At 40.1% G+C, this 144,179-nt stretch overlaps 1 protein-coding gene across 1 annotated transcript; it reads left to right on the top strand.

The window, feature by feature from the left end:
• Window positions 1–36,351: 36,351 nt before the first annotated feature.
• On the top strand, window positions 36,352–105,809 carry LOC140549002 (PDZ domain-containing RING finger protein 4-like). Its single transcript, XM_072672205.1, has 8 exons — window positions 36,352–36,865; window positions 78,377–78,630; window positions 83,512–83,614; window positions 92,364–92,462; window positions 95,730–95,792; window positions 98,973–99,074; window positions 99,955–100,083; window positions 102,287–105,809. Exons 1-8 carry the CDS (start codon window positions 36,797–36,799, stop codon window positions 103,778–103,780), a joined length of 2,313 nt encoding a protein of 770 aa, XP_072528306.1. The 5' UTR covers window positions 36,352–36,796; the 3' UTR covers window positions 103,781–105,809.
• The last annotated feature ends 38,370 nt before the right edge of the window (window positions 105,810–144,179 follow it).

Raw genomic sequence — 144,179 nt, 5'->3', positions numbered from 1 at the left:
GCTCCATTCCAAAGACAGCTTATTTTGTACAGTTTTGCCCATTGCCTCTTCAGATATCATGTAAAATATAGTGACATACCACTTACTTTTTTATTTCTATTAGTAAATATTATTATTTTTATGTGATGTGATGTACATACACATAAATATAATATGCTACCCCTGTTTCATAATCACACATTTCATTTACAAAAATAGTTTTAAAGAATGTCACAGTTTGGAGCTTGCAGGCGGAGGTGGATGTAAGCGCAGGTAATTTATATAACTAAATAAACTGGATCCAAAATGAAGAAAAAAACCTAACTAAAGTAGAAACAAATAGACAGGATAACACAAACCGAGCTAACAACCATGAACTGACATGAAGCACATGCACAGAAACAAATATAGGCCCAGGACTGGCAAAAGGCTGATGCGCAGTTCTGAAGGCAGACAGCGCCTGATGACCTGAAAGTCAGCCTTAGAGCGGACTGTCTCCATTTTGGATTCTGTTTTGCTCTGTTTTGGTTTCTGTGAAATAAATGACATGTGCTTACAGCCTCCTCCGTCTCCAAGTTCCAAACCGTGGCAAAGTGTCAAAAAATCATCCATTGAAAAGTTCTTTATGTTTTTTAACATAACATTTTTAACATCTGGACCATAGCTTACTTTTAGGAGTGTAAAGTGTCATGGCAAGCCAGTTGTGATGACATTGGGTTAATTAGGTGCTGAGAGTGCATACAGCAGTAGTGTTTGTATGTGTGGCTAGGAACACTGCTCAGAAAAGTGAGTCCATCATCAGACTGTACAGTGCATTTTCCCAGAGAGTGTATACAGTGATCAGCCATAACACTTGAACACTTGACATCAAGTGAAGTGAATGAATAACATTGATTGTCTGGTGCCAGTGGCACTGGGTGGGATATATTAGGCAGCAAGTGAACTGTCAGTTCTTTTACATTTACATTTACATTTATGGCATTTAGCAGACGCTCTTATCCAGAGCGACTTACAAAGTGCTTTGCTATTTACCCAAGAAAACCTTAGCTAGTTAGAATAGACTAAATTCAAAAGATACCTCTAAGCTTAGATATAGTTTTAGGTGATGTATTGGAAGAGGGGAAAATGGGCACTGTGACAAGGGCCAAACTGTGATAGCTAGCCGAGGTAGAGTGTTCCCAGTATGCTTTTAGTAGTCAGTACCTACCAAAAGGGTTCCAAGAACAACTGGTGAACTGGTGACAGTGTCATTAGTGCCCTAGGCCTATTGATACGCATGGAAGTAAAGGCTAGCTTGTTTGGTCTGATCCCACAGAAGATCTACTGTAGCACAAATTGCTAAAGATTTAATGCTGGCTGATTTGGCATCACGATAGGCAGGTGCTTTTAATGTTATGAATGATTGCTGTATATGTAAGCTTTTGGTAGTTGAGATTAGTATATTAGGCCTGCTACCCGGCCTGCTGTTGAATTGCAGATTAGGGAGGTTTTAAGAGATCATATTTTACAGGGCATTTGTGATGTGGTTATTATTAAGATTATTTTTCTGTGCTGTTTTAGTGAGACTATTAGTAAATGAGTGGAAATCGTACTTACTTTCTGTACAGTAGCCGTGGAATAAGCCGGATCTTGTAGGCTGTATGGAGCTGATTGGAAAATATACTTATTGAGGGTAAATAAGCATCTTATCCACTTAATCACTCACATCTGTTTTGCGTACTGACTTATCTATTGTACCATAATCATTGTACAAGTGACAAAGACGTGCCTTCACGTAGCCACATTCACATTTGCAAGAGGCAGTAAAAATAGATGGCTACTTTTGTCTACTTTGTATATAGTGTGTAAAAGGAGGAGGTTTAGGGGCTTATCTCTTCCTGCAGCAGTTCCGCCCCATATTGACTTAAACTTTGTGATCCATGATACAGCCCTGCTATACCCAGCCTAATTTAGAGAGATAAATTCTGTTTTTAGAGCTGTTAACAGGCTAATGGTCACAGCCAGTGCCCATAGATTCTCCAGGAAAAGGCATTAAAAAGCATTTCTATTCAAGCTATAAGAAGTCATACACAGTGCACGACACTGCGCTCTAATGGAAGCTGTCCATTGGCTATTGGCAGAACAATCCATCTTTATAAGAGACAGTGAGAAATTCCAATCTAGTTCCCGAAATCACATTATCAGAGGTAATATACGACAGCATCTAAATATAAACTGAGCATGCGGTGGGACGGATTTGTTGTACGAGCCATACTGAAGTGTGTCTGTGTGTGCATAGGAGTGGGTGGTAAGGCAAAAAAATAGAATGTCAAAATACTTAAAGACTGAAAGACCGAAAGAGCACAATATTTACAGTTTGCGAATGCTAAAGAACATGTAATACACCAGGATGACTGTAGGCACATGTTTAAAAGATTGTGAAAATGTATAAATGCATGCATGTTTTAATAAATAAACTTAGAAGGAACAGGAAGAAAAAACTATCCAGCAATTGTTTGGCATGAATGAATAAAATGAGGCAACAGTATATTAAAGAGCCACATGCTAGTATACAGTACTGAGGAGCCCTCTCAGAAGGCAAATAAAGAAGTTGAGAGTACAGTGTGGAGCTATTTTACAATGGAACATAAAAACAGACCATAATATCTGAAACATTATATAATTATCACTAAAACGCTTTACCAGTGGGAGTACCAGTCATGATTGCTAATGCTAATACACAGTCTATAGAAACCCAAATCATAGCTCATTCAGCTCACTGTTATATAATAATATTACGATGTTATATAATAAACAGTTATTTCACATGTGGAATGCTCAGGGAGGTGAGTCAGACTAGAAACCAGTTACTTTTTACTTAGAATTTAGAATTAATTAGTAGTTCATTTTATCTAAACTGCGTGGCTGTATTATTTATACCAACACAAAGATCAGGTCGGCATCGGAGAGCAAATTAACATGGCCATGGCATCCCTGCTGTCATGCTGTATAACTGTACACAACCAGTCAAAAAAAGTTATGTATTGGTTTGTTTAAGTATTTCTTAGGGTTGTAGAGTTCTGGTCATGGTCTTGACTCGGTATAAGTGTTATATTGACACAATCAGGAAGTTAGGGACCAAACCAAAACCAATTATTATTCTTTCCTGCATCAATGTTTGTTTGTTGTTTATTTGTTTCAAGTCATTTCTACTGGTCCATTCATCACTATGAAACTGTCATACAATTTAAAGAAAAACTGCCAGATTCAGAAAGTCAGACAAGGTTTTTACACGCCATCAAAAATGTGTTCTATTGTTGGTGTTTAGCCTAAAACACACTTACTGCTCAGATAGATCCTTTAACACATAGATTAAGGCTCCCTAATGGGTAGTGTTTGCCTGTCTGTCTGTGTGTGTATATGCTTGGATGGTGAGTCTAGTTCTGTCCTTGTGGTGTAATCTGACAATTCACTGGTGCTGTATATAAGTGTATTGTGCCCATATTTAGCCCGCTGGCTTAAAGGACAATATGGGCTTCATTTTTCCCATGTGTTTTTGTCTGCATTGATTTCTTTGAGGGCAGAGGACACACATGACATAGAGCATTTGTAATATGTCAAGCAAGATAGACAGTGGATTTTATTTGTAGATAAGGAAATGTCCCATTAAAAGGAGGTTCCATGTCCAAACGACAAAACAAAAGTGAGCTAGCCTATCCTTATTTAACCCTGCATCTGCGAAATGAAGCTCCTGTAAGCAGTCTCTCTGCTTTTGGCTGCTTTTTTCACTGATCGACGGCTCTTAAACTGCTCCCAGTGAAATAAAATCTAGAATGTAATATTCTCCGGCTGCTGAGCTGAAGCCATATTAAGCCACTCAATCCTGAGCGTATACAGGGAGTGAGAGTTAATGATCATTTCATTCTCTGCACTAGAGCATGATCAGCGTCCAGAGAGAGTGTGTGCTGGCCTGCAGGAACGTCTGCTAGTCTATTTACGGGATGGATCATACGCTGAGGGCTTGTGATGGCCCCTGTAAAGACTGATTTGAGGAGATAAGGATATGCTGTATGTTCTGCTTTCACTAGCTGCTATGTAATGTATACCACTTTTCACAGAAGCCTTCTCAATGGGGTTTGTGGTCTTCCTTTAAACATGACAAACCGTTTCGCTTCCTAGGCTGTTCCTTAGGGTTCTTTGAGGGCTGAAAGACCATGACAGCAATGGTAATATTTCAGGATCCGCTCAGGAGGCTGTGGTTGAAATTCTGTGATGTAGTGTCACAGTTCTCCACATCAGCACACAGAAGAAACCTTCCGTTTTTTGGCCAGTCATTCCATTATGATCGTTTGATTACATTTCTTACAGTAATTTACAACAGCTTGTGAAGGAGCGGTCATTAGGGTTCCCTCTCTTTTCTTCCTAATTCCAATCTGTGTACAAACCATAATACACATGTATTATTATTATTATTATTATTGTTATTATTTTAGCAATAGCATCAGCAAATGACCAGTGAACCAACAAAGTGTGCTGAACCAACATAGAACACTGAACAACAGCTGGATCAAGGTTCTGAACCATCACTAAACCAACATAGAACACTGAACAACAGCTGGGTCAAGATTCTGAACCATCACTGAACCAACATAGAACACTGAACAACAGCTGGATTAAGGTTCTGAACCACCACTGAACCATCATAGAACACTGAACAACAGCTAGATCAAGGTTCTGAACCACCACTGAACCATCATAGAACACTTAACAACAGCTGGATCAAGATTCTGAACCATCACTAAACCAACACAGAGCACTAAACAACAGCTGGATCAAGGTTCTGAACCACCACTGAACCATCATAGAACACTTAACAACAGCTGGATCAAGATTCTGAACCATCACTGAACCATCATATAACACTTAAAAACAGCTGGATCAAGATTCTGAACCATCACTAAACCAACACAACACTGAACAACAGATCAGGTTACGATAGTATCCTGAACCACTGCTAATCCAACATAGTACACTGAACAGAATCAGAAATACATTATTAATCCCAGGAGGGAAATGCAGGTATTACAGCAACTGTTTGTGTAAGAATAAACACTAATTTACAACAATAATTTTAAACAAAAAGATATACATATGTACATGTATATAAATTATATGAATACAGTATATGAATAGAATAAAGAACCACTGCTAAACCACCACTAAACTAACATAGTTTGCTGATCCACTGCTGAACCACAGCTGAACCAATGTAGTATGATTCTGTATGATGAAATATTTTACTGATAACCTTTTCCCCAAAACAACTCTCTTGAACCAAGTGGTTTAGGCTATGTCTTTAACATTTGCATCAATTACACTGTCAAAATTCATATGAACCACAGGCTTTTTCCTTATTATTTATTATTATTCATTTCGCATGAATGAGAGGAATTACTTAAAATCCATATGAAAACATAGTCTAGGTCTCAGGATTACACTTGAGCTGATGTTGCATCAATTTAATTATTGGCTCAATCATTTGCAAGAGTAAAAGCATACTGCTCAGTTTATTCTGCTTTTTTCACATGGTGACTTATAAACGTCTATATATAGTAATAAAACTTGTTTATTATAGTTTTGCTAAAACAGAAACATTGTTTAATCTCTGATCCTCTGATTTCCTTTGGTCTTCTGGTAAAAAGGGCTGGAAATAGCTGTCCTTCTGAAAATATTGGGTTATGTAAAACAAGTGATGGTCAGTGATAGTTTCTGCACTGTACAGTTGAGATTTTGGCAAAGGATGATCTTAGATCAGCATAAACAGACCGCTTACACACACACCCAGCACCATTACAGCAGCAGTGATTGGCAGAAGCAATGGAGCCTGGGATTAGCAGAGAGAAGAGGCCAGCTGTTGGGAGAGTTCTGCTCCATTTGTTAGACAGTGACTGAGAAATGACCAAGGCAACCCTTGTGTGACCCCACAAACACATTTACACCTACAGGGGTTCGCCTTGTTATGGATGCTCATGACTAGCCGAGCACGAGCGTTCTATTACTGCCCACCTTATCAGTTACCTTTTCTCCCTATCGCTCGAGCCACAGAGCTGAAGGGGTTTAACCAGGGAGAGACAGTGTAAAGGTGTCACAGTGTACCCTCAGAGCTCCCCTTAAAGAAGAGATGAGGAATCTGAATTCACATTGATCTCCAAATTGATCTCTAGTGACGCCACAGCCGTCCGTAGCTGGGAGTCCCAGAGAGCACATCGCCACTCACTTTCTCTGGGTGGGTAGGATTGCCCTCTCTCTCCTATATTACTTAGCACAGTCAGTGAGGGTTAGTTAGCTGTAACAGAATTGGCAGTTGGCCTCCTCCAAGCACATTTGGTTGCACAGTGCGTTAACACATGGTAGCTTTCATTCTCACTGCACTGGTACCTAGTGGAGAAAAATGACTGAATTGGGAAGAAAATCTAAAGATACAAATTATTCAAATCTGCCAGAACTGGATTAAGCAGATAAAAAGATGATGATGATCTTCTTGATGAATTTTAAATTTGTATTAAGATTATTGCACATTATTGTAAGTTGTTTCTGGAAACAAAAGCAAATAAAAACTGATGCAATTCTTTCAAATGGCTACAAGTTAAAAATAAAGTGTTATATTTCCAAAGGTATCGATAATTCAGCAACTTTAAGGTGCACCAATTGCTTTAAGGTGCTGAAACTGGTGTTCAGTTGTGCACACAGAGCTTTTATAATCTCCATAGAAAAGCAGTGTCGATAGAAAGGGATGTTCTGGAGCAGCGGCACATGAGCCTAAGGATCATCAGGTCCAGCCGGCTGGATGTGTATAAAGCCACCAGCACTGGACTGTGGAGCAGTGGAATTGTGAGTGCTGTTGTTAGTGGGCAGTACTCTTAATTACAGAAGAAATGATGCCTAGTGTTCAGTTAACGTTTCTCTTTTTAACACTGGATATTTGATTAATCAACAGTGTAGCTTAGTACTTTATTGCTAAAATAACCAACAGTGGCAGCCCTGGTTATCAGAGTATTGTTAAAATATGGTCCTTCTGGGACAATAACATGGGACTTCTTTCTGTGTGAGCTTAATGTTGTTGTAAAAGTCATGCTACTCTACATGCTGGGCAGTAATAGTGGAGCAGCACAGTAGAACATTGGCACATTGGCTGCAGTGTTAATGAACCAGCAGTCAGTTTTGTGTCAGTGGGGAAAAGTTAAGCTGTCAGTTCAGCAGTTCAGATGCTGGGAATTGGGGCTGCTGAGAGATCAGTACTGGACAGCGTCTTTTTGCATTTGCCCTCCTGTCCCACACACACACAGACACACACACACTGATACAGGACCAGCTTCATCTGATACATCAGCCTATGAGAAATTATGAATCTCTCTCTCCCTTTCTCTCTCTCTCTTTCTCACTCTCTTTCTCCCCTCTTTCTTTTTTTCTCTCCCTCCTTTATCTACTCTCTCTGCCCCATTTTTTTTCTTTGTCTACCTACCTTTGTCTATCTTTCCTTTTTGCTCTCTGCCTATCTTCCCTATCACTTTCCCCTCTACCTCCCCCCCTCTCTTTTTCTCTCTCCTATCTCTCTTTTAATTTTTTATACCCTATTTCATGTGACTTTCTCCATTTTACTCTTTCCTCTTCTCCTGTTTCCCTTTTCTTTCTTTTCCCTCACCGTTTCTGTTTGTGTCCCCCTCTCTCTCTCTCTCGCTCTCTCTCTCTCTCCCTCTCTCTGTCCCTGTCTGTTGGAAATCCTCTTAGCTTCAGTGTATTGATTTCATCTTCCTCTTGTTGTAAAACGGACCCTGAAATAGTTTCCCTCTCTCATTTTACAGGTTGCAGCGTTCTGCTCACAGCAAACTTTGATTTATGTTCCACTTCTCCAGGTTCTGCATTACAGTGCTCAGGTTGTGTGAGCTGATCGTGGAGATAATGGGTCTGACTGTGTGTATAATTCTAAACAGTGGTTCTCTTAATAAGTAGGATTAGTATTGGAGCATTGCACTGCTGTAGTGTCATACAGTCGTAGTGTGAATCCACAGGCTGCTTCCACACGTCTTCTGCATCATCATGAGAGAAAAACACAAATCTGTTCAATTCTGGAGAACAAAAGCTTAACCTTTTTAAGGTTACAGCTCCTTTACTGATATTTACATCACCTTTGCACATGTGACTCACAGTAAACCCTATTATATGTACATTCAGTGGGGGACTATTGACACTGTAAACTGACCTTAAGAATTTCTACTTCTTTCTGCTGGGATAATGAAGTGAGGGCTTGGTTAATGAGGTTTTGTCCTTGTGCCGGAGTGTGGGCCATATGGCTGAGAGGAGAGAGCTCTGAGTGATTAGTAAATTGGACCTAATTAGATAGATGGAAATCTCTGTGGCAATGATAAATTTGAAGGAGGCACAGGCTGGTGAGCCCTCATCTACTGCTGATAGGGGAGGGACACACATTTGTGTGCATGTATTGTACATGCATGTGTTTCAGTTTCTAGGTTGAATAGGAAGCCATTAAGGACAATTGAAATTAGCAGAAAAGAGTGGCAGATTCTCTCCTTACCCTCCTTCTTCAATCCTTTGTGCAAGCAGAGTGCTTTTATTTCTTATAGAAAGCAACAGTGATGGCCCTCCTCCATCCTCCATCTCCCAGATTCCAGATTCCATACATAAGTGATATTAATGACAGAGAATTTTTGAATAAGTTTGAATCCGTTTGTTTGTTAATACCATCTATCTTAAAGATAAATTTGACATGCAGCTAATAAGTTAATTATCCCAAAATGTGATTTATTAACCACAAAAAATGATTTATTGCACAGTCACTCACATAAATAATTGGGCACTGACACAATCTCTGCTGTTTTGGCTCATTCCTGCACATTCCAGTTAGCATGTAAATAATGACTATGAGGTTAAAGTGCAGAATGTTGATTGTTTAATTCAGCCATACTTTTATCTGTGTTAGTCGAACCATCGAGAAATCATAGCCCTGTTAATACAGAGTCCCCCATTTCAGGGGTAATAAATAATCATTCAAATAAATCATGTTTAGTGGTTATTAGCCAGTCATTTCAGAACTGTCTACAGTTTAAAACATAACAACACACATGTAAAGTTCTGCAAGGTCATGACATGTCAATTTGTGAATATTTCAATAGTTTAGGTATTAAAGTTCACTCATTCAGGTCCTTAAAATGTAAATATACAATTTTAGATTGTTAAAATTGTAAAATTTCGAACATCGGTCAGAAAAACAGCCTCTTATGATATACTCTTAAGAGTATAATCAGGGTAATCAAAATTACATCTAGACAATAACAAGCACCTTTTTTGTAGGTAAAATCATGTCTATAAATGTGACTGGATTCTTTACATCATGGGGTTGGTGAAGAGATGAAATTTGGACATTGCTGCATGCGAGCAAGCACTGTTGCAACTGGCAGCCTCTCGTTTTTTTCAGGCATGCTAGTTCAGTGACTTTGGCAGTACTAGTCCACCATTTGAGTTGTTGTTTGTACCATTGTTGTTTTCTAAAAGTGTTGAAGTTAAATAGTAGACTTGAAATTGTGTCTCTTCAATACACAGGAGTGTTAGATTGCTTGTAGCACGGATGAAGCAATGTTTGCACGGCAACTGCAACCTCACATTTCATGGGATCCAGTGACATACAGGGGAATCTGTAAGCTCTGGATCATTTCAGTTTCAAAACACCATTCATTCCCTCTCAGATAAATGTATCGCACAGAGAATGTGTAGGACAGCAACTACACAATGATGTACGATTTAGAGGTCTATGACGTTGCATTAGCATTAGGGACTGGCTTATATATCACTCAGAGGAGGTCACATGAAGCCAGCTTCCATTTAGCGTTGTGTGATGTGGGAGACTCACATAGCCAGCGTGTGGGATTGGGCCACAGTTTAGAAGAAAAAGGAACAAAGAAAACAATGTAACCAGTAACTCCACTGCATGCCATATCCTGCCGGGAAGATGAATCCCAACCAAACATCAATTACATTAATGCTTCTGAAATGATATTGAAATTTACTGGAGTGACATGTGGAATGTATTTCTGTAGTACTTGAAGTTGTTCTTTAATGTATAAATACCAAGTATGGCACTTTGATTAGAGTGAGAAATGAGGCAGTTTTACAATCCTATTTACAACCCTGTTATGCTTCAGAATAAAACATGCTCATTTTCCTTTTATGGTGGACTCATAAAAAAGAGATGAACTTTTTTTGGCAGATTTAGCTACAACACTCCCGACAAGCCACAAAAGCCTCTTAGCATAGAAATACATAACATACCATAACATAGCTTTTTATTTTTAGCACTGAGAACAAAATTTGATTATTTTTTGGAATTATTACCAAGTCTCCTGAAATAGTTTTGCTTTCCTGTCTGTGTCTTTTTGGCATAGTTCTAAAGCAGTGTGCAATTAGCTAGCTGAAAAGATATAAGATGTAACCAGTATAGCTTTTAGCCTAGCACCTGCTGGCTTTCCTGAGTTTGGCTTCCTCAAGTGTTGCCTTTACTTCTGATGTGTTCGGCTTCAGTTTGGTAGTCAGCTAAAGTAGTCCAGTAGCACGTATGCACACTTGCTTCCCCAGTCTTTTCTTTGCTATGTGCCGAGTTTGATCTCCCCTTCTACGGACTGTTAATCAGCACTGGCACAGAAAAAGCCTCAATAGCCTAAATAGCATTGAAACTATTGGGAGATGCGCTGCTCTACAGTGTAACAAGCTTTACAAACACCTTATTCTTAAGTGGTCATTGTGTTTGACTGTATCGCAGCTTTACTTGCTGGCTGGGTTTGGGCTGTTCTGGGTAAGCTGTGCTTTGGTTATGTCAATCAGGAGACAGCAATACTTGTGGTTTACAGTTTATCACTTCCCTGTACTGAACTCTCATGGTTCAACTTTGCCTGGGTAAACACTGTTCATCTTTCATGGACACCTTTAAACATATAATAACAGTGTAAAAGTGTAGTGATGACTGTTCAGTAAAGCAGTGTTATGCTCCATCTCTATGAAGCCACTAGCTAGAAAAGGTGGCCAGCCACTGTAGCAGTTTTCATCACACATGCATGTTAGATGGTGTCACATCATCAATAAAGATGAATAAGTCAGTCACACATGCCATGCTTCGCAGATAAGGCAGTGTGCGGATCATGGGTCGGTTTCTTTTCTCTCCACACCTTCCCTTATTCCATCACTGTGGAACGGGTTAATCTTCATCTTATCTGCCCATGACACTTTGTTCCAAATCTTTGCAGCTGTGCAGAAGCATAATGTGCCCTGATCTTTCAGTTCCTGAAGCTTTCCAGTGGTTTAGAATGAAAGCTGAGAGTCTGCTTTTAAACCAGTTGTCAGCAGTGCGCTAGAGTATAAACCTAAAATGACAAAAACTGTCTTACTGTCTCAATACTTCTGGACAACACTAGATACAACAACAGCACATGTAAAAAGCGGAAATATGAAAAAAAAAAAGAGAAAAAGAATGATGTGGAATTGTTCTCTATATCTGCCGAGACTTGTGGTCAGTCTGACCTTATCTAACTGCAATACATTCCTCATGGAGATACAGCTGATAGTGGGCAATAAATATGATGGAGTCTGCCGTGCAAATCCTGCTCCTGGTTCGAGCCATAGAGGTGACCTTAGTATCCCTCCTGTGTTCTATATCTGGCTGTTGACACATTTTATGAGTGATAAGATGCGTTTTCCTGGGACTCCCGCTGTTGCCTGCTCTCGCTCATGACATGGCTGACCTCTGGGAGACTGGCGCTGCAATTAGATGCCAAAATGACCATCACTAAATCTTATCGAGGGCAAAAGGTTGGCAGGGAAACCTGAAGGAGAATGCGGCCAGCCACAGACTAACCGCGGCCTTATGACATTACTGAATGTGCTGGAGGGGGAAGGGTGGACTTTTACAGTGTCATTCGTAAAGCTAGAAACAAGTTTGAACTAGATAAATATAGAAGAACTGATGTACGGATGAGATCAGTGACCTCTGTCTCAAATATTGTCTTTCTATTAGTGTGAGTCTGGATATTATAACATTTACATTTATGGCATTTAGCTGATGCTCTTATCCAGAGCGACTTGCAGGGTTACTCATATTACAGAGGTGGGCCAATGTAGTGTTAAGAGTCTTGCCCAAGTCTTGCTACTGGTGTAGCGCAGTGTAGTCACCTAGACCGGGAATCGAACCCCAGTCTCCCACATGGTGTGGCAGCTCCCTGGCAGGCCGTGGTGTTATCTGTTGTGCAATACTCATTACTGTATCTATTATTAGTGTTTAATATTATTAGTCTGTTATTATTACATACATGGATACTGAGTACATCCTGGGCTTCATACAGTGTATCAGTTATTGTGGCCAATATTCTTTTTTTGTCAATAAAAAAAACATTTAATTAAAACTATTTATATTGGAAATAAGTGTATTTTTGCCTGTAAATCATTACAATAGATGCAAGTATTGTATTGTAAATACCCTTCACGGAAAAGGGAAAAAACCTTCAATGGAAAGTCAACGTAAAATGATTTTATTCCAAATCAGTCTGGAACATTTCTATTGCTCCCTTCATCATGAAATGATGACACTATGTAAAGAACAACCGCCTGATTCATGTTGTGACAATAAAGGAAAAAGAAATGGAGGTGCAAGGTTTTAGGTGACAGCAGTAATGTATACTATATTACAATGTGACATTTCTTTCTTTTAATGTTGTGAGCTAGTTTGAGGAGCAAACTTTGGTTCTAGATTTTCTAGGATGCCCCCAGATAATGCATGGATTTGTAAAATTCAGTTACTAGCACACCTTGTTTAACATAATGTATTGATTAGTATGGACGCAATATATATGCTTCAAAACGTTGTCATATTGCAGTGCCTGAACATGACAGTGTGCATTGCAGAGAGATATTCAAATAAATGACAGAGATTAGGCTTTCTGTTTATTAAGATATGTTATGCCGTTGCATTGTTTGAACACCAATGTTTGCAAAAACCCAGCACCAGCTAAAAACCCACTCCAGAACATTCATGCCATGCGCCACAGTACGTCTACCATCCAGCTCTTATTAGTGGATTAAATACCATCATTGATATTCAAGGTACATAGACAGTAACTGCAGGTCATACTATCATACTAAGAAAATTCTGAGAATATTGAATCATGAACACAGTATGGAGAATAACATCTAATTATTGGCCTGAGTGTTAGTGCTGCACCAGTATTGATTAGCCAAAGCAATTGTTGGGTGATACTGGGCTTCTGCTCGGAGATGCCCGAAATGCTTAAAACACATATGTAATACTGCTTATTATATATTCCCAACTGTAAACCCAATCCCATCAGAGCTAAATTATATTGCATGCAAATGTATTGTATCTGATGAACATTAAACTTCATCTCTTAGCTGAACATAACATTAGCAGTAGGCCTGATTTATGAAGCCAATATTGCAATGTAAACAATGCACTATCTATTCATATCAGGCCAGCATCCATCTCATTGAAATTATAATATGGTTCACACAGTGCCGATGCAGTGGCACAGAACTGTATTAAAGTTTGTGTATAGTGGTAAAACGAGAGAGAATTAAAAATTCAGCCCTCATAAACTGCAGAGGAAACTAATTTTGGGGCTTCATTGTGTCTCTGCATGAAGATGACTGTGACCAGTGGTGCTGAATTTAAACCTTAAAGCGTGACTTTTGTTCAATTTAAAGGATGTGTTAATAATGAATTTACATGCAGACGTTTGTCTGCAGTTTCATTTTGACTGACCTTTTTAAATAGTGCCGTGATAATCATACAAATGGCAGGGAAACTTTTAATAAATGCTGAATGTTCGAGCATGTTTGGCTGCAATGTGGAGGAGTTACTTGCTTTTTTCTTTCTTTGGAGGTGCTTTCACATCTGCCAAGTTATCCTGATTGAGTGTGTTTCAAAGAACTGAAAGCTTCCAAATGATGCCAATCATGTAGGAAATCAGCTCTGAAAGCTAACCTCCCAACCATCTGGCTTGTGCCGCATGGAATCAATATAAAATTAGAACAGGCGTCTTTCACACTCCTCACAATCAGCGCTCTACTGATGGCAGTGCCGCTCTCTCTCTGTTGTTTTTTTGTCATTATGCACACATGATCATAGTAAGGCTCTGTGTATCGTGTCGGAAATAGTGGGAAGTCTGAAGATTTGCTGTCTGAGTGTTGATCTTATAGCTTGTGAGAGGAACTACAAAAGTAGTTTTTGATTGATTTTTTAAACAGCAGTATTACTGATAACAACTTGTTTGACACTACAAGAATTCTTTTAGTGGTGCTATAGGACAACCACTTTTTCTTCTCTAGGGAACCAGATTAGAAAAAGAGATTTGTGAACATAATGTTTTTTTATTTAATGTTTCACAATTTTCTTTCCATTTTAGTTTACCATTACCAGTCCCCTTCCCCTATCACACAGTGCTACCAGTGCTGAGAGGATAAAGCATGTGCGGGAAGCCAGTCAACCACATCTGCCAGTGTCATTAGAGAATGCTAACTTCTGTTTCATCAGCTAACAGACGCCCTCACTAGCTAGCACCGTGGTGAGCATTGATGGTGAAAGGGAGGGACATCCTGAGAGAGTGAGGCCAGTTGTGCTCTCTAGAAGAGCCAGGCACAAATAGCTGTGCCATCACAAGGGATTGAACCTGCCATATCCCAGTGTAAGAGCCAACACTTAGACAGTAGCACCACTCGGGAGCCCCAAGGAAAACCTTTCTAAAGGTTTAAAGGCATTTAATGTAAACAATTTAGAGGTTCTTCCTAGAACTTTCCATTAGGTGGAGGTTCTTTAAACTTCTTCATATTCCAACAATGGTTATGTAAATATACATCTGCTTTCAGATGTGTAACAATAATTTTATATATTCCAGGGCTATTACAGTATGGAGGCAAAGGCTGTAAGACAATATATACAATGGATAAAATCATTTAAATACCCTGCATCCATGACCAGGCATCTGTGCCTCTGAAATATATTAATATACTACAGTAATATGATAAAGTACTGATTATGTTGAAATGTAACATAGATTTGCACTGAAACAATATTTTCCCTAAACTTGCACGGTGTAGGCTTAACAGCCTGTTTCCATGACACGATTTTATAAGCCAATCAGAATGTGACACGGTGTCATATCTTGCTTATAAGAAAATATTCTACAACTAGCTGGCATTTAATTACACACATGACAAAGGGAGTGTTATAGGTTTATAGTTGGACAGTGAGCAATAAATTGTAAAGAATTTTATACACATTATTTAAATAGAACTGACAAAGGAGTTGGACACTCCCAGGAGAACAAGAGCGTGATGTCCAGTAGGATACACTACACCAGACTATAACCCAGTTTGTAAGTATGCTAGTTACCAAGCATACCTATTAGATGACAACCAAAATTTTCTACTGAGCAAAGTGTTTATTTAGACAGAAAGAAGAAGAAGCCTTTTTTATTTTAAAATTAAATAAATTAAATGAATTAATGTTGGACTTGTAGGAACAATGTCAAGCTCCGCCTCCTGGCTGCATACTAGAGTATTTAAAACCAGAGATGAACATTAGCGAGTGATGAAAATAATGAACAATAATTGCCTAAACATGGATAAACTTAGAAAAACAATAGTAATGCTGCATTATTTTGTTCGCTTATATTGGATGGTTGGTTAGCTAATGAGCTATATTTCTAATGGGCATTTCCTTTTTTCACTCCTGTATTAAAAATGTAGCACACAAATTATACTGCGAAATTACTGAGCGGATTTTCTGAACAGTAGCGGTTCCACTAGACTCATGCAGGGTTGCTTGCAGGAAGATCCGCTGCATCTCGGACTGTAACCCAGCTGTGGCTGACTGATAGTGTTGCCCCTGCACTTACAACAGTCGACTGATTTGTGAATATTGCCCTCCGTTGGTGTAATCTGCCTTGTTCTCTGGGCTGGAAACCATTCCCAGAAGGCTTTTCACCAAGAGCCCTAATTCATATCCACTGGATTAACTTTGTGTTACAAAATAGCCATCTTGACCAAGACCATAACAGCCAAATGGTGGGGAACACAGTGACCTGTATTGACCTCAATCCATTGTGTGTGAGCGAGAGTGTGTGTGTTCGTGGGCATGTATGTGTGGTGTCGTACTACTTGCCATGCTGTTTATTCCTAACCATGGGAAGAGTCAGAAAGTAGGTTTCCTGTGCCAGGAACTTGTTCCAGCCCAACTCACAAGGGATTTCAGAATCATGTATCACTTCAGTTTACAGCACTGTCCAAGCTTATCTATTAATAACATTTTGTACACGTCTAGCCATCTTCACATACACTATAAGCAAAATGGGTTCTATATATTACCGAAAAAGAAGTTCTTTGCCTTGTAATGATAGTTGACACTTTTTGCACCTTATAAAACCATCTATAAAAGGAACCTTTTTCCAGGAAAAGAACAGTTTAAGCATCCAAATAGTTATTTGATTTGTTATGGTTCTTTATGGCAACATAGTACAGTTGCATTTAATCCACCCCCATTCTGAATTATGTTTATTAGCAAAATCTACATATAAGTTTCATGTTTGCAATAAAGCAATCAAGCAAGACCTCTGACCAGCTGCAACTGCCTTCTTCAAATCCCACTAAAGATTATCTGTGGGGTTCAAGTCAGGAGACTGTGACAGCCACTTCAGAATCTTCCAGGACTTCTGAAACCAAGACTTGGTGGATTTTGTGCTGTGCCTGGGATCATTGTCCTGTTGGTAGGTTTAAAGGTGGCCAAGCTTCAACTTCCTCACAGAAGGCAAGAGGATTTCTCCTAGGATTTCCTGATACTTGAATGAATCCATCTTGCCCTGCACACACTGCAGGTTTCCAGTGCCAGAGGAAGCAAATCAGCCCCAGAGCATCACAGAGCCACCAGGGTGTTTTTTTCAGAGTAGGCTTCATTCTTCCTCCTCCATACATACCGCTAATTCAAAGGCTTAAAAAGTTCCAGTTTTGTTCCAGTTCCTCAGTGCCTGCTGCCAACAAATTTTGCTGTAGGTCTTCTACAGTCACTTGAGGGTTTTCTGACCACCATCCTCCTTAAGAATCTGGTGGCAGCCAGTGTTAGCTTCCTCTTTCTGCCACGTTCAGGGAGCATAGCCAGTGTTACTAACTTTGTACTTGTGAACTATGCATACAGCTGTCCCTCTTGAACGCTCAGTGGCTTTGCTCTCTGTCCGTATCCTTTTTCTTGTTTGTGCAAGGCAATGACCTCTTCACTAAACCTTATGGACAGCTCTCCTGACTTTCTAAGTCAAACATGCAGTCAAACATGATGTGATGTGTTTTATCTTAAGCACACCTGATGCTAGTAACGAACCTGGGTTGAATAATTCTGAGACTGCAGTAGTCAGTCAAATAGTGTGTTGAATTTGGAGAGAGACCCTGTCATATTATCTGTGTTGAGCTGTTTAAACTGGTCTTGTTTGGTTGGTTTATTGCAAAAAGCTGAAAGTTTGTCACTTTTGCTAATAAACGTAATTTGCAATGGGGCTACGTACATTTGATTGCAACTTTACTTCAGAGCACTTAAAGAACCATTTTTATAGCATGTAGTCATGAAAAATGCTGTACAACAATGCAACAAATAAAGAAAGATGTCTTTTTTTGTCTGTAAGTTAAAGGCTATTGCAAAAGACAATATGTACTTTAAAAAGTAGAAAAGATTTTCATACTTTAATGTGCAAATGTTATCTTCTAATCCTGATGCTTCTATGCCTAGAGCCTTCTTTTTGCTCCTCATGGAAACAAGCCTGCCTGAATAATGGTACCTTACGTTATTATTTGATAGCGCCATATGACGTTTCATGTAATTGTCTCTGTGTTTGATCTAGCATTGCTAAATACTGGAGAATCCAATTTCCTGTCCTGTTTTTCATAAGGACACACACACTGCCTACCCCATTATGTCATGCAGCCTTGAGCTCCATATAACTTCTCCCTGAGTTTGCAGGGAGGCCATTTTCTCAATTTCCGTCTAGCCAGCAGATTCTCCTGCAGTGCCATTAACCATGAGTCCATGGGTAGATGCCATGCAACTGTGGTTTTTTTCTTTCTTTCTTTTTTTATCTTTGCAGATGAGACCCTGTAGAACAGAGTGCTTTGTCATACACTTTATCAAACAGTGGGGTTGCAACAGCTACAGAGCCCAGCAAGCCCATTCGGAAATAGTTCTTGTGGACCCCTACACTCTGTCATCTGATGTTCGATAGTTTGGTGTTTCTAATAACTGGGAAATCAATGGCTTTCTCTGAGGAGAGTGTGGAAGCGGCTAGAGCATGTGGTGGAAGGGCGTCAGCAGTGGTTTTAATGTCTTTCTGTATTTGTATTGAGGGGTACAAATGAAGTACTGGGTTCTACTATTACTTCTTTCTTGTGGCTGAAGTCACCTGTACAGGCCTGGTTTTGCTGATAGGTTACTTATCTATACCTCAGTTTAATAATACACACATTTGAAGGTTCAGTATAATTCTCAGTTGCAAGGTCAAAATTAATTTTGATTTTTGATATTTTATTTGTTAAGATTGTCTCATTTCAATTTGCTACATATTTTTTGTAATCTACTGCAAATACTAGTCTGCCTCATAATTTTTTTCAGGTTTCTTAATTTTTAAGTATAACATTTTTAATACCTGTCATGGCAATCCTCAAACTAAATAATCCTTTAAAAACAGAACCTCTGTGTGTGTAGCATGAGCCACTCCTCCTTCCCTTCCATTTACTCTTGTAGAATGTCCCGAAATGCCCTGTATTAATCACTGACAGTTGTAAAAATAATATACTGTGCATGTCCATGTGTAATCGACATCAACCTTTTCAACAATGCAAAATTTAAATGAAGTGAAATATTTGGGGTTACAGTGATGGGTTTGGAATGACATTATGTGTAAAATGTGTCAAATATTGATTAACTGATACCTTCTCATGTTTAAGTATATGCATGAGATACTGAGGAAGAGTTGATGATCATGTTGATCATTATTACTGTAGTTTATGCTGACTAAATCTCTAAATGTGTTCTGTGACACCAAGACGTTAGCAGCCTATAAGTCCTGTATGTTATGAGATGGGGTCTCCATGGATCGCACCAGTGAGCTTAAGGTTCCCATGACCCTATCACCGGGTCACCGGTTGTCCTTTTTTGAACCACTTTTTTTGAGGTACTAACAACCGCATACCAGGACAGCCCACAAGATCTGCCTGATGTTTTGGAGATGTTTTGAGCCAGTTGTCTAGCCATAACAATTTGGCTCTTGTCCAAGTTGCTCAGATTCTTACTCTTGCCCATTTCTTCTGTTTTTAACACATTGCTGTATATCTGATATTAGATTATTTAAATAGAGCATAAATACAACAAAAGATTTAATAAAGCTGAAAAGAGTTTTCTCTTCATGGTGTTGCTTTTGGTTCATTTTGTTTGTGTTATCTGTGATTCATAGGGTTTTAATGGTGGATATGAGTCACGGTTTGATTCGTTTGATTCACATCACAGTTTGGGCATCACGATTCAGTATGACTTCAGTACAAAAAAATTACTTTTGAACAGACAGTCATGCAGCTATCTAGTGTCATATAGCCCCCCTGAAGTAGTTGGCACAGTTCTGCACACTTAACCTACAACTGGTCTTCTAGCTCCTGTGTATCATTAGCACTCGCCATAGTCAGACACCAGTCAGCTTAAGCTTGGCTTAGCATGGCATGTTCTAACTTGTTCTACATATTCGAACTCAAACATCTCCGGGTGCTCCTCACACTTGTTAAATTTAATTTATTTTCATTCATGTTTGCACACAGGCTACGGCAAATTTTCTGTATGACTGCATGAATCAAACCATTACGTTGGTTTCCCCTTGTGAAATTGAAGTGATCTTCATATCGCTATATAACAGGGTTTCCATCTTATCAGTAGCACTCGTGAAGTTAGGAAAACCCCCTTTATTAATAAGAATTTTGTCATTTTATATAGTGTTAACAGCTGCAAATGTGTTTTTGCTATTGGAGCAGGTGGAAAAAAAAGCTGGGAAACATCCAACTCTCAGTTCAGTTTCAGTATGAGTATGATGCACCCGCCGCAGTAATGGTTAAAGAAAATCACTTGTTTTGCTCCCTTATCAGGAAAGCCGAAAATAAGGTTCCTGCCTGCAGGGTCTGGTCATAATACCTGACTAATCTGCCCTGCTGCAAAAGCAAAACGCTGGCTGATCTGTTGGTGGTGTTATTAGAGACAGATCCGACTGCTCTGCTTTTTGATCAGGATTTTGCAGACTTGAAGATTTCCAGCTTATCCTGCGGCATGGCAAAGGATGCCTCCTACCTATTGGTTCAGAGTGCAGCAAACAAGAGTGCGGAGGGAATGAGTGGCGTTTGCGCTGCTCCGCGCTGCGAGGAGTATGATGAAGTATTCCATCACGGCTCAAATTACAGAGTACACACACAGGGCCCAGAGGAGAGCAGCCGCTCAGCGTAGCCAGGGATTAACGCAAATTGCCAGTGCCAGAATCAGTTTTCCGAAAACCACATTGCTGCAGAAATTAGGCAAAAATGTCCTGTCCTGTTATCAGGAATAATAACACAAAAGTAAGAGTGGACTCTTGCTCTTGTGCCGGCCGATTTCCCCTCGTCCGTAAGTGCATCGTTTGTGAAACAAATGTATGTGTCAAACTTTTATGGAATGGCCTCCATGAACATATAACTTTTATGAGTCAATCCTGCCTGGCTGGCTGCAAAACAGGCCTGCAAAATTGTTTCACCCTGGAGGTCATGAGAAATGCACCTGCTGTTGAAACCAATCTGAAGAGCTATCGAGCTGATGGTCATGCTTTTTTGCTTCTTGGAAATTCGAGATCCTGAAACTGAGACCAAGGAAATGTCCCTCTGGGTAAAAGCTGGTTGACGCACATATTTTAGTATATCACATTAGTTATTGCTACTTGGAGCTTTTTCTTTATGAAACTGAAGTTGGTAAAGTTGTCAGACTATTTCATTTTTACAGTGTTTTCAATTTGAGAAATGTTGGGCAATGTCAGCAACCCAATTTCTGCTTAACGTCCTAATTTGGAGCAGCTATTAATAAAAAGATTTGGTTGTCTGCCCATTGGGTTATAAGTTGCCATGTGTGTGAAATTCTCAATTGCATTCAGTTGTTATTGTAGAAAAACATACTAACACATTAAGTGGTGACCTGATTGCATGGTACTACATTGTAAAAAAAAATTATAAGTGTGTAAACAACCAAATGAACACATCTTTGGCTGAGAGTAGGTTACATGTTGTTGGGCCTGGGCATGATAACCATTACACTAAGTGTGTCTTGCTTCCAGCAGTTTGAGCTTCCAGCATCGAATTACTCTAAAGACAGCAATACAGAATCAACAGATTGCGACAGGCACATTGCTTTAAAAAGCACCGTACACTTCTCACCCTGTAAACACAAATGACATTGCCTAAAAGGCCTTGCATAGGACAGGGAAGGTTTATGAGTCTATTAGTGCATTGCTAGTATCAGCATAACTCTCAATAGACCGCCAAATATGCTGTACCCTTTCAAGCCCTCTCTGCAGATTGTCCTATAGATCTGTTATCTCTCTTTAGGGGAGACTCGACACTCTGTACTATTCTATCTGGACTTTATTGACACTATTGACTGTTACTCTAGCAGCAGAAGGTTTAGGGGCGCAAAATCAATGATGTGCCTATTCTACACCGGCTTTGAATCTCTTTTGTTGTCACTGGGATGTACAGTTTGCTCTCTTGTGTCTTTCTGAAGTCCACCTTAACACTTTAGCTGGTCTCAAGTCTCAAAACAAAAGGGCAATCACTGCATCACACTCCTAAGATATTTATTCCACCTGCTTCAGTGGGTCTTTATGAAGACAAGCAAATGCATACCTCCGAGGGTTGGTTTTCCAGACATCCCAGAATTGTTCATTAAATAAAAACTAAAAGTCTAGTCTAGTGTGTTCTCTTGCCGAAGACGTGAGAACATGACAGGACTCCCCCTTAAAGAATGCTGTGAGGTGTCTTCTTTTGTGTCATTGCAAGTTCCTGACATCCAGCATTTATAATTCAGCCAGTCTGGGTATTGCTGCTCAGATGTTGACAAAATAAGAGGAGACAACAACCCCTGCCTGATGAGCTGAGTTTCTATCATTGCTCTAAATAAAGTAATAAGACTTATTAATCATGCAACAGATAACTTTTTTAATTGACAATAAAGAGGTATCAGTGTAGGTCTCCGAGGAACGCCAAACACTCAGCCTGACATTTCGAAACCCCAAAACTATTACATGCCCATTTTATTTACACCTACAATTTACTGAGCTCCCTCAGAAAGAAACTGGACTACCTCATACTAGATATCACATTAGAAGGAGAACTCAAAAGCACTAAGCCAAGTGAGGAAAGCTAAAAGCTAACCATAGCTGACCAGCTACAGTCTCTTTAGCTAGCTAACCACCAGACTACCAAAAATAATTACAATGCTATTGTTACAGTTCTGACGAAAAAGCCAAGAAAACCAGGACTCATGGCTTTTTGCCATTTGTAAAACCTAATCTGGAAAAATCTTTTCCACCTCAACTAAAGTCACATATACTATATGTCCAATTTATTGTCGACACCCCTCGTAATGAATGTGTTCAGCTACACACACAGCTTGTCTAGTCACTGTAGAGAAGTATTGCTAATAGAGCAGATAAACGTGAACCTATTGGCACCATGTCTAATGCCAGGCGTGGGCTAGAGGGGTATGAAGCTCCAACATTCTGACCTCACAAACGCTCTTGAGGCTGAATAGAAATCAGTTTTACAGCCATGCTCCAAAATGTAGTGGAAAGTCTTCCTCTCTAACAGTAGAGACAGTTACTCCAACAGCAGCAGGATAAACTCTTTTTAATACCCTTGATTTTAGAAAAAAAAAAACAATGAATGAGCAAGTGTCCCAATAGTTTTGTCCAAAGAGTGTATTTACTACTCAGTTACCTTTAAGTGACTGACTGCCAGTTTTGTTGAGATTGGAGGATCACATCCTTAATGCTCCTCTTGATTCTCCACTGAATTTCCTATGTTTTTTTTTTTTGCTTGGGATTTGATGTCTGAGAGAGCTGTAGGCTTTTTGTGACCACTTGCACTCTCACTGTGGGTGAGAGTCCTCCTCATCAGTCACCAGGCATTTGAAGATGCATTAGCAAGACTGACATTATTAATGTAGGTATCATACTCACCCCATTAGCATTGCGCACTTTACATTGGCAGTACCAGCTTGTATTTCATTCATTAATAATGTGTGTTCTTATACCGAGACTCTATGAGGGCCAGAAAATTTCACTTAGGATTGCAATGCTGTGGAATGTTTTGTGGACAGTTAACTTTAGAGGAATCCCACTCTCCTCTAAAGTTTCCCAGAGAGGTCTGTAGTGCTTTAGATGATGCTATTTTGTTAAATAATGCATGGTGAGCAGCACTGGACGTCTAGGAGATGAATGATAAGAAGGACAGGCAAGCAAATGTCATCTCAGGAGAAGCACAGAAGTGCTGGAGTGAGCTGGAAGAGAACAAGGGCAAATTGCACTCTTTCAAGAAGCTTGTTCTGCGCTAGCCTGCGTTGCCAATCACTCGTGTAATGAAGGCAGCATGCTAAATTCCTAGTTCAAACACTCTCAAAAGTTCCTGCTCTTAATTTCCTGCTTCAAAGGTAGAACTTGTAGTGCACTTGTTATGGCTAACAGCCCTCAGGAGCTACTAGCATTAGGCTTGCTGTTTAAAAAGTGGCCTGGTCCAGCTGCAGCAATAGTACGTTGTATTTCAGTTTACATTGCTCTTACATAGGAGCATGTGGGGGCCTTGTTGCAGGGTATTTTTAGAGTATAAGATTTGTATGGTCCCTACATAAATCATTGAACAGCAGAATACTCTCAGTACAAGTAGTGTAATCAGGCATATTCATAGAATTACTATGAAAGGCATATACCATGTACACTGTAACTGAATGTGCTACATCTGTTACTTGGACAAGAGAATTTGACCACCGTAACAAAAAGAGTGTCACACTTTCATTTTCATCCAGAACAACTCCACAATGTCATCTTTGTGATGCAGGAATTTAGGTTTGTGTTTTTCAAAGGCTGCTAAGTAATGATCTCGACAAATGACTAGCATTCTCGTCTTTCTTTTTGTGCTCTGTAGTTTTGAGACAAAATGAAATATAATACATCAATGTATCAGTGGCTTAGTTCTCCCCCATATTAGGGCCTGGCCACTGTAAAGGTTCTGTAGGTGGTACTCATTTTAAGGGCTTAGACGTCTGATAACCACTAATTTTATGTTTATTTATTTTCAATTTTCTGGTGGCACAGGTGATTTTCGCCTTTTGTTTGAACCAAAAAAGGTCTTTGTATAACCTGTACTTGATTAAAAAAGGTTCTTTTTTTTGTTAGCCCTGGCAATGCTTCTGAAACTAGGAGGGCAAGAACTTAACACGTCTCCTCCTTCAACGTTACATGCAAAGCCAGCCACCGCTTCTTCTGGAACCGCCGAGCAGCCGGCACTCAGAGGAAAGCACCAGGTCTAGGCCTGTCACGATAACGAAATTTCCTGGACGATTAATCGTCTCCTAAATTATTGCGATAAATGATAATATTGTAACATGCAGAGTAAAATGCGATGTCTTTTATCTCCTTCAGAATGCCGTCTTTCACTTCATTATATAAAGCTGGAATGACAGTTTGAGAGATGTATGTTTTCTTTGGTAATTCGTACTGCCTGTCAAACGTTTTCAGCATGTTTTTGAATGCTGGTTTTTCCACCGTATTTAACGGCAGCATCTCTTTGGCTATATGGTGAGTTACACTGTTTGTAAACGTGCGCCATTTCACGCTATCATGTTTATATTTACACTGTCGAGCAAAGGCATCCGTGATGGTCACCTGCTTAGACGCCCCCCTCTCCAACCGGGTTCTTTGTTTCCAGCTCGGTAAATTGAACTGGATGGTTGTGCTTTAAATGGGCTCTTAGGTTAGTTGTATTACCACCTTTTGTTGCCACTGTTTTTAGACAAAGACGACATACCGCCTCGTTAAAGCTGATGGGCTCTCCGCGCTCATTTGTCTTAAAGCCATTTAGTTCTGCATTAAACTGAGATGCAGAACTAAACCTGATTTGGGAGAACTTGAGACTAAACTAAGTTGAGTTTACTGATCAGTTGCTTTATCATTTTAATTCGGCCTGACTGTAAATTATTACAGTGGCTTGGCTAGAAGACGCGAAGCGTGTTTGTGATTGTGACTGAACAGCATTTCTCTTTTCTCGCTTTCTCTCCTCGTTCTTAGTTTTTATTGCTTTTCCCTCAACTCTCAGAATTGTGTGCAATTTGTGACGCTTGGTGTAACCCAGTCAGAGGTTGATTCACTGATCACTGTTAGCTATTAGCCATTAGCACCCACAGCGGTAAACCAGTTGTACTGTCCCTGTGTGTGCGCGTGTGTTTTAAGAGACTGCTGCATCTCCTGCTGCTTCGATTCCGTGCTTGACTTGAAGTGGCGACCAGCAGGTGTCTAGTGTGTGTGTGTGTGTGTGTAAATGTCTGGGTCTGTCTGTCTGGTACAGCTCGAAGAATTTCTCACTCTCCAGAATGATTAAAAGTGATAGACATAAAAGAGTGTTACTACCTGCTGGCTCTGTGTCTATCCAAAACTAGAGACAGACAGCGTGCCACTCTTTTTCAAACCACAACGGAAGATTTTCTTCCCCCTCTTTCTTTGTTATTTGCCACACACCACACCGATTCCGCTGACATAGACACGGCACGGGCGAAGCATGTTGTCAGAAATACAGAACACATCCGACTCGCAGGGAGGAAACCCAGAACACACACTTTTCTCTGATGTTAGGTTTGTTTCATCCTAAACTGGGACCAGCAAGAAGATGCAGGAGCCTGGTGAGCCTGTGAAGTTTATAGGTCACGCCAAAGCGCAGGGGTATGCATGTGGATTTTTGCAGATGGTGTCACTTTTGCTCTTTGTTTTGGTAGCATACAGTGTTCCAGGATCTCAGGATGGGACTGTGTGTGCGTATTGAAGTTGATCGTTAATGTTGAGGCTGTGCGATAATCCTGTGTTGGAGGCCCACAGCTGAAGCAAACAGCCAGCCGCGAGCAGCGTGGATATAAACAACCTCACTGACACTTTTTGCCAAAAATGTTTACAGCCAGTCTTCTGTTCTTTTCAGTGCAAAGGCGTTTGGAGTTTAGCTGCACATGAGCATCATAAACGACGTGGCCTGATTTGATGGCATACACACACACAGACAGTTGACTTTGAGTCACTTCAGAAGGCCCACATGATGAGAAATCACTGGGTTAGTGATACAGTGTTTCTTCATAGTTGCACAGATGGTATGTATTATACTGTATGTGAGCTGGAGAAAGCTTGGGTTCTCATAGTGTTTTATTACCCATATGACATTTATTACTCATATGAGATGTAGATGTGCTCTAATAGCTTGATGATACAATAACATTTGCAAGGTTTAGTAGACTAGGGATGTGCATTGGTACTCGGGTTCTCGAGTTACCTTTTTGAGGTGTCACTACTTGAATACTGAAATCACTACCATGTGACTTTATGTTTTAAAGGAGCTCTATGTAGCACTAAAACACAACTTTACCCTAAAATAACAGCTCCAGGATCACTTTGGCGATCTGCTGGCTTTTGATAAAGAGAATTGCGTCTCTATCACTGCTACTGTGGACTTGGCACGCTGCTAACTGCACTATGTAACTTTGGTGAGTAGGCAGGACAACAGTTGTGAAAATGCTGCAAGTCATATTTGTGTAAAATCCTGTAATGCTACTCTACCCCCTCAGTTCACATGCTTCTTTCACTTTCAGATGGTGGGTTTGTATCTCCCAGCTTGTAATAATTCACATGTGCCATGAAGGGAAAGGGGCTCTAAGCATCCACCTGTAGGGGGAGCCCAGGAACACTAAATACCAGTTTCTCCATAACGCTGCTTTAACAGAACTGTAGCATATGACAGTTTTGCTTGTATTTAAAGTTGTATTTAAAGTATGATCAGTGTATCAATAGAAATGAAAGAAAAAAATAGAAATTAAAATCTTTCTACATTGGTTTCCATTGATGTTTTTTCCTTCTTCTGTAAAGCTGGCATTTTGCAGATACAGCGATGGTATGTTTCTGATAAATTAACATGTTGATACTTCATCCACTGAGGTGAAAAGATCTCATGTAGAAGACAACAAGACATCATTATGTGGTTCAGCAAATTTGAGCTCTGTTAGCTTATTAGCTCCTCTGAAGGGTGAAACCTCTGCTATTCATTCAACATCCGTCTGTGAAAATTAATCAGAAAGCACATCACTAATTTAAATAGGACTGAGTGATGAAGCTTGTTTAGCCTTCCTCTATTGTGAGGAGGTTGTGAACTGAAATCCTGATGATGCTGGGAGTCCAAAAGAGTGTTGTTGGTGTTTTTCCATTGAAGCAGTGCTTTACGTGAACCATTACATCAAAACATTACGTTTAAATATTTCACTTTTTACTGAGATGATCTTGCTTACAATATATGGTTGTAGTATGAGCTTGTGTTGTGTGATGGGGTAAGAACTCTAGGGCTGGAGTAAAGGGCCAGACCATTCTCTTTGGTGAACAGAGACAGGATTCAGATAGGATGGGGTGGTCATGAGGTGCAATGTGATGGATATTTATAGGGTATTAGAAATGAGATGTTCCTCCTCCCAAACTTCAGTTTTGTCACAATCTTATTTTCACAACATTTTGGCCTGGATCACTGGTCTAGCTTTAAATCAATTGGTTTGGTTTCTGCTCACAAGACATTGCTTGGTCTTTAAGCCCACATAGGTTCCACAGTTTTCATTAAAATGAGTCAATCAGAACAATTCACCGACATACAATTCTTTTATCTTTCTCTCACAATCATTCAATACCAAAGTTCATTGATCCCAACGTTACATTGAGTTGTGGTGTGAAAAATATAGATAGGTACTAGGGTCGGGTATAACGGTAATATCATATACTGCAGTATTTAGAAGTGTTCACTGGTATTTCTGATGTGTCTGATTTCTTTTCCTATCTAGTTGCCATCTCCTTTGAGAACTCACTGGTCACTCCTTCTACAGAAGCTCAAAGCCTTGGTGTAGTCATGGATAATCAGTTATCGTTCTCAAGTCATGTTGCAAACGTAACTAGATCATGCGGATTTCTCCTGTACAACATCCGGAGAATTCGACCCTTCCTCTCTAGTGAGGCCGCCCATGTGCTCGTTCAGTCTCTCGTCACTTCCAGACTTGACTACATGCTGCCTGCATCAGATTCAAAACCCTGATGCTGGCCTACAAAGCCAAGAACGGAACAGCCCCTCCGTACCTGATGGCAATGTTCAAAAGCCGATCCTCACCTCAAAATCCACGCAAGACTAGCGTCCAGGCTTTTTTCTGTCCTGGCAACGAAGTGGTGGAAAAACCTCCCCTGGGTGTCCGAACGTCCGAGTCGCTCGCTGTCTTCAAACGCAGACTGAAGACCTACCTTTTCCGAGAGTACTTGGGCGAATAATATATATATATATATATATATATATATATATACATATATATATATATATATATATATATATATATATATATATATATATATATATATATATACATATATATATATTTAGACTATTAAAACGAGCTGAGGTTTTTCTTGGCTAAATAGCAAAGCACTTTTGTAAGTCGCTCTGGATAAGAGAGTCTGCTAAATGCCTTAAATGTAAATGTAAATGCCTATTTCCCCATGTGCATTTAAAAGAGCCACAGAGTGGGGGCGCTGTGCGCTGGAGCTCATTGATAGATGATGTCACACTCTAAAAACATAGATTACCTAATGTGCCTGAAACAGTTGAATACACCCCTAAGACCATTCACTCGCCTCTTCTAAACATTTTTGTTTAGTGCAATTTGAGCCTCAGTTAGCTGGAACACGGACTGTGCTGCGGTGTTTAGCCACATAGTGCTAGCTGACTATAAGTCCAAACACAAGTCTAAATTCTCTCATACTCATTTCTGTTACTCCCAACACCAGTTTCTCAACTCCTCTCTCTCAGTCACGAGTTTTTATTCTCGACACTTGTGTCTGTAGCTCAGCAGTTACTCAGCGGCTGCACTGAGCTGTCTGATACTCGGTGGAACTATAGGTGAGCTAGCTCAACATAGGCTAGTCCCTTAATAATACTTTATGACTGTATGAAAGAATTGCATACCGCAATACTGTATGCATTCTCAGGAACAGTTTACAGGCAAAGATTGATGACACAGTGATTCTTTTGTGTTGTGTTTAAACCCCGAGCACCCCAAGCCCCGAGGCTCTTCCAATCTAATCTTAACATTCTTTATTGTTATATTATGACCATTTTTCATAATATTTCAGAATCTAATAAGAAATGCAAACAAAATCCATGTTTACAGTATCACAGTATATCAAATCATAACCCCTTTATCATGATAGGTGTCATATCGGCTGGTTCTTGCCAATACACAGTCCTAATATTGAGCATTATTACATTCCACCATTTCTCTCTCTTTTTGGCAAACTTTGTGCCGCAACAGTCAGTTGCCTGGTTGGTCAGTTGCTGCCAGCATTTATCCCTCTGGACAGAGAAGGCAGTCATATTGTTGGAAACATGGTCCACCTTTGATACATTGTGTTTGGATTTCACACAGAATGACTGTCTGCCCTGAGCTACAGAGTACTCTAGCTGTTAAAGCAGAAAATCAACTAATACAACCCTTGGTGTGAGGACGGATGGCTTCTCCATGCCTGCTCAGTGGGAGGCCCATGAAAGGAGAGCAGGGGACCTTCTTTTCCATTTAGGCAACTAGCGTGTGATGGATGGTTCCTGGATGAATGAGAAAAGCTGGAAGAAACCAAACATTAGTGTTGCAGAAACATCCGGATGTCGACAGAAAACGCGAGGACAGCTTGTTTCGCCATATGCATGCACAGCACTGTTCTCCATGAACGTAAGGCATGTGGTCTATTTCTTTGTTTTTTTTTGCATTTACACAACCTTCCCACACCCTGAATTTAGTCATTCAGTCTGAAGTGTTTTTAGTATTGAACTACTAGAGCAAAGAAGTTAGTGTAGACAACGGTTTAGCATAGTGCAAATTATTCCACGTGCCTACTCTTTGCATACTTGCCTCACGTCACGCCAGATAACCATTTCAAATCAAACATCTCGTCTGCGATCTATTCCTAAAAGCCTTAGCCTCGGCATGTAAACTCACACATCAGTTCTTCACTCTGGTACAGTGGTATGAAAAAGTTTGGGCACCCCTGATAATTTTGATGATTTTCCTTTATAAATCATTGGCTGTTGATATTTGAACACAGTGATATTTGAAAAGTAAAATGAAGTTCATAGGATTTACAGAAAGTGTGATGATTATTTAAACGAAATTAGGCAGGTGCATAAATTTGGGCACCCTTGTCATTTTATTGATTTGAATACCTTTAGCACTAATTATTGGAACACAAAATTTGTTTTATAAGCTCAATGACCCTTGACCTACATACACAGGTAAATCCAATTATGAGAAGGAGGTTAAAGTGGCCAGTTGCAAGTTTCTCCTCTTTGCATCTTCTCTGAAGAGTGGCAACATGTGAGCCTCAAAACAACTCACAAATGACCTGAAAACAAAGATTGTTCAACATCATGGTTTAGGGGAAGGATACAAAAAGCTATCTCAGAGATTTCAGCTGTCAGTTTCCACTGTGAGGAACATAGTGAGGAAATGGAAGACCACAGGCACAGTTCTAGTTAAGGCCCGAATCGGCAGGCCAAGAAAAATCTCAGATAGACAGAGGCGAAGGATGGTGAGAACAGTCATAGTCAACCCACAGACCAGCTCCAAAGACCTACAGCATCATCTTGCTGCAGATGGTGTCACTGTGCATGGTTCAACTATTCAGCACACTTTGCACAAGGAGAGGCTGAATGGGAGAGTAATGCAGAAGAAGCCTTTTCTGCGCACACGCCACAAGTAGAGTCGCTGGAGGTCTGCTAAAGCACATTTGGACAAGCCAGCTTCATTTTGGAATAAGGTGCTGTGGACCGATGAAACTAAAATTGAGTTATTTGGACATAACAAGGGGCGGTATGCATGGTGAAAAAGAACACAGCATTCCAAGACAAACACTTGCTACCCACAGTAAAATATGGTGGTGGTTCCATTGTGCTGTGGGGCTGTGTGGTAGGTACAGGTACTGGGAATCTTGTTAAAGTTGAGGGTTGCATGGATTCCAGTCAATATCAGCAGATTCTTGAGAACAATGTTGTTGACAAAGTTGAAGTTGCGCCAGGATACTTCAACAAGACAACGACCCTAAACACTGCTCTAAATCTACTAAGGCATTCATACAGAGGAGCAAGTACAACGTTCTGGAATGGCCATCTCAGTCCCCAGACCTGAATATTATTGAAAATCTGTGGTGTGATTTAAAGTGGGCTGTCCATGCTCAGAAACCATCAAACCTGACTGAACTAGAGATGTTTTGTAAAGAAGAATGATTCAAAATACCTTCAACCAGAACCCAGACTCTCATTGGAAGCTATAGGAAGTGTTTAGAGGCTGTTATTTCTGCAAAAGGAGGATCTACTAAATATTTATGTCATTTTTCTGTGTGCCCAAATTTATGCACCTGCGTAATTTTGTTTAAATAATTATTGCACATATTCTGTAAATCCTATAAACTTCATTTCACTTCTCAAATATCACTGTGTTTGTCTGCTATATGTTATATTTAACTGAAATTGCGGATCTAAACAACCAATGATTTATAAAGTAAAAATAAAATAAGAACCCTAAAATAGAACCCTGTGGGACTCCACGACATATGATAAACCAAACAGTTATCAAATAAATCCCAATAGTTTATGCATTAGGATTAATAACTTAATACCAAACCCAGGGTTCAAGGGATTGAATCTGCCACTAGAGGAGTCAGTTGAAGCTTTCGGTTTTCCATCATTGTATAAAATGACGCATGAAGCCTCTTTAGATGCTACTTTTATTGAGCAATCAAATTAGTAAGCAAAAAATGTTTATTTTTTTAATTATACTTTTATTCCTGTCTTGTTCAAAAGGGAAGTTTACACACACACACACAAGAAAGAGCGATGGCAATAAAGCAAGAGGGGGAGAGAAGCCATGACTGTTTTATTATTATTACTCATATGACTCATATATTTTTTTCCGACAGACGTATTTCCGCTTGCCTGACAGAACCTGATCACAGATTATGCATTCCATTTACATTTGTATTGAATGTGGACTAGATCAATTTCTGACCACTTTCGGATGTGGTTTGTATGATCTGATCATAATCCGATCACAATGCGTATTGGGGGTGTTTACACCTGGCTTTTCATGTGGACAAGTGAAATCTGAACAAACTAAAAACGCATGTTAATGGCAGGTGTAATCAAGCTCTCAGTAGCATGCCTCATCAAATTGACCTCATTAGGGGTAAAGGAAAAAGTTTGGATCAAGATGGGACAAACCATTGCTTTAAAAAAAACAAAACGATGATGCAATGGTCATAAAGGCGATATACATGTCATAGATTGGTAAACGTGGGATGTTGCGGCCGCTGTTGATCATGAGGTGACTGGTACAAGTAGCACAAACAGGCATGTTGATGCTGTCGCTGTTTTCATGCTGATGCTTCAAGCTCCCTGCCGTAGCTCCTGCTAAAGCCCGAAATTGAATCCTAGTTCATGGACTGCCGCATGCAGCCCTTGAACTGCAATATCATTCCCCTGCTCTCTGTACTCTCTCCTCTCACAACAAGCCCCTTTGATGTAAAATTGACACTTTAGTGGATAGCACTTCATGGATCTGGTATTGCCTGGCAACTGCAAAAAGGCTGTTCCCGGGTTCTGTGCTTCTTCGGGGCAAAGAATCTAGAGGGGCTTGCGTGTATCTGTGTGTGCGTATGTGTGTGTTCTCTATATGGTTATGTGCTTTTTGTACATGCTCGGCTCAGTTGCTTCCACGTGTTTGTACATATGTCGTTTGGGCTACGTACCTGGCATACTGTAGCAAGAACAAGTGTAAAGCTGTATCATGACTGGCTGATGCGCTAAAGATACACAACCATCCAAAAAGATTAGACTGGCCAAGAAAATAGTTAATTTTTTTTGGAATAAAAAAAAAAATCTTTTTAAACATGAAAGAGCTATAATATAAAATTGTAATTATGAAATCATTGAGTCATGGCAGTATTGGGCTTTCATTGATTTCTTTTAACTGTTCTTTCACAGAATGATCTCACCACAAACCGAAGCTCTCCGGAGTTTGTCTAAGACAAGGCCGTCACCACCTCTTCTCAAGGGTCTTGGCGCAGTTGTTTTGGTCTGTGTCTGAGTGCGATTACTGTATACTGTACTGTATCTGCCCAAACGAGTCCAATTTAACCAGACTAAACTGTGCAGGTGTGAAAATGACCTAAGTGTCATGCATGTTTAATACAAGAAATACATGCTCAAAAACATATATACAGCATACTTAATAATAAAATGCCCCTTAGCAACCTGCACCTTGACCAGATGCTTTTCGTAGCCAACAGTCCACATTTTCGAAAGGGTTGAAGTCAGGACTTATCCATTCCATAACCACCTTTTATTTGTGTCTGGGGTCACTGCCCAGTCTGAACACCCAATAGTGTTCAAGTTTCAACGGTCTAGCTGAGGGTTATGCTGAAGAATTCTTCCCCTTCATTATTGTATCCACTGGCAGCAAAACAGACTTAGAGCATGTTGCTACCACCAACATGCCTAACAGTTACAGTCAGTAACATGTACAGTAATCTTTGGATCAAATGCCTCACCTTTACTCCTCCAAACATCTTTGTCACATCTGACCATACATCTTTCTTTCAGAAGGTTTTTTTTCTTTGACTGTGTGATCAGCTGCAAACTTTAGTCAAGATTGAAGGAGTCGATTTTGGAGCGGGGGCTTCTTTCTTGGGATGGCAGCCTCTCAGTACATATCAGACATATAAAACTCACTTGACTGTAGACCAGCAGCTTAAAATTCATGGCAGGCCTGTGCCTTGGTGGTTCTTGGTTTGTTCCAGACCATCCAAATCAATTTCCTTTCAGCTGAGGGTGACAGTTTAAAGAAATCAATAAAAGCCCAGTATTCAGTATTGTCATGGCATTCATGTCCATGATGAGTGTGTGTAAACTTCCAACCACAACTTTAATATTTGAATAATCACTATTTTATCTTCTGTGAACTGCAGATACTGTGTGGATCTGCTCACCTGATTGAAGGACTGATTGGATAAAATAGCTATTGGATGGGAACCGTAAACACTGGCCTTCCTTGAGAAGAGCTTTGGAAGTGGTTAGGCTAACACATGAATACACACACTCACACACATATGGAATATTCATGTTTATCCTTGTTTATTTTAATATAATATAAAGGTAGTTTTCTATCTCTTTTTAAACAGAATTTTCTCAGGTGGCTTAGGACTTAGGACAGCACAATAACTTACATTCTGGCTCCTTTCACGCTATTGTGGGTGTTTTTGTAGGGTCTCTTCTGGCCTGGCCCCAGGCTGTGTGGCGAAATTAAAGCCCAGTAAATCGGATTATTTTCTCCCAGAGGGAAGAGCCTGATAGCCAACTGATGGGAGCTCATTTACCCTTAACTCTGGTTTGTGTGTAGAAATGTGTGTTCTTGTGTGTGTGTGTGTGGGTTTGTATGTGTGTGTGTGTGTGTGTGTGGCTCCCTGACTCCAAGGCCAATTTGTTAACAATTACAGCTTGTTACCATTCCTTCCCCACTCCTGGATTTGTACCCCACGGTGGCTCCATTGTGTTGTAATTATCTCAGTCAGAGAGACGCGTCTGCTATTATCAGTCCACTATGAACCTCCTCAGCTCTGATTGCTGACTTGTTTCTGGAGATGCTGTTCCGATGACACCTGCAGCCCGCGTGTGCCGTTCTGAATTACTCCGGCTCCTTCTTATCATTCGCACGCTGTAGCTGTAGGTTCACTAGAGAGGAGCGGTTTGAGATGTCAGAGATATATTAAAGTGATTACCGTCTCTTCTGCAGCTCTTGTGAAGACTCCATTGTTGGAAATACCACCACTGTTTGGCTGATTTCTGATAACAGTCCTTTTTTTAAAGCGCTCTCTTGGTTCGCTTTATGTTTGCCTCAGCAAGTTTTCCAAAAGCTGCTGCTGTAGTATAGAGAGATACCGCTGCATATAAAGCAAGAGCTTTTCATGCTTATAATCCGGAGTCTGTGGCTCAGGGCAGGTTGTGAGGGTTGATGCTATAGCAGGTTGACCTAGTTTGCGTCCACATTTTTTTTTTCCCTTTTCTTTTAAAGTGAGTGTATCCAATCAATTCCTGCTATATTCACCCCCCCACCCTCCCACCCCTTATCTAACCATCTCATCCATCAAACAAAATAAGAGAGCAGGCTCCTTTTTCTTCCCCCAGGAGGGCTTCTATTGGATGATGTGTCTTTCCAGCTGTGTGGGGTAAATAAAAACAACTGCACACTTAAAAATAAAGGTGCTTCAGAGGGTTCTTTGAGGGATGCCATAGAGGAAGATCCACTTTTGGTTCTATGAAGAACCATGTTTGTAATAGAGATGAGTGGATGAGTGTGAAGAACCTTTAAATTGGTGAAGAACCTTTACATAAAGTGATGTTTTGACCTTTAAATGTTTAGACCTTTCAATGGTTCTTTATGTAGACATCTCATGGAACCCTGCAATGGACTGGCACCATGTCTACTGGATATTCCTGCATTGTGGCCAATGATTCTGGGTTGGCTCTGGACTGACCAGGAAGAAGCGGGTAAGAAGATCGGTGTATCGATGGGTTCTTTACAGAACCAAAAGTAGTTCTTCTGTAGCATTGCAATAGAACCAAAGAACCATTTGAAGCACCTTTATTTTTAGCAGTGTGTGGCAAATAAGATGAAATTAGCTTGTAATTGAGTTCCATTCAAATGCTCTCGGATGCACTTCATCTTCAGCCTTGCCTTCTGAAACCTTCTAGTGGAGCTTTCTACTACTGCCAACACAAAGGAAGCCTCATTGTCTTTACAGGGGCTGATCCTTAATGAGCAAGTAGCCCTGCCTCCTTCTACTCTCCTGGCCACGCCCCCCTCTCATGCATATGCGGCTGCTCCCTCATCATTATTCATGGTCCAGGCAGAGCGCGAACGAAGGCTGGGAGAGCGAAAGGGGGGAGTGTCTGTGTATCTGACCGGCGTGTAAGTGAGAGAGAGCGTGTGTGTGTATGTGTGTGTGAGCGCGGGTGAAGGAGAAGAGGGGGAGAGAAGTCGGAGCCTGACATTGCTCCGGCTGCCGTTACTACTACTACCACTACTACAGCTGCTTCTGCTGCGATTGCATCGCACACTTGCTCTCGCACACACACACACACACACACACACACACACAGCAGCACATGAGCTTCTGACTGGAGCTGCTCATGTGCTTTACACACGCGCACGTACATGCGTGTATGTGTAGAAGGAGGATGCGGGAGAGTAGGGGAGAAGTGCTAAGGACAGACTGATGAGAGACTGGACGTTGACCCCCCCGAGCGCTTCTGGGGAGAGAGCGAGAGAGAGTGGTCCGGCGTATCCGTGACGACGAGGATGGGCTGCAATCTGTGCTCCCTGCAGAAGAGAGAGGAGCATTACAAACTGCTGTACGAGATATCGCAGGTAGGACTGGACGAGAGAGCTCCACAAAAGAGAGAGAGAGAGAGAGAGCGAGAGAGGTAGACTTTATGTTGGTCAGAGCGACAGAGGGACTTTGTGAGATTTAGAAGAATTGTGTCTTCAGTTTCACACACAGACAGCCTGTCAGGAAAAAGAACAAAATGCAAGGGGGAAAAAGCTGTGGTAGATGTGCCAGAGGAATGGTCCACACCGAGAAACAAACAAAACTAAAGGAGGAAATGGGAGAGATTGAGAGAGAGTCAGTGTGTGTGTGTGTGTGTGTGAATGTGTGTGTGTCTGTTCCTTTAGAGAGGAAGTGTGATAATTCTTTCTTGCCAAGGAGAAGGTCCCTGGTGGGATAGCAGAGATCGTATCCAAACACCTGTGCTAAACCAACATAGAATGGAAGAGACCCAGTTCTTCTGACAGTTTGAGGTTAGAGTGTACATATGGATTTGTGGAGTTCTAGTATGAGCCTCAAATAACATCTCTAATTTTTTTTCCAGCACTGTAATGTCTCTGGACAGCACAGAAAATAGCATCTGAAAAAAATAGCATCTCTATTTAATTACGTACAGCTTATACAGTGAGTTACAACAAGCATGGTTCCAGTTGTTTTAACCTGTGTCAAACATGGTAAAACATGTAAAAGGTAGAATTTCTTTTCAACAAAACCAGATTGTATAGGCATAAATAGCTTTATATAATGTGGTACACACAATGTGGTATAGATTGAACCTGGATTGAGACTGTCTCCTGTTGTTCATGTCAGTTGTATGTAAGTCAGACCTAATTCATATCTGTTTACTCCATGCTTATGCTATCAATGCCTACAACACCAACTTGGGTGACCATGTAACCTAACTGATAATCTCATACTGTCATACTCAGTCATACAGAGTTGTTAGTATTTCTGACACATACTTTACTGAAGAATTACAGGCATTGGCTGTTCTCATAGTTTTCAATGTTTTTGAGTCAGAAATGGTTTGGTTGCCACTACATGCTTTCCTTAACCAGTGGAAGCACTAATATGTTGGCTGCATGTTTGCCATCTAAAAGGATGAGTGTTACAGTATATCGTCTCTTGTGTTTCCAAAATTGCAAAAACAACCTTCTTAATGTCCAATGGAAGTCAATGTGGTCTATTGGTCTGTTCATCGTGACATTCTGACACAACAACTGCCAGATTTACATCATGGCAAAAAGTGAAAATTTAAAACAATTTAGAGTCCAGATTCCTTCAGGACAGCGATATGCTAGTAACATCATGCTTCTGTGTGAACTGAGCTAAAACTGTGGTTGAAGCTGCTTCACTGGTGCTGGTTGATCTTTGTTCTGCTCTCCAAACGTCATGACGATTTGACCAGCTGATTGAGTTGAGTGTTGTCTCTGTGAGAGACTATACATCACCTTTCTTCTCACAACATCCATACACTCTTTCAAATAAAGAAGCCAGAGCAATTGAAGCACTCATTTTTAAGATAAGGTCGTCTTAAGATCCTTGGCATCACTCCAAAAGGACCCTTTTTGGCACTCTTATGTATATTTTTAGTGTACTAAACCAAACAGACACATACACTCACACTCAGACACACATAGCCAAAACATATCTGCCACAAGTTCTTTCTCAATGGTAAGATCACAGACTCATTAGCGCTTTTATTAAACAATCCTCAGCCTTAATTAGATGTGAAAAGTCTCGCTTCGTGCTTCGTGTGAAACAGGCAGATCAGGTTGGTTAATTGCCTTCATTGTCCACTGGCTTTGAGTTGGTGTGAAGGGTTTTGAGGGGATGCTGAACATCGTCTGAGAGCTAGAAGTCACTGATCCCTACAAGGAGATTTCATGTTTTCTTGTAGCTCAAACGATTCTTTCTTAACCACGTGTCCTTTCAGCAGCATACCATATCACGAGTATTCTGAGAACTTTCATAGACCTGCTTTGGACAGAGTTGGAGCTTAAATGCATTGTATTGTAGTGCTGTATATATATATATATATATATATATATATATATATATATATATATATATATATACAGTTTGCATCAAAATATGTAAACCCCAAGCTCCCTGATGGCAGCAACTCTACACTCTTGAAAATGAGGTTCTTCAAAGGTTCATTAATACTTATAATAATATGCCTAGAACCATGGCAACTCAGAACAATCCGAATGCTTAAGTGGTTATAAAGCCTTTATAAAGAAAAGGTTCTTATAGCGTGTCAGAGAACTTTTCCAGTACTATGTGGAAGCGCTTTGCATGGGGTGAATGCTCCAAGAATGTCTTCTAAACCTTACATAGCTGGTTTTGATTGGACTGTTTTGTTATGTTTTAGCATCAATTACAGTCCTATACAGTAATGTAAATGTAAGCCATCAATTCCCAACTTTAATAATGTTGGATTAACTCATTTCAAAAGTACTGGATCATAGCACCATAGCTTAATGCTGGGGGGCTTTATGGTGCCAATAGGTTCATGTTTATCTGCTCCAGGGAGTCCTATTTCTTTGGCAGTGTGTCTCTACAGGGACTAGAGAAGCTGTGTGTGTGCATTTGAACATCTGTGTCAGCAATAGGTGCAGCTTAACAGTTTTTATTGAGGAGGTGTCCACAAACATTTGGACAGTGCTTTTAATGGATCTTGAGATTCCACAATTAAGCTTCTATTTAAACATTATATATAATATTATATTTTTTGTGGATTCTTAAAAAAATCGCTATATACTTTTCATGTGTTATTATTAATATTAGCTTATAAGGGTTTGTATTCTCCATAATCTAAGCTCAGACAACAAAGCCTGCTGCTGCTCCCACCTCTCTGCTTCCCCATGAGCTGAGTTTTCTGCTTGCCAGAGGCAGCATGTTGTGTACAGTCCTGTGTGCAGTGCCGGTGCAGGAGGTGTGTGTCAACCCAGTAATGTTAGATAAGACGGCTTCTGATCCTACACATACTCTCATCCCTCATCTTCTGCAGCAGAGTACTGCCACATCAGCATCTCAAACCCTATCTCTACGGGGGGGGGGGGGTTACAGAGAGCAGGAGAGAGAGGTTTAACCTAATGAATACGATGAACTGTATCCAGGTGATCTGTCTAGGTTGTAAGGTTGGACATTCTGTACAATATTTCTGTTTAAAAGAATTCTTAAAGATCTTATTGCCTCTACACAGTGTTTGGCAGGTACACTATGCTCTTCTTCGAGGGTTTTTTACTGAATGAACTAGTTCTATACAGAACCATGGAATCTCTTAGAGCCATTTGAACTTTGCCTGGTTCAGACAGCAAAGAAACTCTTTTCGATAATGGAGAAGTTTCAGATGGTTCTTTGTCAAACCCTTTAAAGATGGTTCTATGTAGCACCAGAAAGGGTTCGACTATTGTTATGAGTTAAATAATCCTTTTTCAGTACTGTATAGAATCATTTTGGCGTGTACCACTCAAACCGAGTCTACACTAAAGTTGACTGCATACACACGGATAATCCAAAGTAAAAGTTTGGGAATTTGCCACCATACCAAATTTGCCACTATACCAAAGTTACTCTTAAATGTCAAGGGTTCTTCAAGAGTTCAAGGCACTGGTTCTATGTAGAACTCAAAGAATCATTTCAATGCTTAAATGGTCCTTTGTCTGGTTGGAAAATTCTTCTCTGTAGTAGAAAACCTCTTGAAAGAACCTTTGAAAAATAGAGTTCCACTATTACACTCTTTTTCGGTACTATATAGAACCTGTTATCTGTCCTAACACTGAAAAAACAGCAGAATCGAAAATAGTGAATAATTGGTTACGGTTTGTGGAACAGATGCTCTATGCTGAAAGGTCTGATACTGAAGCAGAGATGCTGCTGAGCTTGGACCTTTGTTCTTTTTGCCTCTTCTCCAGCGCACCATAGAGTTCTGCTGTCAGTTCAGCAGTTTAGATGTTGGAGCTGGGCTGGTGAAAGATCAGCACTGGACAGCGCTTTTTGTCTCTTGGCCTCCCACCCTTGAACCTCCCTTCTCTACTACAAACACACACACACACTGGCACATGGCCATGTTCACCTGACCCATCAGCCAATGGGAAATTTATGAATGTTTCTCCTTCTTGATCTCTTTCTCAATCTCTCTTTCCTACCCTCTTTCTTTTACTAATATTACATATATATTACATACAGTGAAATTAGTTGGTGTGTCTGCAGTCTAAAATTAATCATATTTTAGACTATTATTTAGGGTTAGTTGAATTATTTAGGATAAAAAAGTGATTACATTGAAAGTACGTTAAAGTTAATCACTAGCCATTTTAACTGTTTTAAATGTCAAGAAAACTTTATATCTATGTTTACTATGGTGATACAGTCTTTATGACACAGGGACTGGATTCCTCCATACCCTGCCCCTCTCTCTTTTCTTTCAACTTGCCATGCATTGAAAGCTGCCAGCATACTGCATGTGTGAGTGTCACACAGCATCTGGGAGGAGTTAAACTCACTGGTGTGTGTCTTTTTTGGACTAATTAGCGAGACTGCAGATGCTGGGTTGAGGAGCTGATACACACTGCTGAGCATAGTGTGATAGGCTGCTGAGTTGTTTTGTATATTTTGTACATTCACTTACTGCTCCTGAGTGTGTGTGTGTGTGTGTGTGTGTGTGTGTGTGTGTGTTTTGTGAGGGCCGTTTTTTTTTGTTGTTGTTGTTGGCTGTCATGATTAGAGAGGAGTTCCATAGGTTCCACCCAAACATTCTCTTCTCTAATGTCAGGAAAACGTGTTGGAGAGTGCCCCCTCTAGGACAGCTGCTTATAGTGTCATATAAAGGTTCTTCAAGGTTTCCTTAGTAAAGACAATAGTTTTATATCGAACTATGATAAGTTCTGTATAGAAACATCTGGATGCTTAAATGTTTTTTTGCCATTCTTAAGGTTTCTTCTAATAGAATCTTTGAAATATAGCATCAAATAGGGTTCCACTATTGTCAGGAATCAAAGAGCCCTTTCAGTTCTATAGACCCTGTTTTACTGCAGTGGTTAGCTGGAATGACCGTGGTGTAGAATAGGAGAGTGTGTGTTTGTGATGAGAGTATGCAGTTCATGTTTTTACATTTGTGTTTGTGTGGCTGTGGGTGGAGTGTGTGGAGAGAGAGCGCATGGTCAGTGTGTGTATTCTTGTGTTGGTGTTTGGTGTGTGTGAGTGTGTTTGTGAGTTTATGTAGCATGTGGTTAAGGACAGGTGTGAACGTGTGTGCTTGACAAATGGGTTTCATCACTATGGGGGAATTTTCTGCCTGGGTCACCCCTACCGTGTGTGTGTGTGTGTGTGCACACGTGTGTGAAGAATGGCCTGAGGCCTCTGCACCCTGCCTGGTGGTGGTCACCCCTCTTGGCGCTGTGCTCCTATCTTCTACCTCTATGCTACAAATGTTCCCATCCATCTTCTTGTCCCATTACATTTTTCTGAGTGATGGTCCTCAGCCATTAAAATTGATAGGAGGAGAACAAAGAAGGTGAAAAAAAGAAGAATGCGTCACTTGATTGATCTCATGGCCACAGCCTGGAGATTACAGCCTAGTTTTTTATATATAAGGGAGCGAGAGCCAGAGAGAGTGAGCGAAGGAGAGACCGAGAGAGAAAAATAGATACATGTATTGAAAAAGAGAAGATGTGTTTTCCAGTCATACCTGCAGTTGTGATCTTCTCTCATCTTATCCCCTCCTTTTTTTCTGCTTCTGTTAAACGTAAACTCCATCAGCTGTCATATAAATGGACTGGGAATGGACATTCACAAAACCAGAGTGGTGAAGTTTACAGGAGATGCCAGTTTATTCCAAGACATTTTGGAGCATTTCTGTTGATCCATTAATCGATTACATTTTCGCTATGTATGATGTGCTGTCTGTGTGACAGTGTGAACAGCGAAACACACTTAACGTGTGTTTCGCTGTTCACACTGTCACACATCTGAATTTGGTGGTATTGACATCCCAAACATATCCGATACGCTGCAATGCAACTCAGTCTGAACAGCCCCATCAGAATTTATTCAACTTTCAGCTCAATCCAACTCGACATTCTTCATAAATGCGTGCCAAGGAGAAGGGGAATGGGTTATGTGAAAACGGCTCACGTTGAAGCATTGCTCTTTGGCGCACGTATGGCAGCTTAGGAGAATGAAGGATTCAGAAGAATGACGGGTATAGGTCACATGAAAAAAAAGATCTAAAGAAATCGGATTCTATGAGAAACGTGTGTGAGAAATCCTGCTGTGTGAACATAGCCTTTGCTACACAATGTAAAACAAACAACTATCAGATTTTTTGACACACGATATCTGTCAAAGATCTGGTTCTGAGCTTTGTTTTTACCCCCTTTGTCCTTAACATCTTAATAGAGGCCTTTTTTTAAACATATTTTGCACACATTTCAGCTCATGGTAATTCTTTTGACCTAGTGGTAAACAGAAACTGAGTTCCAGACAGTTTATGCCAGGCAAGCGGTTCAGGCCAGTCTTTGTTGAGATTGTTAATAGACTTTTAAACTAGGGCTAGGCAATATGGCACAAATGTAATATTGCAATATGTCTAGAATTTTATTACAAGACACAATATGTAATGACATGTATACTTTTTTTTGACACATAATAAGTTGAAATGGACAAACAAAAAAATAACTGGTGGTGATTTAGTTTAGCGTTTCACACACGTCCAGATCCAATGAACCAGAACTATACTAGTTATACTGTCTGAGTAATGAAACAGTAGTATGCAGTTGGTTAGCATTATATAAGAACTGGTGATGTTCATAATATACACTGAAAAGCCTGTTGTTATATAATAGGATGTCATTTTTGGCAATTGTAGATCATAGGTCACATTGCCCAGCCCTATTCTCAACTTCTTGTTACAGTATCACATTTAAAAACAGTGCTCATAGTTGTTGTTGTCCTAATAATTGCTTTCTTCTTGGTGAGACCATTAAGAGTTAAGGCAAAGAAAAAAAAAGACTGGAAAATGCTGCTCCCCGTACCTCATGCAGCTCAAGCACTGCAGTGGGTTATGTAATCAGAATTTCACTTTTCATATCGTCAGTGTGCCATTCAGCCTGCCTTTCCATTCAGCACTGATTGCAGTAGTTTCTATGACACATCAAACGTGCTCCAGCTTCAGAGCAGTGAATTCCAGCCCCAGTCTCAGCTCCCCTACTGCTTTTCATTGCTGTGCTTATACTGTTTTACCACACTTCAAAAACCAATGGTCAGCCCTTTCACGAGATGTATTGAGAGAAAAAGTCTCAAGAGTGGGTTTGGGAACTACTGTGCAATCATTTATGCCTGTGTGCATATGTGTGTGTGTGTGTGTGTGAGAGAGAGAGAGAGAGAGAGAGAGAGAGAGAGAGAGAGAATGTAGGATTGGTTGTAATTGCCTGATTCTAAAAGAACTTGTCTCTTTTATTGCTAGTAAGAGGATTAGCAGAGGTCCATTTCCGACAGTTGAGGGTTTTTCCAATAAGGACTGGCCTGCCCCATTGCCTCTATTGTACACAGTGTAATAGCAGGCCTTTGGGTGAGACTGAGAGCACATGGCATGGGCTGGCACAGGATAGTGTGCAATACTCAAAGGGTGATTCAAAAAGATGATTCAAAGGGTTCTTTGAGCGATGCCACAGAAGAACCCCTTTCGGTTCCATTGTAAAGAGCACAGAAACCTGATGTCAATGGTCTTGAGACATCTCTACTGCAAACAATGGCATCACGTAAAGAAGCCTATGTGTTGCTTTGTTATGTTGAATGTGTATTTAAACTTTTCTGTATGTGGGTTCACACTTTATTTCCCCACTTTCATAACCACATAACTTTGTTATCTAACAAAGAAGTATGAGTCTGATATCATTAGACAATGCTGGATTAGATATTACCTTAAAACCTGATTCTGTAAACAATCCTGGATAAAATAGCACACAAGTGGGAAAAAGTCTTATAACTTAAGGTGCTACCAAGATTTCTTTAAGGGATAATGCCATAAAAGAACCAATTTTGGCTTAATAAGAACCATTTTTGTAAAAGAGAACCTATTAAAGGTTGTGAATTAGGTAAATTAGGTTCTTCACACTCTCATCTCTTTTACAAAAATGGTTTTGCTATTGCAATGCTTAGAGAACCCTATTCCTTGTTTTATAGCAGTCATTAAATAATATGTCTTAAGACTCATTACTGAATAACCAGGGCACTCACTTCACAGTTTTAGTCAGCTGTCAGTCTGTAGTCATGTGTTGCCTATTATGTCCAGTTCATGCTGTGGAATATACACTGAATACATATCCAGCTCTAGCTTAGTTTTTATCTGGTAAGGATGATATTTCAAGCTCTGATTCTCTCAAGATTGTAAAGATATTTGTAGCCCGTGCCAAGGTGAAACTCGTTATTATGTGATGTCCCATCTGTATCTAATCATCTAGTGTCTGCGCTCTTGCTTACGAAGACTGCAGTCTGTGAAGAACTGACGTTAAGTGTGAGATGCTCTCCACTTTTAAGATCTGTTAGGACCGTATAAGTCGTGCAGTGTAAGCCTGGCTTCATACAGCCAGGTTTCGTCTCAGAAGGCTTTATCAGTGAAGTCCTCTATCTCCCTGGTGAGGATTTAAGTGAGGGCTGATGAACTGACCTTTAGCGTTAGCACCTATTCCTTATTTCCTTATGCCTGTAAGAGCAGGGCTAACCTTTACAACCATGTATCAGATTCACAGCCAGTCTTCCTGACCCTGCAGAGAAGAAGAGAACCTGGACAGAATATTTCTGTCATTGCTTTCCACTTTCATCCCACTGTATTTTACTGTCATTGGATCTCTCTATATTCCATACTCATAAATACAGTATTTATTATGCTGCGTTCCCTTACCTCGGATGTCAGATGTCGGAGCATTCCAGTTAAACATTCTGCTAACTGTACACTGTTTCAAAACATTTCCAAAGCACAGTTAGCTAAAGACAGTCCATTTCAGGTGTTTTAGCATTGTTAGCACTGTCCCAGGTTAGCATTGTTAGTGATATCAGTTGACAACAGCGTTTTATATGGTATTTTTTATTGCATCTGAACACTATGGAAACACATCAACAGGTAGAAACTGGACGGTACTGTGTACAACTGATTTAATGAGACACAAATAATTGATAGACCTGCTAATAAGCTGCTGCTTTTATTACTGCTGATGTGCGGCCTGGCTATCTTAGAATTTGGCTTGGTGAGGCTCTCCCAATTTTCTGAGGAAATCCTCATCGTTCTTGTTGAAATTTTCTACCTGAAACTGGGGAATTCCTGCATCCCAGATCAAACAGAACGCAGAATTAGAATATGTAAAATTGTATCATTTATAACATACAGTTCCGACCTCGCAAAGGTCACAACTCAGCACAGCTTTGACTGCAATTTTTGGAATGACCAAAACCAGACAATTCTAATAAAGAGAACCGTCCAGTTGCTCACAAAAACTCAATTGGGAAGAAACACCTTGGCCCATGACAAATTGAGCACAGGGTGAACCCCTCTTTAGTCTCTCGGTTTGGAACCAACAGAGGAAATTTGGAATCACTCACTCAGTGAAATTTCTTACTCTAGGACAGAAGCCAGTTTTGCCTTTGTCTTCAGCAGCGGTCTCCATCCCTCCCTCTGGAGATCTGTTCTCTTAAACATGAAGATGGTTCTTACCATAGAAATAAGCATTTTTTGAAAGATATGAGTTGAAATTGGTCAAGAACCTTTACATGTTTTAAAATCTTCTTCTTCTTTAATAGTTCTTTTTGAAACAAAAAATTGGACTTTTTTAAGAGGGTTCATTACTTCAGGTTTCACCACCAACCAAAATCTAACACAGTTCAGCTAATTAAGCACTTCTGATCGCAGTATGGTTCCTCATGGAACCAAAAACGGTGGCATAGGTGATGAAGACAGGCAGAGTGCCGAAGTGTCAACAGCTGAGTGGCATGTGTTAGTCAAGGTCTTGGTTATATGAATGTTGATATTGGCAGGTTTGTTAGCATTTGTTAAAAAGATCTAGACTATTGATCCTGGTTTCCCACACAGTTGTCAATCAGAGCTGTAGAGCTGGCTGTCAGACCTGACGGTCAAAGAGCGAGCCGGCCTCCGTGGCATTGCACACTGTGTTGCCGTATTGTTTGTCTCCTCTTCAGAGGGCAATAAATGAAACATTGCACCATATTTCCTCTGTTTCACTGGCACAGACACATTATTAAATTCAGTGGCGGGGAAGCTGTAGCGACCCCTCCACATAAATGACACTTTATGCATTTCAAAGCAGCAATCTCCCTCCTTTATGGCTGGGCGTAAATCGGACTGAAGGGATTGTTTGTAGCGTAATGAAATGCCTGGCTCTGTGTGTGTGTGTGTGTGTGTGTGTGTGTGTGTGTGTGTGTGTGTGTATGTTGGGGTGACAACATCCTCAACAGCTTGAGCCGCAGGCTTGGAACAGTGAATAAAACCGAACGCACCCAGCATAACCCTATGAAATCGCATACGGAACTGGCTGGCTGGCTGGCTGGCTGGCTGGCATTGGGCAGGAGCCACCATCCGTCTGATTATCCTCATTTAGCTTGTTAAGAGGACACGCGTCCTCTGCTTCAGTTAAAGCATTGTGCCAGAGAGGTGAGGGCAGCGACTGTTAGAGACCTTTTGAATGCTGTAATGATGGGTTATCTACAGAGCTGATGGCTTGGTGAACTGAGCCGGACTGCTGCTGGGTGATGTGACTGGGTGTATGCTTCTCACATGCAGCCTCACTGTCTGCCATCATTTAATTGGTCCTAACTTAGCAGTAGGAAGGTGCGAGCTGAGAGAGCTGATTTCCCTTTTTCATATAAAGTTCATAGAATTGTCTGTTTGTGTCCTTCATGTGTCTCCTGTGTAACTGTGTAGAAGTTACACTGACTGACCGCTGGGTAACAAGCCCTGCTTTTTGCAGATGTGCCTGCCACAGATATGATGCTGACCACAGGTCAACTACTGCAGCTGATATTAGCTACATGTTAACTACTGCAGCTGATATTAGCTACATGTTAGCTGCTCTAGCTGAGGTTAGCTACATGCTACCTGCTCTAGCTGATGTTAGCTACATGTTAGCTGCTCTAGCTGAGGTTAGCTACATGTTAACTGCTCTAGCTGATGTTAGCTACATGTTAACTGCTCTAGCTGAGGTTAGCTACATGTTAACTGCACTAGCTGAGGTTAGCTACATGTTAGCTGCTCTAGCTGAGGTTAGCTACATGTTAGCTGCTCCAGCTGAGGTTAGCTACATGTTAGCTGCTCTAGCTGATATTAGCTACATGTTAGCTGCTCTAGCTGGTGTTAGCTACATGTTAGCTGCTCTAGCTGAGGTTAGCTACATGCTACCTGCTCTAGCTGAGGTTAGCTACATGTTAGCTGCTCTAGCTGGTGTTAGCTACATGTTAGCTGCTCTAGCTGAGGTTAGCTACATGCTACCTGCTCTAGCTGAGGTTAGCTACATGTTAACTGCTCTAGCTGAGGTTAGCTACATGCTACCTGCTCTAGCTGAGGTTAGCTACATGTTAGCTGCTCTAGCTGGTGTTAGCTACATGTTAGCTGCTCTAGCTGGTGTTAGCTACATGTTAGCTGCTCTAGCTGAGGTTAGCTACATGTTAGCTGCTCTAGCTGGTGTTAGCTAATGTTAGCTGCTCTAGCTGATATTAGCTACATGTTAGCTGCTCTAGCTGAGGTTAGCTACATGTTAGCTGCTCTAGCTGGTGTTAGCTACATGTTAGCTGCTCTAGCTGAGGTTAGCTACATGTTAGCTGCTCTAGCTGGTGTTAGCTACATGTTAGCTGCTCTAGCTGAGGTTAGCTACATGTTAACTGCTCCAGGTGATGTTAGCTACATGTTAGCTGCTCTAGCTGGTGTTAGCTACATGTTAGCTGCTCTAGCTGAGGTTAGCTACATGTTAACTGCTCCAGGTGATGTTAGCTACATGTTAGCTGCTCTAGCTAGTGTTAGCTACATGTTAGCTGCTCTAGCTGGTGTTAGCTACATGTTAGCTGCTCTAGCTGGTGTTAGCTACATGTTAGCTGCTCTAGCTGAGGTTAGCTACATGTTAACTGCTCTAGCTGGTGTTAGCTAATGTTAGCTGCTCTAGCTGGTGTTAGCTAATGTTAGCTGCTCTAGCTGAGGTTAGCTACATGTTAACTGCTCTAGCTGAGGTTAGCTACATGTTAACTGCTCTAGCTGGTGTTAGCTAATGTTAGCTGCTCTAGCTGGTGTTAGCTAATGTTAGCTGCTCTAGCTGAGGTTAGCTACATGTTAACTGCTCTAGCTGATGTTAGCTACATGTTAACTGCTCCAGGTGATGTTAGCTCATGTTAACTGCTCTAGCTGATGTTAGCTACATGTTAACTGCTCTAGCTGATGTTAGCTACATGTTAACTGCTCTCGGTGATGTTAGCTACATGTTAACTGCTCTAGCTGATGTTAGCTACATGTTAACTGCTCCAGGTGATGTTAGCTACATGTTAGCTGCTCTAGCTGGTGTTAGCTAATGTTAGCTACATGAGAACAACTCTAGCGGATGTTAGCTATACGAGAACTACTCCATCTGATATTAGCTACATGTTACCTGCTCTAGCTGATGTTAGATACATGTTAGCTGCTCTAGCTGATGTTAGCTACATGTTAGCTGCTCTAGCTGGTGTTAGCTACATGTTAGCTGCTGTAGCTGGTGTTAGCTACATGTTAACTGCTCTAGCTGAGGTTAGCTACATGTTAACTACTCTAGCTGATGTTAGCTACATGTTAACTGCTCTAGCTGAGCTTAGCTACATGTTAGCTGCTCTAGCTGAGGTTAGCTACATGTTAACTGCTCTAGCTGATGTTAGCTACATGTTAGCTGCTCTAGCTGGTGTTAGCTAATGTTAGCTGCTCTAGCTGGTGTTAGCTAATGTTAGCTGCTCTAGCTGAGGTTAGCTACATGTTAACTGCTCTAGCTGATGTTAGATACATGTTAGCTGCTCTAGCTGATGTTAGCTAGATGTTAGCTGCTCTAGCTGGTGTTAGCTACATGTTAGCTGCTCTAGCTGGTGTTAGCTACATGTTAACTGCTCTAGCTGAGCTTAGCTACATGTTAACTACTCTAGCTGATGTTAGCTACATGTTAACTGCTCTAGCTGAGCTTAGCTACATGTTAACTACGCTAGCTGATGTTAGCTACATGTTACCTGCTCTAGCTGAGGTTAGCTACATGTTAACTACTCCAGCTGATGTTAGCTACATGTTAACTGCTCTAGCTGGTGTTAGCTACATGTTAACTGCTCTAGCTGATGTTAGCTACATGTTAGCTGCTCTAGCTGGTGTTAGTTACATGTTAACTGCTCTAGCTGAGCTTAGCTACATGTTAACTGCTCTAGCTGAGCTTAGCTACATGTTAACTACTCCAGCTGATTTTAGCTACATGTTAACTGCTCCAGGTGATATTAGCTACATGTTACCTGCTCTAGGTGATATTAGCTACATGTTAACTGCTCCAGGTGATGTTAGCTGCATGTTACCTGCTCCAGGTGATGTTAGCTCATGTTAACTGCTCCAGGTGATGTTAGCTACATGTTAGCTGCTCCAGGTGATGTTAGCTGCATGTTACCTGCTCCAGGTGGTGTTAGCTAAATGTTACCTGCTCCAGCTGATATTAGCTACATGTTAACTGCTCCAGGTGATATTAGCTACAGGTTACCTGCTCCAGGTGATATTAGCTACATGTTAACTGCTCCAGGTGATATTAGCTACAGGTTACCTGCTCCAGGTGATATTAGCTACATGTTACCTGCTCTAGCTGATGTTAGCTACATGTTAACTGCTCAATCTGATGTTAGCTACATGATAACTGCTCCTGCTGATATTGTCTAGATTCAAAAAAAGAGAGGAGCAAGGAGAAAAGACATTGTGTAGAAGGCAAGTCCTCATCAACAATCAATACAATTGTCTCTGTTAGCTCATTAGTCTGTCTGAAGAAAGGCTTCATTACTCATCCAATATTAAAAGGCAATTTTTTTGACTGATTTTCTTCATTCATTTTTGAAGATTAAGCTGTTTTTTTATTATTACTTTGTGCTAACTGTGGTGTTACTGAATGCTTCTGCCTCTTACTGCTAGTGCTATCACCCAAAAATGACACATTGCCTGTTGTTTTGTCTTCTGCCACAAATTAAATTTAATTGTAATGCATTCATTAATGAAACTGCTATATCCCTGAAAATACAACTTCAAATAATTATGTTTAATATATGTTTTATATCCATGAAATTAAGCAAGTTACAAAGTGTCTTTTGCACCTTTTGTAAATCTCACTGCTGGGCTTGTTTGAAGGTCTCTAGAAGGTGTTTTGAAGCACTCCAGGCAGATAGAACTTTACCAGACGTCCTTTTCAAGGGACTGTTTTCTATTAGTGATAAAATTGTTAGCTGTGTTGTTTTTGGTGTGAATTATTCCAAGCTTGCACATTTCCAAGCCAGATCCCACCTCACACGAAAAAACAAAACAAAAAACAGGCCAATTTTGTCACAGCTTAGACTTTTGACGTGTCAGTGACACCTTCCATTTCTCTACTGGTCTGACCCACAAAATAAGACCTGAGATCAGCACCGCGGCTGGGCGTCAATGAGGGTCAAGTTTAATGTGTTTTTGTTTGCTGAGGGGGGCTGGTGTGTGAGGTTTTATTGAAGTGAGCTGACCTCTTACAAGCACAGGCCTTATATTTATAGTCCCCACTCGAAGAGAAAAGTAGACACTGATGTTGCAATGGATAAAAAAACTACACATGCTGTTACAATTGAACTGTTTTGATATATTTTGATTTTTGTAAACATATTTTTGGGAAACTTATTTGTCTGGTCTTCTCTCTTATCCCCTCCATTTACTAATAACAGAGCTTTCTCTGTTCTTCTCCAGCTTATCTCCACCTCAATATCTGCTCTGACATTTAGAGAAATGTGGAGGTGTCAGAAAGGAGGTGTTCATTTGATGTGTTATCAATAAGGAGGATTGCACTGCTTCTCTGAAAGGCCTGGTGCTGATGGCTTGGTTGGTTGGGGGTGGTGAAGGGGTGTTCCGAGAAAATCTGGCTTTGTGGGGGACATGGAGAGTCCCGCTGAGAGACCCATTCTGCATGTCAATCTGCAGGTCAGTGGCCACTCTCTGCAGCCCACCTGATAAGGCTGGGGGTGGCAGAGAGGCTGATGGAAAGGCAGGAGAGCTGATGAGCGGCTGACGAACCACTGAGGTTTCTCATCTCGCCTGGGCGAGCGCAGACAGGTGATGATAAGCAGCAGGACAAAAGCACACCGACATCCATTTACATCCACAGCCTGAAAACCCCTGCATCACAAAAGAGTCTAGACATGAGGGTTATTATTAGCCAAATGTGCTCTTATGTGTGTGTGCATGTGTTGGGGAGTGGTCTGATATCACAAGGAGGTGTTGAAGTTGCCATTGCTTCACTCATGTGTTTTAAATATTGGATAGAAAATTGGAAAGTTTATAGAGTTTTTCTTGGGTTTTCCTGCGGCTCTTGCTACAGTGTAGCATATTTTGTATTGTGTGGCAGTGATCCTTCTAAATCAAGGGTTTTAACTGGGGGGTTGTACCACAATTACTACAGCCTCTACTCTTCCGGGAGGGCTTTACACTACATTAGTGTGAGGATTTAACTGCAGTCAGCCACAAGAGCATCAGTAAGGTCAGGTGCTGATGTTGAATGATTAGTTCTGGATCACAAACGCCACTTCAACTCATCCCAAAGATATTGAACGGAGATCCATCACTCCAGAAAATGCATTTCCGCTGCTCCACAGCCCAACGCTGAGGGGTTTTGTACCACTCTAGCCGACACTTGACATTTGGTATGGTGACCTTATGCTATTGTACATCTTCACCAGAGCTTTACACATTCTATTGGCAGTTAAAGTAGTTGAATTTGCTGATTAGAAATGCTGTCCAGATAATTTTGGACGTGCAGTTTAGTTTATGTATTAGCTAATGTAACAAAACCTTGTATATGAATAGTGCCCTTTAATTTGACAAGATTGTCATGGTTTTCCTCATTAGAAGATCTATGGGAAAGACATCAGTAACCAGGTTTGAACATTGTGGGACGTACATATTCGGAGATATGTGAGGAAAAACAGAAGAGCAGCTGTTCCTGTTGACTGTGGATGTCAGTGAAGGATGTCAGTGTTCAGACTGTGTGAGCAGCACAGAGAGGATATTCTACTCTTAAAAAATAAAGCAGCTGTAAAAGGTTCCATAAAAAAACTCTTTTTGGTTCCATAATGAACCATTTATGTTAGACGTAAGTGCGAAGAAGCTTTACATTAACTTCTGTAAACCTTTATAAAGTCCTTTTACAGATATAGTTCTTTATTAAACCAGGAATGGTTCTACCAAGGCATACACTTCCGAGGCCTTTGTAGCACTTTCATTTTTAATGAGTGTAGTTTTTTTGCAGTGCATAAACCCCTCATTACAAAGACTCCCACTGTGTAAGAAACACAGTCACTGCTCTACAGAGAATATTCACATATTCCCTACACATAGGTGACTAAACGGGCATGGAATGGTGAGACGAAGATGAATATAGTGTCATATGTTGCAGCCATGACTCACCAGAACTCACCCCATGTCAGACAGCATTATCCACCAGTATCATCAAAACACCAGTTAAGAGAATATCTTTTAGAAGAAACAAAGTGCCCACAAAAAAAAAACGTCCACTACTGGCTTCAATGGCTGTTAAAGATGGCTGAAGTTATATATAATTATAATATAAAGTTAAATAATGTGGCAGATGCTATATAATTCAGCAGTTCTATGCATCAAATTTGGCCTAGTGTGTAAAGTTTGCGAAGTGATAAAGTTTTACATTGTGCATTCTGTCTCATTCTGTCCTTTCCCAGAATCTCTTGACCCCCCTTAGAGCTGCAGGCCAGTCAGAAAGTGAAGGAGAAAGTCCATTACTGTCACTGTAGCAGCTGAGGGTTAACACTGACTGCATCATCACTCATGTCAGCTACTCTCCAACGAACACATCTGTCAATCACTCTTGGAGGGATGTGTGTGTGTGTGTGTGTGTGGGTGGGTGTGTGTAAGTGTGTGTGTGTGTGTGTAAGTGTGTGTATGTGTGTGTGTGTGTGTTTGTGTGTTTGTGTGGTGGGGAAAGTGCTTTCAGGATTATGATGGCACTCAGTGAAGGGGAACATTATGAGAAGTCGTCACTCAAACCTGCGATGATGCGATAGTGTGCAATGCCGGGAGCAGACTCAGGGCTGTCTCTAGTCACCCATAAAACTGAATAAATGGCTAGTGTATATGATAACAATTTAAAAGGCAATTATTATACATTATAGCGTCTTATAAAGATCAGTAAAGCATGTTTTTATGATGTTCCATTGACATAAATATCAGTAAAGATTGACATTATCAGTCTACAACTGCAATTCCACAATTCTTTCAAAATTACTGGGTTGATGTAAACAATAGTTTCATGTAAATTGAATTATAAAGAAACTTACAGTCAGATTTATATAATCATATATCATATAGAAACATAGGTTTTCTTTGAAATGAATAAATTATTTTGTTTTACCATGGAATTGCATGCATCCTTCCATCATGAATGTGGCCAAATGTTAGTCATTAATATTGTAAAACGTCTTGCTGCATCTTTGTAACTCTTTTTTATGGGCTTTTAGAAGCATTAAACTCCTCCAATGTCTGTATCCTATCACTCAGTAAGTTCCTCTCGCATTTCACTTCACAGCTCTGAGAATGCTTCACAATCAGTATAATCCCCCATAAAGCCAGTCGCCCCCCCTTTTCAATCTGCCACCGATGCAGCACCGCAAGACAGCCGACTCATTCGGAGGAAAGCATGCACTGCCACACCAGCTAACAGACACCTGTGCCAGCCAACAACGTAAGATTGATGAGAGAGCACTATCTGCCCACCTAGAGAGAGTACGGTCAACTGGGCTCTTTCAGACTCCGGCCCCTGATGGCAAAGCAACATGGCTCAATATTCAAACTCACGGCCATCGTTCCATTATGGCGGCACGTTAGACCGCCGAGCCACTCTGAGCCCAGTTAGTGCTTATGATTTTTTTATTATGTGACAAATAAACAAATCTATAGGATTCATAATTATGTAATAAGTAAAACATTTAGTTACATTTAGTTAACATTTAAAATTAAGATGTGTTTCCTTTTTTACTGTTAAGTTACCATGTTGGAGACTATTTTGTTTTGAATGATATGCAGCATGAGCTTTCATGATGTCAAAAATAATATTATAGATAAATATATAAATGTAGAGCAGAAACAGATTTTGATTTTGAACCAGGTATTTTCTAGTGCTGATGGTTCTGATATGGTTCAAATATTTAGAAGGTATTCAGACATACCTTAATCTTCGAATCTTGGAGAAAAGCTCATGTTTCATCCACCAAACACTAATCTGAGCTAAAGGCTGTGGCTGCTCTTAGATCTCAGTGGCAGGCTGAACTTCAGTCTCAGAGAAACTGCTTTTCCCTTAAAGCAGCTGTTACACATGCATAAAGTGCCGGGCTGGTCAGACACTAACCTTCATTGTCTGTTTTGGTCTCTATGCACAGTGAGGGAGAGATATCACCTGAGGGCAATGGAACTGCTGATTTGGAAACCGTGCTTTCCTTAAAGGCTGCTATGGGACAGCTAAAGGGGAAACCTGGCACTAATCAATGAGAGAGAGAGATGGAGATGGAGATGCTGCTTTACCCTATCTGTTCTCTCCCAGCGGAGTGAATGTTTATCGGTTCTGGCAAAGAGCCAGAAACGTGAAACTGAGGTATCCCACAGGTTCTGGATCACAGGTCATTAGCAAACATTGAAATTCTCCCAGTAGCTTCTGTGTATGGCTTTGGGGTCAGAAAAGCTCTCGTAGCACTGACCATCCCCCTGAGGATGATGCATAGCTGCCTATCTGCCTGTTTAGCTCACACAGCCTAGGAGAACCTCCTTCATTCCATGTCTGACATGGCTGGAGGGTGGAGTGAGGAAAATACGCCCCTGATTAAAATGAAGAGGAAAAAATTGGGCTTTCTTTTTTGGTCTTAATGCATCAGCATAGTTGGCAGACTTGCATGAAGTGAAATTAAAGGGTAAAGTCCACAGCATTTGGTGTCCACACTCTAGAACACTGCTCCACAACCCTGATCCTAGAGGTCCACTGCCCTGCATGGTTTTGTGTTTTCCTTCTTTGACACCACCAATTTAACTCAGTAGGGTATGAGAGTAGGGAACGCACTACACTGTACTGGACTGTGGGCCCTAAAAAATCACAAGTAGATCACAAGAGATTCTTGTTCTATTAGGGTTGGTATTGGGACGCAACTAATATGGTGATAAGTGTACTGATTTACGTCCCTGTGCTTTCTGTAGATATTTTAGTAAGTGTGTCCCAACATGCAGAATTACAGTACACAGCATCACACTAACTGCACCCTTGACTGCATAGAGCATCCAAGCTGTACTGAGCTAAGGATGTACTTCTCAATTTAACATGTTAGCATGTAGTTTCTGACATACTGAGGATGTTTAACATTGAGAGAATGCCAGCAGCTGCCTAGCCCACAAATGTCTGTTAATATGATCCCACAGTTGCAATCTTAACAACCACTCACCCATTTCTACTAAATTCAGAAAATTGTCCTATTTTATGTTTCATATTTTGTAACTGAGATGAGAGCTTGGCATGTAGTTTAGCGCTTTTTCTCCACACAGTTCGCTTCCCAGAGTATGTTGTTCTGGAGTGTTAAATTCGGCTCCTCCCCATCTGTCTCAGTATTGTATCTGTGAATGTGTGCATTGCATTCTTTAAACACAGATTTGCTCTCCAATGCAATATGGTTGATATTTTCATTCGGGTTCACTAATAGCCCTCACCGCTGGTGGCAAGCCAAGCTTCCGTCCTGTAGAACTGTTATCGGAGAAATCACACTACAACAGACGCTTTGCTCCCAACCAATTGGGCTCATCTAATTATGAAACACTAGATGAATTTGGAACAGATGCCCATCAACCCCCCACCTTACCCACCCATCTCCACACTCATCCCTCCCTCTGCTCTCCAATTGTAGAAGCCATTTGGTCTTCACTTTGGCTCCACGTGGAGCCACTGTTCTTGCCAAAGAGTGCTGTGGTCTGGAATCTCTTCTTCTTTTTCTTCTTCTTCATCTTAGCTTTTTCTACAAAGTAACTTAACGTACAAGTTCTGTTTACCTGAACATTGCTTTAGGCCTTTTGCCTGGTAATATAGCCTGGTGGAGTTCACATCATTTGGTTTTAATGACAAGGACCCCCCCCTCCCCCCTTCACAAACTCTTGGCAGAATTCCCCAACAATTAAGCACCTGCTAGTGGGGCCGAGAGAGCTAGGGCAAGGCCAGTGGGTCTCCGTAGTGCAGCCTAGCAGGGCTGCCTCTAATGCCTCCCTGTTTGCACACAGATGGAAGTGAAAAAAGAAGCCTGTTCATTGTTTTACTGATTCAGTCATTCATCCCATTTAACCAGCTGAGTAAGTTATGAGCACAATCTCACACCACACAAGATCATTTCTTTTACCCAGGGATTGTGGATGGAATTCTGTGAAAGACATCCTGGCACATGTTGATCAGTGTGTACAACACCATGAGCCACGCTAGCTGCCAAAGCAGCTGTTTAGCCTTGAAATCAAGATGCAAACAGAATAGAGCGGAGGGGTTTGTTTGATGGTTTTGCAGATAAGCCTGGATAAAGAGGAAAAATCATCATGCTTTTTGTTAAACTAAATGAAGCAACTGACTAATTAAGACACTGTGTTAATATGAGGTAGCATGCAGTAGCATTCAAAATCACTTGTCCTATTAACAGTTACTTAACGTTTTGCCCATATACAATAATAGTGAGAGTTAATATCACATACTAAACCAAATAAAAGTTTTATTCTGTATGTGTTTACTTTTGGGATTTCTTTATGATGATAAAAGAGTGCACTGCTTCCTTTTGGTGGAAGTACTGGACTAGTGTCAAGCATCCAATGACAGATTGTAGACCTGAATCCTAAGTTGAACAAACAAACGTTGTGACAGACAAACATTGTTATATCACAAATGAGGCTCTAACCTTCGTCTTTTTTAAACCTGACTCAAACCTGTCTGGACATTTATAAGGTAGTCTCAATCAGCTATTGAAGGATTGATGATATCTAAGTAATGCTGATTTGTTTATAATATTGACAGCACTTTTGAAATTGACCATTGTTCGAATGTTTGTGGACACCCCTTCTAAAGAACGCATTAAGCTACTTTAAGTTGGACCATAGAGAAAAGGGACAATTACACTTTATTTATTTGATATAAATAATCAGGAAAACAAAGCCAGAATTGTTGGGAACTTGGACAGGACCTGAGGGCATATGTCAAGCTGCTGTCCTTATCCTGACATTGCCAACAGTCTAGTCATCTCTAGACTTTTGAGATTTGTTTATGATAATAAATTATGTATTGTGATGATGTATTTGCAAAAATGTTGTATTCCACATCAGCCTTTGATAATTACTTTAGATAGTTTTGAAATGTGATCGATTCCAGATTTTAATTTATGTAATATAATTTAATTATAACATATTGCAATACAATCAAATTGAAATGAATTATTACAAACTAGACAACACCTGTTTTTTATGTTTTATTCTGTATTCCAAGAATGTTGTGAATTTTATTCAGTATAACAAATAAATGTGCTCTAATTTAGTGTTGGGCAATATGACCTTGAATCAGTTTCACAATTAATTAAACATTTCTCCTCGATTATGATTAATGAGTGATTATACAAGCTGATCGAGTTGCTCAGGTGGCTCGGTTCCTCTCCATGTTGCTTTAGTGTTGCAGACTGGACAGGGTGTCATACAGACACAATAGAATGTTTTTAAGGGGACAGTACATGAAAACACACAGTGTTTGTATTGACAGAAATGTAAAAAAAAAACATATTTGGGCAAAATGACGCTGATTAAAGTTTCTCAATGTCAGCCTTAACATTTGATCTTCATTTTTGTTTGTTTTGAAATATGATCAGTTCTAGACATATATTATATATGATATAATCAATCTGGTATTAACTTCATTCTCAGTGCTGCTTTAGAATCATCTACTGCTCTGTTTTTCATTCTGGACACAACTGGCAATTCTACATTTTTGATCACAGCTTCCTCACTTCATTATCTGAAACATGTAAAATTAAATTTTACTATCATATTCAAATTCGCCCTACACATGTATCTCCAACCAGTTTGGCTTTATTTATTTGAAAACAGCAAGTGTTTTCTCATTTACATTCATAGCTATTCTGGATACAGTTAGCGCACTGGATGTACTGATTGATTAAATTGCTGCTTAAAGATTCATTTGGTCATAACAATTCAGTAAGAGCTGTGTGTGTGTCGGTGTCAGTGGGAGATGCATTCATTAGTCAATCAGACCTGTGAGTGTGAGAGTAAATTAAAGGAGGAGTGTTGGGTGATTGCAGCGCTGACTCCGCTAGCTGTCTCGAGAATGAGAATAAAGTAGCGAACCCTCTGAGAAACAATCCTTCATTAGGGCTATTAGTGTCCAGGCCGCCAATGGAGGAAGGTCGGATTCCGCACACACACACACATGCATGCTCATTATACTGAGCAGAATTATGCATGCACCACACAGCTTGCTCGTTCTATTCATTTGATCTTTGTATTCATTGATGTTGCAGACTAAACTGTGCACCGGTTTCACTGCAGGTTTAATTCAATCTGCCTGTAATGCGCTATTTATAACCATAAACACCACACACCAGCCCTCGGCATGCTCAAAGACTTGGAATGAGTAATCACTACTCACTTAATTCATAGCCAAACAGCAGGTGTGCTACCTGGGGGATTAGTATGCAGGTACAGTTGTTTCCAGGAAATGATTGTTCATTTCCTCGACAAACGCCCGCATAGGCTGCCATCTGAGAGGAACATGGCTGAAAGGCATTTCATTAAGTTTAAAATGACATACTTGCTAGCACAGAGAACGACTTCCACTTTTTGTGATGAGTTGTGTAATTGATTTCATTAACAGGCAGTGAGAACGGTCTCTGTGGCGTACGAGGACGGTGGAGTCTGTCTGCAATTGACAAGCCTTTAATTCAGTGAGCTCTGCGCAAATGCAGATATGGCTTAAGGGTAATCATTGCCACTGACAACTCATTTGACTGCAGGAGCAGTGTCTGGAGAGCTACTCAACTCATCATCTTTAAGCGTCTGTGCGAGTTGTCATATTGGGTACTATTCTGTAGATTGCTTCATCAAGGTTTAAGCTACATTCACTTAGGTGAACTGAGTGATTGCTTTGAGAGTGGAACTGGTACTACTTGGGTGTTTTCTGTAGTGCACTAGCCGCTACTTGCATAAGCCGTGTGTTTACTGGCAAATGCAGCAGATTGCAGTGTGCTGATAATACACAGAGGATGTACTAGAACTGCTGAAAATGAACTATGGAATGAAGTGTGGACAAATTCACAGAGTAGCCAAAGGCTGACATACTGAGTAGTAGTGGAGAAGCCTTCGATGAGCACTGCAGTTTACAAAGTTTAATAGAACTGTCCTTTTTGTATTCTCTGTTTTTAGGACAGTCAGATAGAAAGACTACGACAGCTCGTATCAGGGTGGCTATGGCCTTTGGGTGCCCTGAGCAAGATTTTTCTGGGGACCTCCATCTACCTATGCACATACTTGGGCCCCTGGTCAAGATACATTGTTGATTTTCATCCTCTGCAAGAAAAAAAACTTGTGTATTTAATCCTCTGATTGTCTACCAAGCGATGACAACAAAAAACATGTAGAAAAACCACTGCAGAACATCTGTATACACCATGCATCCATGTAATGTAATAGAAAGGACTCTGCAGATGGAGTGTAGATCAGTGATACCGTCTTAAAAGATGAACCTGACGCTCTTTATACTCTTACTTGAGCATCTTTAAACAACAGAACGGCACAGTTGTAACCCAAAAGTTGTAAGGTGACCCCCTGGTGGCCTTGGGCCCCTAAGCAGCCACTTATATCCCTTATTAGATGGATGGCTCTAATGACAGTTGCAGGAAACCACAATTGTTTTCAGAAAATTACAAGAATATCTAGGAATCTGATTTTAAGCCTGGCTTTCTAAAATGACTAGACTGTTGGCGATGTCAGGATAAGGACAGTAGCTTGACATATGCCCTCAGGTCCTGTCCAAGTTCCCAACAATTCTGGCTTTGTTTTCCTGATTATTTATATCGAATAAATAAAGTGTAATTGTCCCTTTTCTCTATGGTCCAACTTAAAGTAGCTTAATGCGTTCTTTAGAAGGGGTGTCCACAAACATTCGGACAATGGTCAATTTCAAAAGTGCTGTCAATATTATAAACAAATCAGCATTACTTAAGTATCTTCAATCCTTCAATAGCTGATTGAGACTACCTTATAAATGTCCAGACATTAAATAGGGATGTACATAGTGTGTAGTGTCACAGTATAGTGAGTCAGGTTTGAGAAAGACGAAGGTTAGAGCCTCATTTGTGATATAACAACGTTTGTCTGTCACAACGTTTGTTTGTTCAACTTAGGATTCAGGTCTAGAATCTGTCATTGGATGCTTGGCATTAGTCCAGTACATCCACCAAAAGGAAGCAGTGCACTTTTTCTCTTTCCGTCCTTCACTTTTACTTACAATCTTCATCTCTGTTTCTTTGAACAAGGCAGAATATGTACAAAAATGACCTGCTGCAACCTTCCTTCAGATGCAGGGCCTCGTCCCTTGATGTTGCAAAAGCAAATCATTGTTGACACAGAGTGAAACTGTAATGGGGAAAAGTTTACAAGTGCTTTAATTGAAGCCAACAGCACTAGATATGCCAACACAAGCTCACTAGGCTCGTAGTGGCATAGTGGCACTAGGCTCTTAAGGTGGATAGCATCATTAGCACATTGCATTTTGACAAATACACTACTTATTTTCCATTTGTAAAGAGTGAGATATGAGGCGTAATCATTTTCAGAATGTGTAATTGTATGACCTTTATATAGCAGCAAAGTTGTCAGTCACATTAGATTAGGCCTCTGTCTAGTGTCTGATGTGTTAAGGTGGAGCTCATTTCCAGAATTGCGTCTGTAGCCTGAGGGCAGTGTCACTGTGGGATATCTGTTGTGTAACTGTAAGTGCTTCTGCACAGTGGGAGTCATCTCTTAGTGTGTGAGACGAATTTCTTTCTTCAGATATGAAAGCGAACTGTGGCGAGGCGAGAAGTGCAGCTTTTCGAAGTTGCATACAACAATACAAATGATGGTGGGTGGCCTGAAGCAGTGTTGCTTAATAGCTAAATAACGGTTTCTAGCGCAAACAATTGAAAAAGGGGTTTAAGCAAATGTGTGTTCGTTTATCAGTGTGAGAAATCCAGTCATATTCCAGTTTAGTGTGGTTGTGGAAAAGGCAACAAGCTGCTCAGAAACCATTAAACTGATCAGAAGTACCAATCTTTATGCTACCTTGGTTTCACAGCTCAGAAATAACAGGCTTTGTTTGAGGGCCTGGAGCCCTTCCTAAAGGTTCTTAAAGTTGTTTGATATTCTTTTCAGGAACTGCAAGTCTGCAGCTTTCTGATTATGGGTGTTTGACCAATACAGCTCTCCGGCCTCAGTTCAGCTGCAGAACAAATGTGCTTTACATTTAAATGACTAGAAATAACAGTGTTATCATTCATTCAAAAACCCTGCAATGTTGCTAAAATACAAAGCTGTAAAATGCAAGCAAATCATTCTTTTGTTTTTTAACTTTTACCCCAACTCACCCCCCCACACACACACACACACACCTGTTTATCCATGACCAATTCCCACCCACTACTTAGCTTTCCCACAGTCTCACGTGCCAGTCTTCTGGTCCTTTTCATTCACAACCTCTGAATATGGGATTTTCCATTTATGAACAAACATAGTCCCTGACTGGACGTGATCTCTGTCTGGGAAATCTTCCCCAAAAGTGACTTCAGTGGGACTCCATTACTGTCTTCTAGCTCTCTTCTTCTTAGGAACAGTAACGACTGTCCTCATAAACATACTTATTCTTCCACATTCTGTGACAGTTTCAAACAGAGAATCAGACAGTGCACATTGTGTTAGCGACACACGCTCACAAGCTCTCGGGCTCAGGGCTTTGTTAACCCTTAAGCCGTAACCTCTAATTTGCCCTACTGATGAGAAAGAAAGAGCGCTAGAGAAAGATGGAGAGTGAACTATTTTCCTGTCAGACTCTTGTCCAAGTGCTGACACGCTCCAGCTGTCTCCAAACCCAAAATTAAGATTGTAGAATGAGTTGAAAGTGCTGAGATAGAGACAGACAAAGGCAAACACTGAAGAATAATGAATAAATGAACTGTAGTGCTTGCAGTGCACTGATGGCATTGGGGCAGCTAGGGCCCATTAAGAGCCCAGTGAATAGTGTACGAGCTGCAGCTTTGATGCAGAGGGGGGCCAATGCCAAGCTAAAGGAGGGCAGTGTAATGATGTAGAGTGTTTTGTACATAACACCAGAAGGGACGTTCTGTAATTGTCTTTAGTTTAGAAGCATGTACTTACTGTATAGTTTTCATTCTCTGAAACAGTGTGTTGGCTATGACCTGTTGTATTCAGGAGTCTGAATGTGTATCAAAACAATGGAGTGTATTTGGTGTTTTCAAATATACAGTGCCCTCCATAATTATTGGCACCCCTGGTTAAGATGTGTTCTTTAGCTTCTAATAAATTGAGTTTTTTTCTAAATAATATAGGACCACGATGGAAAAAAGAGTAAAATCCAACCTTTAACTCAAGTGAATTTATTCAGTAGGAAAAAAATCCCACATTAAGAAATAATTGTTTAACATCAAATCATGTGTGCCACAATTATTGGCACCCCTGATGTTAATACTTTGTACAACCCCCTTTTGCCAACAAAACAGCACCTAATCTTCTCTTCTAATGTTTCACAAGATGGGAGAATACAGATAGAGGGATCTTTGACCATTCCTCTTTGCACAATCTCTCTAAATCATCCAGCGACCTGGGTCCTCTTCTCTGCACTCTCCTCTTCAGCTCACCCCACAGGTTTTCAATGGTGTTGAGGTCTGGGGACTGAGATGGCCATGGGAGGAGCTTGATTCTGTGTGTGGTGAACCATTTCTGTGTAGATTTGGCCATATGTTTTGGGTCATTATCTTGCTGAAAGACCCAGTGACTACCCATCTTTAGCTTTTGGGCAGAAGCCACCAGATTTTGTTTTAAAATGTCCTGGTATTTCAAAGCATTCATGATGCCATGCACCCTAACAAGGTTCCCAGGGCCTTTGGAAGAGAAACAGGCCCACAGCATCCCTGATTCTCCCCCATATTTCACAGTGGGCATGAGGTGCTTTTCTGCATACTCAGCTCTTGTGTTACACCAGACCCACTTAGAGCATTTGTTGCCAAAAAGCTCTATCTTAGTTTCATCTGACCAAAACACACGGCCCTAGTTAAAGTTCCAGTACTGCTTAGCAAACTCCAAACGTTTGCGTTTATGATTGTGAGTGAGAAAAGGTTTTTTCCGTGCATGCCTCCCAAACAGCTTGTTGGCATGCAGATAGCGCCTGATGGTTGTTTTGGAGACTTTGTGACCCCAAGAAGCTACCATTTGTTGCATTTCTGTAACAGTGAGCTTTGGAGACCTTTTAATTTCTCCTATCATCCTCCTCACTGTGCGTGGTGGCAAAATAAACTTGCGTCCTCGTCAAGGCTTGTTTACCACTGTTCCAGTTGTTTTAAACTTCTTAATAATTCCTCTGACAGTAGATATGGACAGGTGTAGGTGAATGGCTATTTTCTTGTAGCCATTGCCTGACTTGTGGAGGTCAACACACATCTGCCTTACTTGAATGGTATTTTCCTTTGTCTTTCCCATGTTGAAGAGAAATGGCCTCTGTGTCACGTCATATTTATACCCCAGGGAAACAGGAAGTTGTGAATTACTAATTAAATGTTCCTACATACTCTGATCAACTTCGTAAACTACTGTAGAATTGACAGAAATACTTTAATTACGTTTATTTCCTAATAAATGTTAGGGGTGCCAAAATTGTGGAACAGGTGATTTTATGAAGAATAATTATTTCTTAGTCAGGGATTTTTTTTCCCCTTAAAATTCACTTGAGTTAAAGGTTGGATTTGACTCTTTTTTCCATCGTGGTCCTATATTATTTAGAAAAAAACTCAATTTATTAGAAGCTAAAGAACACATCTTAACCAGGGGTGCCAATAATTATGGAGGGCACTGTATATATTAATATAAATACATTATTTACAGCAATTTCTGTAATTGGTTCTAATATATATATATATATATATATATATATATATATATACAGTGAGTCCAAGAAGTATTTGATCCCTTGCTGATTTTCTTTGTTTGCCCACTAATAAAGACACTATCCTTCTGCACTTTTAATGGTAGATATATTCTAACATGGAGAGACAGAATATCAAGACAAAAATCCAGAATATAATTTTAAAGAATATATTTTAATTAATTTGTATTTCAATGAGGAAAATAAGTATTTGATCCCTCTTGCCAAACACACTCAATACTTAGTGGCAAAGCCTTTGTTTGCAAGCACAGCGGTGAGACGTTTGTTGTAGTTAACCACAAGTTTAGCACACACACCAGGGGGAATTTTGGCCCACTCTTCTTTGCAGATCCTCTCTAAATCATGAAGGTTGGTGGGCTGTCGCTTGGCAACTCTGACCTTCAGCTCCCTCCATAGATTTTCGATCGGATTGAGGTCTGGCGACTGGCTGGGCCACTCCATGACCTTAATGTGATTTTTCTTGAGCCAATCCTTTGTTGCCTTTGCTGTATGTTTAGGGTCGTTATCATGTTGGAAGACCCAACCACGGCCCATTTTCAGATCCCTGGCAGAGGGGAGGAGGTTGTCCCTCAGGATTGTGCGGTACATGGCTCCATCCATCTTCCCAGTGATGCGGTGAAGTAGCCCTGTACCCTTGGCAGAGAAACACCCCCAAAACATTATGCTTCCACCTCCATGCTTGACGGTGGGCACAGTGTTCTTGGGGTCATAGGCAGCATTTTTCTTCCTCCACACATGGCGGGTGGAGTTGAGGCCAAAAAGTTCAATTTTGGTCTCGTCTGACCACAAAACCTTCTCCCAATAACTTGGTTCATCTTTCAAATGATCATTGGCATACTTGAGGCGCGCCTCCACATGTGCTCTCTTCAGCAGGGGTACCTTTCGGGCACTGCAGGATGTGAATCCATTGTTGCGCAAAGTGTTGCCAATTGTTTCCTTGCAAACTGTGGTCCCAGCTGCCTTCAGGACATTTGCTAACTCCTGCCGAGTGGTTGCAGGACGATTTCTGACTGTTCTCAGCATCATTGCCACCCCACGAGGCGAAATCTTCTTTGGAGCACCGGGCCGAGGTCTGTTGATTGTCATGTTATACTCTTTAAACTTTCTGATAATTGCACCAATAGTTGTTACTTTCACATCCAACACCTTACTAATCTTTTTGTAGCCCATTCCAGCTTTGTGAAGGTCAACAATTCTGACTCTGAGGTCCTGTGACAGCTCTTTGGTTTTACCCATGTTGGAGACTTGAAATCTGTGTGATCTGTCTGATTCTGTGGACAGGTGTTTTTCACACAAGTGATTAGTGAGAACAGGTGGCTTCAGGTCAGGTAACAAGTTGATTGGGAGTGTCTAACTGGTCTGTAAAAGCCAGAACTGCTAATGAATACTAAGGGATCAAATACTTATTTCACTCCATGAAATACAAATCAATTAATATATATTCCTTAGATTTATTTTCTGGATTTTCTTTTTAATATTCTGTCTCTCCATGTAAGAATACATCTACCATTAAAAGTATAGAATGATCATGTCTTTATTAGTGGGCCAACGAAGAAAATCAGCAAGGGATCAAATACTTCTTGGACTCACTGTATATATATATTGCAACATAACCTCGCTTCCCTTGGTCTATTAATGACAAATCCAGCCTGCTATAGCAATGCAAAATGTCTTGTGTGTGTAAAGTCAACTCCAAACCCCAACTAAACCCCCCAATTTCTTTGTCTTTCTGATTTTCTGTCCATGTCTTTGCGTTTGTGTCCTCTTTCATTTAAAGGATTTTCTCAGTGTCCACTCCTCTCAGCTTCTTTTCACTGTACTGAGCTTTGCTGAGCTCCCAATTACTTTCAAACGGCCGATCAAGGGCCACCGCCAGGGTCCCTGACTGACCCTTGGTGCTCTGTATGCTTGTTACATCTGATCTGTGCACTGATGTGCCACCCACTGACCCTCTCCCTGGCTGTAATGAGCACAGAATTGGCTGGCGAGTGACAGCCAGTCAGAGGAAACGTCTTTGTTGCGAGTGTGTGTGTGTGTGTGTGTGTGTGGCACTATGTAAATATCGCTCACATGATGCTAATTGCCTCCTGTGGAGTGCACTTTGTGGTGGAGGATGTGCAAATGAATGTGCAGGGAATCGTTGGGGCTTTTAAATCATTTCTCTCCCTTCCTCTGTCTTGTCCTCTTTCCCTCTCTCCAGAAAAGACAGATTACTGCAGTAACAATTTTTTTTCTAAGCTTTTCCGAATGCTGGTTTGTTGAGATTAAGTGCAGCTGAGGTGTTTCCGAGGAAAGTGATGGCTTTGCAAATTGTGTTTTGAGTGTGAAATCCTAAAAAGGGCTTTGTGTTTTTAAACAAACTTTGCCTCACCTCAGTACAGATATTTGAAGTAGAAACACAGAAAAGTGAATTTAATCAGCATTTTATCGAACACTGAAGGTTAGTTCAAATAAACACTTACACTAAACTTACACTGAACAGGCCAGAAATATCCTACTACTGTGCAAAGGTGTGCTGGTCTAGGGTCCGCCTCGCTGCATACAGCTTTTCTTTCCCTGAGATAGCTTGGTTTACTTTAATTCCTCAAAAGGTTCTACATTTTTTGGCATTCAGTTTTTGGTTGGACTACAAAAATAGGGGGTTGGGGGGCACTTGGTTGTTTAAACCCTTCACTTTAGAAGGGGCAGCACTCTCAAGAAGAGGGAACATCACCCTCCCAAAGCTCAAGAAGAGGTGGCAACACTCTCGTAACTCAAGAAGAGGGGACATCACCCTCCCAAATCCAAAGAAGAGTTGGCAACACCCTGCCATAACTAAACAAGTGGGGGCAGTACTCTCCTAAAACTAAAGAAGAGGGGACATCCCCCTCCCAAAACTAAAGTAAAGGGGACATCACCCTCCCAAAACTGAAGTAGAGGGGACATCCCCCTCCCAAAACTAAAGTAAAGAGGACATCACCCTCCCAAAACTGAAGTAGAGGGGACATTACCCTCCAAAATTCAAAGAAGAGTTGGCAACACCCTGCCATAACTAAACAAGTTGGGGCAACACTCTCCAAACTAAAACAGAAGGGGCAGCACCCTCATAAAAAAATAAAGAAGAGGGGGCAACACACTTGCAGTCCGAGCACCAAGCCCTAGAAAAGTCCTTATTGTAAAGCTGCCATAAGTGTCTGAAAACATGATAGTGTACAGCTACCAGAATCACTGTGCTGTCGTAATCAGGCATGTGTTTCACTCGCTGGTTCTTTTCCCTGTGGGGTGGCCAGATTTGATGAATAATAAAGGAGGTATTTTTAAGGTGCTTTCTACATGACACCCCAAACTCCCCAGCTCATCCCAAAAGTACTGGTTGGAACACCATCATTCCAGAGAACCCAGTTCCATTGCTCCACAGCTCAATTCCTAGTTTATCATGTGTATCTCCTCCAGAGAGTCCTATTCTATTGGCAATACTTCTCTACAGAGACTCGACAAGCTGTGTGTGTGCATTCATACTTCAGTGTCATCAGTGGCTGATTGCATTCATTAAAACTTGAAGCGTGATTTTTTTGGACTACAGTAACCGCTCAGAACTAAGGCAGCATCTACAAATTATAGCATTAGCTCATGAGTATATGAGTGTTTATGGTTGAAATATGTGTTGCTGCACCTATACAGGAGATCAGTTGCTATGTAAGACACAGGACCTGTCACTAACCCATCTTTTTTTTTTGCTGCACTACATCTTTAAGTAATGTTAATTGTATGATTTTTAGAAGACAGATAATGCAACAGTGACCAGAAGTAATCTGATTATGGTACGTTAGCATTGGGATTCTTTGAATTAGGTTACATTTGGGGATGTATATCCCATTACTGGTTAGTTATATTAGTCTTGTAGCTCTAGTCCAACTAGTTAAGCATTAAGTTTAGATATCAAACATGTCTTAACTGATTGACTAAAGCATTTGGGTGCAGCTGTGTGCTTGTCTTAATTAACTGATGTGTATTTCTGCTGTTTTTAGAAATGTGTTGCTTCACATGCATCTGCCCAGCATTCCAGTGGAACAGGAGCACTGTGAGTGAGCTAACCAGAGCTATCAGAGTCCGGAAATTGCTTGAAATCATTAAATGTATCCGGGCATAGAGCCCGGAACAGAGTAGCTCCATTAATGTATAAAATAGCCCGTGGCTGTGCTCTGCGTGTGTTTTATGTTGCTGTGGGGGTGAAAGGCTAGATGTTCAGCCGTTTGGTGTTGTGATGCAGGGGGACAGTCAGATTTCCCTGGTGGTCTTCACACTGTTTTTATTTCGCAGCTCCGTGTCACTGGAGCGGCACGGCAGGCCCTCCGTCTCTCCCCCAGTGTGATTTATGTACTCATAACATCTTTACTGTACCAGACCACTCGTCATATTTTAGTCTGACACTTATTATTGAAATAAGACATTTAGGCCGCTTGAATGGAGGCGAGGCACAGTGCTTCTGGACGCTTCCCTCCTCAGCACCAGGGATTACCTATTGGGGAATTTAATGCCACTTCCCAGCTAAGTGGCCCCCATGCCTTTCAACTGAATGCTGGATTTTATTTATGAAAATGCAAATAGGTTCCTGGAGCACCGGGGTGGCAGAGTGTGTAAAGCATTGTTTGGGACTAGAGAGCTGTTCATTCATCCAGTCACCTTCAGAAGCAACTGTCTATGAAAATGAGAGCAGACGTCTTCAGCACAATGGCCAGCTCGCTCACAGTGAAGTGGGATTCTGGCCACCTCCCCCCTCAGTGTGTGTGTGGGGGGTGGGGGGTGGGGGGGGGGTGGGTCTATTGTTCTTACCTTCATTGCAGGAACAAAGATAATGAAAGAGTCTGGGAAATTTATCATAACCCCTACTTGCTCCTTTTAGTCAGAAGAGGTTGATGAAATGCTGATGTAATGATCGAATGCATCTGTGGTTCTGTTTATAATCATATAAACATACATTTTTCTCATATTTAATTCTTAGTTTGTGTGAGTTTGTCTACCAAAAGAAATCCTAGTTCATTTTAGGTGACCATTCTCCAACCTCGTTGCATTCCTTTTAATTAAGCAGGCTGAATTCTCTTTAAGACTATTCTTTTTCTTTGTAATTGATCTTCAAATCGATTCTTTAACCTTTATTTAAAGTCATAGTAAAAGTTATACACAGAATATAAAAATCTAAGAGTAGAATTTGAATTTAAGCAAACTAGAATAATAGTAAACAATTATAAAAAGGCAAAGATAAATCATAAAACATAATATTAAATAAATAAATAAATAAATAAATAATTGAAAATATCTCTGATCTCTGTTCTGATTGGCTGTTGTGTATCCTGCCTCATTAAGAAAGCCATTTTGCAGTAATCTAAATAGGTGGATATAATGTGTATCTCTAATATGGAAACTTCACAGAAGTAAGAAACCTGCTTAACTTCCAATGGAAGTCAATATAGAAAGATTGTATTTCAAGTCATTTTGGAGCATTTTTGTTGTTCAATTCATCGTGAAATGTTGAGGAAAAAGTGAAAAATGGCAAACATGGAGATTTATGGTTTGTGCATGATGGTGATAATATTCAAATGCACTGGTTTTAGTGAATATTATTTTATTTATTTTATTGTGTTATCTCTATCTCTCTCTTTCAAAAACTTGAAATTGAAATTTTTTAATGTTTTGTTTTTGAGAGAAATTCACAAGAGACGTGAGATACAACATTTAAAGAAAGTACATTGTATCATCCTGTGGTTCAAATCTGAATACAGAAACAGATGTTTTCAGGGCTAAACAGACACAGACAGCCTACAGATAGTGAAGTTGCATTGCACCCCTATTACTAATTCATCTCTGAGCTCTTTTCTCTGTAGAGCCGTTAGCTGCGGCTGTCTGTAACCCCTGGCTGTGTGAGTGAGTTTGCTGGGCTGCTCTGATGTTTTAAGCAGACTATACTAGAGGCAAGTCCACTTGGAGGGCGTCCCACAGCCTTCTCTTCTCTCACCTGCTTTGAGCTGAGGTGTGGATATTGGGGGACATGTAGTAAACAGGATAAAACTGCTCCGAGGTCCTACTGACCTACATCCTGCACGCTGCTGCTGCTACTTGCCCTTGACTGCAGCATTTTTGTTGTTCTGCTTATAAAAGGTGAAGAAATATTTTTGGGAGGCGTGTGAACTACAGATTTTCTCTGTCTAAAATGAACGGAGTAAATAATCAGGCTTAAACCAGGGAGGAATAAGTCACTTAAGCAGAATTAGGAGTGTACTTGGGCACTTAGAGTAAACTTACAGTAGGAAGAGGATTGAGCTCTTGTAAGTTTATGGAAATTGTAACCAATAAAGTAGTAAAGCATTCACTTGCTCACTTGAAGGAAAACTATTCACGTGATTTTAACTGCTGTTGAATATCTGCTTACTACTGGTAAAACGTGGTAAAACTCTACCATGAGTATAATAACACAAATATGTCCAAGTTAATACATGTGTATCACCTTTAGTTTTCAGCCATGTCATTACACAAGTGTATATCAATAGCTTTAGCAGCATACTCTCTCATTAATCTGGTTATACATACACTACATGAACAAAAGTATTGGGACACCTGCTCATTCTTTGTCAAAATCAAAGATACAAGAAAAAGTCTATCCTGCTTTTGTTGGACTAACTGTCTCTACTGTCCAGGGCTAGATTTCGGAGCATTGCTGTGAGGACTTTATGCTAGGGGCTTTATACCTCTCTAGCCCACACCTGTTACAGCTATAGAGATACTCTTGTGTAACTCTTGCTGTACTGCTGTAATGCATCTGTAACAGTGACTACATCACCAGTAGTTACATAGTTATTGCTTGTTAATGTGTAATTACAAAGGTATAATTACAAAGAGATAATTAATGTAAATGAGAGTCAAGAGTGAGTCAAGAGTCTACACATTGATTTTGATTTCAGTAAACCATTCATTCTAAAAGTATTATTATGATGGGGCATTGCAGTATAATATCAAAAGGCACGTAGAGGTTAGGGTAAGATAGTGTCCCCAAGTCCTCAATAATTTGATATGTAAAGATCTTGTAAACCTATCAGCCTGCTTTAATAGAGAGCACCTTGCCTTTCTACAAAAGCCTTCATAGAGCCACAATGAACTATGTTCTACTCAGTATTCCTTTTGTACCCTTTGAGAGATGAGAGAATAAGAGGGAATAGTGAAAGAAGTAGAGAAATTGGACTAAAGTGTAGAGAAAGACATGTCAGGAGATCTTTGTTTACTCTGGGTTTGACAGTAGCTTGTTTAGAGCGTCTTTCTGGGTGTGAAAAGGACGTCCTGTGAGATTTAGCATGAAAACACAGCTCTCTCCCCACCCCAGCTGCGGAGCGTCTGTGTGCAAACATTAGCAGATGCATCACAGTGAGGCTATTCCACTTATCTGTCTCAATTCCTTTCCATGGTAATGTCCACTGTTCTCCAAAAAAAAAGCCCCAGTGTTGTGCACAATAGCCAGTATGCTCTGCTGGCACGGAATCAGATTCATTAGGAAAGATGCGATTTGACATTGGAAATTCAACATGTGTGTGACGCTAATTATGTTGCCAGTTTAAGTATTATGCTAAGAAGTTTCTCAAGGACAGCCTTTGTGTGTTTGCTAGTGGTTTGGAGCCGTGAGCATCTGTGTAAACACCATATAATCAGCCTCCTGCTGAACATTTCTGCAGAAAGACGACTTCGCTGGAGGAGGGAAAACATGGTTTAGATAGATCCAAATTGCCCATGGAGGAGTTTGTTACATGGAGTCTTTAAAGGCACTTTGTTCAGCTTGGGATCGCAACTGCTCTACCATTAAGTGGATAAGAGTAAATGAAAAATGGACAAAATTTGAAAAGCTGTGTTACGGTTAGAGGCTTTTAATGGAGATTACTGATTGCTGTGACTTTATGATAAAATCCTGATTAGCAGTGGGGATGCACAATGGTATCAGAAAATTATATTAGTATCACCAGATAATTGCATAATAAATGTATATGACCATCCATCATCTTATCCTGCTTTTTTGCTGGTCAGGGTTGTGGTGAGTCAGGAGCCTATTGGGAATCATTGGGTACAACACAGGAATACCCCCTGGATAAGGTATCAGCTCATTGCAGAGTACCAAACACACCAATTCACTCACACCTTTGGACCTGGAGGAAACCTACATGGACACAAAACCCTTTGTATTGCATTGTACTGCATTTCTAACCCCACATAAAAACAGTTTATATTTCTCTGCAATGTTGATCTAGATGTAGTCCCAATTTTTATCATATTTAATCATATTTTACCAATAGTAAAAGAATGTCATGAAAAATGTCAAATTAGAGTGGGACCAAATTATGACCCTTTTAGCTGCTTTCAGGTCCTGTAGCATACCCTACTCCTGTCCTTCCCATAAAGCACATTGATCTTCTCCAAGTAAAGCTGCTAATCTCTTTATATGATAAATTCTCCTTACATTAGCATTATACTTTCAGTATCCTGTGTCCTTGTGAAATGCCTCCTTTGTCCTTGGACATCAGTCCGGTATTAGAGCACGCTCTGGCACCGTTACTGCTAAACCACTGGCAGGTAGTGGAATACTAACACGGTGGCCAGGCTGGTGCCCAGAATGCCCCCAATCATTAATATTCACCCGCTCAAATGGGATTAATTGGTCCATCTGGCACTCATGTAAACAATGAGGAAGTAACCCGCCTCACGTCTTTCTGTTTTTCAAATAGCTTCTTTTCCTTCAGCGAGGCCATGTCCGCCATCAGGCTAGAAGCTGCTAGAGGCATCGCTAGCACTTACGATTTGTTCATTTTTCTCCCAGCCTGTCATAAGCCATAGGCGTGCTCATTTATCTAGCGCAGCTTCTTTGTCTCCGATCTCGCCGCTTCAGGATGGACTGCCGGGCCATAACAGAGGCGCTTTTACACTGCACCAAACTCCAAACTCAGCCCCGCCGGATGGTTCACACCTGGTGCTTAACGATAGGTTTGGAATGCTGACTAGTAGAAAAGAGCACACAGTAGGTCAATGGAGTTAAGCTGTGTGATGATTCCAGGCTTTTCTCTCGCTGCCTGTTTTGTCGTAAGCATCCCTCGAGAGATTTGACCTACTTTATTGCTTAGCTGATTAATGCAACATTGCTTTTATGCAAAGGTCACTTCATTGAGAGAAGGGTCTTTAGAAAGAGAGCGTTTATCGCTGGTGGAAATGCAAGAGCTAACATTTTGTGGGGTCTCATGGCAGCTTTCTCTGCATATTACAATTTAAGACAAGACATAACTGCACGTTTCTAACTTTTTTATCCAGCTTGAACCACTTGAAAACGCTATAGTGTCCTGGCTCCACCCACAAATCATGCTTTTACAGCAACTCGCAGTAATGTACAAGATTTATCAAAACTACACCTGATCTACAGTATGCTAACACTGCCATTCCGCACAAGAAAATGGAACAGATAATCCAGTAAAACTGCAGGTATTTGGATAAAAAACAGTGTTTTCTCCTGTAGACTGAACAGAGTTTTCGGCAAAGCTTGCCCACGTAACATATAGTGGAGTAAAGACTAGCCTAATGCCAAGACTGAATGATAATCATAAAAGACAGATGATTTTGCAGGGTGAATATTTGCAAGGCTGCAACTAGATTCCTTTTGAGATTATTTCCCATCCTGCTCCTGGTGGAAATTTACAAGAAGAGAAGCAGCACCAATGTCCATGTCACAATTTGCATGAGCCAAGTCCAGCAAGATTTTATCAGAACGTCAATATGCAAAAAAGACTTTGACAGCTACACTGACCACCATACGGTACACGTGCACGCTGCAACTTTAGCAAGACTGATTTTATTCCAACATTGAACATTTGTTTGAGACAGGCGAAATGGCTTGAAAAGTTCTTTGGTGTAAGGCTGGTGTTACTTACATTAAGGGTAGGTGAATGTAGTGTTGGGAGTCTTGCCCAAGGACTCTTTTTGATGAGGTTGAACAGGGAATGAAACCCTAAGGAAAGATGGTGTTGTTATCCACTACTCTACCCTACTCTACACCAACCACCATTAAAGTTAAGCTTGTTCCTCTAAAAATGTTTACTATTGTGGAGATTTGAAGGTTTTGTCACAACAGTAACAACATACAGTTATAGTACAGTAATTAGCACTGGGCTTTCAGTAATAACCAAGAGTCTATGTAACTCTTTGTTGTAAATGGAATTAGTGCGACTCCAGTTCTCCAAAAGATCAGTGGGTAGTTTAAGCAGTATGCACTTTGTTCTATTACAGGGTTATGAAATACATTTACACTCTCTTTTCATTTGTGTACACTAGCCTTAAGCAACTAAATGAATGAATGTGTGTGTGTTGTTCTTCTAACAAGTTCAACAGTGGAAAATCTCTCTCTCTCGCTCTCTCTCTCTCTCTCTCTCTCACTCCACTTCTGTGTGAGTGTGTGTGTGTTTTTTTTCCATCTCTCTCAAACTGTTCTTTCTTTGTAGTAATCCTAATGGAAAAGAAATGCTAGGGGAAAGGCAGCATTTCAAAAGCTGAGGGGGAAAATTGTGCTGGCTTGACCATATTCAAGCAGCAGATTCTTATCTTCTGTTTCAAAGCCTATTCACAGGAGTATTTCATCCGTATTGTTCTCTCTGGCTCCCAATTACTGGGCTAAATGAACCAGGCCTCCTCTCCATATATATGCCATGTGCAGAGCAAAGATATTCAATTCCGTCAGCGAATAGAAAAGCCTGAGCACTCTCTCGCTGGGGCTACTGACCGCTTAAGGAGATCGTGATACATATTTTAAATGATGCAGGGATGCTGTCCGAGCCCTGCTCTTTCCTTGGAACACTTTTTGAGCTTGGCAAGATTTCCTTTCTTTATTAATGTATAATTTATAACATTCTGAAAAAGAACCGTGTAATTACTTTAATATTCATTTAGCTGTGGGGTTTCAGTAGCTGATCAGTGTTGTTTGTGAATTATACACAACATTAGAAAATGTATTTTAAAGAAGTGCATTTTTTTGTTCTGGGAATGATGAGACTACAGGCAGAATTGTGCCCTATTTAATGGAGATTTTCCCTGTTTGTTTTATGCTTCATATACATTTTAGGGGTCACAGTCACAAGTCACGAAGTCACAATTCGCTTAGCAACTTGGTATGGACCTCCGGGTACGAGTTTGATCCATTGGGAACAAAAAGCAACAAATCCTCTCAGATGCATAATGCTAGTTTTTTATTCATTTATTTTAAACAGACATTCGTGCAAGTTACACTTGGTTGTCGTATCGCCTTTCCATTGTAGTTGGTACGAGCTGTAGTAGCTTTTGCACACATAACTACCCCGCAACTGAGAATTTCCCCACTGTGGGACTAATAAAGGATTATCTTATCTTATCTGTCCAACTATGCCGACACGCCGTCCTTGTCTGATCCACCATGATTTCATGTCAGAATGTTGGTGAAATATGATGAGTGATAAAGACTAGAGAAAGAAAGGTGGAGGAGAGTAAACAAAACTACAGTTACCATGGCGGTACTTGTAATCCACTACAATTCCCATACAAAATACCATACAAAGCCAAACATACAGCTTAAAGTTTCCGGGCATTCTTCATGCGACTGCGTGCACCCTGCGTTACAAGCTGCCAGATTTTATTTGGCCGTTTTTTGGAAAAACTGATATGTTCTAAATTTCCTTACCATGATAAATTGTGATGGTCTTCTTTCCTTCATTTCTTGTTTATGTTTTGTATGACATCATCACACCCATTCAGCAAATAATTTGCATTACTTGTCATGATACTCTCTTGTGAGAGCAGAACACCGCTGCCCATTTTACCCAGAACCTGCCTGGCCTCAAGGGGCCCAAGCAAAAAAAGCTGCCTGCTTTTAGTATACATACCCACTGACCCTCATGACTTTAAGAGAGAAAAGGCCATTACACCCCATTCATTTCAAGCACGGGCTCTGATATTCATCTGTCATTATCCGTTTCTACACGAAATGAGACGGAAGTGAGCATTTTGCAGATAGACACTTGCAATTAAGTCTATTAATGGAATTAATTATTTGAGAAGGTAATGATGTTGCAGTTTTGTTTGGTTGCTGCTCAGTGCGTGAGGAAATGCTTTTCATTAATGGCACACAGGTCCCATGTGTGCCTTAATCGCCGCCAGTTGGAAGCAGCCAATGAACACTTAATTATAGACTAAGGGCCAAATATGAGTGGAAAAGACTAAATGGCTTAGTGGCTAAGCCAAAGCCCTTTATCATAGAAGTTGTGCTGTGTCTAACACTCGTTTGCCCTTGCACAGTTACTCAGCAGGGTTACTGCTACTTCACTAAGCTTGTGGAAGGGTGCTATTATATCAGCAGGGCCATCTGGGAAATTTAGAAGATGAGGAAAGTATCCTGATCCTACCCTGTTTTTTTTTTTACACAGGTAAAGGGTAAGCAAAATAGTAAACCTGAAGGTAAAGTCTAAAATAAATATTATTTTAAAAGTACAGCCTTTAGAGAAAAATCTCCAGGTACTGTGATTTTAATGACCCTCACTGATCCCCATAGGAGTCCTTTTTGTGTCCGTTAATACTGTTTCTTTATAGAGAGGATCTATAAAGAACCATAAATGAATGTCTCTCCCAGCATGGGAAGATTCTCTCTGATGCTTAAAGCGCTGTGTTTTTAATCACAATTTGAGCATGAGACCTATTAAAATGTTGAATGGCTGCATACTTTGGAATGGATATGAGGAAAGCATGCAGATCTGTGACATTTAATGTTATTTTACTGGAGCGCTAGAAAGGAAACCGATTATTCCATTTCCCAGTTATGGATATGAGGACCATTACCACTGTCACAGCTTGCACAGCACTTCACACTATTCTCACTGTTCAGCACTATTCAGTGCAGAAATGAATGTTTATGTTCCAAAATCTACATCCCTAACCTAAACCCCACAGGCCCATCATGCACCATTTAGGAGTCTATTTGCTAACGGTGATGTGTAATCTCTTCTGCAGGTGAATGGGAAGGACTTATCGAGGGCCAGTCATGAGGAGGCAGTGGAAGCATTTCGCAGTGCCAAAGACCCCATCGTGGTCCAGGTGCTCCGGCGGAACCCTCTCCCCCGGGGCCAAGGGTCATCTCAGGATGTCCAGCTGGTGGACGTGTGCACACAGACAGACATCACCTTCGAGCACATCATGGCTCTTGCCAAACTCCGCCCCAGCAGCCCGCCTGTGCCAGACATCTGCCCCTTCCTGCTCTCAGACAGGTAAGACCAGCTGACCTTAAATCACAGAGAGCAAATGTGAGTATGTCCTGCTTGGGATGACCCAGTTTAGGATCAGAGCCAATTCAGGCTTATTCAATAGATGACATCATTTTTATGCATGTTAGACTGAATTAAAATAAAAAAAAAAAAAAAAAAAAAAAAAAAAATATATATATATATATATATATATATATATATATATATTCAGTATGGAATAAATAGATATTATTTTACACAATTAATCCAAAAACAAATATCAGTTATAGTGAAGTAGAGAGTAGAGGTAGCCAAGCTCATCAGATAAATCAGTCTTATCAGTATCATAAATGAGTTATAAACTGAATATGTTAAAATGGTAATTTCTTACAACTAGTCCAGAAGAACAAAAATGTGCCACACGATGCACATACAGTATTTTGTGCTTAGTGTGTATTACCTAAACTGGGTTGGTTTTGCTAACTGTAATGTACTTGAAGTGCAGTTGTGTTACCTACAACACTAGAAACATCAGACTTAGTATCAGCAGATTATCAGTATATAGACAAGACAACCATATTCACCATTTGTGTCAACACAGATGGAATTTGGCCTCCGTCTTTAACCCATCCGTGAAGTGAACACACGCATACACACTTGTGTTAAAACACACACAGTGACAATGAGCACACATGCCCGGAACGGTGGGCAGCCATCGCCGTAGAGCCCGGGGAGCAGAGTGGTGAAGGACTTGCTTAAGGGCCTAACAGTGGCAGCTTGCTGAGCCCAGGTATCGAACCCACAACCTTGTCGTCAATGGCTGCTTTAACGGCTGAGACACCACTGCCTCAATAAGATATCTATTCAACCTTCATGGGTTTAGAAAAATTATGAATAAAATAATAGAATTTCTCAGTTGCCTTATTTAACCTGTGTTTTAGATCTTATTCCAATATTCTTTTTAAAGAAATCTTTATAATTCTTATTTTGAATGTTTGACAATGCCATTCTGATTTCAGGGCAAGTCATAATACCTACACAATACGTACACAGCATTATTTAAAACAGTAAATGACTTGAAAGTCATTGTGGATGGGAACATGGTTTCAGTGCATTTGATACAATTGACCAGAACCTTTAACAGCAGACCTTAGAAATTGTGTTGGCCTTTTAAGAAATGTGTTGAATTGGTTAGAAATGTTTTGAAGAGAAAAAAAGTACTTTGTTAGTCTTGCTGAATATTATTCTAGAGTGTATGATATCCTTTGTGGTGTACCACAGGACTCAGAAAAGTTTATCAGATAAACTCCTTGGTTTCATACAGTCAAAAGTTTAGAACTTAGCCCTGGACTTTGGAGCGTCCCTTCAGATACTTTTCAACATATACAAGGCAGTGGATTTTTATTTAGAATTTTAAAAGCATCTTGGGGTTTCCTCGAAAACAACAAAGGAAACTGGAGAGCTGGTTTCTTTTCTTTCTAATTTACTTGTGCTTGTTTTCGAGTTCTCCTCAAAGGACTCACAAACTGTGAACAAGATAAAGTTTAGCATAAAGAATATCTGGGTTTTCTCCCTAGAGATCCAGCCATGACAAACAAGCAATGTAGGGGCTTTTCTTACTCAATGCAAAGTTAATTGAGACCAGCTCACACTCACAGACAGAGACTGAGTGTAGAGGAGGTAATTAATACAGCACAATGGCCCTTGGATAATTAATTGTGTAAAAAATTGTCACTCACCCAAGTCTAGTGTTTCATTTTGAAATCCCATCGATGGTAAGCACTTGGATTTGGACTTCACACATTAATATTTGTCCTACTAGACAAAAGCTTGAGGAATGTGACGACAAGCCTCGTTAATACTCACACTGCACCCAAATGAACTCTGTGGCCATGTGATGACAAACATATGTACCACTTGCAAGGTACTTTTATAAGCTTTGATATCCATCCTTGTAAAACTCTTTGTCATGTCATCTCATTTCATAGCTCACTGTGTCATGATCACAAGGCTTTTGGCTGAAGGTGTTGTTGTAATAACTAGTGCTTCTCAGAGTGTTCCTTTTGGAATAGCGAGGGCTTTACAAGGTAATTAAAAGTAAATTGACCTATAAAATAGAAAAGCACAGACACCTACATTAAGTTGAAATTTATTCCTGTATCCTGTAGCAGGGTCCCAATGTAATCAACTTGTCCCATAAAACCAACACTGCTGTTGGCTCCTCATGTGCCATCAGGTGCCTTGAACAGACCAGAGATTTTATAGATCCAACAAAATGTGTTTTGTCCCAGTGTATCACACAGCAGATCATAAAACCATGCAATTGTGCTGTATTCATGTAGTCAGTGCAGGTACAAAAAAATAAAAAATAAAACATCCTGGCATTTACAATACATAGCTGCTTCCAGAACTTGCTTGTGTTGCTGATGGTGATATACTGTGAATTATCCATCTCATATTCCATGCTACAGCTTTATACATCTAAAATGCACGGCAGCAACAAATTATTTACGATGCATAGAACTTGCATAGGTTGTTTTTGTTCTCCCACCGCTGAAAACAGCCCTGTTTGCGCAAGTATATGCATATTCCTGCATATAGTAGCATATGGAGGAGCATATTTTCTTCTACTGGTTGTCTTGAATAATCCCTTGTGCTAGAAAAGTGGGCATGTTTGTGTGTTCTCCCCAAGGACGAGGGGACGGCAAGAGGAGGAGCAGGAGAAGGGGGGGAGCATCATTATGGACTGTAGGCTGTATAATGATTAATTAGAGGCAATGTCCTATTCCTCTCATGACATCATCATTGAGACTTTATGACAGACGTTTTATTCACCTGTCATTGCCGTCACAGGAAAGGACAAAGAAAGCATGCGGGTGTGTCTGTGTGTGTTATTTGAATGAATCTGATTAGAGATGTGTGTGCCTCCTTGCACTGATACCTTCAGTCTCCTCTCTCACTCTCCTTTGCTTTCTTTTCTTCCTTTCCCCATGTGGGTTTCATCTGCTCTTTCATTCTGGCATTCTCTCTCCATCCCTCACTTTCTCTCTGTCTCTCCTTTAGCCCTTTTATGATAATATTCATGGACACACTTTTTTAGCTCATTTCAGAAGTTGTCTCACTGGTCTCAATAAGCTGTGAGAAATAATTCATATCAGCTTATGAACCATCTAAAAATCAGACTGGCTGAACAACGCACAAACACTTTAATTTGTAATGATGTAAAACACAATTATGTATATACTCAAGGTAGCAGAACGTGTATTAATGCACCAAGTTATTAAAGAAACATTAAGCCGTACACAGAATAATCTTTGACCATTGTGTACCTTGTATGGGCCGCTAAACATACTACTGATTGGTGCAGCCAGGCAGTGTTAAGTAACTCGGGGACTGTCGAAAGTTCAGAATGTTATGAGTAGGTCTTACAGGTGTTAAATGTACATGTTTAAGGTAGCAGCTCTACTTCGCATTAGTGTAACGCACTAGAAATTAGCATTGTATTGTTGCTGTGATGGACAAAGTCTACTTATAAGTAGGGGTGTGCTGGTACGTGTATTCCTACTGAACCAATGCCGTACAAACATGACATTTCAGTGCATGCAGTCACACAAAGAACACACAGTGAGCAAAGCATTCAACGGTATTTTTTTTTCTTTTGCCATCGCAAGAGGCTCACATTCAGTTAGTTATGTTTCCTTTCTTTATTTTTTACCACTCACTGCTCTGTTTACAGTAAAACAACTGAAACTTGGCGCTGGCACTGTGTGTGAAAACACATTGGACATGCCAACTTTTACATTTTGATTAACCTTAAATCTTAAATCCACCTTTAAAGGCCATTGCATATTAGATAATACCCACATGTTTTATACTGAAATGTCCAGAATGATCTCAGCTCTCTATGTAATGAGATCCCATGTGACCTAGAGCACTGTGAAATCCTTAACCTGAGAAATTCAAGTCAGATTATATAGTAAGTTCTTAATATATTAAATTTACATTTACTCATGTGGACAAATTGTTTTGGTGCTTGAAATGGGTTTTACCACAGTCTTAGGTTCACAAAAAGGAGTGAAATGTATTATTAAAATAATATAGAAATGACACGAGTAAATCCGAGTAAATTCTAGAAGAGGGGCAGATGACGGACATACAAATCCACCAGTTAGACAAGCCGAGAGAAAGAACATGAGTGTCTGAGTGTCCATTGGTCAGTTTCATATAGTGGGATGTACAAATTTAGCAATTACAGATGAGAGACAGATGACGGACACACAAATCCACCATTTAGACAGCGCAAGAGGCAGAGATGAGTATATCGCTCCATCTTCACAGCCTCGTAACTTCTGACGTAGGTCACTTATGGCCTGGTCATTACAATGCAATGGAAAGGGCAGACTCTACAGAGTCAGGAAAAGTTTGAACCGTATTTCTGTGCTGTATTATCTCAATGTTCCAGCTACCTCAGGGGGAGCTATTCAGCACTAGCTGAACAGCTGAAATGTCTGTAAAATAATAGTAATTCCTATGTAGAATCGGTACTTATAGCCACATTGAAAGTCCCTATTCAGTGGTCCATGGTTGCTTGGTTACCATAGCCAGCTCTAAGCAAAGTGCATTTCTTGATTATGATTAATAGATTCAGTTATAAAACAGCTTATCATATGTACCACTTTTGTCCATTTTATGAAGATCCTCCAGCCACTTCCAGTGATTTATACCACAACTGCAGGGATTTCACTCTACTTCATGTTGTGCTTAACAAAACCTCTTACCTGTGGTAAACAATCATTGTAATGCACAGCCTTTTGTAACTTCTTGCTTCATTACACATTGCTTTTGTCATGACCATTGATAACTCTGACTTATAAGGGTTAATGCACACTGTTTCTTTGCCCACAGCTGCCACTCACTTCACACCATGGGTCAGGAGTATTATGAAGGGAGTGAATATATCTCCACCATGCCGGCTGATGCTGAGAGGACGGATGAGTTGGAGTATGAGGTAAGACTCCATCCTGTTTCTTCCTGTCACGTTTATAAATAACAGTTGACATCCACCCAGCGTGACTCCCTATAATAGACCTTTCCCAATCATAAGAGCAGCCCTGCTGGTAATAGACTCTCCAGGGCTGTCCCCATGGGTCCACACTGACAGATGATGGGTCACCGCCATGACCTAGGATGCATGATCACAGGCTGGTAAATAAATAGAGGGGGTTGGGGCACACTGTTGCCCTTGTCCACTGAGCCGAGATCATTGTTGCATTTTCAATTAAAACAGCTTCATTTGGGGTTTCTGGTTTGTTATGGTCATTCTGCTCCAATCAGTCCGGTTTGCTGATATTCACACCATGTGGAGATTTCCATATTTATCCAGGCCTTTGGCAGGCTTGTTGGCTGGCTGGATTCCTTTGCATCTGTTTTTTGATTAGTTTGATGCAGAAAAAGAGTCTCTTCATTAAAGATTTGGTGGCCAAATGGTTTTGAATGTCTGAAAAAAACAGACTGGTTTGAACGTGGCAAAGATGCTGTCACTAAGCAAAAAGGCTCCAGGCTACCGGGTAGGATAGACTGGTCTTAGATCAGTGCATAAGGTCCCAGTGAGGGACTTCATTCTATATTCAGTAGCTGTTCTTGGCATATCTGCCCAAAATACGAACCCTTTAATTCCAAGCCAAAAAGCTGTGATTTCTGCTTTTTAATCTACCCTCCTCCAATACGAATGTGACTTCTCCATGATGTTGCTTCATGTAATTGTGAAAATGTGAAAACAATGAAACATAAAAAATGAAAATGTCAGGTTTTAGTCCAAAACATATAATAGCATATTAATTTGCAACAATGTTGCCCAATACATTAAAGGTGATATGAATGCATTTCCATTATTCCATTTCTTTCTCTAATTACAACATATAGTAGTGAAATGTCTTATATCTGTCACACCCAACACATTATTACACTGAAAAAAAAAGAAATAATTAAAATAATTAGTTTGCAGCATTAAGTATTCACTTACCAAGCTGTTTTTAGGAAGGCTATACTAATACTAGTTAGGACTTCTTTTGTTCTGACAACAGTTTCAATTTTCCATAGCAACATTCCATTCTAGTCCATGTTGACATGATTGCATCAAGTAATTCCTGGACACCCTTTTTAATGCTGCAAATCTCCCGTTTTACCACTTCCCCAAGGTGTTCAATTGGGTTCAGATCCAGTAACTGATAAGGTTCACTGAAGAACACTGAACTCATTGTCTTGTTCATGAAAGCAGTTTGAGGCGTCTTTTGCTTTGTGACATGGTGCGTTATCACTCTGGGTGTAGCTAGTAGAAGATGGGTAAACTGAAGGGATGCACATGGAAAGCAGCAAAACTCAACTAGACTGTTGCATTCAAGTGATTTATAGGTTTTAACGGGCCAAGGTTTGCCAAGAAAGCCTTCTCCACACAATTACAGTACCTCCAGTAGCATGGACTGTTGACACAAGGCAGGTTGGGTCTATGAATTCAAGCTAATCACATCAAATTCTGACCCTACCATGAGTCCTTTGAGAAATCGAGATTGCCTGAGTTAATTGTAGCCTTTCTGCCAGCTCAAACCAGTCTGGCCATTCTCCATTGGCCTCTCTTTAATGGACTGTAGAGTGTGTGGTACATGAAACTCCCTTCTAGAAAATAGAAATGCTCAAACCAGCCCATCTGGACCAACACTCATGTCATGCTCAAAATCAATGAAAGCATTTTTTCCTAATTCTGATGGTTAATGTGAACATCACTCAAAGCTGCTGGCCCTTTTTATGCATGGTTTTATGCATTGCGCCGCTGCCACATGATTGACTGATTAGATAATTGCATGAATCAGTAGATGTACAGGTGATCCTAATAAATTGCTTGGTGAGTGTCAAAGAAACTACTGCAGTGCATCCAACAATAAAGATAGCACAGTGCTGCTTTAGTGACTGGAAACATGGTTGCCCATAGAAAGCTCCAATTCCACACATTGTATCATTGTCAAGATGTTTGGCATTATAGGTTTCAAATGCAATAGCATAGCCCATATCATTCAGCACCACAATGTTTCCTACAGTGTTATACACTGTAAAATAAATCATATTGATGTCCATATGAATTAGATTGTTCTGAATCCACAGCAAAGCATTTCTGTACCACCAGTTTTGATTGTTTCTGCCCCATGAGTGAATTTGCTCATTACCTATATGTCACTGCACTGGAAACATATAACGGCCCCTTCAGAACCCTCGTTAAGCTGAGCCAGTCCATCATTATGTCAAGAGCTGTTCATTGTGTTAAAATTCCCTTGTGTTGATCTTTGACAGATGATATTATCAGCAACCTTATAGGATATCCTGCCGTAGATGATGAATTAATTTTTCCATGTGCTCATTCTTGTTTTGATCCACCAAACTGCACCACTAGCCTCAAGATTTCTTTATTTCCAGGCCATTTGAGGAAGGAGCGTCTGTTTAGAAGCTTTGAGTGATATATGATGATAACCTTAGCCTGGTTGTTTCATTTGAATTTGTTTGAATGCTTTTGCTCACCAAGCATGAGCTGCAGCCCCTCTTCAGAGATTTACACATCCGCTCGCGTCTTCTGCTGCTCACATTAAGTCAGAGCAAATATATTATTTTAAGCACTGATCTACACGGCTCATTTCTATGAACTAATCCTATTACGTTCTGTGTGTTCTTTTTATTTCATGCTTGGAAGGGTAGATTCCAGGGTAGAGCATGCGTCCACTTACCATATGTCAATAGGAATATCTTCGCACACGAGCAGCCCACTTAGAGGAGAATGACATCTCTTTGAAAAAATCCAGCATGAGATGGGGAAATGGAAAAAAAACATTGCAGCTGCTTTTTCAGTGGTGTGAATCGGCATGTTTTTGTTCTTTTGTGACGTCTGTGGGATCTATTGCCATAAAAAAAGGTTTGCAGACGTATGAGTCATGTAAAATGTTGGTGAAAGGAGTCATATTTCAGAAAGCCCTGGGGTTCCTTGGAAAACTTGAATTAAAAATTTGGGGCTTTTTGTTTCATTGTAGTTTGGATTCTGTAGCTGCTCAAAGCTGCTTTCACATGGTTTTATGCATTGTGCCGCTGCCACATGATTGACTGATTAGATAATTGTGTGAATCAGTAGATGTGCAGGGGATCCTAATAAAGTGCTTGGTGAGTGTCGTAGAAGCTACTGCAGTGCATCCAACAATAAAGATAGCACAGTGCTGCTTTAGTGACTGGGAACATGGTTGCCCACAGAAAGCTCAGATTTAACACGCTGTATCACTCAGTACCAAGTCAAGTCAAGAGGCTATATTGTCATTTTAACTATATACACAGTACACAGTGAAACGAAACAACATTCCACCAGGACCATGGTGCAACACACTATACAGTGCAGACAGAAACACCAGTGCAACACAGAACAAGTGCATACAGACAGTAGAACACAATGCAGACAGTGCAGACAAGACACTGAGTGCAGACTAGAAAGTGTACAGGCAGGGTACAAGAAATAAATCTGTGAGACTGAGACAGTAGTGGGAAGTAGGGTTGTGCAAATATAATGTGAATACTATAATATGCAGCACAGGTTAGTGTGATTTTTTTCAAATTAAAACAGGTCAAATGCAATGTGCAATTTATGCAACATAGTGAGGTAGTATGTAGTGCAATGCTTTCACATTGTCTGGGATTTACATTTTGGGTGAATGAGTATATGTGTGTGTGTGTGTGTGTGTGTGTGTATGGAGGAGTCCAACCGTTCAGTCTCTGGAGTTGAGAAGTCAGATTGCTTGTGGGAATTAGCTGTTGCAAAGTCTTGTCGTGTTGGACTAGACCACAATGTTTCCTACAGTGTTATACACTGTAAAATAAATCATATTGATGTCCATATGAATTAGATTGTTCTGAAGCCACAGCAAAGCATTTCTGTACCACCAGTTTTGATTGTTTCTGCCCCATGAGTGAATTTGCTCATTACCTGTATGTCACTGCACTTGAAACTGTAGAATTATATTATTATTATCATATTATTCAGTAACCACAGGGCCAAACTGTTTGTAATATAAATGTTTGAGTGTAAAGACTTTGAGAAGTTTGAAGGTCTTTACCTTATATATAAATTACATGATTATATATTACAATTATGTACTGAAAGCATCCTGACCAATCTCTAGTGTTCTTTACATGCACATGAGTTCAGTTTTTACACCTTCTCAAAAGAGGACACCTTTTTGCTTTGAGGGTTTGATTGCATTTAGCCAAAGAAGCATTATTAAGGTCAGGTACTGATGTTGAGTGATTAGTTCTTGATCACAAATGCCACTCCAACTCATCTCAGAGATATCAATCATCTCCATCACAGTGAATGCAGTTGCACTGCTCCACAGCCTAGTACCCTGGGGGTTATTGCCCTCTGGCTGAGCTTGGCATTGCTCTGCAATTAGAACACACTCCCAGAGCTGTAGGCAGCCACGTCAGTGCCAGGAAGCAATTGGGTATTAGGTGCCTTGTTCCTATGTTGAGGGAGGAAAAAGAACTGATCCTCACACCACTCCCTGCTGGTCCAGGGGATCGAATCAACATTAAGAAATCAAACCCAGGTCTTTGACGTGGCAGGTAGAGACACTGTTCTTTATACTTACAAGGATGAGACCCACATTATACAGGGTGTTTTTGCGTTTTTATTGAACACCTGTGTCAGCAGTGGTTGTGCCTTAAAGCTAATTAGAAGGTCTGTCTGGACACTTCTGGAGATGTCTTGTAGGTAAACAAGCCATTTTGGTCAAAGAAAAGCAGGCTAGTCTTTATAGACACCACATCCAGGAATCATCAGGGTGTTTTTGTGTATTGGAGAGCACAATTTGGCTGCAATATAGATGCAGCGGACTGTATTTGTCTATATTGTGCAGCACTACTCTATGGTTGTCAGAGCTTCTAACATGCATTCGCATGCTTTCCTGTTTTCCTCCCTTTCGGTCCTTTCTTCTCACTGCTTTCACTCATTTTTTTATTACAGCTGCACATGCACAGATATTATGACAGCACACTGCGCATTCTGACGGTGGATAGTCATCTTCTCTAATCACAGCATCACACTCATTAATTTACTGTCATTCCTGCGTTCCTCTCATCTGCTCTATCTCTCCGCTCTCCTGAGCCTTGGAGATCATCTGGAAAATGGAATGAGAGAGGGAGGGAGGGAAGGAGGGAGGGAGCGGTTTCCCAGGATGAGACTTTGTAAAGGAGATCAGATGATGCTTTCAGATTTGACTCACTGAGGGAATAATGATACATTCTGACATTCCGACCTGTGCAAAGGAAGCGCATTGTTGGAGGAATTTCCATGGGGGGCTGAACAGCAGGTGTTTGCTGCTGATAGCAAGGCTTCTGATGCCTGTTTACGCTTTAAGTGTTTCCTCTCATTACCTGAAATACACAGACCAGCACAGGCTTTTATCTTAACAGACAGACTTGTGAGTTACCTTTAAACCTATTAGTACGGAATCACTTTCCTACCCGACAGCCTAACTAATGACTTTGGATGTTATGTCTAAAAAAAAAAATGTTTGGTTTTCGCATCATGTCAGTGTTGGGGTTTATCTTGCTGAAGTCTGCTTTAAGACGTCTTATCCTGACGTTTTCTAGGAAGAATCAAGGCACGGCACTGGCGATTTAGGTTATGAGGGCATTAATTGATGCTTTAAAGCATCAAGGAGTATAGAAAAATCCAAACGTGTCAGTTTATCACTCTATCAGTTTGCGGCAGTAAGCCCCAGACACCCCTTCATTGGTCGTGATAGCATCAGTCACTGCACCTCGCTCACACCACTAAGGCTGGCACTCACAGAGGCACTCAATTAAAGATCTGAGAGCCTGTCTGCTCGAGTGTGTCAAAAAAATGAGACGCAAAGCCTGACACTATAGTTGCCCCACTTTCGTCCCTCTCCTCTCTCCTGCTCTCATGTTGCTCTGGGGGGCAATTAGCTGTGCAGGCCCCTGCACCGGTGGGCTTATGTTGGGCTGCCACTGTTTGATGAACACAGGCAGGGAATAAGGAGGGAGTGTATGCGACCTCTGGCACTACACACACCAGATGGCTCTCTCTGGTAGCTTCATTTGTCGCCCTCTTCCCCCAAACTGCCTTCCTTTGTGTTTCTCAATTTCTCCACTCAAAGATCTGACATGCCTGACACATGTGGAACCTGTCAAGCCACAGATGTCAACAGCTGAATTATTTTGTGTTCCTTGGCTCTGAGCACTTGGTGGCTAAGACCACTTGGTGGCCACCAGCCAGGCTCTAGGTCATCAGGTGACGTGCTGGTGTGCAGGCCAAATACATATCTCACCTTTATCAACTGCTGTCTGCTTGTCTTGGAGGATTCTGAATGTCCCAAATAGGACCAGTACAAGTGGAGTTTCACCAGCAAACAATCAATATGCAGACAGTACATTGCATATACAATATGCATGACAGTATACCTGACAGTGTATGTTGAGGAATAGTAATGTAATAATAAAGTGTAGAATTCCATTCCATCTAGTGCTATAATAACACTGTGAGTCATGCCTGGGGATGTTTGAAATGCTTGGAAATTTCTCCAAGCTAAAAGCTAAAAGTCATGTGAGGTGATGCTGCACTAAGTTGAGCTAGACTAGATTTCTATTACCACTATTTCCCAGTGATTTTAGTGTATCCAAAATTCCAAAACCATGCCTTTAATTTAACAGATTGTGCACCTTCCATATCAGGAAGGATTATGTGGCTTTTTCCTACTAGAAATTAAACCAAAAGGAAAAAACCTATTCCCTGAAATATGCCACATTATAATATGAGGCCCAATTTAAGCTAATTGGGATTCATCAACCCTAAATGTATGACACAAAATGACAGAAATAAATGTAATTGAATGCAACAGTGTTGCCTGATTATAAATTCACAGAATAATGACAATGCTAACAACACACTGCATTCACTTAGGACAGCTATGGGTAGCTGATTACCTTTCAATAAGTATGTACTGTTTAAATATGTGTTCTGTTAGTGAGCAGTGGAACATATTACGTTTGGAAATTTGTGGCCATACATGAAATAGTTACAGATGTTTCTTGAGGTAAAATAACATTACCCTACCTCCCCATGTAAAAGTAATCCTGTCCAAATTATACTTTACACTTGTAAACTGTTCTAGAAAATACTTGCAAAAAATAGTTTACACTTGCCAGCCAACTAGCATTAGCTAAACCTTACTAACTACATACACTAAATGGACAAAAGTATTGGGACACAGCTCCTAATAATTGAATACAGGTTCATTCAGTCCCATTTCCATAGGTGTATAAAATCAAGCACCTAGCCATGCAGTCTGAGGCTTCAGTTTGTGAAATCTCTTCACTCTTAGATATACAACTGTGAGTGGTGGAACTTAGAGAGTTCCAAACCTGCTGTTAGTGCTGCGGGGGGGGGGGGGGGGGGGGGGGGGGGGATGAAATGTCATTAAAGGTCCTGTAGGTACAGCTGTCCCAATCCAGTCCCATACGACATGAAGAAATTTCACAAACTGGCTGGTTGTGGTCCTGTTACGGGACCACACTGGAATTCAGTCTTTAGAATGAACCATTCTTTCAGTGTATGTAAAGGCAAGCTGCATGGATAGGGACTTGATTTTACACACATGTCGAATGAAACACCTAAATACATGAGGTTAAGAGGTATATCCCAAAACATTTAACCATATAGTGTGTGTGTATGTGTTCTTTGGATCCACTCTGATATCCCCAGAAGAAAGCCATCTCAGTAAGTGAATGCATGTAATGTGCTATTCACTTGATGCTTTCCACTTAATATCCAATTTATCTAAATGTGTTTTATGATTTCTAAATGTTATTATATTTGTGCATAATGAGGCTTGCGGCCACAGTGGGATTTCCTCCCTCTATAAATAAGGGTTTCTATCCTCAGTCCCACACTGCCCCAACAACCAATATATGTTGGTCTGTGAATTTTACTGTGAATAAATGCTTGTACTGATACCATTTCAATCATTTGTAACATCATTTTTTTTTAAATGTCTTTATTTTCTGGCGTAAGCTTTAAAAGCAGTCACCATGATGAAGTCACATTCAACAAAGCTTCACAGAGTTCAGCATAAAACCCCTGAATACTATTAACAGCTTTATTTGTATTGGAAGGAGGTGTGTTCCAGGGTATAGTCGTCTGTGGCGGTTTGTTGAACTTTTGTTTTCAGGAGTCTGGAAGTAGAATCACAGTTAGAATTCTACTTGGTGAGGCTCTAATTTTAGCAGAGCCCTCTCTGACTAACTCCACAGTGGAGCAGCCGATGAATTTTTCATCTGCACAGCCTCTCTGTGGTTTAAGCATAGCCATCGCGAACCGAATAAATGAATGCTAATTAGCATGAGTACAGCTTATTTACAAACTATATATTAATATTGAAAGAGGAACTGCATACTAAATGCCCCAATGTTCTTGGAAGTTTCAGTAGGAAATCATATTTATTAAGATGTATGGGAGAAGGAGAATAACAGTTTTCCCAGTTTTTAAATTTTTCATACATGGACGCATAATTTCAGTTGACTGTTTACTTGGAAGTATGATGTTGACTGTAAGTTCGTTCTCCTCGCACAGGATATTTGTTTAGGGAAGGTGCAGTGATTTACCAGAAATTGCCCAATGTCAGAGTCTAACATTGACTTTTTCATTGCTGTAGGAGGTGCAGCTGTGCCGTTTGAACAGCCAAGAGAAGCTTGGCCTCACGCTCTGCTACAGGACAGACGATGAGGATGACATTGCCATCTATGTGTCAGAGGTGAGTGCCTCTTTATGTTTAAAATGCTCGTTTGTTTTCCATTCTATTCTCTACAGCCAAGTTTTTGGGTTTCTTGAGTTTTTCTCAAAACCAAAACTAGGCTGGTTGGTTTGAGGACTTAAACTGGACCTAAACTGATCAAAGTAATGAACATGTCAACAACTTGACTAAGGTCTCAGTTGAGCTAATCTAAGCTAAGCCTGATTAAAACAGATGTACCAGAATAATATTGGTTGGACGATTTAAGGTAGATATGAACATAAATATTCAAATAAATATAAAACATACATTTTGGTTGGTCCACGATTCGCACACTGAGCTTTGCTCATTTTAGCAGTTTATTTGGTAAAAACACAAGTGTGATTTCACCAAAACAGAGTTGCTGTTTCAACAGTTTTTCAGCTTCCTTACGAACCTACACTCAACACACTAATTTCCCTTTGGGAATAAACAGTCTTATCTTAATGCTCATAGGTGTATCACATTCATGTTGTAAAAATGGCCACTTTCAGTCAAAGGGGAGGAGAACAAGCAATGGAGAGGTTCCTTCCAACAGTTGCTACACAACAACGTATTGGTGGCCAGTGTGGATAGTTAGGATAGGTCAGTTACAGTTTTACACAGTGCAGGTTCCAATTTATCATAACTAAAATATTCTATGCACAGTTCCTGCCCACTGTCCATTGGTTCTGCCCTATGCGCACATACTGTCCGAAAGGACTGTCTGTTTTATGCACAAGTACTGTCCATAATATGCACAAGCACTACACAAGCTTGCCAAAGGCCGTTTAAGGTTATGTGATCTGATTAATAGATCTACTGTGGAATAAAAGTTAGTCAGGCCCAGTCTCAGAAATTTTCTACATATAGGCATGCAGCGATACATAAATTCTTCTCTCCAGTGATTGACAGCATATCTTTCCAAAACCAAAAACAAACACCCAAAGAGAGCCCAGCAATTTGTTTAACCCCTTCTGGAAGCATGTGTTAATCCTGTTCATTAAAAATGTATGGAATCTGCTGCATATCACTACCAGCTAGGGACTGGCTCCTCTTTGAGACTTTCAGAGATGTTGATTCTCTCTCTGAATTGTTTGCAGACAAAGAATAACAAGCCCATGATGATTATAATTAGCCATTCTCAGAGTACAGCATGGTGTGCTGGAAAGACAGGCATTTGGGCTGCATGTAAATGAGACAGAAAGACCCCAGTGCAAATATGACTAAATCAAAAGTGACATTTGGATTTGATACCTCTCTCCTGACTCCTCCAGAGTGAGCAGGGCTTAATGGGCATGTTTGGGTAGTGTTATTTGTCATGGTATTATGGCACGATTGAAGGTTTCCTCTACGTGCAGCAAAGAAGTCAGGGATAATGGACGAGACGGGGTGCAATAGAAGGTTTGTGTAACACACTGATTAAGGGCACTTGTTTAAGGCACTGGTGCGTTTATTTGTGTAATGCTGTCCTGATGCCCTTAGGAAGAGCTTTTTGACCCAGGTTACAGTGTAGTTTACATTGACACTGATTACTGTACAGTGTACACCAGTGAGCCAAAACAATATGACCACCTGCCTAAATGCTACCAAAACAGCTCACTCTTCAAGACTTCTGAAGGAACCCTGTGCTCTCTGAAACCAAGATGTCCGCAGATCCTCAAAGTCCTGTTAATTGTGAGATGAAGCAACCAAAGATTGGATTTGTTGTTCTAGGTATCTCACAGGTAAACTGTGCTTACTTACGGCACTGTTCACATGATGTAGAATAACACAGGACACAGATCAAGCAACCTGCTTCCACTGCTCCGAGGTCCATGTCTAATGCTCACATATCCATTGTAGGTGCTTTCAACTGTAGACAGGCTTGTTGACAAGGGCTAAATCGTAAACTTCTTCACAAGAATCAGAATGCAGAGATGGACATTTATGAGGAGTTATCTAGGCAAGAGGAGCAGGCATGGTGTTCCTTCCATGTTTGGTTATTTCATGACCCTGTTTACTGTTAATATGGTACAATAGATTACTATAAAAGTAATGCAACTAGTAGCAGGTGATTTACTGTATCGTACAATCTAGCCTAATCTGTATGTACATATTGATGTATAGTCTATATGCTGTAATCACCCATTAATGACTTCAGATTGTTCAGAACAGTAAGCATTAGCAAAGAAACTGACATACGCCCACCTCTCTCCTGGCACCACAAAAAGTGACTGCTTCCAAAAATCATGGGGTGTATATGTTAGACAGATTTGGTCGAGGGGGTTCTTCTCCCACTTGTTGGCATCAAATCCAAAGCCACTCTCCTCCATTCTGCCAAACTTGCTCCCAGATTCATTTGAAGTCGCCTCAGAGCCGCAAGGTACTTGCAGCAGAGACTCCTGCTGAATATAGATATGCCAGCGCCAGTCAGTGGTTGCAGGCTTATTAAAATCTTCACTCCATAAAATTGAAGACTACAGATGCGTGGCCTGTGCTATCTGCCATATTATACGCTCCTCTTGATGTACTGCCTTTGCTCTCTGTTGTAAAACTGCGAAGGAGGATCACGGCAACTGCACTGTAATCCATTTCATGAGGAAAGGGGATTCGCATTGGAAGTGGCAATTTGGCCAATTATTCAGTTGATACTATAATAAACACAATAATAACAAAGTGATAACAGTATAGAAGGAGGGATGTTAAGGACAGGTTAGGAACTAGTCATTTTGTTGTATTATAAATCTTCAAGCCACAGCCCTAGAATGAGAGAACTTTGATAGTCTATCTAGATCATATATCTACAGGAGACACACAGAATGCTGTAATAGAGGCAGTGCTTTAACAGATGACCAGGACGTATCTGTGGCATCTCACAGTGAGGCTATCTCAGTCAGTATGATCACACACTGTGTCGGGTCATCATTCTAAAGCATTGAGAATGATGTGCGATGGTCTGGAGTGTGTTATGAAGATTGAATACCCCAATTGTCTGTCATCTCTGGAGATGTGCCTTGTGATTGGATAGAATGAAACAAATAGGGTGAGACAAGAATTGATTGGCCATTGACATATGGGCTGCCCCCTTACTTAGTGTCATTAATCTCAAAGAATCATGGTATTGCTAAACCTGTGAAACATGAGCCGGTCAAGTGTTCACATTTTCATAAAATATTGGTAATTGCTAAGAAGACCCAGGTAACATGAATGTGAATATTAGAACATATTAACACATGTCCCGTTGCTCATAAAATCTTCTCAATTCTGCAACCTTGCACTCTCTTCTAGGTTGGACCTAACAGCATTGCAGCCCGAGATGGCCGTATTCGAGAAGGGGACCGTATTTTGCAGGTAACTTTATTTCTCAGCATGCCAGCCTCATTAGACACCCATGAAGAGCTCTTTATGCCAGCAGAGCAGTCATTGTCTCACAGTTAGAGACCTCTTTCATTTTTAATGGCTGCACATTAAGCCTGAGTGTAACCCCCCTCAGTGCTCCCTGGCTGTTACTGTGTAGGAGTCAGCAGTGGCAGCCCGCAGGGGGAGCACACACTTTTACATCCTGGATTAGTGGGGCTTGAGTGAGAGAGAGGGAGAGCATGCTTTTGCCCCTGATGGATCTCCAGTGCAGGGGGGGGGTCTCTGCAGAACCATTACTTCGGACCCATGTTGTAGTGGTGAAAATAGTGTCCGTCTGTATGTGTGTGTGAGTGTGAGTGTGTTTGTGCGTGCACTGATGGGCCCTCCAGGGCAGGAAGGGGGTCTCCTTGGCATCATTAGCCTAGAGCAGTGTTGCTGCGCTGGTCACATGGAGAAGCTGATGTGTCCCTGTGGAGCATTTTAGCGTGGGCTATTACAGCCTCTCAAAACCTTCTGTACTTCACGCTTAGGTATTTTTGGCTATAATCACACCTTCTCTAAAGCAGTTCTTAATCCTTTTTGCTGACAAAGGGAATTGCAAGCAGCTATTGGCTATTTAGGATGTACTATATAGTGGCTATAACTGTGTTAAGGTGTTTTCAGGGTACTAAAAAAGAGTGTTCAAATCAAATCAAATGTATTGGTAAGAGTGCTGTAAACAACCCTGGTATCCAAACACAGTATTGTGTTGCCCTCTGAGGGATTTTATACAACTAAACAAAAAATAAAACAAGTATAATATCTAATATATATAATAAAACAAATAAAGCTAGCCCTGCCTGCCACTAGCCTTTCTTGCTAATCCAAGACTTATATACATACCAGAATAATGTTCCCATATCATGGAAAACTACATTTTGCTTTTTACATAAAAGGTGTTTGATGTTGTTTGTAAACACTGTTTACATTGGTTATTTAATTAATACATTAATTTTGTGATGTCACAAAAAACAGCGCATTAGTCCAATCCCAGATCACTCAAGAACATTTGCAGTAAACACAGTAGAACTAACAGGAGTTTTTCAATTTGAAGAAAGTAGTTGAGATCTTTTAAGCTAGTTTGATGACCAACGCTTGGTCCCATGTTTCTCCAGAACATTAGCCAGCCAGCACCTGGATTTGTTCAATTTCATCACCAGCTCACCTAATTTAACATCATTTAACACTGATTTACCAGTTGTTGGTTGATAACTATAAATAATACTACACTCCCACAAAACCACAGCTTTTTGTATGAGTGTTATTTATATTTATTCTAATATCAGTGTTTCCTGAGTAAATAAACACCTACTGCCCAGATAATGAGCTCTTTCATTCTAATTTCACAGATGCCTAACACTTTTCAGCCTAGACCAGTTTAGCCTGGCCTGGTCCTTTACAATTATGGCTGACATTCTTATCCAGAGTGGCTTACATTTAACTCATGTTACACAGGTCGGTTATTGTAGCATTAGGAGTCTTTCCCAAGGACAGGTGTAGCATGGAGTGCTGGCACAGCCGGGGAATCAAACCCTAGGCACTTCTATCATTATCCATGGCACAACACCAACCACATTCCCAAACAAGTAGTGTTACAGCCCTTAGACACTATGCAAAAAAACAATCAGAGCAAAGAATATTTACATAAATTAGTCTTAAATACAGAAACAAAACAACCCTGTTTTAAGAGATAAGGACAAGTTAGAAACTATAATGTAAAAATGAATTAAGACTTGTTTTTGCTACAAAAAGCCAAAGACAAACATCATATGTGGACTTTAGGGTACAAAATAACAGACAGTAAAAATGTAGGCTACGGGTCATTTATCTATTCCTTGAGAAAAGGGAGAAACTGCAGAAAGCTGTTCTCCATGTCCAGTTTTCATCAGGCTTGTTTTGACATTCATAGAAATGCACATGCCTTCTCTAATTGTGCCGAGGCTAGCGTGTGAGTGTATGTCACAAGCCCATCTGTGTGGGTGGATAGAAATTCTTATAGATGTGTGTGTGTGGTGTGTTTGTGGGTGTGGGTGTGTGTTGTTCTCTGTAAATGCATACCTGGTTGTTTGTGTGTGTGTGTGTGTGTCTAAAGGACACTGATTGGTGTGATGCAGGTTTGCAGGGCAGATACTGTTATCCCTGCAGTGGCTGCATCATTACTCATCTCGCAAAAAGACGGACGCTGGCTGTCACAGGCCACTTAATTGTGTGGCTGCCTGGATGTGGGCCGGAAGCCCTCATCAACACAAACACTCTGACACATGAGCGTTTCCCTTCATGAGCAAAGAGCCAACATCATCCCCCGAATATCTGTGAATGTTATCATTCACCTGTAGTGTGACTGAGCATGAGCACTGTCCATTTCTCCAGGCTGTTTATAAGACAGCTTGTGGTCCTCTTTTACTGTAAACATGTCGTATACAATCTGATAAACACTATGCTGTTACATGTTCTTCATCAAATCTATTAAAACTTGCTTTAAAATAAATATCTGCTGCTTTAAAGACTTTAAAGATGTTTGAAAATCAAATGTACATTTTACCTGTTTTAGCTCAGCTGTTCAGGCAAGCTGTGTTTGGTATCCAAAATTTGCTTGTTTTGTTACATTCTCTCTCTCTCTCGCTCGCTCACTTGCTTTTTGCGGGAGACTACCACAACATCCAGGAGAGGAGGGATGTCTGGTTTTGCATTGGAGCAATACAGATTATGTACTGCAGCTACCAAGTAGCCCACCAATTAGCATTGTGCAATCTGCTCATTGCAAAAAAATCACACAGTCTATAGACATCTAGTCATTAAATAATTTCAGGTAGAATTACATATGTGGGTTCAGACTCTTTGACATAGTTATCTATATACAAATGGGTAAGTACACAAAACTATACAGCATAGCTAGAAGCAGTAGTAGCAGCCTCAATTTATGTCTTCTGTTTTTGTCCAAAGAAGCAAACATCAGACGCCAACCATGTCTTACCAGACAGAGTACCTTAGGAGTAAGGAGACAGTTGTGTAAATAAGATTTTTTAAGAAAACCTCTGGAGACATAAAGGTCATCAAAGGCTTTGTTTAGTTTGTTTGCTTTGGCTTCTTCAGGTCAGACCCTAGCAGTGCTCTCTGTGCTTCTCTCCTCAGATCAACGGCCAGGATGTGCAGGACAGACAGGAGGCAGTGGCTGTGCTCTCTAGTGAAGAATGCAGAAACATTGTACTGCTTGTAGCAAGGCCAGAGATCCAGGTAGGAAGACATACACACTCTTGCACACACATGCACACACATTTAAGGCTCTTCATGCCGACAGAGAAACAAAACTCATGAATGCGAGAATACACACGGCATCATCTGTTGTAATATAAGAGCCCCACATAAGGCACAGGATTCTTGAAGGTGTTGCCCACCGGCACTCAGCAGAGCATAAAGAAGGCTTGGCATTTGCTTTGATTTATAGAGGCAGTCGTTGTGATTCCACCCAGTAAACATGCCTGGGGTGGAGGATGTGCCCTGCCCTCTCCTCGTGCTGATGGCCAATGCATGCACCCGGTCGTGTTTTATTTTCACGCGCTGACGCTGTAATTGACTTCCAGCCGTCACCCATAAAAACTAATAGCATACTAATACCACATGAGTTCAAGCCTCGGACCAAGCTGAATGGTCATAACAGGCCAGAGCAGCGAAGCTCGTACAAGCATTAATAGACCCTCTTCTCTCTCGCTGTAATTAAATACATCTCTGATAATAAATTTGAAACCATAAATATGGATTATGCTTTATAGACAAGCACCAGGCAGAGAGCTGATGTAAGAAATTAAAGGAGAGGGTCAGCAGGCCACGACGCTGTGTATTGACCATTCAGTATTAGAGCCTGGTTCATTAAATACTCTACAGAAAGTTTATTATCCCGCTGTGGCACAGACTAATGTGGGTTGTGAATTTTAAAAATGCCAGATTTGCAGACTTTTATTACTTTTTTTCTTTTAAAAACATGATGAAGATGATACATGATAAAGACATCCAGGGTTTGCTCTGCACAGCCTGGTCAGAGCTCACTTGGCTTTGTTCTATATTTATGCTTTATTTATACAGTACAGTAAATCTCTCTCTCAATCTCTCTCTGCAGCTGGATGATGCAGCCTGGCTGGATGATGAGCACAGTGAATTTTTGGAGGAACTCAAAATGGAGATGCTTGAAGAACAGAGGAGAGAGGAGGAGGAGATGGAAAGAGCAGCTAGAGAAGAGGAAGAGCAGGTGGGTGGCAGAATACAAAAGAGCAGTGAGTGGAAGCATAAACTGGAGCTCTTGTTCAGACTCTTGTGGGTTTTTGTTGCAGATAGGATTTTTTGGACATCTGTAAATGTTTCTATGATTGTACAACAGTACATTATATGACATGTATGCAATTGATTGATTTCTTTAGAATAAAAGGTTTTTAATCATTTGTAACACAGAATTGTTAATATAGTGTATTAAGATTGGTAAGTTCCATTGTGAAAATATCAAATCTGCTCGCAAAATTATCTGGAAGCTCCTGGAGCTCCTTGGTGTTTATTAGCAATAAATAGCCCCTTCATTTATTTTGTGTTTTCGTTACCGCATGTGTAATACTTCCAGTGATTATCCAGTGGCGTCTGGACTGTGCAAAAGTATCTCTGCTGAAGTATGGGCTTGAAATTAGCCGGGGTTTTTTTCAGTGGAATGGTATAATGGTTTAGATTTACAGACAATGTTCTGTAAATGGTAAAATGCCAAAGAAAGTGATGACTGAGAGTGAAAGCAACTTGAAAGCAACTTGAGAAGATTAACAAGATGCTCCTAACCAGAGCCTTCAGTTCCATCCAGTTCTTGTCTCCAGGTTGGCTCTTCTTAGTGAGCACAACAGCAAACGGCTCAACCTAGTTTAGAAATTTAGATTGAAGTCTCCTTCAGACAAAGCTACAGTGATTCCTCTGCCCACAAAAGGGTGAAAGACTGGGCCACTGCTACCTTTAAAGAGGATGAAATGGGAACAAAGGTGGTTTAGTGGATGGCCAGTTGCAAAACTCTTTTTTTCTCTGGAGCCCTTTTTAATCCCTTTCTTCCCCAACTTCATCTGAAGATGCTGTTTTCCCAGCCACAACTGAGCAGGTCATCACCAGATATACTGCTTTTCCTCTCAGTCGGCAGCAGCTCTAGCTCTACCTTCCCACACGACACAGACCACAGTTTCTCAACTGCCTGCCAAGGAATTTTGCCCTTGACATCCAATGCTTAATTGCTGCATTGTACTGGGTTATTGCTGGATTGCAGTTGCTGCTTGATCTGGGCCATGTCTGCGGAGGGAGTGCTCAGGGTCTTCCCTGATTCTGTGTTTCCTTTTGTCTGTCTATGCAAGGTGTGTGGGTGTTCTTCCTCCAGATGCTTTTCTATATCCCAGCCCTAATTGTGGAATCATGTTTTCTCTCTCTCTGTCCCTGGTACTAGTATGGCCCCTTTCCTGCCTGCTGGTCCCAGTGCCATTAAATGAACTACACCTACATTTAGTCACACTAACCTTTATCAGCCTGACGTAGGATCAGTCACTGAATTTACTTCTCAACCTGTCCCCAGGCCTGCCTTTTTCCATGTCTTAGAAAGAAATAATTCAACACTGGTCCATTTTAGAAAAGCGATTTCACCATCTGGCCAACATGGATGTGGATCTTGTGGCAGATTAAACAAGGGTCTTTCTCCTGCTTTTAGGCCTGGTATCAGGTCTGTCATGTTCAGGGGGTTAAGTCTCTATTACAGCTGCTGCCCCAGATCCAATTCTGGTAACAGTCCCAAGCCCAGTATCAGGCCAGATTACTGACTCATTATTTAATTATACCCAGTCCCTGATTTAGCCTTCCACTGATTCAGCCAGTATACTCATCCTTGTCATGGATTCTGCTCCCTTTTCACTCTCAATGTTTGTGTTACGCTTTTTCTCTCTGACTATTCCTGTCACAGCTTCTGACTGGGATCCTGGGAACCTCTCCATGCTTCTTGTTCAGGAAACTTTCATGGAACCCAGTTTTTTGTGGTGTCATATGCCTTGTGGGCATTGGCCAGTGATCTGGGTTCCTTGAACAAAGAGCTTTTAACTAGTTGGGTCTTATTTAGTCCCTCTAATTTTCCCTTTTGGTTTTTGGGAGTATCTAAGTTTCCCATAGGTAGAAACTGACAATAGAAGTTTGTGAACTGTCATGTTTTTTCAGGTTCTAATGAATTGCCTTGTGATTGGCATTTGCAAAAGCCCAGTTAAGATAATAATACATATGCACATCCGTCCAGCCTCTTGACCACAGTTGTTATATGGAGTTATGATTAAGATGAGGGTTAGTTTTAGGGTTTAAGTTGATGGATTAGAGTAAGTGGTTATGGAAAGGTTAAGTTAAAGTTAATAGATATGTGATATTGCATTCTCTGACTTTCAAAATATCTCTGTCATCAGGCCAAGAGGACAGAGCAGGAGGATATTATGGCTGGCAGTGCTTCCTGCTCCTTCAATCAGGAGAGGAACTGTGTTGCCGGAGCCCAACACCACCACTGTTCTGACGGTTCAGAACACAACGTTTTGGCCCAAATCCAGAAGAGGCTCTCCCAGTGTTTACGACAGCGGCGGGAGGTGGTGGGTCAGAGCCTTGACTCCCCAGGGCTGGCTAGGTGCTCTGCAGAAAGACTTGAGGATGAGGAATCTGAAGGTGACCGCTACCAGCAACTGCTGGAGCTGAAATGTCAGATTCGCAACAGTGGCGAGTATGACCTGTTCTATAGCCGCAGCAGTACTATTGAGTGTAGCCTGACAGAGCAAAGTGGTGGTGTGGAACGTGAGCTGCGTCTTCTCAATGAAGAGCTGCGCAGCATCGAGCTGGAATGCCAGAGCATCATGCAGGCACACCAGCTGCGGAAGAAGGACCAGCGGCAGCAACTGCCAGCCAAAGAGCAGTTGCAGCGAAGTCCTCGGCGTGGACATGGGCAGCAGCAAGGAAGCAAGCTGGCTGATATTAATGAGCATCCAGAGAAGTCAGACAAAGACAGCTCAAGTGCTTATAATACAGCGGAAAGCTCCAGAAGCACACCTCTGGCTATGGACCGCTCTCCAGAACATTCTCTGCAGAGGATGATCAGCCTAACCAATCAAAAGAACCTAAAGAGCAGTTTGAGCAGTCTAATAACAGGCCGTGGCTCACCTCCAAGCCCTGCCGTAAGAAGGGCTCCTAGTGGCAGCCCCGACCACAGCAATCCCTCAGAGTCAGAGCAGACACCCCCAGCAGAAGACGAAAGCTCCCCGAGAAAAGAAAAGGCATTAGGTTCAAGAATCCCCTACCTCTCCCACCGCCACCAGCAAGCAGACGTTCCAGCCCATGCAAGGCACTACCAGAGTTACATGCAGCTGGTCCAGCAGCGCTCAGCCGTGGAGTACGGCCAGAGCCAGCTCAGCCTGCTAGCAGCGGGTGGCCCACAGGTTTCCCGGCCTTCGGAGCCCAAGCTGGAGTGGAAGGTGAAGGTACGGAGTGATGGCACGCGATATATCACCAAGCGGCCAGTCCGGGACAGGTTACTGCGAGAGCGGGCCCTCAAGATCAAGGAGGAGCGCAGCAGTGGGATGACAACAGACGATGATGCCATGAGCGAGATGAAGATGGGCCGTTACTGGAGCAAGGAGGAGCGCAAGCAGCAGCTGCTGAGAGCCAAAGAGCAGAGGCGACGGCGGGAACTCATGCAGCGCTGCCGGCTGGAGAGCCTGAAAGAAAGCCCACAGAGCAGTGGGGAGGGCCACAAAGAGGTCAGCATCATCGAGCTCAGCCACCGCAAGATGATGAAAAAGCGCAACAAGAAGATCCTGGACAATTGGATGACCATCCAGGAGTTGATGACGCACGGAGCAAAAGCGCCAGAAGGGGCCAAAGTTCACAACGCCTTCCTTTCTGTTACAACTGTATAGAGAGCCACTCAACTCATACTCAAACTCTACCCCATGTGGTATGATCTACTTTTGCCTCGTTCAATGTGGCGCTTTTTATGAAAGGAAAAAAAAAGAATATTTTTCTCACTTTGTTATTAATGAACATTTTGTAACCAGTTTATCAGCGGATTCATCACATTTCTAATGGGAATCATTCTTTTCCACAGATTCTGAGTAAAGTTTTTCTGTGTTACCCTCAGTGCAAAACTCCTTAAGTGCAAAATTCCAAAGCAGTGGTTTGTTTTTATTTTTCAGTTCCTCACTGTTCCTCCAACCCCCACACAAGCTTAGTATTCTGATCATGTTCAAGTTTCTGTTCATCAAAGTTATTTACTTTTTATTTTAATTATTGCTGGTTTCATTTTTCAGTTGGTTGGTTCTTGGAAATGCGTTTTGTGTATCTTATGCCATGATTCATCTCATGCCAGTTCAAACAAACTACTAAATTCTGTGGAAAACTTTGCTGCCTCAGTGGTACGATTTTTGTGGGATCTTTTCATGAATGAAAAAATAGAGTACGACCAATCTAGTCACAACACAATCACCAGCAACTGGCCTATGGCAGCAATCAGGCCTATGGCAAATATTTTAGGGACTGATATTTTTCTGGGTGTATTTCACAGTAATGAAGCTGCCCCATTAAGGGTTGAGATGATTTTGTGGGGCAGTTTTTCTGGACTCTCTGAAACTGTATTGTTTCCCCTGCTCTAATGCTACTGATTAAATTAATCAGTTAATCAAATTTGATGATCAGTTGAATCATATGGGTTAGGGCAGGAACTGAAGGACTGAAAATGAGACTTTAGGTTTTTAGGAACAGGAGTCAGGATTAGAGGTTGGGAAATGTCACTGGGGGATGTATGTCTGTATGTCTACAGTTACCACAAAAACACTATTACAGTGTTACAGTGTGCCTTCAGTGGGCCAGTCAGTGCTAAAACTCCATTCATCAAGATACACATTAAAACTGTTATTATTTCTAATCACATAAATAGAAAGTGTCAGTTCTCAGTTCCAAAATGCAGAAATATGTAACATACAGAATTTGTGAGGCGTGTGTAGTATGGAATTTGAATTGGTAAATGGAAAATAAGAAGTAGTGGAGAGCAGGTGGAATACTACGGCACTTTCTAACTCAGTGGCCTTTATCTACCAGCCACCGCAGACTAGTAACACTGATCTAATTTCAGTGCCCCATGTAATTCTTTTATTATGATGCAGAAGAGAGCCAATAATTCTGCATTATTACATTTACACTGAGAAATATGTGACACTGCTCAGGCTTGTTACCAAATGTATTAAATTCAGTATTACCCTGAACAATGAGCCTTTTCTGAAGTCTCAGCTCCAAAGTATGCTAAACCAGTACCAGCATAAACCTGCATTCTACACTTTTATGAAATGTGTCCCAAATGACCTAACAAGGTTGTAAAATCTGAGTATGCATATTTAATACTGTCAACATGCTTTCTCAAATTGCTACCTAGCACTGTTGGTTCATAGCCATTAAACTTAACAGTTACACATTTTCAGGGACAAAATTCATTTTGTCAAATGGCCTTTTAGTTTAATTTATGCCACTTTCATTTCAGGTTAGCATTCAAAGACCATGAGCTCATGAGCCCAATTACAAATATGACAAAACATCACATCGTTTTGTATTAGTATTTCCTTTGCAGTAAGAAACTGTAGAGTTCAGCTGTAAATTCTGTACTTGTACTGATTAAATGTTTGTTGTCCTATTTCAAGTAATATGTAGTAGGCTTTCCTGGCCAGGTGAATGTGTGGTCATTGTGATACTTTGACATTGAAATAAATTGTTGTTTTTTCTAGAACAAAATTGTACCTTTTCATATGCAGACTTTGATGAACACAGTTGGTCCAAATTCCTTGGTTTAATAGAAACTTTTTTCCAATAACACAGTAGGAAATTCTTATCTAGAGACACTGAGTTATAATTATGAATCCCCTTTAAAAGGGTGTCGTTTAGGTCACCTTCTCATCAGCATGTTAAATGAGCCTTAATCAAACAAACAGTGGCCAATTGTTTCACACTCCAATCATTTGTGCCCCATTAGCATATGCACCCGGTGACTTGTCTTATGGCGACTTGAACTGCTTGCATTACACATTTCCCAGAGATTGGCAACCTTTCTGGTCTTTCAGTTTTTGCACAAATATTCAGTTTTAGCATTTATTTAATTTCAAGTACATCACATTTTCAATATGCATTAAATTACACTGAAGACCTCCATCATGCTCTCTTAACATTTTTAGCATAAATGCTGGGTGAGTGGGGATTCTTTTCGGTTTGTGGAGAGGTTAATGAATGCCATCTATATCTCATCTTCTAAATGTCCTCTCACACTTATGGCCTTTTGGCTTTTCACTCAGTAGCATCACAATGAAAATCAGGTTCACTAACTCGATGCCACCCTGCCTCCCTGGTTCATTACCTAATTCGCATGTAAGCGGACACCAATAAAATGCCATTGTAACACCATGAAGATGTGTGGGTTACTTCAGCTAGTAAGATCTTTGAGCCAGAAGCTCTACAACAGCTAATTAAGTTCTTCCAGCGATAGCCGCAAGACTCAGTCAGGTGTAATTAAAACTGATCCAGTGACAGCGCTGGCATTTGTCAGAGCCATCCACCGAATCAAATACCAGGACTGACAGAAATGTCAAACTGATAGCAGCACTCCACAACCCCCTCATCCCCCACCAAGCCCCCGTTCTCACAGTGCCATAGTGCATGGCGGCTGCTTGCGTTGTGAAGCATTGTTGATAACCTTTAGAATTTTTTGGACAGCACCAACTACCAGTGCCCTCCCATCATGCTATAGAAGGGCAGTGGGCTTCAGAGCAATGCTTAGAGGATGCTTTAATGCTCTAAGAGCCAGTCGGTTTCACGGCATTGTGAAAACCCTTATCCAGACATTTGAAAGAGTAACAAAGCCAGAGATGCTCTGGATAATGTAGCCATTGATGTCATTTTTAGTATATTTATGATGCTTGTGATCTTTGATATGGTAATTGAAGTGCCGTACTAATGGGCTATCTCCCGGGTGGAGATTAGGTAGGTGAGTGCTGAGATGGAGGTAATTTTATTTTGCCAGCTACTCAGAGATGATGTCTTCATCAAACTAACAGTGAGAGAGCGAGAGGGTGCATTTTCAGAAGAAGGGGATGCTGACTATTTCAAAACATGAAATAATAGCACCTATTTGCAGTGCTTTGTGAAGATACTCAGTAAGATTCAAAAAGGCTGATTCTGAATTTGTACACATATACATATATACTCATACACACACGGGTCTCAAGGTGCACAATTATAACTGAAGCCCTTAAACAATAGCACCACTATTGAATAGCACCACCAGTTTGTACAGATGTCCCTGTAGTTACTGAGTAATACACTTTAGTGTATTAGTCATTCTGTAACTCATTTTGTTTAAATCTGGCTTCTGGTTTTCTGTGTGACTCTCCAGTGTTTTATGTGTGAAAACACTAAAGCTGAACATGAAGTTAGCATAACTATGGATATTCCAGAGCTTGATTAAATTGATAATTAACACTCATTATTCTCAGAACTGCAGTTTAGGGTGCAAACAGCTCATCTCTTCAGTGCATTATTTAATAGAATTCCTGAGTGCACCACTTGGCTACCCCGACTGAACAGATTATTTTTGTTTTAGAGTAAAACGTGTTTTTCTTGTACACAGTTGAAAAGCATATATTTTAGACATACTACAAAGACTGAGAGTTATTTATCTCAAGATATTCTCAATATTTCAGCTGGCCAATTAAAATGTTCAGTTCACCTCTGAAGGTGATGGCTATTTTGACCTGTGTGATTTTGTGCATGCACTAATATTAATTATTTCTTGATATGTCTGAATCAAAAAAAAAAAAAAAAGTATTACATTTTGGTTTTAAATGTATTCACCTGACATCATTCCACATATCAAATGCAGATCACTGATCTCTGAACTGATACTACTTTGCTTCAGGAGACTTGACCTAGAGCATACGAGTAATTGGCCTAATCTACCGCTGCTCTCTAAAGGGTTCCTTCCAAAGGCCAATATGAATGAGGACAGCATCTCAAGCATCTCAAACTGACTGACTGTTTCTCAGAAAGCTAAGAGGGCTGTCACCACCGCCAGTCTTTTTCTCTTGAACACTATGAAGTGTGGCATGAAATATCCATAGCCTTTAAATTGATGGATTAGTGCAGGTCATTAGAGACGACAAAGAAAACTAAGAAAAAAACAGAAATTGGTCTTGAGGGCCTTCATTCACCTTGAACATCTACACCTCAGTTGAAAGGAATTCAGATGTAGACACGGATGCCTGATTTTGTGAGGATTTGATAGGAGAGAAAGGAAACTCAAAGGAAATGAAATGCTAGCTATCTAACTGGTTAGCTTGCAACTATACAGCATTAACTAGTAGCTAGTGTAGTGTGACAACAGCTTTCTTCACTTTGCTGCCAACTGTAAAATACTGATACTATATCATTAAACCAGTCAATTGACTCAGGCAGCTGATATATTCAATTTAACCCACCTATATGTATTTTTGATCTGTTGTGAATTTATGAGGACAATGGGGTCCATCAGAGCAGTGAACAATTCTGTTTTCAAGACACATCATGAATTTGACACATTTTTGTTAGGACTTTCTTCTTAAGTAAGATAATTCTTAAAAACTTAAAAACTTGTGAATCAGGCCTTGTGATATGACCCTGAAAGGAAATTGTGAAAACTCTTTACTGCCGTCTTTCTGTAAGGAGTGAGTTTTTTGAGGAGTTTCATAACATTAAAATAATGTTTGCATGCAACAAAAGTTGAGGTAAAAGGGGTCAAGTTGTTCCTTTTTTCAGGCACCTATGGATGTAGTTAAGGCTTTCCTCCAGAGAACATAACTGTCCAGGGGCTGTCAGGGGCTGGGAGTGGAATGAGTAATATTCACACATGTAAACTAGGTTAAGGAGACTTCTGGGTGACTTTCATCCATCCACGTTCCAAACTGGCTCAGCCGTTGTATCATCAGTCATGTCTGGTTCCACAATGCTGAACTTTTTTCCATAATAACTCTTTTTTGGTTAATGCAGTTAATCTCCTCTAGTGATATGCAAATGTTGAACAGTGAACATGATCCTGAGTAAATGTGTAATATTCAAAGAAAAGAATAAAAAGTAGCATTCCCAGTAGTCAGAGTCTCGCTTTATGTTTAAAATGCAGTTATACTACAATAGCTAATTAGCCATGCAGCCCTCAAATTTTGCACGCCTTGGGCATGCTGCATTCCCCAAACACCTAAAGACATGAGCCTGGAACTACAAGGAAACACAGGAGAAATGAATTCTTTTGGAACTTTTCTTTTGTTGAAAAGAGAGAATCACAAAGAAATGCCTTGGCAGCAATTTTGTACAGTGCTTTAGGCAGGCCTGTGGTCTACAGAAGACCCTGGATAGGATTAAAGTCATTAAGCTGAGTGGAAGAATCAGCTCATATAGGACATTATTATCATATTGCAAATCTAGCAAAAGTAGTGTATGCAACCTGTAAAATCCACAAACCAGTTATATGGGTGCTTAAAAACAATGGATCAAGACCGGCCCTGTTAGCTTACCACAGTCACACAGCGACATCTTGTAAAGATTCATTCTCGGAGGTAGAAGGCAAACAAGGCACAATCCTGAATATCCCAAACAGGCTACTAGAGATAGCTGGGTTGCTTACATCAGAAAAGATACAAGGTTACGCTAGTGTGGCTCAGAAATACAAGCACTTTATCAAACCTTAAGCTTGTTTAGCTCATTATAAGTAGACCAGTTTTTGATTATGGCCAGCTGGAAATCAGGTGAGGTGAATAAGAAGTGGACTGATGAGCAGTAGGTGGTCAAAGTTGCACGAAGGTGAGCAAGGTGCTCCGAAGAAGAGAATTTCTATGGTAAACAAGCCAATGGCTTTGTCTAACAGTAATGCAAGGAGCTACTGTATGTATACAGTTCATACCTGTAAAATACTTATTTTGACAGTCAAATGAAAATATTTGAGGATTCCTCACACTTGTCTCCTGTTGCCACAATGGCTGCACTCTGGATTATTCGAGCCCTTTGAATAAAACACTTCAGTAATGCAAAACACAGCGTTGCGCAGGGACCAATTTTCAGTCTTATGATGCATAATACAACAGAAGCACCAGGATAAATCCCCAAGGTGCTGGCAAACAAAAATGTCAGTCTTCGTACTGGTTTGTGGCTGGTTTTAGCACATATGCTAATGTATATTTATGTTCATTGTGCACTCTTAAAAAATAAAATTATAAATACTGAACCTTTTGGTTCCATGAAGAACAATGTCTGTAATTGAAATTAAAGCCTTGAAATTGGTAAAGAACCTTCATTAAGTGAAGTTCTTGTGACCTACTACATATAAAGGGGTTTTCTGTAGCATCTCTCAAAGAACCCTTCGTAGCACCTCTATTTTTAAGAGTGTTGTTGTGAGAGTTGAAAAGTCTGTAGTCACTGCTATTGCAAATGCATATTTGACAGGTGATGTGCCACTGAAGGAGGCTTTTTTGATGCCCCAGATTACAATGTCATATAGGCTTATCATCATTTCTTCAAGAGGTCCAGAGAACACCTTCATTTTTGAGTCTGTGCTTTGGATGAGATCACCCTTGATAACCAAACTGACACATCTTGAGGTCATGACACATATGTTGATGTTAATCCCCTAATCCAGAGTAAGAATGCTAACCTGATATTTTAGGTGTAAAAAAGTTCAACATATAGTATAATAAGTGCAGATTGATGGATTAGCATTTACCATTTACGCCACAGCCAATTCACTCACCATGTGCATTTTTTGGGAGGCGGGGGTACCTAGAGTAAACCCACATGGACAAGGGGAGAACACACCATGCTCCTAATAGAGAGTGACCGGAGCAGGGATCAAACTAACACACACCCAGGCCTTTGGAATTGCCACTGTACCACCCAGTCTGTTGTGACTGTAGTAACACAAGCGCATAGAAACTGCAAACTTAAAGATAAGTGGAGAAAGAACAAGCCTAAAGCCTCTTACCCCAAATCCAACATCCTATAAATTCTATCTCTGCCTTGTTCACCTGTCTACGACAAAGTCTTCACAACCCTTCACCACCCCGTCTCCTCCCTTTCAACCCTGTCATCTGTCATTTTTGGCTCCACTTATCAGAGGAGGGACTGGCTCTTGCCACAAAGTAAAAGCCTCATGAACACCAGCCCAAAGGCCTCAGAGGTCTACCCCCTCTCTTACAGTCTTCTCTCTAATCATCATAAGCTGAAGCCATGGTCCGAACTAACAAATTGGCCTTTGATTTTTTTTACACAGTAATTACCTATAACAACTCTATCTGATTTGAGCTTGGCTGGAGCTAACAGTGGATATTACTGTATATGAATAAATCTGCTGCGTTCACTCGCTCTCTGCTCTACATGTTTAGGTATCGATGGGAATATTCTTTGAGAACTTACTTTTTAGCCATTCCATTTCCTTTTCATTTCCTATCTGAGTTTCAACCAAATGCCTCTTTTTAATCATTGCAATAGAAGCCACAAACCAAGCCAAGACCAAGACCAACACAAATATTGCGAGTGCTGCTCTGAATGAAAAACTTTTTGTTGGTGGCTGATACAGCACCGGCAGGAGTATTATTGCAGACCTTATGACTTAGCTTGGCAATGTTCAGTTCCTTCATTTCCGCCAGCAGCATTTCCATTTTCCTTGAGAATAAGCACGCTGCACAGCGTATTGTAATGGGCCCCTCTCACCCCCCTAACCCCCCTCACCCCCCAAGCACACGTCATCTCACAAACACATACATGAGAAGCCCTGATGGCACTGATCTATTAAAACCTGCTCACCAACTGATGCTAAATGGCAGATCAATATTGTCCTGTTATGGAGTAATGTGGCGTTGCCTCATAATTGTCCATTCTGTACTAAAGAGCTCAGAAAAGCTTCAACCTTTTGCAGTGGATTTACAGAACAAATCAATGGATTGTTCTAAGACTCTGTCCAGTTCGAAGGGTTTAACTGCATTTCATATTTAGTTACAAACAAGTCTGTATATCATAACCCTGTTTTGTTTGAGTGGCTGGAAATGTGTAGAATAATACTCCTGATAGTGCAGGTTTCTTATTGAGGAGCTACTACACACTGTTCGGGACTATAAATGAGACCAATGTGTAGTTGTGAGTGTGACCAAGCCAACATGTGGCTATTGAATCAACAATGAATCGATTCAGCAGTGATTGTTCACTGGGGTGTGGCTGATGCTATGCTACTTAGTCACTATGCTAGTTGCTTGTAAGAGTTTAATCTATGATGACTGTCGTTAACTATGGAGGTAAATGCTAAATAATGGTTCTCTTTTTTTTCTCAGCTGTCCAGGGTGGTCATCTTAATTATTTTAATCCTCCTGTAAAAAAAAAATCCTCCTGTGTGCTCCTGTATTCTCATTTGCTGTGTGGCTATTGCTTTTTCTAAGCCGCTCTTCGCAACTCTCAGAGGCCAGCTGATGAAAGTTCTCACATTATGATGCAAATGATGAGCTTCTGACCTTTTTGAGGGAGAACGAGTATAACATCAAAGATTGTGCAAAAATAATGAAATATCTGACTAGATCTCTGAGTGGGATGAGGCGTTTTTCATCTCTATTTGGTTGATGTGAATGAGATGGTTTGGGATCAACCACTTGACCTCTTGCTGTTAAGTCAACTGCCTCGAGTGATTGATTTTTCTTTATTCCTGGGAAAAATCTTGATCTTCAACATCTTCATCTTCCTTTGAACTGGAATTATCATTTTGCAGTATTGCCATGGCAACTCTGCTTCTGTTCAGACTGCATTCTATACCGAGTGATATGATTTTTGTTGATATACCATGTGAATGATGTAATAAAGATCTGGACGAGGATATCTTTCCAAGATGCTTATCACTTAATTGAGGTTCACATCCTATTAGAACATGTTTTGTTTCCATAGTAATGCCGAAACCTCTGACTTCACACGTCCTACCTGGCTTATTCCAAACCATCGATGTTGTCATGCTGTGATGCGGCACTGCTATGTGAACAGAATTATTTGTTTTGCTCTGTGCAGTGATATGAGCTGGGGAGACAAACACGCTTAACCTCTGAAAAGCAACCATGGTGGCTGACACTTTCACTCGTGACCTTTGACTCAATTGCATTAACATGCAAAAATGGGCCTAGAACATGCTGGAAGGTGCTGTAAAGGTAGCCCTGTGAGAGTTATAGTTCAGAATGCTGTCACAGAGAATTACCACAGCTCTGTGTGTGTATTTGTGTGTGTGTGTGTTTGTGTATTATATATATATAAATTCCAACACCAAGAGCTAGACCTATTGTATGTATGTCAAACTGGGCTTTCCCCATGGGAAGGCAAAAACAAACATGTTAGTGTGCTAGTTAGTGACAGCTTCAGGTGATTTCTTCAGCAGAGGAGGCTGTAAGATTAGGAACTGAAGGTGTGAGATTAGAAAGGGTCAAATGCCTCCGGCAGAATGGGAGATGTTTACCTCACGCTGCTTTTGTGAAGAGAGCTCTGAAATGTGCCGCTCTGCCACAGCAGGCAAATGGCTCTTTGCTTTTTGGCTGGAGGTTGCAGCTGTAGGAGGGGGTTTGACAGCGAAGAGATTTCAGCCTAATTAGCTCACCTGTCAGTTAGCTTTAGGGTGATAAAGGAAATGTGATACCACTGGAACTAAATTTAATTAAAAAATTTCAGGTGCATATTGTATGTCATAAACTTATACGTACATCATAAAAGCTTACGAGATATATATGATGTACAATACTGTGCCAAAGTATTAGGTACAATAAGTGGGCGTTGAACGTTTCTTTTTTGGGGGTTACAATGAGAATCTTTAATAGAAGAAAATGGATTAATGAACACAGTATAAAGTCCAAGGATGATTGTAAATTTCAGGAATGTCTCCTGGAGTCATTTCTAAACATCTGCAGATTCAAAGATCATCAGGTTTAAATAGTTATATGTACGTTACTGGTTAGTTATTAGGAAGTGTAGTCACTTTGCCTTGGCCTAGACTAAAACCCAAACTGTCACCCTCAGCCAAGAAGAAATTGGTCTGGATGGTCAAGAACCACTAAGGCACAGGCCTGCTGTGAACCGGAAGCTGCTGAAACAACAGTGCCACTGTAAACATTGGACCCAAACCAGGAAACCAATTGGTTAATTGAGCTCTACCAATTCTGCAAAGAAAAGTAGTTAAATATCCAGCCAGAAGCTTGTTGGTGGCTATCAAAAGTGTCTGGTTGAGGTTTCTAAGGCACATTTACCCAAATATTAGGTGTGCTGTTTGTACAGTTTTGACCCTGTGTTGTTTTCAGATCTTTTCAATCTTGGTTTTATTAAAGATGTAAGTTGTACACTCACTCCACCCGAGAAAACAATAGTTTCAAGAAATCATTGAGAGCCCAGCATTGCTATGACATGACGAGTGTATGAGTGTAGTTTAATGTCCTGTTTGTCTGTATGCAGAGACAATTGTAAAAGGAAAACTGCCCCCTTGCTCATAATCACCAAGTCAGGGGCATGCATACTATTAGAGTCAGCAAACAAAATAGGAATCTGTATCAGAGACTGTTTGTGGAATTACAAACTCTGAATAAAGACAATTCCGCTGTCAGTTTATATTGTCCAGTTTCTGCTGCCAGTGCCCTCACAGATCTGCATTGCCTGTGTGAAATTGAAGTGTAGAAACTCAGTAACAGTAAATCCACAGTGTCATACACTGAAAATAGCAAGGTTAAACAGGCAAAAAGATCACAGGTAATGTAGGTCATTGAATCATATATTAATAGTCATGCACTTTGCCAGCGCTCTCCATGGGAGGTTGCCATAACAAAGCTCATTAAAACCCAGTTATGGGTTGCGGCATATGCAACTTGTATAGTATACGTACAGGCAAGCAATCCAAGTGACTGAGCCTTCTAGCTGTGTACTTTGATGGAGGCCTATCAAATATTAATACGTACCCAGCTGTCTGGGTGTCAGCGTTATTTGACATGTTGCTGTCGTTGCTGCTCTTTTAATAATCTTCCTGTGTTTTGTCTTGTTTGTGTGTTGCCCTTCGAGGTGTCTGTAATCTCCTTCATTATTAATCTGGCAGAACGGAAATGTCACAGCAGCAGACTTCCCTGAGCCAAGGCATCATTTGACTCACGTTTACCATGCACTCCCTCACTGGGACTGGGTTAAGTTGCACCACTGATTCCCCCAAAGACTCTCTTGTCTTGTTGTTCCTGCATGCAGTCAGGAATTAGCATATGGAATCTGAGAAACTCTCTTTAAACCTTATCACTCAAACCCAGGATTTCAACAGCTATTGATATTCTGGTTTATGTGGTGCCATACTGTTGTATTTTAATGAAGGGCACCACCTTTATTTCAGATACAAGCTATAGTGTCAAGTCAGCCCCCTGATGTGATGGGACACCCTTGAATTAAGCATTGCATTACACGCTGACATCTATTAAACTACACCACCTGCAGTGATGTTGTACAGGCCTACTGCGCTGTGTATTGCAGTTGGTACAACTAGTCGGTCTTTCAGATGTACAGAGCAGATGTTCTGACTTGGTTCAGTCTGGGAAGACCACCAGATTTAACACAAAGGTAATAACTGTCAGCTAAGCAAAACACTTGCATTACAATCAAAAACAGTACACTGTATAGACTCACACAGAGTTGATGTCCTCATCCCTGTAAACATCACTGTTTACACAGCACTCACCATCAAGTTACTAATAGCTTTAAGACAGTTTGCTGTGTTTGTACACCACACGGCCATTCATTCATTTATCATTACCTTTAGCACTGTCCTAGGCCCGTTTACCATCACTGCCAATAGGTACCCATCTGCTGTACTGTACAAATGTACTGTACTATAAAAATGGGCACCTTTTTGTACTCCAAGCAATTCGAAACTGAACCATAGTTTTTTCTTGGATGAGATTTCCTGCCAACAATGGCAAATTAACACCGCAGTAGACTACTCAGCAAGGCTGCGAGCTTTCTTTAAGCACAAACACAAAGGGATCCACTTTTAAACTACCCACACTGCACTGAAAATTAATATTTTGCTCTATAATTTAGTAATTATAGTAATTACTATTTAGTTTTCTGTTTCTTTGCAACAGACATTATAGCTGTTTAATTGTATTTCTGCTGTTTAATTGTAAGTCTTTATATTAGTTATATGCATTCACTGTTTTCATTTTAGCATTCCTTTTCCACTGTTTTCTTCACTTTATTTGCTCAAGAGAGAGGCCAATTATGCCCCCTTGGACTCCAGGCAATGAATGGTTATTGCATCACCAGAGCTGAAATCTGATCTAAACAGCACCTGGAGGGTTGTGGCACATAGAAGCTCTTGAGTATATAAATATAACAGTATATACATACACCCACTAATGCCAAAGTACATCTACCTCATTGTTAACACAATCTTCAGATCAATCACACTTTAGCAATGAGATGCTAAAAGTAGCAAAGTAGGTATTGATATTAAGGCTGATGGAAAAGCAAATCATCAACATATTAATGTTTGCATACCACTGATTTTTGTGAAAAAGCACAAACTTTAAACACAAACTCGGTAACTTTCCTCTTTGTGATGTGTGCATCAATGAACAACTTACACAACATGGCAACTAATCGAAGAGTTAATCACTTTGATCAATTACCTCAAACCTAAAACACAACTACACTGCAAAAACAGAAGATTAAATACTAAGCACAGTCACAGCAGGAATATGCTCTGAAACCATCCAAAAAGTGTTTTCACACTGTGAATGAACCAAGCCATACATGTGTGTGGTTCATGGCACCTTTCACACATATTACTTTGGTTTGGACAAAACTAACAAAAAAATGTTCAGATCTTCCAGTTCGTTTATATATAGTTTATAAACACAGATCTTTCAGTCCAGTCTTATATCATTCATAACCACAGGTCTATCAGTTCAGTTATACATCATTCAGAAACACAGGTCTTTCAGTTCAGTTATACTGTATATAGTTCATAAACACAGGTCTTTCAATTCATTTATACTGTATTTAGTTCATAAACACAGGTCTTTCAGTTCATTTTTACTGTATTTAGTTCATAAACACAGGTCTTTCAGTTCATTTTTACTGTATATAGTTAATAAACACAGGTCTTTCATTTCATTTTTATTGTATATAGTTCATAAACACAGGTCTTTCAGTTTGGTTATACTATGTATAGTTCATATACACAGGTCTTTCAGTTCATTTATACAGTATATAGTTCATAAACACAGGTCTTTCAGTTTAGTTATACTGTGTATAGTTCATATACACAGGTCTTTCAGTTCATTTATACAGTATATAGTTCATAAACACAGGTCTTTCATTTCATTTTTACTGTATATAGTTCATAAACACAGGTCTTTCAGTTCATTTATACAGTATATAGTTCATAAACACAGGTCTTTCAGTTTGGTTATACTGTATATAGTTCATAAACACAGGTCTTTCAGTTCAGTTATACTGTATATAGTTCATAAACACAGGTCTTTCAGTTCAGTTCTATATTTATGCCTGTTGTTACTGATAGGATAGACTTCTCGCTTCTTGCCAAGCATCCTGTCTGAAAAGGGTAAGACAACTGCCCAGGACAGACATGCACATGCATGCTGATTGGTAAAACAGAAAATGGGCAAATAGGGCAAGCTAATACACTTATCTTCTGAACAGAATTTTGTCTTGTGGCAATATCTTCCACTAAAACCAGCTGCTGAACTGAGGTAGATGTAAAGCCTACAGCATTTGTGATTAAATATTTATGCAGTCTTTGCTGAGACAGGCATGAATTTAGTCACATAATGCTAGTATCGTTCTTATGTGTGTAGCTGAACGAACATAAGTCCGCATAACACAGATACAGTGTAATTCAGAAGGCCTAGGGTGCTGCTATTTAGGCTGTTACACAATGCATGACATTGTCTCAATGCACTGATATGGCCCTGAATAATGTGTCAATAAAGAGTCATATGAGATGCAAATCTGTTTTCTGATGTTGTCTGCTTAAGTGATACAGTACCAGGGCTGTACTGATGTGGAAGGCACATCACAATGCCATTATCTTATTACCTGCCTCCGCTGAACTGGGTATGCCAGCAGAAAATGAAACAGAAATATTCAAAAGCTCTGTGAAAGGGCTCTGCCAACACTCTGACTGACTGTCACCCAGCTGCAGATAAATTCTAAATGAAGAATAAGTGGGAACAATGAAGAGAGTGTGGTATAATGAACCCATTGAGATTCTGACAAGAGGAGCTAACGTCTAAGAGCTCACAGAGAGAGTGAGTCAGTGTGAGGCACTCTTATATACTGGTGCTGCTATGACTTTACGTAAATTGAAAAAGGGTTGGAGGGTGCTTTCAAGAGTGTCAAAGATAGGGCACCGTCTTTTTCATCATCATTTGTAAAAAAAAAAAAGAGTCTTTATTGACAATGGTAGTGTTCCATTCAGATGTTTCCAGTGATTCAGTGAGGTGTGTGGACCTTAATGTTCGAGCCATGCCTCACCAGAACTCTCTCATGAATGCTTTTCATAGGATTGCAGAGATAATGCAATAGCGGAGCAGATAGATAGTGCTGTGAGCTGAAACGTTCACTGTAACAACTATATCTGCTGATAATGCCAGCAGTCTACAGAGTGTGTTCTTATCCATCAGAGGGTATTTGACCAACTTGCATAACACTACCTTACATTCCTAGAAAGAAATGGGAAGAAATTTCTGCAGGAAGCCACATAAGACCACTTTTGGTTTCCTAAAAATCTTTCTATGGATAAAAGAACTTCATACTATAGGTCTCTAGAAGATGTTCCACATTTTCGCTTGTCCAAATAAGTTAATAAGAGTTCAGTTGTGCAAAATCCTGGATCATCTGAGGCTCATTTTCACACTAGAGGTTTTTTCCCAGGACCCAGATCCAGGTTCACTTCCTCTGCAAGTTTGGTTTGTTTGGTCAAGTGTAGAAACTGTTTTTGAGCCCAGGAGCAGTCCAGAGCACCGATATCTGGTCCTCCTGAAAATTTAAATCTGGGGTTTGTGTCAAGCTGACTCTAGTGTAGACCACTGCTCCAGGTGCCACGCGTGGGGTTGTGTGGGGTTTCATGTAACTGCTTTGACTTATTGCCTGCATGACTAAAAACAGCTCGTTTGCAGGTGGTCCTGCACAGTGAAACGCCATGACCGCCTGCCTGAAGAAAACACAGTTCTTTGCCATTTGAGTGTTTGTATCTAAGAAAAATAATGAACAGCGATTGACGGATTAACCTAGGCCCTAGTATTTTGCCAAATGTGCACAGAAAAGTGACGTTCAATATTGGGCAATCGTTCCACGGTTTGTGTAGAATTCTTTTGTTGGAACGCAAACCTGTAATAATGAGCCCCGCCCCTGAATCAAACCCAGAACTGGTCCTTGGTGCGGACTTGTGTATAAGTGTAAGAACTCCCTGAGAGTCCTTAAGCACTGCTTTAGGGAACTGAGTATCAGGATTATGTCTGGATAAGGTCAAACCACATAAAAATGCAAGTGTATACAAACCCAAGACTCATTTAAAACAGATCCGATCACTCAAACCACTTCAGGAGTCTCAGGAGCTGAGACACATTTGAGCCACCTGTTATAGCAATGTAAACACATCTGTCTCTCCAAGAACACCACTACAGAAATCAGATTTCAGACTACTGAGTGTTAACACACATGGGTAAAACAGGATTAGGATACAATCCAGATACTGGTCACATGAAGTGAGCAGGTGTAAACAGGATCAGTACTGTGATACTGAGGAACACAGGCCATTTGACATAGTTGTGTAATAAAAGAGCACCAACCAAACAAACACCACCAAATGCAAGTATAAGTGCGTTTGGTGTGCCTAAACTGGAATGTTGGGTCCAGAATGGACCCTGGCTTTCTTTATTAATTCTACATTTGGTTTGTCTTTGTTTTTTTCTGTACATTCCAAACACATGCCAATATGCATATGTACTTCTGTACACTGTTGTTTTTTAATCAGTCCAATGGTTGCCTTTTCAGCATATTCTGACAACAGTAACCTATCTTTAAGGACGTTTAGATGTTCCAGGCATATTGACAAGTTACTCAAAGGATTTATTTGAAGCAAATAAAACAAATACCACTTATGTCTGTTTTTGCTGTAACACAGGTTTTTACAAATGCCTGACCCTGCACATCACACAAAAGCAATGGTTGCTCATTTTGCATGTCAGTTAAATGGACCTTTCCTGTTAAAGTAGACATTTCTTGCCCAAGTTGAACAATAAAACCTACTCGGCTTATGAAATTAAAGTTTCCTTTAAACTGTGCAAACTGAGCAGTAAGCTATGCAGTCTAATTTGCAGGAGCTTTTAAGGCACATCTCCAAGCTGAGCTTCTGGTTCTCATGACAGAAGAGATTTCTTGTTATGAGATTCTTGTTCTTATGACAAGACTCATAAGATTCACAGCCACAGATTTGGATTCAGCAGTATGAAGAGAAGCAACACACTAACTGCCGCTCATGTTTGCACTACTCAGAACTTGGCTTAGGTGAGATTTCATATTGCCTCCACTCTGAGGTGTTAGATGAGAGTAGTTTGAGATTTTTCATCAAGCCCAGAGCACAGAGCACAGAGCGAAGGCACTGGGAATATTGCCTAGGCACACAGATGGCCCGATCCACACAAATCTCTTTGATGCTGTGGGAAAAAAATGCCTGAGGTAAATGAGAATGAATGTCCAGGTCCTCTTGTCTTGATTGATCTCCAGGTTTTAATCAATAGCACAAATATAAGCGGTAAGTCGGAAGGAAGGACCTTGATTAGTTTAGAGTAGCTTTATTCACATTGCACTCTGTAGCGGGTATCTGAAACATGTCCGATTCAATGACCGCTATTAGACAAGCGTCTATTCAGATTCAGAGTGGTAGTGGGAATGAGTCAAATAAGTAATTTAGCTTAATGTAACACCACTGTTTGCATACTGATGAAGGTTCTCAAAGTCTCCATGAGGATGTTTTTTAACCTAGTCTCGGCTAGGCTGTCTGTGTTGTCTATTAATATTAGCGCTAGAATTTCAAAACTGCTATCATTTAATTTAGTTAATTACATATTTATTATTTTTAAATTTTTTTATTTATTTTTGGTAATATTACTTCAGGATGTCAGTCCTGCCTACCTGCAGATCAGCTCCTCTAGCTTCATTGCACATTTCCATTGGTCTGAAATGTTTATCTTTAAATGAGTTTTAGAGAGACGGAAGTAATTACACAGAGTAAGCCTCTCTGAGATTGTTTTTGCATCAAACACAATACAGATAAAAAATAAGGTGCACAAAAAGGGCTCTTTTAGTCCTTTAACAGAAAAACCTTTAATCAATGGCTTTTAAAAGAACCACTTTTAAAATGTAGATTCAATAATATTTAAAGGTGTTTCCTAAAACCATGCCAAGATCCATTTAGGAATCTTTATTTTTTAAGAAGGTTCACCATTGACATATGGTTCTAAAGACCCTTTAGTAAGGGCAATGGTTATATCATCCATGTCCAATGAAAAACATGTATCCTCTAAATGGTGACTTTGCAGGGGAAGGTAAAAATGTAAAAATGTAAAGAATGTTTTGCTACCATATAAAACCATTTTGCTAAGGGTGTAGGCTGTATTGTCAACAATAAAAAAATCAAACAGAAGATATTGAATATATAACTAGAGTTTCAGTTACACTGTAGATCCTTCTGTTTGTATTGCATCCTAAATGTGACGGATAAACTGCCTCTGATAAATCACACTGAGATGAACTGCTTTTGACCAGAATGACCCTCGTTTAATCAATATATGACCATCAGACAATTAGAGACAAAAGAGCAGCATTGTACATCGAACTAGAGTCTGACAAAGTGAAGGACATGTGAAAGCATACTGGTTGCGTACATAGTGGTTCTGTGGGTGGGATGGTCCAACAGTAGATTTAGAGTAAGTTGGAGATAATGAGGAGGAGAAATCTGCCTTCAGCTTTTAAGCTGTTTATTCATTCAGAGAGTGTGAAGTATACATTAAGCCAGGATTTGCATCGAAGTACCTCACTGCGTATTTTGTGTTACTTAATGGGGTCACGGAATGTGCCAGCACAACACTGTCGTAATCCCGTTTTATTGACTTTAGTGATGGAATATTTTTGGATCTTCATATATGACTGGATGTCTGTGATTTGCATGCCATCTGAGTCCACATTCTCTCATGACTTTTCATAAAAGGTCTGGCAGAAAACATGAGTATGCCTATTATTAGGCAGATAGGAGTGGACACAGGCATGTGTGGATGCCCATACAGGTTCTGTTGCGAATGTATAATCTAAATGCAAATGGAGCATTCTGCTCATCTTTCCCCTTCGCAGCGTCCTTGGGCAGCAGCACTTTAGCATAATAGGCTGCATGTTGTTATTAGGCCTCTGGAATTGGATAATGATGAGCCATGATCAAATATTTTAAATTGCATTACAACAAAGCTTTGTGTTTCCTTAAAGTAGAAGCCCACGGGGAAGGGGAATGTTGGGAATCATTGCGTTACTGTGTGGCCCAGGCATTGAAAACGCATTGGTGTTTTGGTGTGTTATGAGAAATTAAATCCCAATGTTCAAAAAGAGTGTAAGGTGGGGCTAAAAGTCTGAGACCACATAAAAAAAAAAAAAAAAACTTATTTTCTTTAAGTAATATTCAAGATTCTGCAGGGTTTCTAGATAAACATTCCAGGTTAAGCAAATCTGTTTTAGATCAATAAAATGGCCAATTTCTATTGTCTTATTCTTTCAGTTGAAGCTTGTGTTCAAATTAGTCTCCGGTGGATCTGATCTACTCTTTACAGACTTTTGTTCAAACGTGTGGAGTTCATGCAGCTCCAGTGCATGCTGTTATAAAATTCTGAAATTCATGTTAAAATGTCAAATATCGGGACATACTGCCTGCCATCAGCAGCCGAAGCCAAAGAGTGCAAAATTGACCTAGATCTCTATGGGTGAGAAGATGGCTCTCTCCCACCCCACATCTGGCCAGGATAGATGTCTGCTAGCCATTCCTTTCAAACGTGTTGGTTAAAGGAAGAAAGTAAAAAAAGAAAGAAGCAGTGGCAGTGTTGAAAACATTACATGTAATGGGTGAGAAAATGAGTGGGCTGGTTAAATGGCTAGAATTGTGGTGGAAAATTGGGTAAACATTAAAAAAAAGAAAAAAAGGGAAAAAGTTACATTGTTATGCTGGCAAAATAACTTTGTATGAAATTACAATATAAGTCTGCAAAATACAAGCATTTCTATTTACTAGGGGTCTCTTTTACTATTTCTATTTACTAGACCTTTAGACCTCACAGTATATACCAAGACTGTATATACCGAGTACTGTGCACATCACCATCAGATACAATAAATATCCCAGTTCTGCCAGGTATGGGCACTGACAAGTGCAGGACACACTGTAAAGGTGTAATGTTATTTCTTAGTGCAGCATTGCAATCATGTTGTTGCACTGACAGACATTTACATTACATTCATGGCAATTACAAAAGTGTATGGCCGAAGTGCTTCACTAGTGTTAATGGGTTACAGTCCAAAGATACCTCAAGCTTAGATTTTGCCAAATACAAAAGCCAATATAGATACTCAGATACAAAAGCTGCATAATGCTCAACAGTAGTACATACACTACACTGCATCTGAATGTTAGAGACATCAGGGTTAGACATTTAAGTGCAATCCCAATAAACAATGTAGGTAGCTCAACATTCTGTTTCAGATGATCAAAAACTCTATTTTATCTTTTTTCTTTTGTTTATTATTTTAGATTATTTGAAAATGTCAGCAGCCATTACATTAAACGTTCATGACAGAAATCTCATTAACAAACACTGGCAGTCAACAAGAGCTTGTCCTTTTTTATAATGATCACTGATACACATCATGAACCCAGAAAACTATGAATATTTATCTGTAGTTTGTAGATCTTCCTCTGCTTTCATGACTACCTCACACCACTTCCTTTTTTTCTCAAAATCTACTGTATGTATAGTATGTATATGTATGATTTATCTTCAAATTACAAAAAAGTATAGTGTATGCATAGAGTAAGTATAGTGTGCATATAGTGTATGTATAGTGTATGTACAGTATATATATATATATATATATATATATATATATATATATATATATATTGTATTTATAGTATATGTATAGTGTATGTATGATGTATGTATATTGTATGTATAGTATATGTATAGTCTATGTATAATGTATGTATAGTATATGTTTAGTGTATGTATAGTGTAAGTTAATGTGTATATATTCTGTATTTCTTATTTTGTATTTATTTGTGTTTTTACTACTGTGAGGGATTATTCAGTCTGCACTATGCCCTCACCTTTACACCTGTGTTAATGTGATGTAACAATAAACCTGATTTGTCATGAACATGGAAGGTAAAAATGGAAATGCAATTTATAGGGTGTAAGATCGGGAGGAAGAGGGCATACAGTCACATTCCTACTTCCAAAAATCAGTTATTCTAAAACCTAACTTGTAGTTTAATTCAATTCAATTCAAAGTTTATTTATACAGCGTCTTTCACAACAAATGTTGTCACAAAGTGCTTTACAGAGATCCGGGTCCACGCTTCTTATGAGCAAGCACCACAATGGAAGTGGTAGCGACAGTGGCAAGGAAAAACTCCCTTTACCATGAGGAAGAAACCTTGGGAGAAACCAGGACTCAGTCCGAGGAACCCATCTGCCTTAAGGTCAACCCGCACAGCACAAACAAACAAACAATAAACATTACACACAGAAATAGACAGAGAGATAATGAAGAGCTATAGCTAATGTAGGAACAGGTTATGAAGTACGAGTGTGAGTAGGTGCTGGACATATGGACACATAGTTTAATATTCTTGTTCTCATCTGGTGTGAAAGTCTACATGAAATACAATAGCTGGAGCATTATTATTGGTAAGTTGTGAGAGAATCTGGTGTGTAGAATCACAGTAAAACGGAACACAGTTCTTGGTGCTGTTTTCCTCATTTTGCTTTGCCACAGGTTAATCTCATAGCTATTCTAGATAGCACACAAACTGGTCCCTGCAGATGACAAATGCCTGCTAGGTGAGATTAGACTAAATGAACACTTTATCAGGAAAATTACAAGACACTAAGGGAACAAAAAAGTGCCCATGGCATCATGTTGAGAGAATCCAAAACCTCAGAGATACTAGGAGCCTATGTACAATAATCAAGCATCAAATCAATATCTGCTTTACCAGGAGAGAAGTGTGACTGACAGAGAGTTCAAGGACTTGCGTTACTCAGGACCATTCTAGGCTGGATGAACAAAAAGAACAAAGATAAAAAGAATGGACGTGAAGGAGAAATGAGTGCTGGAGGCAGCCAGGAACCATTTAAGTGACACTTAATGTGATGATGGTGTTGAGAAAAGTCACCCGGGAGACAATGCTTCACTGTGCTGAAGACTTCATAAGCTATCAGAGACTACATTTCAGAATAACTGTGTGTGTGGGAGATGCGGGAGGTTCCTCTGTAAGGTTTTCGGTTATTTAGACTCAGGTGGGGGTGTCTCTCGAGACATCTGACTATAAAAGTGCTTCAATTACTGAGCCACAGAACTCTTTGAAAACTTTCATCGTGTTGAACTTTCACAAGGCTGAAATCCCACATGGAAAGCGTATAGCCTGGGGAGTGGGAGATGACGGAAAGCAGGAGTTATTTTGCGTCTGTCTTGCATGCCTTTTGAGGGAAGAAATTACAGAATGGCATGTTCACAAGCTGTTGTTTCAGTGCATTTGTTCAAGCTAGGAGTCACAGTTATTGCCAGTGATAACACAAGCATGGAGTCATTTTCTATGAATTCCGTCAAAAGTGTGGATTCTAAAATTACAGTTGATGCATTACAACACAGCTTCGGTGGGTGTCAGTGATGTTGCACTTTGAAATTATGCTGCATTCCTTTTGAACGGGGATGTTTTCTGAGTTCCAAGTAGAAAATTTCAACTGGAACACCCCCACAAGTTGGGAGAGCCCCACCAACCCCGAGTTTAAAATCCAAGATGGCCGCACCACACATCAACAGTAATAAAAGCAGTGGTAAAATACAGAGTATTAGCACTTCTGTGTGTTTGTATCTAATGAAATCAGATAAAAAACATGTGACATCATTCCCAGCGCCGACTTCCCAGGAAAATGGAACGCGGCATTAAGTTTGTAAGGCACTAATCTATAATATCAAAAATGTCATAATGATAAAATCAAGAATACAAATCACTGGGTCAGAACAGGTAATCAAAACTCAAACAGAACAAGGCTCAGACTTCAGGTAGTAAACACAGAGATGTCACAAACAGAGCATGAGTCTGTATGCCTACAATTGATGAGCTTCACAACTCAGCTCCAATCCAATGACAGATGAGGGTTAGGATTAGAGCTTAATCCATTTAGGTCATGCTAATTGCTGGGATAACAGAATTATTTTCTTCAGATTACACATTTTCCTGAGATTCTGTGTTTAACCGATTTTACTTATATGTTAGCTAGATTTTCTTTTGAAAGAGAACCTAAAATTTGAATGAACAGAAAAACAGAATGCTAAGTTTACACTCTCTTCATTCTGAATTTTAAAGGTTCAGTAGTACTTCCTCAAGCAGGAAATTTCAGTTGATTTTTTTTGTTGTTATAAAATTTCAGTTCAAAATTCAATTTCAGATCTTTTTTTTTTGTGGAAAGAAAACCATAAAACAATCCTTTACATTTTTCTCATTGTTTGACAAAGAGAAAAGAAAATGTGCACACTTGAATCAGTGTATAGAATGCAAATATACTGTAAGTGTGATGTTTTCAAAATGTGTAACTAAATAAGTAATTCTAAAAGAATGTATTCTCTAAATAAAAGTATAAATAAATGAAAATAATATCTTTCAGCTTTTAATGGTTAACCAGTAAGAGACGCAGGGATCTATTTTAGGCTCAGCACTTTAAGGTCAATGTTTTGTGGTTCATATACAGTATCAGTTTGTTCTCTACAGCTATTCCTTCTGGGCTCCGTACAGTTAACTAAAGCTGACACTGTAACTAAACTTTTCTCTTGCTTTACTTTTCATTTGTATTCTTGTTTTCTGATTGGAAATGTCAGAACCCCTCCCAAAACTACTGCACCCATCCTGCTCTCATGGCTCTATTGTCACTAAACACTTGTAAACAGAACAGATATCAATGCACAATGCTCTGCAGTTGGGAAGAACCTGTAGAGTTCTCTGACAGAGCCTTTGTTTTTAATGATGTGTATGTGAGCTTTTGAATGCTGCTCATTAGTGTACCTCTGTAGCTGGCTAGAAATTCATTACTTTCACAATCAATAGGAGCATTTGAGTGCACAGCAGTGGTTTTCTGCTCTTCTGGAACTCTGGGGAATGGAGGCTTATAACAGATAGCAGCTAATCATTTCCCAATCAGACAAGTTTAACTCTGCTGCAGACACACTGCATCTACAGATGAAATGAAGCTAAAAACTATTTCACTGACCTTGCTGTCACCCCAGCGGGATGCAGGATTTCTCTCAACAACAAACCTCAATGCTTCTGGATAATGATGAATGCTGGATATTAATGTGAAGCAGGAGTAATATATGTAGACAGTCGGTCACAAATCATGTAAATGTCAGGAAATAGCTGATTTCTTTACAGCTGAATTGTCTGATTGTCTATTTTATTAACATATTGACCTTTTTGTTTGGTAACAAGCAACAAAGACTAATAATAATATCATTAAAATACATTTTATGCACAGCTGGCATTTTGCAGGCTAATGAACACTGCCTGCACTGGTATGAAATGTAGTTCTAAGATGGACAGTCATGCTTCAAATCAGACAAAGCATTTAGAGGAGCATACATTCTCACACATTACATGGCACATGACCATGGTTCTTATAACCCTTACCACTATGAGCTCTAGCATGTTTCTAGGACAAGTCGCTTTCTGACTGAAGTGTTATTTCCACCTCTCAAAGGTAAATGTCACTTAGACAGTTCTGCACACCAACACTCATTTTCATATTCAAAGTTGAGGGTTCATTATTTCCATGAAAGCATCTGGAAATCAGTGAAAATGAAGTTGAACATACTAATGAAAGTTAGTCCAGGAAAGAAGTATTTGAGTCGCTAATACTAAAACTCTACTAACAGAGAGATTTGAGCCTCATCTCAGACTGTAAGATGTTCAGAAGTTGGCATATTCATTTTTCTCTGTGCTCCTGTAATTAGACTGCAGCTGCACATAATGAAGCAGACAGAACCCTTACAGCGTAAAAGAGCAAAGAGCAGATCACAGTTACTCTGGCCTCACTCGCTATCAGTGTCTTTCAGCAAAATGCTTTTTTGCTTGTTTTCGTAGACTTTAATGACCCCTTTCAGCATTTCAGCCTGCATGAATATTAAGATCCTTTTAGGTTCTTCTAGGGTTTTTCTTCACCCAAGACAGAAATCTGTAATCATCCACTTTACGCACTCTACACTAATCCTCAAATATAAGATCGATTGAGGAACTTTTGGAAGTTCTTCATTTTGTGAAGAAACTTCTAAAAAGCATTTCTTGAAGGTTCCTCAAAGCTCTGTGAGAGATTCCTCCACAGTTTCAAATTGAAGAAACTTCAGGTTTCTCAAGGAACTTATACTTTTAACAGTGTAGTTGTTCTCTGTAATCTTTCAGGCCTTTTGGTGTTGCTAAGATCACCAGTGCATTTTGTCTTTTTTTGTACACAATTGTTGGTCTGGCCACAGTTTAAGTTTCTCTCTAAAGGGTTTTTTTTTATCTTTTGGGCTTAATCATATTGAGAGTTCTTACAAACAGCTACCAAAGACAAATGTGTACCTGGAATCAACTCCAGATATTTTATCTCATCATACCAGCCCATAAAGCTGCTTATCAGTCAATTGTCTAATTAATATTTAAAAAAATATCCAGTACTTCCTTTGTTAAACCCCTTGAATGAAACCTGAAGATTTACACTTCATCTTGATTGGTCCTTTCAAATCCATGTGTACAAGTGTATAGAGGCAAAGTTACAAAAAAGATCACTGTCTAAATACTTATGGACCTGACTGTATGTGAAAAGTGACACAATAGCATTTGGCATTTAGCTAACGCTCTTATCCAGAGCAACTTACAAGGTTACTTATAATACAGAGCAGGGCAAACGTAGTGTTAGGAGTCTTGCCCAAGGACTCTTATTGATGCAGTGCAGCATAGTCACCCAGACCGGGAATCAAACCCCAATTTCCCACATGGTGTGGTAGCTCACTGGCAGGTAGTGGTGTTATCTGCTGCGCCACACCAACCACATCATCTAGTATAGTATATGTTTACAGAGAGTCTTCCACATGGAGTACAGCAGTACCCAATATGCTATATAAACCATTTAATGAAGGGGGCTCAACAGTGCTGTGCGGATAGTGATTTTTAAAGATCCGTTTTGGATTTTCCAACATGACGTCTTTGACCAAATGTGGCACAAAAAAAACAATAACAAAAGAATAACAAATATGCTAGGCTTGTTTTATGTAGCTTTAAGCAAACTGACATATGTATTATTGATCTGCTTTCTTCCTGGTACTTTAGTTACAAACCCAAAGCCCAGTGGTCATATAACACTAATTGCGGACAGCCACAGAGACAAATAATCAATCTTCTATTGGTATGCATATTGTTTGCCCAGCAGTCCGGGATTAATTAGGCTCCAGACGTGGTGACAGCAGCGAGCACTGTAAACATATCAGCGCTCCAGACTTTATTATGAGTGCTAAAGAGATATATATTTTGAAAAAGGCAGATCATTAACAAACATTTGCGAGTGTAATTAAATGCAAAGCGTTCCAGCGCAGAACAAAACAGCCCTTTTGAGAAGCTCTTTATTCAGTCATAAAGGAGAATAATGCACATATTAAACTGACATATTAATAGTCCTAAAAGACACAAATGTTTAATAAAGCTATTACATTTGTTTAAAGTTATTAAGGCCTATAATGTCAGTGTCACACTGCAGGCCTGGTGTGTACATGTTTACATATTCATAAGTGAAGGACTGTGTTTCTCCTTGCATTATACAGTAACTTTCACTAAAACGTTGCTACAGATAGAAATCAAATTTTTTATTATTATTATGGAAGTTTTTCAGAGAATAAGAAAGTAAAACTTGGAGTACCACAAGGAAGTTGTCTTGACCCTCTACTATTCTCAGTATACATTAATGACATACAGTTAGTGTTGAATAATGCCAAGCTGCAAATGTACGCTGACGATGTTACTCTTTATGCATCAGCTACCAAAATAAATGATCTATCTGATATTTTAAAGGATGAATTAAAAACAGCAACAAACTGAATGAAAGATAATCAACTCATACTAAACATTCCAAAAACCAAAACTATTATAATTGGGTCTAAATCAGGTGAAGAATTAGAGTAAATATATAAAAAGAAACAATTGAAGTTCATGAAGTGAAACTATTGGGGGTTATAATAGACAAAAATGATCATGGTGAAAACATATGTTTTCATATGGTGAACATTGTAGCGAAAATGAACCAGTATAAATAAAATGCATAAAAAATTAAACTGACTAAAGGTTGAAGATGGGTGGAAGACAGACACTTCCTAAAAAAAAATATAGAGATCAATATAGTGAATTGAATCATTAGAGCTAAAACATATAACTGGGGTATAAGATGATGTCAATGAAAATGAGCTTTCTTCAGTGTTATTTCATTAATTTTTAGTTGTATTTATTTATTTGTGTATGTTTTTATTTTTATTATTATTATTATTCATTTATTTTTATTTCTTGACTTCAGTGTATATATGTATAATATCAATGTATAACGTCAAGATAGCAGCTAATGGGGATCCAAATAAACAATAAACAATTCATATGTAATTTAAACCTAAACTAGGATATTGTAGAATTTTTTCATCAATCTAAGTAAGTTTAGGAAAGATCTGCTCTTTGGGCAATGTCCTCTTGGCATCGCTGATTCTTTTGCTGAGGCAAATCTTTCTTTTCTCCTCTTCAAAGGGTTTTTTTATCTTGTTGCATCTCTTCAACTGAGGAGACCATTGCATTTAATGTGCCCAGACAGTGTTCAAATGCTGATTTTCTTTAATACATTGATCGTGTTGAATGTCTAGACATCAGGGAAATCTCTGCTTTCTATGAATATATGCTGAAAAGTGATTCATTCATTTCCTGTCCACTGCTTTCCTCTATGAAATGAGTAGGCGTGGAATATATTACTGATCTCCCGTGATAAAAGAGCGAGAATAACAGCCGGCTATTACTAATGCAAAAGATAAGTGTTGAATTGTACCCCCTGTCATAGAAATACTCGTCAAACTCCACACAGGCTCTCAGTGGACTAGTAAAACCATTGACTCCAGCAAGACACTTCATACTGCCGGAAGAATCCCCACTGGAGCCTCTCTGCAGTCGTGGCTTTTGATTCCAGCCATAGCCAACATCCTGCAGCTCCTCAAGAGGCCAGCAAAACAGACCCAAGAAGTGTTTAAATATCTGAACATGCCAGCAATGGATGTTTTTAACCCTTGGCTGCAAGGTCTAAGGGGACTTGATGGGAAAAACATGTATCCATGAACAACCTTGGATTTCTCTAGGGGGGGTTGTATATGGAATTGGTGGTTTGAAGTGGAACCAGATCTAATATAAAAAACTTATGGTATTAGATTCCCTTGGGTAAATCTAATGAAATGTCATGACGAGAAAAACGTATGTGTAAAGCGGATAATAGGGAGAAACAAAGGATTATTTCTCAGGAGACGTCGCCCCCAAAAGCACCAGAGAGACTACAGCAGAATTACACTGTGTGATGAAAACGGTCCGATTCGCTGGGATAATATTGTGGAGGTGTGGTTGAGTGAGATCCTTTAAATGGGTTCTTTGCAGTGACTCTATAGAAGAACCATTTCTCCATTCATTCTATTATAGAACCTCAATGTGGTCTAATGGCTCCACACCGACGTTTTTCCCAGAACTGTACCTCCAAGCTTAGAACCATTTAGAAAGCTTTATTTAAATTGTGTGTGTGTGTGTGTGTGTGTGTGGATACAACACAAGTCTTCAGTAGCAGGGTTCGATGCTAAATGACTGCATTGCAAAGCTGGAAAATACTGTACATTCCCGGCACACCAATCTCTCCAGATGTGACTGCAAATGAGCAGGTTCTGTACTGCACCTTCAGAACCTCCAGTCCAACTGAGGTGTTCAGAACTGGTATGCAAATGTAAAAAAATACCTATGAATGTAAAATGAGCCAAATGATCATCCACATGAAGGTCAAGGAGATTTTAAAGCAGCCCACCATCAATTTGCACCTATTTTAAGCAGAATACTCTAAACAAAAATACCAGTTAAAGGACATATGAATCAAAGCTGCAATAGATGCAGATAAATTAAGTTTAGCATTTCTTGTTAGGGCCCAAATTAAGAAATATTTATCTTATTTATGTCAAGTGAAATATGTGCAAATGTACATTTAAACAAAAACAACCGATTTTTTGCCAAGTGAAATGAGCTCAAATATAGTCAATATACAGCTCAATCTTGCATCTTCATTTTTGCAGTTTTGGACTTTTTAACACGTTTTGAAGGTTCTTTCTTTAAGGTTGCATTTTCTTTTTTTGGAGATTTGGAGGTTTTTGTCCATCAGTGATGATTTACAGCATATACAGCATAAGAAGCAAACCTTGCTGCAACATGTAGAAACAACTGGTGTGGGCTGATTAAGTCAAAATAGATATTTTGGCCACTATTAGTAAAAGTACATTTGGAGACAAAAATGAATGTCATTTTCTTTGCCAACTCCGAAGCATAAGAATGTATTTATCATGTTTTGAGGTTGTAAGACACTCATTCTGCTGCACTTGACACTGTTCTGTAAAGACACTCAGCTCAGTCTTAGCTCTTAACGCATGCTGTGAATGTGTCATACACGCTTCCAGCTGTATAATGAATTAATATGCGGTGTTAATACTGCTGTGTTGCCTTTTCGCATTCTTGTTCTAGTGTCATAAAGTATCCTGTTGTCTGTCTGTGTTGCTCAGGGTGGTCTGTATACTTCCGCACGTTTTTGTATATTTTAAGACCAAGTTAGTATCAGTTAGTATAGCTACAGCAACCACACTGCCTGTTTACACAAATGCTTGCTCAAAGTCTGAAAGTGCAAGTAGCCTGTTTGTAGTCTATGTGTTACAATCGGATATGATAAAATAGAAATAGTAGATGAAAAGTTTTCCTTAATAAGAAAAAGCTCCAGGCCTTTCTTTCCCTGTATCATAAACTAACTCACTACAGCAAACCCGGCCTGCTTTGCTGTGTGGCACATCCAGGACACAGTGTTATGCTACTATTGCATCTGACTGCTTTACACACAGCTCCACTGCTCCACAGCTCAATGCTGGGGAGCTTTATACCCCTCTAGCCCACGCCGGGCGTTAGACATGGTGCCAATAGGTTCATGTTTATCTGCTCCAGAGAGTCCTCTTCTATTGGGAGTGCCTCTCTACAAGGCAAACTCTGTCAGCAATGGTGCACCTTTAAGTAGCTGAATGCATTCATTGCAAAAAGGTTTTGCAAGACAGTGACTGTATACCAATTATTAAATATATTAATTTGTCCTATTTAATAATACAATGTATGAAATTTAATTAACAACTTTCTTTGGATTATTTTTAGACAATTTAAGTAAGATATAGTTAGACTCAGCATTTAGCTTACCTTCCGATTGATCCATGCTATTAACTGTTGTTCACACAACAGGCTTTGGAGCTGGCAGAGGGCAGGAAAATGCATTACCAGAGCCACACTTACAAATATACTATGCCTTTTTAGCTTCCACTCTACAGTGTGTATGCAGTATTATACATTATAACTGTGCGAATTCAGGGCACTTATTTTTATGTCTTTTATACTCTACACTTGATGACTGGTTACTCTACATTTTCAGTAGCTAGCTTGAATGGAAGCATTCACTTGAGAAGTGAAGAGCTCGAGGCGTAGGTGCATTTGGACTGTCATATTCTGACAAGGCAAGTGAAATGAAACTATTCCTCTTTTTAATGTGGCAATTACACATTGCTATAGTATCTAACATTCATATTCCAGCGAGCACTGTGTTTTGTTGCCAGCTAATAAAACGAGCTAGCTGCTTATCTGTCCGTAACCATGTGGAAGAAAAGAAGTGACAAGCATAGTAAATAAAAATAAATGTGTGCGCCTGTGTGTTTGTGTGGGCTCAAAGCATAGGCCTAGTCTACATGCAATTAGTGGATGTGTAGAGTGAGTCAGGAGGTGCATCTATTGTGGACTCAGTTGTCTCAGTGTTATTATAATTAGAGCTGGACAAAGAGGGCTGCGCTCTATTTTACAGCAGATAAGTTCACAGGGCCAAAGCAGCCGCCTCGTCACCATGAATAGTGGTCAATAACAGCTTGTCAGAGGAAGCAGCAACAAGAGAGGCCCGGACTATTTGCAGAATGGTAAATGGGGTCACTTACATTTCTCATGCATATTCAATAAGGGTTTGACAGAAAGTTTAAATAAACATGATGCAATGACTTCAGGGAGGGGAAAAAATGATTTGATGTGTGAAAGCTGTAATATACTGAATATTGAATGGATATTAATAATGAAGAAGAAGAAGAATTTTGTTCTTATAAAGAACTTCTTCCCCATGTATTCTTTTCAACTTTCTAAAAGTCAGGGCTATTTAGTCAGTACTATTCTATTTTACATCTTATCCTATTCTGTTATTTCTGAGCTTCTTTTTTAAAAGGTTAAGTCCTGTTTCAGAAGCATAGAAAATGATGACACTAATGAAAGCTCAACCAGCTTAGTAAAATAATTCATTTTTGAGCCATGGCTTACATTATCTTTGACCGTAGAAACTGCAAAAAATGTGTGAATAGTTTCACAATCCATCTTAATCCAGCAATCTTAGAGTGAACACCCCAGTCATTTCAGCCCCAAGAACAGCAGAACATCTCAAATGTTAATTCAATTCAAAATGAAATAAAACTATGAAAAACAGTTTCAATATCTGAGAATGGACTTTATAATGAGAACAAATAGGCCACTTAAATTAAATGCAAATAATCCGAACCATTACAGAAATAAGAGTGTGATTTTATGCCTATCATAACTCTGGGTTATTGTATAAGAAATAAAATGAATCTTAAAGGAGTTCAAAGTTGTTTAAAGTTACATATTACCCTGGTCAAATCTATTCATCCCACACATAAAATAGGCCCCAATCCAGTGATGTAGTGCTAACGGCACTATGAGAACTGCATATTGTTGCTTAACCCGAGTCGTATTAGCACAAAATCCTGTAATATTACTCTACTCCTTCAGTCCACATCATAGTTCACCTTCAGTGACAGTTCTGTGTCTCTCAGCCTGTCCAGAAATGATGTGTAAAGCGTGCCCTTTAGGGGTGGCTATTGTGAGTACACCCTAAAAGATGGCAGGAAGTGCAGTGCAGGACTCTAAGTGCAGGACTCTAAGAATCAAAAAGCATAAAAGAAACAAACAGAATCCACTCAGCAACCTCTGCAGTCAAAAGGGAGCATGGAGAGTGAGTCATTTTAGTATAATAGCTTGCTGATGGCCTGGCTGTTTCACTGTGTTACATGACACAAAAAACGATCTTTCCCTTATGATTACAGGAGAAATATTTTGGACTGGAGTGTACCGTTCACATAGAAACACTGCTTGGTCTGATATTAGCTTTGTTCAGATTGTTCCTTTATGGAGGCTGCTTGTTCTTCTCTGAGTAAAAACACTGTGCAGACAATTAGTAGATAGGCCCTTTATGAAAGCTTTATTTATTTATGTTTTTGAAAATGATATCTGGTTAATCGATTATTTGTCAATTAATCTACATGAACAATCTTTTTTTTTTCTTTCTTCCTTCTAAATTAGTTCCTACTGGTGAGAAAATGCCAGTGAGTAAATGTCAGTCTATCTGTTATTTCACATACATTATCCTTGTTTTAGAGCCAAAAGTGCATCTTTAATTTCATTAATTTCTTTTGTCAAAATATTCCTAGTGGTGACCCAGTCTAAACACGCACTTCAGTAGCTTCCCTCTCTCCTGAATAAACTCTGCAAAAGTAGGAAGCTGCCCACCTACGTGACCTGTCATGGCTAAGGATTTGGTGCAGGAGCTGATCAAAGCAGTGGTTTTGAAGCAGTAGTCCCATTCAAAGCTCTGACAGTTACACCCCCATCCCTTTACTTTCTTCTTCAACTGAGTCACACTGCAGAGCTTCTCCAAAACACCTCCATTAATCATACTATGTCCAAGGCATCTGTAGAGTTGAGTAGAGCAGCATGAATTCATACTCAAGTAAGTATGCTACCCAAGTATTGCTACTTGAAAAAAGGAGTTAAGGAAAAGTATGTAGCATAATTACCTTAAAAGCTTCAAAATTTAAACTTTTGTGAAGAAGGGCAGGACATTGCTTATGAGAACTGCCTAAACCCCTGTAATATTACTCTACCACGTCAATCCACATACTTCTTTCACTTTCAATGCCCATGCTGTATCTCTCAGACTGTCCAGAAATGCGGTGTAAAGCGTGTTCTTCTTGAGGGGTGGCTCAAAGTGTGAATTGCAGATACCCCACAGAACTAGACTGGTTACAACATCATATCCAACAGAATTAGACTTCAACAGTTAGTTTTCAACATTGGATGTCTCATAGAATTAGACTGGTTACAACAGCAGATACCAGACAGAATTAGACATATATCAGATACACCAGAAAATGTGACTTTGCAGATCCCACAAAACTAGATTACTGACTTCAGCACATTGTATTGTATGAACATTTGTGTCCAAAATGACTAGGAATGGATTAATTAACATACATTTCTCTTTTACCTGAAAAGTTCCATTGAGATGCATGATATTTTTTAGCACAGTATTTTCACTCATACAGGATAGTCTACTATTGCAAACTAGATACTTTCCCTTTCACTGAATTAAATAGAGACAACTGTGGGCCAACAAAGTATCATCCACATTACCTCCACAGTAAACTAGCAGGTTAATTATGCACAAAGCTTTTACTAACTCAATCTGACATTAACGGACGCTGTGTCAAACGCAAGTGGCGCCACGAGTTCCAGCAGCATCGATCTGTCTTCATCTGAATGGGAAGTTTAAACGCTGTCCATCACAGGTGATGAGATTTCAATTAAAGCAGATCTTTATCGTCATGGGAGCGTGAGCACTGTGCTGTCGTGGAGCCGTGGCATCATCTGACTGCTCTTCTTCTGCATGAATAGATCTCCCTTTTTCTGCCCTATTCTGCTTTGAGTTCACTCTGGACTCCAATTATGTGAAGAGAGAAAAGCGAGATAATCAATAGCGCTCTGTAAGATGGGTTCCAGTGTAAAATAACTGGAAGAGTGAGTAAAATATATAAAAAGCAGCTGCAACAAGCTCTTTTAAGTTTTGTAAAATTCATTTTCAGAATGGCATCTTTTATATTCAGAATTGGCATTACAGTTACACTAAATGTCCAAATGTTTGTGGACACACCTTCTAATGAACACACTTTGCTATCTTAAGTTGCTCCCGTTGCTGACACAGATGTGCAAATACACACACACAGCTTGTGTAGTCCCTGTAGATAATAATAGGACTCTGGGGCTATGAACCCTTTTGGCACTATGCCTAATGCAAGGCATGGGCTAGAGGGATGTACAGCCCTCAAGCATTGAGCTGTGGAACAGTGAAACTGTGTTCTATGGAATGATGGTGCTCCATCCAATACTTTAAAAATGAGTTGGGGAGTTAGGGAAATGGTGCATCCAAGAATGCAATCAAATTCTTACAGCAATGTTCCAAAATTTGATAGAAAGTCTTCCCTGGACAGTAAAGACTGTTCCTCTGCAAGATAAAAAAATAAACCCATGAATTTACTTTTATCCACATAGTGTATGCTTTAGATTCAGAAGGTGGTCATCCTAATAGTTATGGGTCATCAAATATTATTAGGAATACATTTATTGTATCAAGTATACATAAATACAGAATACACTTCTGATCCAGCAAATCTAGATGTAGACACAATGCTATTATCAATTGTCTAGCTGAAGCACAACATGTTTTGCCCCAATATTTCTATATACAGACTGTCAGGACCATCATCTTTATGCTTTAGGTTCAGGAGGTCAGCAGATAAAAGCAGCCAGCCTTTCCATCGTGCTACCATAATGGTCCTTTTCCTGGGCCATAAAAATACTGGACACCAGGTATAGATTTTCCATACAGTTCAGTCAAGAGTGAGATGGCTGATGTGTTTTAACTCTTTTTAACTTTGGGAACAGCTTGTTAAAATGATTTCATGTTAAAGAACATACCATTACACTGAAAATTGCAGTACATGATAAAAAAAAAATCCACAGCCTCACTATATCTTGCAACCAAATGAGGACGTGTCCTGGAGCATGCATAAATAATGCTAATGATGCCAGAGAGCTGTGGGGAGGGGAGGTGGTCGGAGCTTCTGCAGTGAAATTAGTTATAGAGCGTCTCTGAAATGAAAAGGACACATGAAAAATGATGTTCCTGAGGTGCTTTAGTGTGCTCTCAATCTCTGCTACAAGGCATCTCATCAAACGTTACATGGTCACAGCTTCTTGATTTGCATAACTAGTATCTAAACTGTAGCAAGGAGATGAACAGACAACTGCATCTCAGATTTCCTCTCACCCCTAGCTGACATTGCCACTGATATAAAACGAAGAAGAAATGTAGACCTACACAGAGTTACGTTGTTGAGTAATGGAAAGCTGTACTTGTACTGTTTCTCCACAGTCACTTCAATTTACAGGCTAATTGAAAACAAAGCAAACCCTTTAGTCAAAATGAAAATAATTAAATCATTAAAATGTTTTAAATGTACAAATACAATATGTTGTTGCATTTAGTAATTCTTGATAATATGATCAGAATTCTGTGAGTTAACACTGTGAATATTATATCTTTTATGAGTTATGGTCAACATGTAACAAATGTATTTGGAACTTAAAGCAACACTATGGAAAATTGGTGTTTCTTGCTCATGGGCTCCCCCTACAGCCAGGAAGTAGAATTCATGCTTTAAGCCCCCACTGAAGGACATGGTTTTCTGGACGAGTTAAGAGATACAGAACCATCAGAAGCATGTGGACTGACACGAAGATGACTCGGGTTTCGGAGTGTTACTCAATCCTTGCATATGTTATCCTGCCCGCTTCCCCGAAGTTGCATACTGCAGTGTGCAGAGCCAAGAGTAGCAATGACGAGTAGCAGAGCCTTTTACAAGTCAGTGAGGCATCACATTGACTTTGAAGCTGTTATTTTAAGGTACAAATGCTACATGAAATTGATAAAAAATTAAATCTATGTTGATTTTTTATCCAAAATACACTGCATGTCCAAAGGTATCTGGATGTCTAGTTAGTGAATTCAGCTACATGTACTGCTGCTGGCACAAGTATTCAATCATGCTCACACGGCTTGTATAATCTCTCTGGAGCAGTCACACATGAGCCGGAGGTCACCGTACCCATTAGCAAGCGCCAGGTAGAGGTGGTATAAACCCCTCAGCCAAATGGTGGGGGGGACTTTACACTCCTCTAACTCCATCACTCCTCATCCCAAAGGTACATAATCCTGCTCCATCACTCCAGGTAACACGGTTCCCTGCTCTACAGCATTGGACCACTCTGTCTAGGGCGATGGAGCATTATCAGACAGCATGGCAGAATGCAATCAAATCCTCACAGCAATCTTTTAATGTCTAGTGTACTCTTGCCAGAAGAGTAGAGGCTAGAGACTATTACTGCATCAAAAGGGGGTGGGGGCTGCAGACCAACTCCTTCATAATGCCCTTGACCTCAGGCGATATTTTGGATATTATTGGACATACACTGTATGAATCATATCAAAGAGGCTGTCACTGCTGTCACTTGTAACCTATTGCTAAAATGTAATTACAGTTTAATCCGGTACTGTACCTTAATTACATGGTTCAAATGTTACCATTAGTGTAAAAGTCTAATCTCTAATGTAATGAGAAAACAATGATTCTGATTCAGTCAGTCGTCCATGAGGTATTGTGATGAGCGTAAACTACCACTGTAATGACTTATGTTGGCTTAATGGATTAAGTTAGTATGGTTCAGCACTGCTGCCCAACGCAAAAGGAAATTCTTGCTTATTCAGTCATGGTGTTCAATCTCAGCAAAGGATTTGTCTACAGTTGTGCTGAGTGGTCCACTGGCATATGTAAGTGCATGTACTGCTTGTGAAACATTGCTGACTGAGCTTTTCCTACTCAGCTCAGTTCCATGTCAGTGACATTAGTTTTCATACTAATGTACGACTGGGTTGTTTTTATGTGCTTTTTTATTCCAATAACAGATTCTCCCGGTATACAGTATAATGCTACTACAGAATCTTTCCACACAAACAATAACCCATAGAACTAACAATATTATATTATATTATATTATATATTTTGCAAGTGAATGTGTTAATATGTGCAGTATGTGTAATTTGTGTAATTATCATGCTTTTGCCTTTCGACTGGTTCCACAATTTTAATCAAACAAATCAATTAAAATGCATTCATCTACTTTAGGTTGCATCCATTGCTGACACAGATGGCCACACATAGAGCTTGTCTAGTCCCTGTTGATAAGTATTGCCAATAGACTAGGACTCTGTGGAGCAGATAAACATGAAGCTCCCTAGCATTGCGCTGTGGAACAGTGGAACTGTGCTCTCTGGAATGATGGTGCTACATCAATCTCTATCTATCTATCTATCTATCTATCTATCTCTCTCTCTCTCTCTCTCTCTCTCTCTCCCTCTCTATCTATCTATCTATCTATCTCTCTCTCTCTCTCTCCCTCTCTATCTATCTATCTATCTATCTATCTATCTATCTATCTATCTATCTATCTGCCTATCTCTCTCTCTCTCTCTCTCTCTCTCTCTCTCTATCTATCTATCTTTTTTTCCATCTATTTTTTTTTAATAGTGCTATCGTCTGCAGTTTGCCTCTATTGAATGTATAGTTGGCAGTTTCTGTGAATTGATTTAGTGGTTATGTTGTGGAATATCACAAATACATAGACAATTCTGGATTTCTAAGGTTTGCTGGACAAAAAAAAAACTGTTTTAGAATGAAGATGCCAGCATGACTCTTTTGCCAATGGTAATGGGGTCACCGTGTCATTGTGTCACTAGGAGCTCAGGCAATAGGGCAATAAACAGACCCTTAACACACATGATTTCATTGCCAAAGATGCCAGATGCCCCTGGCACCACCACTTCTCGACCAACCAAACAGACATGTGGGCCACAAGCAGAGCCAGGCCTGGGAGGAATCCCACCCAAGAGAAATGAGGATATTCAGCTAAACTCAGACTGCATGTTTGAGTACTTTCTCCCCATCTACCCACTTCAGCAATTTGTAGTAACCCAGAAAGCTCATCAGTGCTTCATCTTTTTTTAAATCAATTTTTACCAATTAACTGTCTTCTTTTCTCATTTGAGATACGTGTTTTGTCCATTGTCCATGACAAACCAACTGTAATAAACCAGCCAAATCAAACTAAACACCCTGGCACAGTACAGTACTGGTAATTGGTATCAAATGGTATAACCATAGAACATTACAATACATGGCCAACTGCCATTACTTTTAGAATAAAACAGAAACAAATACAAATGCATGTGAGCCACACCTCAGCTGTTATCCATGTACCAGAGATGATAACTTTGAAACCTTTACTGAGAGCAAATACTGTTATCATCTGCAATCAGAACCTAGCTCTCATAAATCATCCGTACAACTTATTGGCTTATTTGGTTTATTTACAATTATTTCACAATACAATAAGGGTGAGGGCAAGTATTGAATGATGAGTATCGGTGTCCGGGAACATTTGAGTGTCCCATTGATTTGAGTCAGTGGCTGTATTGCCCCAGGCCACTGGGACAAATACACCATACACTGAACTGTTCTTCAAGTAAAAACAAATTTTAAAGGTCAATTTAAATGATTGAGAAGCTTTTTACACTGGGTAATGGAGAGACCATTACTTGGGCATTTTGTATGATGAATCAGGCTGACATTTTTGTTACAACTGAGTCATAAAACCCAGTGTGAAAATGTGTCCCTTATTTTCTGTTGCACTGCATACTGCTGCCAAAGACAAATAGACATGGCATATAGATAATGTCAAAAAGCCACAGTTGAATTGTGAACTGATGTCTTTATTGTGAATAAGCAAATGAAAAAAAAAACAAATGACGTTACAGCTTCAGATGTTAGAAGCACAGTAATGAGTTATAATAAGGATCTATATTTATACACCATTTTTACTTTATTTCTCAAAACCTGTAGGCAAGTAGTATGGATCTTTTTGTGAGCTAATGCTTAAATGATTTACTGTTTGTTAGTTTTTTTGTATAATTAAAAAATACACCCACCGCACTAAAGTTATTAACTATTGTCATGTATTTTCACTGACTGACTCGACAATGCAATGAATTACGCCACTGCTTAGGGCCCCAACGTTGCCAGGGGATCCCCAAGAGCACCAAGATATCATGATAAAATATATATATATATATATATATATATATATATATATATATATATATATATATATAAAATATATAAATGACATTGAATGATACAACGAAATGGTATTACACAGGTAAAAGCGATATGTATATTAATTTATTTCATAGTTTAATTATTTTCATTTACCAATATCACTCTTTCTCTCGTCAAATTGCTCTAAGAAAATAATAATAATAATAAAAAATGTCAGATGTCAGATGTCAAAATGTCAAAAATGTTTGCACATCTATTCAAAACCTCGTTCAAAAACAAAAGAAATGAAACTGGTTAACTTGTTTACTGTAAATACAGTGTCATGTCTGCTGATGTTACTTTCAAATAGTTCAATGAATATGCCACACCTATACACCACCCTGTATTTAAAAGTGAAAATTCATTAGAACATTTTTGTGAGTTTGCTCCCCCTGTAAGGTTAAAAACAATACCCAGACTGACACCAGTATGATGTAAGCTAATTACAAATAATGCTAATGATAGTGGGTACCTTACACACACAGTGTGGCCTATGGAATGATGAAGCATCTGGTGCTGAGGTGGTGGTATGGGGGGCCCCCAAATAAAAATCTGGACCGGCCCTGTGACACACATTTGTAAATCCGAATCAAGAGCCTTGTCTCAATGTAATGGTGTGCTGTACTGTTACATCCCTAAACTGGGAAACTTGCCATTTGGTGTAATGTAAACAATGTAACAGACGTTGCTCATATAAAGCTAAAAAACTGCATTTGCTTCATAATAATGTTTCTCAGTTATGGTAGCGTTCACTGTGGTCCAATATATTGAGTGTGTAGTTGAGCAACGGAGAACATTATATTACAAAGCACTGATAGTATGAGCGCTATAAAATCTCCACCTGCTGTAATAAGATGCACAATTAATTCTTGCCTTTTCATCACATTTGCATTCAATTCTTTCTCCCCTCTCATGCTGTGTGAGAGAGATCAGGGTCTTGGGCTTCTAATAAATGAACATTAATTGTTTAACGTCTCCACATATCAGCACAATTATACTTGCCTCAGCAGTGCAGGCAAACAGGCAAATCTATTATTGATCTCAGAGCATTCAAGAAAAAAGAAGGAGATGGGCAGAGAGAGAGAGAGAGAGAGAGAGAGAGAGAGAGAGAGAGAGAGAGAGAGAGAGAGCATGCCCTCTCTTAAGCAGACTATTGTCCTCTTTCCTTCCTCTCTGCTACAGTTTATTTCATTCTTCAGAATGACAGCATGTGCCTAGCTGATAAACATGCTCAAGGTTTTCTTCTGCACATTGTCATTTCCATGAATCTCCCCTTGAGCTTTTAGGCCTGCTCACTACAAGCAGGCTGCATTTGTACAGTTTGAGGCTCTAATGAGAATGTCCCCAAACCATGCGATGTATTTGGTTATTTTTGGAACAAAAAGTCTTCTTTTTTTTGAAGAAATAAAATCTTGTCCTTGTTACTGTGTAGATCTTAAGTGGACCTCTCAGCTG

This window comes from Salminus brasiliensis, chromosome 2, assembly GCF_030463535.1.
Source record: "Salminus brasiliensis chromosome 2, fSalBra1.hap2, whole genome shotgun sequence".
Taxonomy (NCBI): Eukaryota; Metazoa; Chordata; class Actinopteri; order Characiformes; family Bryconidae; genus Salminus; species Salminus brasiliensis.
This window is presented reverse-complemented; position numbering and strand designations above follow the sequence as displayed.

Coding starts and splice junctions, on each gene's coding strand:
- LOC140549002 (XM_072672205.1), top strand. CDS start 36,797: ATGGGCTGCAATCTGTGCTCCCTGCAGAAGAGAGAGGAGCATTACAAA. Junction 83,615..92,363: donor CGGATGAGTTGGAGTATGAG/GTAAGACTCCAT, acceptor TCATTGCTGTAG/GAGGTGCAGCTGTGCCGTTT. Junction 95,793..98,972: donor AAGGGGACCGTATTTTGCAG/GTAACTTTATTT, acceptor TTCTCTCCTCAG/ATCAACGGCCAGGATGTGCA.